Source organism: Heptranchias perlo, unplaced genomic scaffold (assembly GCF_035084215.1).
Source record: "Heptranchias perlo isolate sHepPer1 unplaced genomic scaffold, sHepPer1.hap1 HAP1_SCAFFOLD_454, whole genome shotgun sequence".
Classification (NCBI taxonomy): Eukaryota; Metazoa; Chordata; class Chondrichthyes; order Hexanchiformes; family Hexanchidae; genus Heptranchias; species Heptranchias perlo.
Window position 1 is genome coordinate 57,501 of NW_027139468.1, and position 129,679 is coordinate 187,179.

Below are 129,679 nucleotides of genomic sequence, written 5' to 3' on the forward strand. Positions count from 1 at the left end.
ACAAACTCACACACACACTCATTCACTCACACTCACACACATACATTCACTCACACTCACTCACACACACACTCACTCACACTCACTCACACACATACACACACTCACACTCACTCACTCACACTCACACACATACACACACACATTCATTCATTCACTCATACACACACACACAAACTCACACACACACATTCACTCACACACACACACTCACACAAACTCACACACACTCACTCACACACACATACACACACTCACACACACACTCACTCACTCATTCACTCACACACACACAAACTCACACACACTCATTCACTCACACACACAAACTCACACACACACACATACACATACACACACTCACACACACATACACACACTCACACACACACATACACTCACTCACAAACTCACACACTCATACACACACTCACTCACTCATTCACTCACACACACACACAAACTCACACACACACATACACATTCACACACACACTCACTCATTCACTCACACACTCATTCACTCACACACACAAACTCACACACACAAACTCACACACACAGACATACACTTACACACACACTCACACTCACACACAAACTCACACACTCTCACACACATACACACACTCATTCACTCACACACTCACACTCACTCATTCATTCACACACACACAAACTCACACACTCATACACACACTCACTCACTCATTCACTCACACACACACTCACACACACAAACTCACACACAAACTCACACACACACATACACACACTCACACACTCACACACACACATTCACTCACACACACACACTCACACTCACTCATTCACTCACACACACACATTCACTCACACACACTCACACTCACTCATTCACTCACACACACACTCACACACACAAACTCACACACACATACACACACACTCATTCACACACACACTCACAAACTCACACACACACACATACACATACACACACTCACACTCATTCACTCACACACACAAACTCACACACACACACTCACATTCATACACACACACTCGCACACACACACACTGACACACACACTCACTCTCACACACATACACTCACACACACATGCACATGCACACTCACTCACACACACATGTGCACACACACACTCACTCAAACACTTTCACACAAACATGCACACAGAAACACACTCGCCCACTCACATTCACACACATACACACTCATATGCACACACTCACTCACATGCACACACTCTCACCCACACACACACTCACTCACATGCACACACTCACACCCATACACACTCACACCCACACACACTCACTCACACTCACACACTCTCATACACCCACACACACACACTCACACCCACACACACACTCACACACCCAGACACACTCACTCACACACTCTCACACCCACACACACTCACTCACACTCACACACTCTCATACACCCACACACACACACTCACACACCCACACACACACCCCCCACACACACACACTCACACACCCAGACACACTCACTCACACACTCTCACACCCACACACACTCACTCACACTCACACAGGGTGACTGACAGCGATCACTGATTTCCCCCCCCTGCCTTCGAAATCGGTAACTACACGTCCCGAGATATCACCGCAGACTCCAGAGCAGAGGGGCGGTGAGAGCCTTCGTCTGCCTTCCCCCCAAGCTGTGAGGCTTCTCCAGTTTAATGACGAGACATAGTCTCACTGACAGTATGCTCTGGGTGTGGTGGGACTCTGAGATACCACCGCTGCCCACAGCTCGCATCTACGAACATCGCTGCAGGCGTTTCACATGCCTTCAATATTACTGTAAAATCACAGGGCCTCTGACGATATTTGCACTGATAAGAGAGCAGCGTTTCCTGCCCGGAAAGCAAATGGACATATCGGGCGGGCTGGCCTGGCCAAATCGCGTTCACACAGGCCCCTTTAACGCAGTAAAACGTCCCCAAGGCCCGTCCCAGGAGCGATTATCAAACACAATCTGACCCCGAGACACATGAGGAGATATTAGGGACAGGTGACCAAAAGCTCGGTCAAAGAGGGAGGTTTTAAGGAGCGTCTTAAAGGAGGAGAGAGAGGGGGAGAGGTTTAGGGAGGGAATTCCAGAGCTCAGGGCCCAGGCAGCTGAAGGCACGGCCGCCAATGGTGGAGCGATGGGAATCGGGGATACGCAAGAGGCCAGAATTGGAGGAGCGCAGAGATCTCGGAGGGTCGTAGGGGCTGGAGGAGGTTACAGAGATAGGGAGGGGGGCGAGGGCCATGGAGGGATTTGAACAGGAGGATGAGAATTGCAGGGACTGGAGGAGGTTACAGAGATAGGGAGGGGGGCGAGGGCCATGGAGGGATTTGAACAGGAGGATGAGAATTGTAGGGGCTGGAGGAGGTTACAGAGATAGGGAGGGGGGCGAGGGTCATGGAGGGATTTGAACAGGAGGATGAGAATTGTAGGGGCTGGAGGAGGTTACAGAGATAGGGAGGGGGGCGAAGGCCATGGAGGGATTTGAACAGGAGGATGAGAATTTTAAAATCGAGGCGTTCCCGGACCGGGAACCAGTGTCGGTCCAGCGAGCACAGGGGGTGATGGGTGAACGGGACTCGGTGCGAGTTCGGATACGGGGGAGCAGGAGTTTTGGACGAGCTGGAGTTTACGGAGGGTGGACGATGGGAGGCCGGCCAGGAGAGCATTGGAATAGTCGAGTCTGGAGGTGACAAAGGGCACGGGTGAGGGTCTCAGCAGCGGATGAGCCGAGGCAGGGGGCGGAGACGGGCGATGATACGGAGGGGGGAAGGAGGCGGTCTCGGTGACGGAGCGGATACGGGGGGGTCAGGAGCTCAGCTCGGGGTCAAATCGGACGCCAAGGTCGCGAACGGCCTTGTTCACCCTCAGACCGAGGCCGGGGAGAGGGACGGAGACGGTGGCTCGGGGAACGGAGTTTGTGGTGGGGACCGCAGGGAATGGAGTGGGAATTCCCAATATCTGGTTGGAGGGAATTTTTAGGTTCATGACCTCAGGATGTCCCAAAGCGCTTTACAGCCAATGACGTATTTTTGAAGTGCGGTCACCGTTTGTAATGTGGGAAACGCAGCAGACAATTTGCGCACAGCAAGATCCCACAAACAGCACTGTGATAAATGACCAGAACATCTGTTTTTTTTAGTGATGTTGGTTGAGGGATAAATATCGGCCCCAGGAACACCGGGGAGAACTCCCCCCTGCTCTTCTTCCAATAGTGGACCGTGGGATCTTTTACACCCACCCGAGAGGGGCAGACGGGGCCCTCGGTTTAACGTCTCATCCGAAAGACGGCACCTCCGACAGTGCAGCACTCCCTCAGTACTGGGACCGGGGAGTGTGGGCCTGGATTATGGGGCTCGAGTCCTAGAGTATAACCATCTCCCTCCGACAGTGCAGCACTCCCTCAGTACTGGGACCGGGGAGTGTGGGCCTGGATTATGGGGCTCGAGTCCTAGAGTATATCCATCTACCTCCGACAGTGCAGCACTCCCTCAGTACTGGCACCGGGGGAGTGTGGGCCTGGATTATGGGGCTCGAGTCCTAGAGTATATCCATCTACCTCCGACAGTGCAGCACTCCCTCAGTACTGGGACCGGGGAGTGTGGGCCTGGATTATGGGGCTCGAGTCCTAGAGTATATCCATCTACCTCCGACAGTGCAGCACTCCCTCAGTACTGGGACCGGGGAGTGTGGGCCTGGATTATGGGGCTCGAGTCCTAGAGTATATCCATCTACCTCCGACAGTGCGGCACTCCCTCAGTACTGGCACCGGGGAGTGTGGGCCTGGATTATGGGGCTCGAGTCCTAGAGTATATCCATCTCCCTCCGACAGTGCAGCACTCCCTCAGTACTGGGACCGGGGAGTGTGGGCCTGGGTTATGGGCTCGAGTCAGATTGCTGCCTGAGCCACCAGCTCTGTGTTTGGCTTCTGGGTGGGGTGAGAAGATTGTGTTCTGCCTTTTGACCTGCTCCCCCCCCAGAGAGCTTGCGGTGAAAGAATGAACCTGCTCAGATCTCAAGCAAAGCAAACAAACCAACCCATCGCCAAACAGACCAGAGTTCGTTTTGGTCGGAAGCATAAGGAGGCCTCGTACTGATTGGATGATAAGAGTCTAAATGGGGGAGAGGAGCAGAGGGATCTGGGGGTACAGATACACAAATCACTAAAAGTAACGACGCAGGTTAATAAGGCCGTAAAAAAGGCAAATCAGGCACTGGGGTTCATTTCAAGAGAGATAGAATTGAAAAGCAGGGAAGTTCTGTTAAACTTGTACAGAACCTTGGTTAGACCACACTTGGAGCACTGTGCACAGTTCAGGTCTCCATATACCTTGGTTAGACCACACTTGGAGCACTGTGTACAGTTCCGGTCTCCATATACCTGGGTTAGACCACACTTGCAGCACTGTGCACAGTTCCGGTCTCCATATACCTTGGTTAGACCACACTTGCAGCACTGTGCACAGTTCCGGTCTCCATATACCTTGGTTAGACCACACTTGGAGCACTGTGCACAGTTCTGGTCTCCATATACCTTGGTTAGACCACACTTGGAGCACTGTGCACAGTTCCGGTCTCCATATACCTTGGTTAGACCACACTTGGAGCACTGTGCACAGTTCTGGTCTCCATATACCTTGGTTAGACCACACTTGGAGCACTGTGCACAGTTCCGGTCTCCATATACCTTGGTTCGACCACACTTGGAGCACTGTGCACAGTTCTGGTCTCCATATACCTTGGTTGGACCACACTTGGAGCACTGTGCACAGTTCTGGTCTCCATATACCTTGGTTAGACCACACTTGGAGCACTGTGTACAGTTCTGGTCTCCATATACCTTGGTTAGACCACACTTGGAGCACTGTGTACAGTTCTGGTCTCCATATACCTTGGTTAGACCACACTTGGAGCACTGTGTACAGTTCTGGTCTCCATATACCTTGGTTAGACCACACTTGGAGCATTGTGCACAGTTCTGGTCTCCATATACCTTGGTTAGACCACACTTGGAGCACTGTGCACAGTTCTGGTCTCCATATACCTTGGTTAGACCACACTTGGAGCACTGTGCACAGTTCTGGTCTCCATATACCTCAGTTAGACTGCACTTGGAGCACTGTGCACAGTTCTGGTCTCCATATACCTTGGTTAGACCACACTTGGAGCACTGTGCACAGTTCTGGTCTCCATATACCTTGGTTAGACCACACTTGGAGCACTGTGTACAGTTCTGGTCTCCATATACCTTGGTTAGACCACACTTGGAGCACTGTGCACAGTTCTGGTCTCCATATACCTTGGTTAGACCACACTTGGAGCACTGTGTACAGTTCTGGTCTCCATATACCTTGGTTGGACCACACTTGGAGCACTGTGCACAGTTCCGGTCTCCGTATACCTTGGTTAGACCACACTTGGAGCACTGTGTACAGTTCTGGTCTCCATATACCTTGGTTAGACCACACTTGGAGCACTGTGTACAGTTCTGGTCTCCATATACCTTGGTTAGACCACACTTGGAGCACTGTGCACAGTTCTGGTCTCCATATACCTTGGTTAGACCACACTTGGAGCACTGTGCACAGTTCTGGTCTCCATATACCTTGGTTAGACCACACTTGGAGCACTGTGTACAGTTCTGGTCTTCATATACCTTGGTTAGACCACACTTGGAGCACTGTGCACAGTTCTGGTCTCCATATACCTTGGTTAGACCACACTTGGAGCACTGTGCACAGTTCTGGTCTCCATATACCTTGGTTAGACCACACTTGGAGCACTGTGCACAGTTCTGGTCTCCATATACCATGGTTAGACCACACTTGGAGCACTGTGTACAGTTCTGGTCTCCATATACCTTGGTTAGACCACACTTGGAGCACTGTGCACAGTTCTGGTCTCCATATACCTTGGTTAGACCACACTTGGAGCACTGTGCACAGTTCTGGTCTCCATATACCTTGGTTAGACCACACTTGGAGCACTGTGCACAGTTCTGGTCTCCATATACCTTGGTTAGACCACACTTGGAGCACTGTGCACAGTTCTGGTCTCCATATACCTGGGTTAGACCACACTTGGAGCACTGTGCACAGTTCCGGTCTCCATATACCTTGGTTAGACCACACTTGGAGCACTGTGCACAGTTCTGGTCTCCATATACCTTGGTTAGACCACACTTGGAGCACTGTGCACAGTTCTGGTCTCCATATACCTTGGTTAGACCACACTTGGAGCACTGTGCACAGTTCTGGTCTCCATATACCTTGGTTAGACCACACTTGGAGCACTGTGCACAGTTCTGGTCTCCATATACCTTGGTTAGACCACACTTGGAGCACTGTGCACAGTTCTGATCTCCATATACCTTGGTTAGACCACACTGGGAGCACTGTGCACAGTTCTGGTCTCCATATACCTGGGTTAGACCACACTTGGAGCACTGTGCACAGTTCTGGTCTCCATATTATAAAAAGGATATTGAGGCACTGGAGAAGGTGCAAAAAAGATTCACAAAGATGACACCAGAACTGAGAGGTTCGACCTATCAGGAAAGGCTGAACAGACTGGGGCTCTTTTCTCCAGAAAAGAGCAGACTGAGGGGTGACCTGATCGAGGTCTTTAAGATTATGAAAGGGTTCGATGGGGTAGACGTAGAGAAGATGTTTCCACTTGTGGGGGAGACCAGAACTAGGGGCCATAAATATAAGATAGTCAGTAATAAATCCAATCGGGAATTCAGGAGAAACTTCTTTCCCCAGAGAGTGGTGAGAATGTGGAACTCGCTCCCACAAGGAGTAGTTGAGGTGAATAGTGTGGATGGGTTTAAGGGGAAGCTGGATAAACACATGAGGGAGAAAGGAATAGAAGGATAGGGGGATAGGGTGAGATGGAGGAGGGAGGGAGGAGGCTCGTGTGGAGCACAAACACCGGGATAGACCTGTTGGGCCGAATGGCCTGTTTCTCAGCTTTGAATTCCACGTGAATCTATGTAATTCTATATAACACGAGTAAATCTCCTCCGCACCCTCTCCGAGGCCTGGACATCCTTCCCAAAATGAGTGGCCCAGAATTGGGACCCAATACTCCAGCCGAGGCCCGACCAGTGTTTTATAAAGGGGTTAGTATAACTCCCTTGCTTTTTGTACTCGATGCCTCGATTAATAAAGCCCAGGGTCCCTCATGCTTTTTTAAACAGCCTTCTCGACCTGTCCTGCCACCTTCGAAGATTTGTGTACAAACACCCCCAGGTCTCTCTGTTCCTGCACCCCCCTTTAAAATTGTCCCATTTAGTTTATATTGCCTCTCCTCGTTCTTCGAACCAAAATGTGACACTTCACACTTCTCTGCGTTAAATTCCATCTGCCATGTGTCTGCCCATTATGATATCGATGAATGACTGGGACTTGGGCCTAGAGGGTATAATTTCAAAGTTTGCAGAGCGAAGGAAACTCGGGAGTGTAGTGAACAATGAGGAGGATAGTAACAGACTTCAGGAGAGTGCACAAAGCAAGGGAGTTATACTAACCCCTTTATAAAACACTGGTCGGGCCTCGGCTGGAGAATTGGGTCCAATTCTGGGCCCTGCACTTTAGGAAGGATGTCCAGGCCTCGGAGAGGGTGCAGAGGAGATTTACCAGAATGGTCCCGGGGATGAGGGACCCCAGTTATGCGGAGAGACTGGAGAATCTGGGGTCGTTCCCCTCAGAGCAGAGAAGGTCAAGGAGGAGATTTGATCGAGGGGTTCAAAATCAGGAAGGGGTTTTGAGAGAGTCAATAAGGAGAGACTGTTTCCAGTGGGCAGGAGGGTCGGTGACCAGAGGACACGGATTTAAGGCGATCGGGGAAAGAGCCAGAGGGGGAGATGAGGAGACATTTATTTAACGCAGCGATGATCTGGAATTCACGGCCTGAAAGGGAGCAGATTCAATAATAACTTTCAAAAGGGGAATTGGGGAAATACTCGAAGGGGAAAAATTCACAGGGGCTGTGGGGGAAAGAGGAGTGGGGGGAGTGGGACTAATTGGAGAGCTCTCTCACACAGCCAGCACAGGTGGGATGGGCCGAGCGGCCTCCTCCTGAGCTGCATCGTTCTGTTCTACGGTTCTATGATACCATGACCGCCCCCCTTCCGCGATTCGGCACGTGTCGGAAACCGCTGTATCCTGACCGCGCTGCCCGCCGCAAGGACCCGCAGTCTCGGTGAGCCAGTCGCCTCCGTTGAGCCGGGGAGATTTGGAACGGGCCGTCTCGGCTCTCCGAGGGATTTCACGGGCTGAGTCTTGCGATGAGTGAATTCGAGGGGTTCTTAAAACCGTTTCGAGACCACTGATCATTGGGGATTCTGCTGAGAAGGCGGGGTCGGGGGGGTGGGGGTTAACGGGGAGGAGAGGCGCGTCGCGTGATGTGGTGCCGCCATCTTGGTGTTGGGCGGGGAACCTGCCAATGCTCTGGGGAGTCGTTGTACTGAGGCTAGGGAGCCGCCATCTTGGTATAGGGCAAGGAACCGGCCAATGCTGTGGGGAGTCATTATACTGAGGCCAGGCGGCCGCCATCTTGGTATAGGGCAAGGAACCGGCCAATGCTGTGGGGAGTCATTATACTGAGGACAGGCGGCCGCCATCTTGGTATAGGGCAAGGAACCTGCCAATGCTACGGGGAGTCATTGCACTGAGGCCAGGCAGCCGCCATCTTACGACAGGGCAAGGAACCGGCCAATGCTCTCGGGAGTTATTGTGCTGAGGGCAGATGGATGCCATCTTGGTAAAGGGCAGGGAACCTGCCAATTCTATGGAGAATCATTGCTCTGAGGCCAGGGAGCCGCCATCTTGCTATAGGGCAGGGGACCTGCCAATGCTCTGGGGAGACATTGCTCTGAGGCCAGGGAGCCGCCATCTTTTTACAGGGCAGAGCTCCTGAAAATGCCATCGAGAGTAATTGCTTTGAAGCCAGGAAGCTGCCATCTTGCTGTAGGGCAAGAAACCTGACACTGCTCTGGGGAGTCATTGCTTTGAAACTAGGGAGCCACCATCTTACTACAGGGCAAGTAATCTGCCAATGCTATGGGGAGTCACTGCGTTGAGGCTAGGGAGCCGCCATCTTGGTATAGGGAAAGTAACCGGCCAATGCTAGGGGGAGTCATTGTACTGAGGCCAGGGAGCCGCCATCTTGCTATAGGGAAAGTAACCGGCCACTGCTATGGGGAGTTATTGCACTGAGGCCAGGGAGCTGCCATCTTGGAATAGGGCAGGGAACCTGCCAATGCTATGGGGAGTTATTGTACTGAGGCCAGGGAGCTGCCATCTTGGAATAGGGCAGGGAACCTGCCAATGCAATGGGGAGTTATTGTACTGAGGCCAGGGAGCCGCCATCTTGGTATAGGGCAGGGAACCTGCCAATGCTATGGGGAGTCATTGCACTGGGGCCAGGGAGCCGCCATCTTGGTATCGGGCAAGGAACCTGCCAATGCGACGGGGAGTCATTGCACTGGGGCCAGGGAGCCGCCATCTTGGTAAAGGGCAGGGAACCTGCCAATGCTATGGGGAGTCATTGCACTGGGGCCAGGGAGCCGCCATCTTGGTAAAGGGCAGGGAACCTGCCAATGCTATGCGGAGTCATTGCACTGGGGCCAGGGAGCCGCCATCTTGGTAAAGGGCAGGGAACCTGCCAATGCGACGGGGAGTCACTGCTCTGAGGAGGTGACAGAGCTGGGAGACAGAGGTAGCAATGCTTCGACGGGAAAGTAAATGGTCTATATCTATTTTATTATGCAAAGAACCGACATTAAAGGGATGATTCGATTGAGGTCTTGAAGGATGTTGAAAGGAATCGACAGGGCGGATAGAGAGAAACTCTTTCCGCTGGTCGGGGGAGACGAAGACAAGGGGACACATCCTTAAAATCAGAGCCAGGGCCACTCAGGAGAGAAAGTGGGAAAACTTCCTCACGCGAAAGGGTGGGAAAACTGTGGGACTTCCCCCCCCCCGCGAAAAAGAGGAGACGCTCGTCAATTAATAGTTTTAATTCTGAGCTCGGAAGATTGCTGTGAGCCAAAGGGATACAGGGATACGGAGCACAGGAGGGGAGATGGTGTTAGGACGCCAGATCACCCGTGAGCTCATCGAACGGTGGGACAGACTCGAGGGGCTGAATGGCCTCCTCCTGTTCCAATGTTACAATTACAGGATCCATCGGCACTTGGAATTGACCTAAAACAAGACAGCGGATTGATACAGGGCGATGGGGAGAGAGTGGGGCAGTGTGATTAGAGTGGGTTTGATACAGGGCTATGGGGAGAGAGTGGGGCAGTGGGATTAGTGTGGAATTGATACAGGGCTATGGGGAGAGAGTGGGGCAGTGGGATTAGTGTGGGGATTGATACAGGGCTATGGGGAGAGAGTGGGGCAGTGGGATGAGTGTGGGGATTGAAACAGGACTATGGGGAGAGAGCGGGGCAGTGGGATTAGTGTGGGGATCGATACAGGGCTATGGGGAGAGAGCGGGGCAGTGGGATTAGTGTGGGATTGATACAGGGCTATGGGGAGAGAGTGGGGCAGTGGGATTAGTCTGGGATTGATACAGGGCTATGGGGAGAGAGTGGGGCAGTGGGATTAGTGTGGGATTGATACAGGGCTATGGGGAGAGAGTGGGGCAGTGGGATTCGTGTGGGGATTGATACAGGGCTATGGGGAGAGAGTGGGGCAGTGGGATTAGTGTGGGATTGATACAGGGCTATGGGGAGAGAGTGGGGCAGTGGGATTAGTGTGGGATTGATACAGGGCTATGGGGAGAGAGTGGGGCAGTGGGATTAGTGTGGGATTGATACAGGGCTATGGGGGGAGAGTGGGGCCGTGGGATTAGTGTGGGATTGATACAGGGCAATGGGGAGAGAGCGGGGCAGTGGGATTAGTGTGGGGATTGATACAGGGCTATGGGGAGAGAGCGGGGCAGTGGGATTAGTGTGGGATTGATACAGGGCTATGGGGGGAGAGTGGGGCAGTGGGATTAGTGTGGGATTGATACAGGGCTATGGGGAGAGAGCGGGGCAGTGGGATTAGTGTGGGGATTGATACAGGGCTATGGGGAGAGAGTGGGGCAGTGGGATTAGTGTGGGATTGATACAGGGCTATGGGGAGAGAGTGGGGCAGTGGGATTAGTGTGGGGATTGATACAGGGCTATGGGGAGAGAGTGGGGCAGTGGGATTAGTGTGGGATTGATACAGGGCTATGGGGAGAGAGTGGGGCAGTGGGATTAGTGTGGGGATTGATCCAGGGCTATGGGGAGAGAGTGGGGCAGTGGGATTAGTGTGGGGATTGATACAGGGCTATGGGGAGAGAGTGGGGCAGTGGGATTAGTGTGGGATTGATACAGGGCTATGGGGAGAGAGTGGGGCAGTGGGATTAGTGTGGGATTGATACAGGGCTATGGGGAGAGAGTGGGGCAGTGGGATTAGTGTGGGGATTGATACAGGGCTATGGGGAGAGAGCGGGGCAGTGGGATTAGTGTGGGATTGATACAGGGCTATGGGGGGAGAGTGGGGCAGTGGGATTAGTGTGGGGATTGATACAGGGCTATGGGGAGAGAGCGGGGCAGTGGGATTAGTGTGGGATTGATACAGGACTATGGGGAGAGAGCGGGGCAGTGGGATTAGTGTGGGGATTGATACAGGGCTATGGGGAGAGAGTGGGGCAGTGGGATTAGTGTGGGATTGATACAGGGCTATGGGGGGAGAGTGGGGCAGTGGGATTAGTGTGGGATTGATTCAGGGCTAAGGGGAGAGAGTGGGGCAGTGGGATTAGTGTGGGATTGATACAGGGCTATGGGGGGAGAGTGGGGCAGTGGGATTAGTGTGGGATTGATACAGGGCTATGGGGAGAGAGTGGGGCAGTGGGATTAGTGTGGGGATTGATACAGGGCTTTGGGGAGAGAGTGGGGCAGTGGGATTAGTGTGGGGATTGATACAGGGCTATGGGGAGAGAGCGGGGCAGTGGGATTAGTGTGGGATTGATACAGGGCTATGGGGAGAGAGCAGGGCAGTGGGATTAGTGTGGGATTGATACAGGGCTATGGGGGGAGAGCGGGGCAGTGGGATTAGTGTGGGGATTGATACAGGGCTATGGGGAGAGAGCAGGGCAGTGGGATTAGTGTGGGGATTGATACAGGGCTATGGGGAGAGAGCAGGGCAGCGGGATTAGTGTGGGGATTGATACAGGGCTATGGGGGGAGAGCGGGGCAGTGGGATTAGTGTGGGGATTGATACAGGGCTATGGGGAGAGAGTGGGGCAGTGGGATTAGTGTGGGATTGATACAGGGCTATGGGGAGAGAGTGGGGCAGTGGGATTAGTGTGGGATTGATACAGGGCTATGGGGGGAGAGCGGGGCAGTGGGATTAGTGTGGGGATTGATACAGGGCTATGGGGAGAGAGTGGGGCAGTGGGATTAGTGTGGGGATTGATACAGGGCTATGGGGAGAGAGTGGGGCAGTGGGATTAGTGTGGGGATTGATACAGGACTATAGGGGGAGAGAGTGGGGCAGTGGGATTAGTGTGGGATTGATACAGGGCTATGGGGAGAGAGTGGGGCAGTGGGATTAGCGTGGGATTGATACAGGGCTATGGGGGGAGAGTGGGGCAGTGGGATTAGTGTGGGATTGATACAGGGCTATGGGGAGAGAGTGGGGCAGTGGGATTAGCGTGGGATTGATACAGGGCTATGGGGAGAGAGTGGGGCAGTGGGATTAGTGTGGGGATTGATACAGGGCTATGTGGAGAGAGTGGGGCAGTGGGATTAGTGTGGGATTGATACAGGACTATAGGGGGAGAGAGTGGGGCAGTGGGATTAGTGTGGGATTGATACAGGGCTATGGGGAGAGAGTGGGGCAGTGGGATTAGTGTGGGGATTGATACAGGGCTATGGGGAGAGAGTGGGGCAGTGGGATTAGTGTGGAATTGATACAGGGCTATGGGGGGGAGAGTGGGGCAGTGGGATTAGTGTGGGATTGATACAGGGCTATGGGGAGAGAGTGGGGCAGTGGGATTAGTTTGGGGATTGATACAGGGCTATGGGGAGAGAGTGGGGCAGTGGGATTAGTGTGGGGATTGATACAGGGCTATGGGGAGAGAGCGGGGCAGTGGGATTAGTGTGGGGATTGATACAGGGCTATGGGGAGAGAGTGGGGCAGTGGGATTAGTGTGGGGATTGATACAGGGCTATGGGGAGAGAGCGGGGCAGTGGGATTAGTGTGGGGATTGATACAGGGCTATGGGGGGAGAGTGGGGCAGTGGGATTAGTTTGGGGATTGATACAGGGCTATGGGGAGAGAGTGGGGCAGTGGGATTAGTTTGGGGATTGATACGGGGCTATGGGGAGAGAGCGGGGCAGTGGGATTAGTGTGGGATTGATACAGGGCTATGGGGAGAGAGCGGGGCAGTGGGATTAGTGTGGGATTGATACAGGGCTATGGGGAGAGAGTGGGGCAGTGGGATTAGTGTGGGATTGATACAGGACTATGGGGAGAGAGTGGGGCAGTGGGATTAGTGTGGGATTGATACAGGGCTATGGGGAGAGAGTGGGGCAGTGGGATTAGTGTGGGATTGATACAGGGCTATGGGGAGAGAGTGGGGCAGTGGGATTAGTGTGGGGATTGATACAGGGCTATGGGGGGAGAGTGGGGCAGTGGGATTAGTGCGGGATTGATACAGGGCTATGGGGAGAGAGCGGGGCAGTGGGATTAGTGTGGGATTGATACAGGGCTATGGGGGGAGAGTGGGGCAGTGGGATTAGTGTGGGGATTGATACAGGGCTATGGGGAGAGAGTGGGGCAGTGGGATTAGTGTGGGATTGATACAGGGCTATGGGGGGAGAGTGGGGCAGTGGGATTAGTGTGGGATTGATACGGGGCTATGGGGAGAGAGTGGGGCAATGGGATTAGTGCGGGATTGATACAGGGCTATGGGGGGAGAGCGGGGCAGTGGGATTAGTGTGGGATTGATACAGGGCTATGGGGAGAGAGCGGGGCAGTGGGATTAGTGTGGGGATTGATACAGGGCTATGGGGAGAGAGCGGGGCAGTGGGATTAGTGTGGGATTGATACAGGGCTATGGGGAGAGAGCGGGGCAGTGGGATTAGTGCGGGATTGATACAGGGTGGACGATGGGAGGCCGGCCAGGAGAGCATTGGAATAGTCGAGTCTGGAGGTGACAAAGGGCATGGGTGAGGGTCTCAGCAGCGGATGAGCCGAGGCAGGGGGCGGAGACGGGCGATGATACGGAGGGGGAAGGAGGCGGTCTCGGTGACGGAGCTGATACGGGGGGTCAGGAGCTCAGCTCGGGGTCAAATCGGACGCCAAGGTCGCGAACGGCCTGGTTCAGCCTCTCTCTCTCAGTGACCTCTCTCTCTCTCTCTCTCTCTCGTGGACAGCCCCAGCAGAGACCACCCGCAGACTGTCCCTGGCCCTCCCCACAAGAAGTCTCCTCACCTCCCCCCACCTTCCCATCACTGTCACAGTCACATCCTGTCCCCAGACTGTCTCTGCGGGAGATCGATCTCCATCTCCTCTGCTGGGATCAGCTCCTGCTGGGAGTCGGCTCTCGGCCCACAATGCCCTGCTGGGATCAGCTCCTATTCCCCTCACTGGCCCATGCTGGGATCAGCTCCTATTCCCACTGATACCCCTGCTGGGATTAGCTCCTATTCCCACTGATACCCCTGCTGGGATTAACTCCAATTCCCACTGATAACCCTGCTGGGATTAGCTCCTATTCCCACTGATACCCCTGCTGGGATTAACTCCTATTCCCACTGATACCCCTGCTGGGATCAGCTCCAATTCCCACTGATACCCCTGCTGGGATTAGCTCCTATTCCCACTGATACCCCTGCTGGGATTAACTCCTATTCCCACTAATACCCCTGCTGGTATCAGCTCCTAGTTTCACTAAAACCCCTGCTCAGGTCAGCTCCTATTCCCACCACTACCCCTGCTGGGATTACCTCCCATTCCCACCACTACCCCTGCTGGGAACAGCTCCCATTCCCACTACAAACCCGGCTGGAATCATTCCCATTCCCGCCAATACCCCTGCTGGGATCTGCTCCAATTCCCACCGTACACCTCCTGGGATCAGCTCCAATTCCCATCAATACCCCTGCTGGGATCAGCTCCAATTCCCACCCATACCCCTGCTGGGATCAGCTCCCATTCCCACCAATAGCCCTGCTGGGATCAGCTCCCATTCTCACCACTACCCCTGCTGGGATCAGCTCCAATTCCCACCAATACCCCTGCTGGGATCATCTCCTACTCCCACCACTACCCCTGCTGCAAAAAACTCCTATTCCTACCACCACTCCTGCTGGGATCAGTTCCAATTCCCACCACTACCCCTGCTGGGATCATCTCCTATTCCACCACTGCCCCTGCTGGGATCAGCTCCAATTCCCACCACTACCCCCGCTGGAATCAGCTCCAATATCCACCACAGCCCCTGCGGCGATCAGCTCCTATTCCCACCAATAACCCTGCTGGGATCAGCTCCTAGTCCCACCAATTCCCCTGCTGGGATCAGCTCCAAATCCCACCACTGCCCCTGCTGGGATCAGCTCCTATTCCCACCACAACTACTGCAGGGATCAGTTCCAATTCCCAATAGTACCCCTGCTGGGATCAGCTCCTATTCCCACCACTGCCCCTGCTGGGATCAGCTCCTATTCCCACCAATACCTCTGCTGGGATCATCTCCTATTCCCACCACTGTCGCTACTGGGATCTGCTCCTATTCCCACTACAGGCCCCTGTTGGCATCAGCTCCTATTCCCATCAATACCACTGCTGGGATCAGCCCCCAGTCCCACCAATTCTCCTGCTGGGATCAGCTCCAATTCCCACCATTGCCCCTGATGGGATCAGCTCCTATTCCCACCACTACTTCTGCAGAGATCAGCTCCTATTCCCACCACTACCCCTACTGGGATCAGCTCCTAGTCCCACCAATTCCCCTGCTGGGATCAGCTCCCATTCCCATCTCTGCCCCTGCAGGGATTAGCTCCTATTCCCACTACTACTCCTGCAGGGTTCAGCTCCAATTTCCATTAATACCACTGCTGAGACCAGCTCCTATTCAACGAATACCCCTGCTGGGATCAGCACCAATTCCCACCACTGTCCCTGCTGGGATCAGCTCCTATTCGCACCACTACTCCTGCAGGGATAAGATCCTATTCCCACCATCGCCCCTGCTGCGATCAGCTCCTATTCCCACCAATAACCCTGCTGGGATCAGCTCCCAGTCCCACCAATTCCCCTGCTGGGATCAGCTCCAATTCCCACCACTGCCCCTGCAGGAATCAGCTCCTATTCCCACCACTACCACTGCAGGGATCAGGTCCTATTCCCACTAGTAACCCTGCTGGGATCAGCTCCCATTCCCACTAATAACCCTGCTGGGATCAGCTCCCATTCCCACCAATACCCCTCCTGGGATCAGTTCCCATTCCCACCAATTCCCCTGCTGGCATCAGCTCCAATTCCCACCAGTACCCCTGCTGGGATCATCTCCAATTCCCACCAGTACCCCTGCTGGGATCAGCTCCCATTCCCACCAGTACCCCTGCTGGGATCAGCTCCCATTCTCACCAGTACCCCTGCTGGGATCAGCTCCCATTCCCACCAGTACCCCTGCTGGGATCAGCTCCCATTCCCACTAATACCCCTACTGGGATCAGCTCCCATTCCCACCACTACTCCAGCTGGGATCAGCTCCCATTCCCACCAATTCCCCTGCTGGGTTCAGCTCCCATTCCCACCACGGCCCCAGATGGGGTCAGCTCCAATTCCCACCACTACTCCAGCTGGGATCAGCTCACATTCCCACCAGTACCCCTGCTCGGATCAGCTCACATTCCCACCAATTCCACTGCTGGGATCAGCTCCCATTCCAACCAGTACGTCTGCTGGGATCAGTTCCCATTCCCACCAAATCCCCTGCTGGCATCAGCACCAATTCCCACCAGTACCCCTGCTGGGATCATCACCAATTCCCAGCATTACTCCAGCTGGGATCAGCTCATATTCCCACCAATTACCCTGCTGGGATCAGCTCCTGGTCCCACCAATTCCCCTGCTGGGATCAGCTCCAAATCCCACCACTGCCCCTGCTGGGATCAGCTCCTATTCCCACCACAACTACTGCAGGGATCAGTTCCAATTCCCAATAGTACCCCTGCTGGGATCAGCTCCCATTCCCACCACTGCCCCTGCTGGGATCAGCTCCTATTCCCACCAATACCTCTGCTGGGATCATCTCCTATTCCCACCACTGTCGCTACTGGGATCTGCTCCTATTCCCACTACAGGCCCCTGTTGGCATCAGCTCCTATTCCCATCAATACCACTGCTGGGATCAGCCCCCAGTCCCACCAATTCTCCTGCTGGGATCAGCTCCAATTCCCACCATTGCCCCTGATGGGATCAGCTCCTATTCCCACCACTACTTCTGCAGAGATCAGCTCCTATTCCCACCACTACCCCTACTGGGATCAGCTCCTAGTCCCACCAATTCCCCTGCTGGGATCAGCTCCCATTCCCATCTCTGCCCCTGCAGGGATTAGCTCCTATTCCCACTACTACTCCTGCAGGGTTCAGCTCCAATTTCCATTAATACCACTGCTGAGACCAGCTCCTATTCAACGAATACCCCTGCTGGGATCAGCACCAATTCCCACCACTGTCCCTGCTGGGATCAGCTCCTATTCGCACCACTACTCCTGCAGGGATCAGATCCTATTCCCACCATCGCCCCTGCTGCGATCAGCTCCTATTCCCACCAACAACCCTGCTGGGATCAGCTCCCAGTCCCACCAATTCCCCTGCTGGGATCAGCTCCAATTCCCACCACTGCCCCTGCAGGAATCAGCTCCTATTCCCACCACTACCACTGCAGGGATCAGGTCCTATTCCCACTAGTAACCCTGCTGGGATCAGCTCCCATTCCCACTAATACCCCTGCTGGGATCATCTCCCATTCCCACCAATACCCCTCCTGGGATCAGTTCCCATTCCCACCAATTCCCCTGCTGGCATCAGCTCCAATTCCCACCAGTACCCCTGCTGGGATCATCTCCAATTCCCACCAGTACCCCTGCTGGGATCAGCTCCCATTCCCACCAGTACCCCTGCTGGGATCAGCTCCCATTCTCACCAGTACCCCTGCTGGGATCAGCTCCCATTCCCACTAATACCCCTGCTGGGATCAGCTCCCATTCCCACCAATACCCCTACTGGGATCAGCTCCCATTCCCACCACTACTCCAGCTGGGATCAGCTCCCATTCCCACCAATTCCCCTGCTGGGTTCAGCTCCCATTCCCACCACGGCCCCAGATGGGGTCAGCTCCAATTCCCACCACTACTCCAGCTGGGATCAGCTCACATTCCCACCAGTACCCCTGCTCGGATCAGCTCACATTCCCACCAATTCCAATGCTGGGATCAGCTCCCATTCCAACCAGTACGTCTGCTGGGATCAGTTCCCATTCCCACCAAATCCCCTGCTGGCATCAGCACCAATTCCCAGCAGTACCCCTGCTGGGATCATCACCAATTCCCACCAATTACCCTGCTGGGATCAGATCCCATTCCCACCAGTAGCCCTGCTGGGATCAGCTCCCATTCCCACCAATTCCCTTGCTGTGTTCAGCTCCCATTCCCACCAGTACCCCTGCTGGGATCAGCTCCCATTCCCACCAGTACCCCTGCTGGGATCAGCTCCCATTCCCACTAATACTCCTGCTGGGATCAGCTTCCATTCCCACCAATACCCCTACTGGGATCAGCTCCCATTCCCACCACTACTCCAGCTGGGATCAGCTCCCATTCCCACCAATATCCCCTGCAGGGATCAGCTGCCAATCTCAACACGGCCCCTGATGGGGTCAGCTCCAATTCCCACCACTACTCCAGCTGGGATCAGCTCACATTCCCACCAGTACCCCTGCTGGGATCAGCTCCCAATCACACCAGTACCCCTGCTGGGATCAGCTCCCATTCCCACCAATTCCCCTGCTGGGATCATCTCCTATTCCCACCAGTACCCTTACTGGGATCAGCTCCTATTCCGACCACTACACCTGCTGGGATCAGCTCCTATTCCCAACAATATCACTGCTGGGATCAGTTTCCATTCCCACCAGTACCACTGCTGGGATCAGCTCCAATTTCCAACAATTCCCTTGCTGTGTTCAGCTCCCATTCCCAACAGTACCCCTGCTGGGATCAGCTGCCATTCCCAACACTACCCCTGCTCGGATCAGCTCCCATCCCCACCACTACCCCTGCTGGGTTCCGCTCCGATTCCCACCAGTACCCCTGCTGGGATCAGCTCCCATTCCCACCAGTACCCCTGCTGGGATCAGCTCCCATTCCCACCAGTACCCCTGCTGGGATCAGCTCCCATTCCCACCAATACCCCTGCTGGGATCAGCTCCTATTCCCACCAATAACCCTACTGGGATCAGCTCCCATTCCCACCTGTACTCATGCTGGGATCAGCACTCCATTCTCGCCAATTCCCCTGCTGGGATCAGCTCCCATTCCCACCAATTACCCTGCTGGGATCAGCTCCCATTCCCACCAGTACCCCTGCTGGGATCAGCTCCCATTCCCACCAATTCCCTTGCTGTGTTCAGCTCCCATTCCCACCAGTACCCCATGCTGGGATCAGCTGCCATTCCCAACACTACCCCTGCTGGGATCAGCTCCTATTCCCACCAGTACCCCGACTGGGATTAGCACCTATTCCAACCACTACCCCTGCTGGGATTAGCTCCCATCCCCACCAGTACCCCTGCTGTGATCAGCTCCTATTCCCACCACTACTCCAGCTGGGATCAGCTCCCATTCCCACCAATTCCCCTGCTGGGATCAGCTCCCAGTCCCACCACGGCCCCAGATGGGGTCAGCTCCAATTCCCACCACTACTCCAGCTGGGATCAGCTCACATTCCCACCAGTACCCCTGCTCGGAACAGCTCCCATTCCCACCAATTCCACTGCTGGGATCAGCTCCCATTCCAACCAGTACGTCTGCTGGGATCAGTTCCCATTCCTACCAAATCCCCTGCTGGCATCAGCACCAATTCCCACCAGTACCCCTGCTGGGATCAGCTCCAATTCCCAGCATTACTCCAGCTGGGATCAGCTCCGATTCCCACCAGTACCCCGACTGGGATTAGCTCCAATTCCAACCACTACCCCTGCTGGGATCAGCTCCCATTCCCACCAGTACCTCTGCTGGGATCTGCTCCCATCCCCACCAGTACCCCTGCTGGGATCAGCTCCTATTCCCACCACTACTCCAGCTGGGATCAGCTCCCACTCCCACCAATTCCCCTGCTGGCATCAGCTCCCATTCCCACCAGTACCCCTGCTGGGATCAGCTCCAATTCCCACCAGTACCCTTGCTGGGTTCCGCTCCAATTCCCACCAGTACCCCTGCTGGGATCAGCTCCCATTCCCACCAGTACCCCTGCTGGAATCAGCTCCCATTCCCACTAATACCCCTGCTGGGATCAGCTCCCATTCCCACCACTACCCCTGCTGGGATCAGCTTCGATTCCCACCAATTCCCCTGCTGGGATCAGCTCCCAGTCCCACCAATTCCCCTGCTGGGATCAGCTCCAATTCCCACCACTGCCCCTGCAGGAATCAGCTCCTATTCCCACCACTACCACTGCAGGGATCAGGTCCTATTCCCACTAGTAACCCTGCTGGGATCAGCTCCCATTCCCACTAATACCCCTGCTGGGATCAGCTCCCATTCCCACCAATACCCCTCCTGGGATCAGTTCCCATTCCCACCAATTCCCCTGCTGGCATCAGCTCCAATTCCCACCAGTACCCCTGCTGGGATCATCTCCAATTCCCACCAGTACCCCTGCTGGGATCAGCTCCCATTCCCACCAGTACCCCTGCTGGGATCAGCTCCCATTCTCACCAGTACCCCTGCTGGGATCAGCTCCCATTCCCACCAGTACCCCTGCTGGGATCAGCTCCCATTCCCACTAATACCCCTGCTGGGATCAGCTCCCATTCCCACCAATACCCCTACTGGGATCAGCTCCCATTCCCACCACTACTCCAGCTGGGATCAGCTCCCATTCCCACCAATTCCCCTGCTGGGTTCAGCTCCCATTCCCACCACGGCCCCAGATGGGGTCAGCTCCAATTCCCACCACTACTCCAGCTGGGATCAGCTCACATTCCCACCAGTACCCCTGCTCGGATCAGCTCACATTCCCACCAATTCCACTGCTGGGATCAGCTCCCATTCCAACCAGTACGTCTGCTGGGATCAGTTCCCATTCCCACCAAATCCGCTGCTGGCATCAGCACCAATTCCCACCAGTACCCCTGCTGGGATCATCACCAATTCCCAGCATTACTCCAGCTGGGATCAGCTCATATTCCCACCAATTACCCTGCTGGGATCAGCTCCTAGTCCCACCAATTCCCCTGCTGGGATCAGCTCCAAATCCCACCACTGCCCCTGCTGGGATCAGCTCCTATTCCCACCACAACTACTGCAGGGATCAGTTCCAATTCCCAATAGTACCCCTGCTGGGATCAGCTCCTATTCCCACCACTGCCCCTGCTGGGATCAGCTCCTATTCCCACCAATACCTCTGCTGGGATCATCTCCTATTCCCACCACTGTCGCTACTGGGATCTGCTCCTATTCCCACTACAGGCCCCTGTTGGCATCAGCTCCTATTCCCATCAATACCACTGCTGGGATCAGCCCCCAGTCCCACCAATTCTCCTGCTGGGATCAGCTCCAATTCCCACCATTGCCCCTGATGGGATCAGCTCCTATTCCCACCACTACTTCTGCAGAGATCAGCTCCTATTCCCACCACTACCCCTACTGGGATCAGCTCCTAGTCCCACCAATTCCCCTGCTGGGATCAGCTCCCATTCCCATCTCTGCCCCTGCAGGGATTAGCTCCTATTCCCACTACTACTCCTGCAGGGTTCAGCTCCAATTTCCATTAATACCACTGCTGAGACCAGCTCCTATTCAACGAATACCCCTGCTGGGATCAGCACCAATTCCCACCACTGTCCCTGCTGGGATCAGCTCCTATTCGCACCACTACTCCTGCAGGGATAAGATCCTATTCCCACCATCGCCCCTGCTGCGATCAGCTCCTATTCCCACCAATAACCCTGCTGGGATCAGCTCCCAGTCCCACCAATTCCCCTGCTGGGATCAGCTCCAATTCCCACCACTGCCCCTGCAGGAATCAGCTCCTATTCCCACCACTACCACTGCAGGGATCAGGTCCTATTCCCACTAGTAACCCTGCTGGGATCAGCTCCCATTCCCACTAATACCCCTGCTGGGATCAGCTCCCATTCCCACCAATACCCCTCCTGGGATCAGTTCCCATTCCCACCAATTCCCCTGCTGGCATCAGCTCCAATTCCCACCAGTACCCCTGCTGGGATCATCTCCAATTCCCACCAGTACCCCTGCTGGGATCAGCTCCCATTCCCACCAGTACCCCTGCTGGGATCAGCTCCCATTCTCACCAGTACCCCTGCTGGGATCAGCTCCCATTCCCACCAGTACCCCTGCTGGGATCAGCTCCCATTCCCACTAATACCCCTGCTGGGATCAGCTCCCATTCCCACCAATACCCCTACTGGGATCAGCTCCCATTCCCACCACTACTCCAGCTGGGATCAGCTCCCATTCCCACCAATTCCCCTGCTGGGTTCAGCTCCCATTCCCACCACGGCCCCAGATGGGGTCAGCTCCAATTCCCACCACTACTCCAGCTGGGATCAGCTCACATTCCCACCAGTACCCCTGCTCGGATCAGCTCACATTCCCACCAATTCCACTGCTGGGATCAGCTCCCATTCCAACCAGTACGTCTGCTGGGATCAGTTCCCATTCCCACCAAATCCCCTGCTGGCATCAGCACCAATTCCCACCAGTACCCCTGCTGGGATCATCACCAATTCCCAGCATTACTCCAGCTGGGATCAGCTCATATTCCCACCAATTACCCTGCTGGGATCAGCTCCTGGTCCCACCAATTCCCCTGCTGGGATCAGCACCAATTCCCACCACTGTCCCTGCTGGGATCAGCTCCTATTCGCACCACTACTCCTGCAGGGATCAGATCCTATTCCCACCATCGCCCCTGCTGCGATCAGCTCCTATTCCCACCAATAACCCTGCTGGGATCAGCTCCCAGTCCCACCAATTCCCCTGCTGGGATCAGCTCCAATTCCCACCACTGCCCCTGCAGGAATCAGCTCCTATTCCCACCACTACCACTGCAGGGATCAGGTCCTATTCCCACTAGTAACCCTGCTGGGATCAGCTCCCATTCCCACTAATACCCCTGCTGGGATCAGCTCCCATTCCCACCAATACCCCTCCTGGGATCAGTTCCCATTCCCACCAATTCCCCTGCTGGCATCAGCTCCAATTCCCACCAGTACCCCTGCTGGGATCATCTCCAATTCCCACCAGTACCCCTGCTGGGATCAGCTCCCATTCCCACCAGTACCCCTGCTGGGATCAGCTCCCATTCTCACCAGTACCCCTGCTGGGATCAGCTCCCATTCCCACCAGTACCCCTGCTGGGATCAGCTCCCATTCCCACTAATACCCCTGCTGGGATCAGCTCCCATTCCCACCAATACCCCTACTGGGATCAGCTCCCATTCCCACCACTACTCCAGCTGGGATCAGCTCCCATTCCCACCAATTCCCCTGCTGGGTTCAGCTCCCATTCCCACCACTACTCCAGCTGGGATCAGCTCCAATTCCCAACACTACTCCAGCTGGGATCAGCTCACATTCCCACCAGTACCCCTGCTCGGATCAGCTCACATTCCCACCAATTCCACTGCTGGGATCAGCTCCCATTCCAACCAGTACGTCTGCTGGGATCAGTTCCCATTCCCACCAAATCCCCTGCTGGCATCAGCACCAATTCCCACCAGTACCCCTGCTGGGATCATCACCAATTCCCAGCATTACTCCAGCTGGGATCAGCTCATATTCCCACCAATTACCCTGCTGGGATCAGATCCCATTCCCACCAGTAGCCCTGCTGGGATCAGCTCCCATTCCCACCAATTCCCTTGCTGTGTTCAGCTCCCATTCCCACCAGTACCCCTGCTGGGATCAGCTCCCATTCCCACCAGTACCCCTGCTGGGATCAGCTCCCATTCCCACTAATACACCTGCTGGGATCAGCTTCCATTCCCACCAATACCCCTACTGGGATCAGCTCCCATTCCCACCACTACTCCAGCTGGGATCAGCTCCCATTCCCACCAATTCCCCTGCAGGGATCAGCTGCCAATCTCAACACGGCCCCTGATGGGGTCAGCTCCAATTCCCACCACTACTCCAGCTGGGATCAGCTCCCATTCCCACCAATTCCCCTGCTGGGATCATCTCCTATTCCCACCAGTACCCTTACTGGGATCAGCTCCTATTCCGACCACTACACCTGCTGGGATCAGCTCCTATTCCCAACAATATCACTGCTGGGATCAGTTTCCATTCCCACCAGTACCACTGCTGGGATCAGCTCCAATTTCCAACAATTCCCTTGCTGTGTTCAGCTCCCATTCCCAACAGTACCCCTGCTGGGATCAGCTGCCATTCCCAACACTACCCCTGCTCGGATCAGCTCCCATCCCCACCACTACCCCTGCTGGGTTCCGCTCCGATTCCCACCAGTACCCCTGCTGGGATCAGCTCCCATTCCCACCAGTACCCCTGCTGGGATCAGCTCCCATTCCCACCAGTACCCCTGCTGGGATCAGCTCCCATTCCCACCAATACCCCTGCTGGGATCAGCTCCTATTCCCACCAATAACCCTACTGGGATCAGCTCCCATTCCCACCTGTACTCATGCTGGGATCAGCACTCCATTCTCGCCAATTCCCCTGCTGGGATCAGCTCCCATTCCCACCAATTACCCTGCTGGGATCAGCTCCCATTCCCACCAGTACCCCTGCTGGGATCAGCTCCCATTCCCACCAATTCCCTTGCTGTGTTCAGCTCCCATTCCCACCAGTACCCCATGCTGGGATCAGCTGCCATTCCCAACACTACCCCTGCTGGGATCAGCTCCTATTCCCACCAGTACCCCGACTGGGATTAGCACCTATTCCAACCACTACCCCTGCTGGGATTAGCTCCCATCCCCACCAGTACCCCTGCTGTGATCAGCTCCTATTCCCACCACTACTCCAGCTGGGATCAGCTCCCATTCCCACCAATTCCCCTGCTGGGATCAGCTCCCAGTCCCACCACGGCCCCAGATGGGGTCAGCTCCAATTCCCACCACTACTCCAGCTGGGATCAGCTCACATTCCCACCAGTACCCCTGCTCGGAACAGCTCCCATTCCCACCAATTCCACTGCTGGGATCAGCTCCCATTCCAACCAGTACGTCTGCTGGGATCAGTTCCCATTCCTACCAAATCCCCTGCTGGCATCAGCACCAATTCCCACCAGTACCCCATGCTGGGATCATCTCCAATTCCCAGCATTACTCCAGCTGGGATCAGCTCCGATTCCCACCAGTACCCCGACTGGGATTAGCTCCAATTCCAACCACTACCCCTGCTGGGATCAGCTCCCATTCCCACCAGTACCTCTGCTGGGATCTGCTCCCATCCCCACCAGTACCCCTGCTGGGATCAGCTCCTATTCCCACCACTACTCCAGCTGGGATCAGCTCCCACTCCCACCAATTCCCCTGCTGGCATCAGCTCCCATTCCCACCAGTACCCCTGCTGGGATCAGCTCCAATTCCCACCAGTACCCTTGCTGGGTTCCGCTCCAATTCCCACCAGTACCCCTGCTGGGATCAGCTCCCATTCCCACCAGTACCCCTGCTGGAATCAGCTCCCATTCCCACTAATACCCCTGCTGGGATCAGCTCCCATTCCCACCACTACCCCTGCTGGGATCAGCTTCGATTCCCACCAATTCCCCTGCTGGGATCAGCCCTCCATTCCCTCCAATTCCCCTGCTGCGTTCAGCTCCCATTCCCACCAGTACCCCTGCTGGGATAAGCTCCCATTCCCACCACTACCCCTGCTGGGATCAGCTTCGATTCCCACCAATTCCCCTGCTGGGATCATCTCCCATTCCCTCCAATTCCACTGCTGGGATCAGCTCCCATTCGCACCAGTACCCCTGCTGGGATCAGTTCCCATTCTCACCAATTCCCCTGCTGGGATCAGTTCCCATTCTAACCAATTCCCCTGCTGGGATCGTCTCCAATACCCAACATTACTCCAGCTGGAATCAGCTCACATTCCCAACAGTACCCCTGCTGGGAGCAGCTCCCATTCCCACCAATTCCACTGCTGGGATCAGCTCCCATTCCCACCACTACCCCTGCTGGGATCAGCTCCCATTCCCACCACTGACCCTGCTGGGATAAACTCCCATTCCCACCAGTATGCCTGATGGGATCAGCTCCCATTCCCACCAATTCCCCTGCTGGGATCAGCTCCCATTGCCACAAATTCCCCTGCTGGGAACAGCTCCCATTCCCACCAGTACCCCTGCTGGGATCAGCTCTCATTCCCACCAGTACCCTGCTGGGTTCAGCTCCCATTCCCACCAGTACCCCTGCTGGGATCAGCTCCTATTCCCACCACTACCGCTGTTGGGATCAGCTCCCCATTCCCACCACTACTCCAGCTGGGATCAGCTCCCATTCCCACCAGTAACCCTGCTGGGATCAGCTCCCATTCCCACCACTACCCCTGCTGGGATCAGCTCCGATTCCCACTAATTCCCCTGCTGGGATCAGCTCCCATCCCCACCAATTCCACTGCTGGTATCAGTTCCCATTCTCACCAATTCCCCTGCTGGCATCAGCTGCAATTCCCAACAGTACCCCTGCTGGGATCATTTCCAATACCCAACATTACTCCAGCTGGGATCAGCTCCAAACCCCACCAATTCCCCTGCTGGGATTAGCTCCCATTCCCACCAGTACCCCTGCTGGGATCAGCTCACATTCCCAACAGTACCCCTGCTGGGATCAGCTCCCATTCCCACCAGTACCCCTGCTGGGATCAGCTCCCATTCCCATCACTACCCCTGCTGGGATCAGCTCCCAATCCCTCAAGTACCGCTGCTGGGATCAGCTCCCCATTCCCACCACTACCCCTGCTGGGATCAGCTCCCATTCCCACCTGTACCCCTGCTGGGTTCAGCTCCCATTCCCACCAGTACCACTGCAGGGTTCAGCTCCCATTCCCAACAGTACCCCTGCTGGGATCAGCTCCCATTCCCACCAGTACCCCTGCTGGGATCAGCTCCCATTCCCACCAGTACCACTGCTGGGTTCAGCTCCAATTCCCACCAATACCCCTGCTGGGATAAGGTTCCCATTCCCACCAGTACCCCTGCTGGGATCAGCTCCCATTCCCACCAATTCCCCTGCTGGGATCAGCGCCCATCTCCACCAATTCCCCTGCTGGGATCAGCTCCCATTCCCGCTAATTCTCCTACTGGGATCAGCTCCCATTCCCACCAATTCCCCTGCTGGGATCAGCTCCCATTCCCACCAGTACCCCTGCTGGGATCAGTTCCCATTCCCACCAATTACCCTGCAGGGATCAGCTCCAATTCCCACCAGTACCCCTGCTGGGATCAGCTCCTATTCCCACTACTACCGCTGTTGGTATCAGCTCCCAATTCCCACCACTACTCCAGCTGGGATCAGCTCCCATTCCCACCAGTAACCCTGCTGGGATCAGCTCCCATTCCCACCACTACCCCTGGTGGCATCAGCTCCATTCCCGCTAATACCCCTGCTGGGATCAGCTCCGATTCCCACTAATTCCACTGCTGGGATCAGCTCCCATCCCCACCAATTCCACTGCTGGGATCAGTTCCCATTCTCACCAATTCCCCTGCTAGCATCAGCTGCAATTCCCAACAGTACCCCTGCTGGGATCATCTCCAATACCCAACATTACTCCAGCTGGGATCAGCTCCAATCCCCACCAATTCCCCTGCTCGGATTAGCTCCCATTCCCACCAGTACCCCTGCTGGGATCAGCTCACATTCCCAACAGTACCCCTGCTGGGATCAGCTCCCATTCCCACCAGTACCCCTGCTGGGATCAGCACCCATTCCCACCACTACCCCTGCTGGGATCAGCTCCCATTCCCACCAGTACCCCTGCTGGGATCAGCTCCCCATTCCCACTACTACCCCTGCTGGGATCAGCTCCCCATTCCCACCACTACCCCTGCTGGGATCAGCTCCCATTCCCACCTGTAGCCCTGCTGGGTTCAGCTCCCATTCCCACCAGTACCCCTGCTGGGATCAGCTCCCATTCCCACCAGTACCACTGCTGGGTTCAGCTCCCATTCCCACCAGTACCCCTGCTGGGATCAGCACCCATTCCCACCAATACCCCTGCTGGGATCAGGTTCCCATTCCCACCAGTACCCCTGCTGGGATCAGCTCCCATTCCCACCACTACCCCTGCTGGGATCAGCTACCATCTCCACCAATTCCCCTGCTGGGATCAGCTCCCATTCCCGCTAATTCTCCTACTGGGATCAGCTCCCATTCCCACCAATTCACCTGCTGGGATCAGCTCCCATTCCCACCAGTACCCCTGCTGGGATCAGCTCCCATTCCCACCAATTACCCTGCAGGGATCAGCTCCCATTCCCACCAGTACCCCTGCTGGGTTCAGCTCCAATTCCCACCAATACCACTGCTGGGATCAGCTCCCATTAGCACCAGTACCCCTGCAGGGATCAGCTCCCATTCCCACCACTACTCCTGCTGGGATCAGCTCCCATTCCCACCAGTACCCCTGCTGGGATCAGCTCCCATTCCCACGAATAGCCCTGCTGGGATCAGCTCCCATTCCCACCAATACCCCTACTGGGATCAGCTCCCATTCCCACCACTACTCCAGCTGGGATCAGCTCCCATTCCCACCAATTCCCCTGCAGGGATCAGCTCCCAGTTTCACCACGGCCCCTGATGGGGTCAGCTCCAATTCCCACCACTACTCCAGCTGGGATCAGCTCACATTCCCACCAGTACCCCTGCTCGGATCAGCTCCCATTCCCACCAATTCCACTGCTGGGATCAGCTCCCATTCCTACCAGTACCCCTGCTGGGATCAGTTCCCATTCCTACCAATTCCCCTGCTAGCATCAGCTCCAATTCCCACCAATATCCCTGCTGGGATCAGCTCCAATTCCCACCAATACCCCTGCTGGGATCAGCTCCCATTCCCACCAGTACCCCTGCTGGGATCAGCTCCCATTCCCGCCAGTACCCCTGCTGGGATCAGCTCTCATTCTCACCAGTACCCCTGCTGGGATCAGCTCCCATTCCCACCAGTACCCCTGCTGGGATAAGCTCCCATTCCCACCATTTCCCCTGCTGGGATCAGCTCCCATTCCCACCAGTACCTCTGCTGGGATCAGCTCCCATTCCCACCAGTTCCCCTGCTGGGATCAGATCCTATTCCCACCAGTTCCCCTGCTGGGATCACCTCCCATTCCCACCAGTACCCCTGCTGGGATCAGCTCCCATTCCCACCAGTTCCCCTGCTGGGATCAGCTCCAATTCCCACCAGTACACCTGATGGGGTCAGCTCCCATCTCCACCAGTACCTCTGCTGGGATCAGCTCCTATTCCCACCAGTTCCCCTGCTGGGATCAGCTCCCATTCCCTCCAGTACCCCTGCTGGGATCAGATCCCATTCCCACCAGTTCCCCTGCTGGGATCAGCTCCCATTCCCACCAGTACCCCTGCTGGTATCAGCTCCCATTCCCACCAGTACCCCGACTGGGATCAGCACCCATCTCCACCAGTACCTCTGCTGGGATCAGCTCCCATTAGCACCAGTACCCCTGCTGGGATCAGCTCCCATTCCCACCAGTACCACTGCTGGGTTCAGCTCCCATTCCCACCAGTACCCCTGCTGGGATCAGCACCCATTCCCACCAATACCCCTGCTGGGATCAGGTTCCCATTCCCACCAGTACCCCTGCTGGGATCAGCTCCCATTCCCACCACTACCCCTGCTGGGATCAGCTACCATCTCCACCAAATCCCCTGCTGGGATCAGCTCCCATTCCCGCTAATTCTCCTACTGGGATCAGCTCCCATTCCCACCAATTCACCTGCTGGGATCAGCTCCCATTCCCACCAGTACCCCTGCTGGGATCAGCTCCCATTCCCACCAATTACCCTGCAGGGATCAGCTCCCATTCCCACCAGTACCCCTGCTGGGTTCAGCTCCAATTCCCACCAATACCACTGCTGGGATCAGCTACCATTAGCACCAGTACCCCTGCTGGGATCAGCTCCCATTCCCACCACTACTCCTGCTGGGATCAGCTCCCATTCCCACCAGTACCCCTGCTGGGATCAGCTCCCATTCCCACGAATAGCCCTGCTGGGATCAGCTCCCATTCCCACCAATACCCCTACTGGGATCAGCTCCCATTCCCACCACTACTCCAGCTGGGATCAGCTCCCATTCCCACCAATTCCCCTGCAGGGATCAGCTCCCAGTTTCACCACGGCCCCTGATGGGGTCAGCTCCAATTCCCACCACTACTCCAGCTGGGATCAGCTCACATTCCCACCAGTACCCCTGCTCGGATCAGCTCCCATTCCCACCAATTCCACTGCTGGGATCAGCTCCCATTCCTACCAGTACCCCTGCTGGGATCAGTTCCCATTCCTACCAATTCCCCTGCTAGCATCAGCTCCAATTCCCACCAATATCCCTGCTGGGATCAGCTCCAATTCCCACCAATACCCCTGCTGGGATCAGCACCCATTCCCACCAGTACCCCTGCTGGGATCAGCTCCCATTCCCGCCAGTACCCCTGCTGGGATCAGCTCTCATTCTCACCAGTACCCCTGCTGGGATCAGCTCCCATTCCCACCAGTACCCCTGCTGGGATAAGCTCCCATTCCCACCAGTTCCCCTGCTGGGATCAGATCCTATTCCCACCAGTTCCCCTGCTGGGATCACCTCCCATTCCCACCAGTACCCCTGCTGGGATCAGCTCCCATTCCCACCAGTTCCCCTGCTGGGATCAGCTCCAATTCCCACCAGTACACCTGATGGGGTCAGCTCCCATCTCCACCAGTACCTCTGCTGGGATCAGCTCCTATTCCCACCAGTTCCCCTGCTGGGATCAGCTCCCATTCCCTCCAGTACCCCTGCTGGGATCAGATCCCATTCCCACCAGTTCCCCTGCTGGGATCAGCTCCCATTCCCACCAGTACCCCTGCTGGTATCAGCTCCCATTCCCACCAGTACCCCGACTGGGATCAGCACCCATCTCCACCAGTACCTCTGCTGGGATCAGCTCCTATTCCCACCAGTTCCCCTGCTGGGATCAGCTCCCATTCCCTCCAGTACCCCTGCTGGGATCAGATCCCATTCCCACCAGTTCCCCTGCTGGGATCAGCTCCCATTCCCACCAGTACCCCTGCTGGTATCAGCTCCCATTCCCACCAGTACCCCGACTGGGATCAGCACCCATCTCCACCAGTACCTCTGCTGGGATCAGCTCCCATTAGCACCAGTACCCCTGCTGGTATCAGCTCCCATTCCCACCAATTACCCGGCTGGGATCAGCTCCCATCTCCACCAGTACCTCTGCTGGGATCAGCTCCCATTAGCACCAGTACCCCTGCTGGGATCAGCTCCCATTCCCACCACTACCCCTGCTGGCATCAGCTCCTATTCCCACCAGTACCCCTGCTGGGATCAGCTCCCATTCCCACTAATACCCCTGCTGGGATCAGCTCCCATTCCCACCAATACCCCTACTGGGATCAGCTCCCATTCCCACCACTACTCCAGCTGGGATCAGCTCCCATTCCCACCAATTCCCCTGCAGGGATCAGCTGCCAATCTCAACACGGCCCCTGATGGGGTCAGCTCCAATTCCCACCACTACTCCAGCTGGGATCAGCTCACATTCCCACCAGTACCCCTGCTGGGATCAGCTCCCAATCACACCAGTACCCCTGCTGGGATCAGCTCCCATTCCCACCAATTCCCCTGTTGGGATCATCTCCTATTCCCACCAGTACCCCTACTGGTATCAGCTCCTATTCCGACCACTACACCTGCTGGGATCAGCTCCTATTCCCAACAATATCACTGCTGGGATCAGTTTCCATTCCCACCAGTACCACTGCTGGGATCAGCTCCAATTTCCAACAATTCCCTTGCTGTGTTCAGCTCCCATTCCCACCAGTACCCCTGCTGGGATCAGCTGCCATTCACAACACTACCCCTGCTGGGATCAGCTCCCATTCCCACCACTACCCCTGCTGGGTTCCGCTCCCATTCTCACCAGTACCCCTGCTGGGATCAGCTCCCATTCCCACCAATACCCCTGCTGGGATCAGCTCCTATTCCCACCAATAACCCTACTGGGATCAGCTCCCATTCCCACCTGTACTCATGATGGGATCAGCACTCCATTCTTGCCAATTCCCCTGCTGGGATCAGCTCCCATTCCCACCAATTACCCGGCTGGGATCAGCTCCCATTCCCACCAATTCCCTTGCTTTGTTCAGCTCCCATTCACACCAGTACCCCTGCTGGGATCAGCTGCCATTCCCAACATTACCCCTGCTGGGATCAGCTCTTATTCCCACCAGTACACCGACTGGGATTAGCACCTATTCCAACCACTACCCCTGCTGGGATCAGCTCCCATCCCCACCAGTACCCCTGCTGGGATCAGCTCCTATTCCCACCACTACTCCAGCTGGGATCAGCTCCCATTCCCACCAATTCCCCTGCTGGGATCAGCTCCCAGCCCCACCACGGCCCCAAATGGGGTCAGCTCCAATTCCCACCACTACTCCAGCTATGATCAGCTCACATTCCCACCAGTACCCTTGCTGGGTTCCGCTCCAATTCCCACCAGTACTCCTGCTGGGATCAACTCCCATTCCCAGCAGTACTCCTGCTGGGATCAGCCCTCCATTCCCGCCAATTCCCCTGCTGCGTTCAGCTCCCATTCCCACCAGTACCCCTGCTGGGATCAGCTCCCATTCCCACCACTACCCCTGCTGGGATCAGCTTCGATTCCCACCAATTCCCCTGCTGGGATCATCTCCCATTCCCTCCAATTCCACTGCTGGGACCAGCTCCCATTCGCACCAGTACCCCTGCTGGGATCAGTTCCCATTCTCACCAATTCCCCTGCTGGGATCAGATCCAATTCTAACCAATGCCCCTGCTGGGATCGTCTCCAATACCCAACATTACTCCAGCTGGAATCAGCTCACATTCCCAACAGTACCCCTGCTGGGAGCAGCTCCCATTCCCACCAATTCCTCTGCTGGGATCAGCTCCCATTCCCACCACTACCCCTGCTAGGATCAGCTCCCATTCCCACCACTGACTCTGCTGGGATAAACTCCCATTCCCACCAGTATGCCTGCTGGGATCAGCTCCCCATTCACACCAATTCCCCTGCTGGGATCAGCTCCCATTCCCACAAATTCCCCTGCTGGGAACAGCTCCCATTCCCAACAGTACCCCTGCTGGGATCAGCTCCAATCCCCACCAATTCTCCTGCTGGGATTAGCTCCCATTCCCACCAGTACCCCTGCTGGGATCAGCTCCTATTCCCACTACTACCGCTGTTGGGATCAGCTCCCAATTACCACCACTACTCCAGCTGGGATCAGCTCCCATTCCCACCAGTAACCCTGCTGGGATCAGCTCCCATTCCCACCACTACCCCTGGTGGGATCAGCTCCATTCCCGCTAATACCCCTGCTAGGATCAGCTCCGATTCCCACTAATTCCCCTGCTGGGATCAGCTCCCATCCCCACCAATTCCCCTGCTGGGATCAGCTCCAATCCCCACCAATTCCCCTGCTGGGATTAGCTCCCATTCCCACCAGTACCCCTGCTGGGATCAGCTCACATTCCCAACAGTACCCCTGCTGGGATCAGCTCCCATTCCCACCAGTACCCCTGCTGGGATCAGCTCCCATTCCCACCACTACCCCTGCTGGGAGCAGCTCCCATTCCCACCTGTACCCCTGCTGGGTTCAGCTCCCATTCCCACCAGTACCCCTGCTGGGTTCAGCTCCCATTCCCAACAGTACCCCTGCTGGGATCAGCTCCCATTCCCACCAGTACCCCTGCTGGGATCAGCTCCCATTCACACCAGTACCACTGCTGGGTTCAGCTCCAATTCCCACCAATACCCCTGCTGGGATCAGGTTCCCATTCCCACCAGTACCCCTGCTGGGATCAGCTCCCATTCCCACCACTACCCCTGCTGGGATCAGCTCCCATCTCCACCAATTCCCCTGCTGGGATCAGCTCCCATTCCCGCTAATTCTCCTACTGGGATCAGCTCCCATTCCCACCAATTCCCCTGCTGGGATCAGCTCCCATTCCCACCAGTACCCCTGCTGGGATCAGCTCCCATTCCCACCAATTACCCTGCAGGGATCAGCTCCCATTCCCACCAGTACCCCTGCTGGGGTCAGCTCCTATTCCCACCAATACCACTGCTGGGATCAGCTCCCATTAGCACCAGTACCCCTGCTGGGATCAGCTCCCATTCCCACCACTACTCCTGCTGGGATCAGCTCCCTTTCCCACCAGTACCCCTGCTGGGATCAGCTCCCATTCCCACTAATAGCCCTGCTGGCATCAGCTCCCATTCCCACCAATACCCCTACTGGGATCAGCTCCCATTCCCACCACTACTCCAGCTGGGGTCAGCTCCCATTCCCACCAATTCCCCTGCAGGGATCAGCTCCCAGTTTCACCACGGGACCTGATGGGGTCAGCTCCAATTCCCACCACTACTCCAGCTGGGATCAGCTCACATTCCCACCAGTACCCCTGCTTGGATCAGCTCCCATTCCCACCAATTCCACTGCTGGGATCAGCTCCCATTCCTACCAGTACCCCTGCTGGGATCAGTTCCCATTCCTACCAATTCCCCTGCTGGCATCAGCTCCAATTCCCACTAATATCCCTGCTGGGATCAGCTCCCATTCCCACTAGTACCCATGCTGGGATCAGCTCCCATTCCCGCCAGTACCCCTGCTGGGATCAGCTCCCATTCCCACCAGTACCCCTGCTGGGATCAGCTCCCATTCTCACCAGTACCCCTGCTGGGATCAGCTTCCATTCCCACCAGTACCCCTGCTGGGATCAGCTTCCATTCCCACCAGTACCCCAGCTGGGATCAGCTCCCATTCCCACCAGTACCCCTGCTGGGATAAGCTCCCATTCCCACCATTTCCCCTGCTGGGATCAGCTCCCATTCCCACCAGTACCTCTGCTGGGATCAGCTCCCATTCCCACCAGTACCTCTGTTGGGATCAGCTCCCATCTCCACCAGTACCCCTGCTGGGATCAGCTCCCATTACCACGAGTTCCCCTGCTGGGATCAGATCCTATTCCCACCAGTTCCCCTGCTGGGATCAGCTCCCATTCCCACCAGTACCCCTGCTAGGGTCAGCACCCACCTCCACCAGTACCTCTGCTGGGGTCAGCTCCCATCTCCACCAGTACCTCTGCTGGTATCAGCTCCTATTCCCACCAGTTCCCCTGCTGGGATCAGCTCCCATTCCCACCAGTACCCCTGCTGGGATCAGCAACCATCTCCACCAGTACCTCTGCTGGGATCAGCTCCCATTCCCACCAGTACCCCTGCTGGGATCAGCTCCCATTCCCACCAGTACCTCTGCTGGGATCAGCTCCCATCTCCACCAGTACCCCTGCTGGGATCAGCTCCCGTTCCCACGAGTTCCCCTGCTGGGATCAGCTCCCATCTCCATCAGTACCCCTGCTGGGATCAGCTCATATTCTCACCAGTTCCCCTGCTGGGATCAGCTCCCATTCCCACCAGTACCCCTGCTGGGATCAGTAACCATCTCCACCAGTACCTCTGCTGGGATCAGCTCCCATTCCCACCAGTACCCCTGCTGGGATCAGCTCCCATTCCCACCAGTTCCCCTGCTGGGATCAGATCCCATTCCCACCAGTTCCCCTGCTGGGATCAGATCCCATTCCCACCAGTACCTCTGTTGGGATCAGCTCCCATTCCCACCAGTTCCCCTGCTGGGATCAGATCCCATTCCCACCAGTACCCCTGCTGGGATCAGCTCCCATTCCCACCAATTCCCCTACTGGGATCAGCTGCTATTCCCACCACTACCCCTGCTGGCATCAGCTCCTATTCCCACCAGTTCCCCTGCTGGGATCAGCTCCCATTCCCACCAATTCCCCTACTGGGATCAGCTGCTATTCCCACCACTACCCCTGCTGGCATCAGCTCCTATTCCCACCAGTTCCCATGCTGGGATCAGCTCCCATTCCCACCAGTAGCCCTGCTGGGATCAGCTCCCATCTCCACCAGTACCTCTGCTGGGATCAGCTCCCATTCCCACCAGTTCCCCTGCTGGGATCAGATCCCATTCCCACCAGTACCCCTGCTGGGATCAGCTCCAATTCCCAACAGTACCCCTGCTGGGATCAGCTCCCATCTCCACCAGTACCTCTGCTGGGATCAGATCCTATTCCCACCAGTTCCCCTGCTGGGATCAGCTCCCATTCCCACCAGTTCCCCTGCTGGCATCAGCTCCCATTCCCACCAGTACCCCCTGCTGGGATCAGCTCCCATTCCCACCAGTACCCCCTGCTGGCATCAGCTCCCATTCCCACCAGTACCCCCTGCTGGGATCAGCTCCCCTTCCCACCAGTACCCCCTGCTGGCATCAGCTCCCATTGCCACCAGTACCCCTGCTGGCATCAGCTCCCATTGCCACCAGTACCCCTGCTGGGATCAGCTCCCATCTCCACCAGTACCCCTGCTGGGATCAGCTCCCATCTCCACCAGTACCCCTGCTGGGATCAGCTCCCAATCCCACCAGTACCCCTGCTGGGATCAGCTCCCATTCCCACCAGTTCCCCTGCTGGGATCAGTTCCCATTCCCACCAGTTCCCCTGCTGGGATCAGATCCCTTTCCCACCAGTACCCCTGCTGGGATCAGCTCCCATTCCCACCAGTACCTCTGTTGGTATCAGCTCCCATTCCCACCAGTTCCCCTGCTGGGATCAGATCCCATTCCCACCAGTACCCCTGCTGGGATCAGCTCCCATTCCCACCAATTCCCCTACTGGGATCAGCTGCTATTCCCACCACTACCCCTGCTGGCATCAGCTCCTATTCACACCAGTTCCTCTGCTGGGATCAGCTCCCATTCCCACCAATTCCCCTACTGGGATCAGCTGCTATTCCCACCACTACCCCTGCTGGCATGAGCTCCTATTCCCACCAGTTCCCATGCTGGGATCAGATCCCATTCCCACCAGTACCCCTGCTGGGATCAGCTCCAATTCCCACCAGTACCCCTGCTGGGATCAGCTCCCATCTCCACCAGTACATCTGCTGGGATCAGATCCTATTCTCACCAGTTCCCCTGCTGGGATCAGCTCCCATTGCCACCAGTTCCCCTGCTGGGATCAGATCCCTTTCCCACCAGTACCCCTGCTGGGATCAGCTCCCATTCCCACCAGTACCTCTGTTGGTATCAGCTCCCATTCCCACCAGTTCCCCTGCTGGGATCAGCTCCCATCTCCACCAGTAACCCTGCTGGGATCAGCTCCCATTCCCACCAGTTCCCCTGCTGGGATCAGTTCCCATTCCCACCAGTTCCCCTGCTGGGATCAGATCCCTTTCCCACCAGTACCCCTGCTGGGATCAGCTCCCATTCCCACCAGTACCTCTGTTGGTATCAGCTCCCATTCCCACCATTTCCCCTGCTGGGATCAGATCCCATTCCCACCAGTACCCCTGCTGGGATCAGCTCCCATTCCCACCAATTCCCCTACTGGGATCAGCTGCTATTCCCACCACTACCCCTGCTGGCATCAGCTCCTATTCCCACCAGTTCCTCTGCTGGGATCAGCTCCCATTCCCACCAATTCCCCTACTGGGATCAGCTGCTATTCCCACCACTACCCGCGCTGGCATGAGCTCCTATTCCCACCAGTTCCCATGCTGGGATCAGATCCCATTCCCACCAGTACCCCTGCTGGGATCAGCTCCAATTCCCACCAGTACCCCTGCTGGGATCAGCTCCCATCTCCACCAGTACCTCTGCTGGGATCAGATCCTATTCCCACCAGTTCCCCTGCTGGGATCAGCTCCCATTCCCACCAATACCCCTGCTGGCATCAGCTCCCATTGCCACCAGTTCCCCTGCTGGCATCAGCTCCCATTCCCACCAGTACCCCCTGCTGGGATCAGCTCCCATTCCCACCAGTACCTCTGCTGGGATCAGCTCCCATTCCCACCAGTTCCCCTGCTGGGATCAGTTCCCATTCCCACCAGTACCCCTGCTGGGATCAGCTCCAATTCCCACCAGTACCCCTGCTGGGATCAGCTCCCATCTCCATCAGTACCTCTGCTGGGATCAGATCCTATTCCCACCAGTTCCCCTGCTGGGATCAGCTCCCATTCCCACCAATACCCCTGCTGGCATCAGCTCCCATTGCCACCAGTTCCCCTGCTGGCATCAGCTCCCATTCCCACCAGTACCCCCTGCTGGGATCAGCTCCCATTCCCACCAGTACCCCCTGCTGGCATCAGCTCCCATTCCCACCAGTACCCCCTGCTGGGATCAGCTCCCCTTCCCACCAGTACCCCCTCCTGGCATCAGCTCCGATTGCCACCAGTACCCCTGCTGGCATCAGCTCCCATTCCCACCAGTACCCCCTGTTGGCATCAGCTCCCATTCCCACCAGTACCCCCTGTTGGCATCAGCTCCCATTCCCACGAGTACCCCCTGCTGGCATCAGATCCCATTCCCACCAGTACCCCTGCTGGGATCAGCTCCCATTCCCACCTGTACCCCTGCTGGGTTCAGCTCCCATTCCCAGCAGTACCCCTGCTTGGTTCAGCTCCCATTCCCAACAGTACCCCTGCTGGGATCAGCTCCCATTCCCACCAGTACCCCTGCTGGGATCAGCTCCCATTCCCACCAGTACCACTGCTGGGTTCAGCTCCAATTCCCACCAATACCCCTGCTGGGATCAGGTTCCCATTCCCACCAGTACCCCTGCTGGGATCAGCTCCCATTCCCACCACTACCCCTGCTGGGATCAGCTCCCATCTCCACCAATTCCCCTGCTGGGATCAGCTCCCATTCCCGCTAATTCTCCTCCTGGGATCAGCTCCCATTCCCACCAATTCCCCTGCTGGGATCAGCTCCCATTCCCAACAGTACCCCTGCTGGGGTCAGCTCCAATTTCCACCAATACCACTGCTGGGATCAGCTCCCATTAGCACCAGTACCCCTGCTGGGATCAGCTCCCATTCCCACCACTACTCCTGCTGGGATCAGCTCCCTTTCCCACAGTACCCCTGCTGGGATCAGCTCCCATTCCCACTAATAGCCCTGCTGGGATCAGCTCCCATTCCCACCAATACCCCTACTGGGATCAGCTCCCATTCCCACCACTACTCCAGCTGGGATCAGCTCCCATTCCCACCAATTCCCCTGCAGGGATCAGCTCCCAGTTTCACCACGGCCCCTGATGGGGTCAGCTCCAATTCCCACCACTACTCCAGCTGGGATCAGCTCACATTCCCACCAGTACCCCTGCTCGGATCAGCTCCCATTCCCACCAATTCCACTGCTGGGATCAGCTCCCATTCCTACCAGTACCCCTGCTGGGATCAGTTCCCATTCCTACCAATTCCCCTGCTGGCATCAGCTCCAATTCCCACCAGTACCCCTGCTGGGATCAGCTCCCATCTCCACCAGTACATCTGCTGGGATCAGATCCTATTCTCACCAGTTCCCCTGCTGGGATCAGCTCCCATTGCCACCAGTTCCCCTGCTGGGATCAGATCCCTTTCCCACCAGTACCCCTGCTGGGATCAGCTCCCATTCCCACCAGTACCTCTGTTGGTATCAGCTCCCATTCCCACCAGTTCCCCTGCTGGGATCAGCTCCCATCTCCACCAGTAACCCTGCTGGGATCAGCTCCCATTCCCACCAGTTCCCCTGCTGGGATCAGTTCCCATTCCCACCAGTTCCCCTGCTGGGATCAGATCCCTTTCCCACCAGTACCCCTGCTGGGATCAGCTCCCATTCCCACCAGTACCTCTGTTGGTATCAGCTCCCATTCCCACCATTTCCCCTGCTGGGATCAGATCCCATTCCCACCAGTACCCCTGCTGGGATCAGCTCCCATTCCCACCAATTCCCCTACTGGGATCAGCTGCTATTCCCACCACTACCCCTGCTGGCATCAGCTCCTATTCCCACCAGTTCCTCTGCTGGGATCAGCTCCCATTCCCACCAATTCCCCTACTGGGATCAGCTGCTATTCCCACCACTACCCGCGCTGGCATGAGCTCCTATTCCCACCAGTTCCCATGCTGGGATCAGATCCCATTCCCACCAGTACCCCTGCTGGGATCAGCTCCAATTCCCACCAGTACCCCTGCTGGGATCAGCTCCCATCTCCACCAGTACCTCTGCTGGGATCAGATCCTATTCCCACCAGTTCCCCTGCTGGGATCAGCTCCCATTCCCACCAATACCCCTGCTGGCATCAGCTCCCATTGCCACCAGTTCCCCTGCTGGCATCAGCTCCCATTCCCACCAGTACCCCCTGCTGGGATCAGCTCCCATTCCCACCAGTACCTCTGCTGGGATCAGCTCCCATTCCCACCAGTTCCCCTGCTGGGATCAGTTCCCATTCCCACCAGTACCCCTGCTGGGATCAGCTCCAATTCCCACCAGTACCCCTGCTGGGATCAGCTCCCATCTCCATCAGTACCTCTGCTGGGATCAGATCCTATTCCCACCAGTTCCCCTGCTGGGATCAGCTCCCATTCCCACCAATACCCCTGCTGGCATCAGCTCCCATTGCCACCAGTTCCCCTGCTGGCATCAGCTCCCATTCCCACCAGTACCCCCTGCTGGGATCAGCTCCCATTCCCACCAGTACCCCCTGCTGGCATCAGCTCCCATTCCCACCAGTACCCCCTGCTGGGATCAGCTCCCCTTCCCACCAGTACCCCCTCCTGGCATCAGCTCCGATTGCCACCAGTACCCCTGCTGGCATCAGCTCCCATTCCCACCAGTACCCCCTGTTGGCATCAGCTCCCATTCCCACCAGTACCCCCTGTTGGCATCAGCTCCCATTCCCACGAGTACCCCCTGCTGGCATCAGATCCCATTCCCACCAGTACCCCTGCTGGGATCAGCTCCCATTCCCACCTGTACCCCTGCTGGGTTCAGCTCCCATTCCCAGCAGTACCCCTGCTTGGTTCAGCTCCCATTCCCAACAGTACCCCTGCTGGGATCAGCTCCCATTCCCACCAGTACCCCTGCTGGGATCAGCTCCCATTCCCACCAGTACCACTGCTGGGTTCAGCTCCAATTCCCACCAATACCCCTGCTGGGATCAGGTTCCCATTCCCACCAGTACCCCTGCTGGGATCAGCTCCCATTCCCACCACTACCCCTGCTGGGATCAGCTCCCATCTCCACCAATTCCCCTGCTGGGATCAGCTCCCATTCCCGCTAATTCTCCTCCTGGGATCAGCTCCCATTCCCACCAATTCCCCTGCTGGGATCAGCTCCCATTCCCAACAGTACCCCTGCTGGGGTCAGCTCCAATTTCCACCAATACCACTGCTGGGATCAGCTCCCATTAGCACCAGTACCCCTGCTGGGATCAGCTCCCATTCCCACCACTACTCCTGCTGGGATCAGCTCCCTTTCCCACAGTACCCCTGCTGGGATCAGCTCCCATTCCCACTAATAGCCCTGCTGGGATCAGCTCCCATTCCCACCAATACCCCTACTGGGATCAGCTCCCATTCCCACCACTACTCCAGCTGGGATCAGCTCCCATTCCCACCAATTCCCCTGCAGGGATCAGCTCCCAGTTTCACCACGGCCCCTGATGGGGTCAGCTCCAATTCCCACCACTACTCCAGCTGGGATCAGCTCACATTCCCACCAGTACCCCTGCTCGGATCAGCTCCCATTCCCACCAATTCCACTGCTGGGATCAGCTCCCATTCCTACCAGTACCCCTGCTGGGATCAGTTCCCATTCCTACCAATTCCCCTGCTGGCATCAGCTCCAATTCCCACCAATATCCCTGCTGGGATCAGCTCCAATTCCCACCAATACCCCTGCTGGGATCAGCTCCCGTTCCCACTAGTACCCCTGCTGGGATCAGCTCCCATTCCCGCCAGTACCCCTGCTGGGATCAGCTCCCATTCCCACCAGTACCCCTGCTGGGATCAGCTCCCATTCTCACCAGTACCCCTGCTGGGATGAGCTCCCATTCCCACCAGTACCCCTGCTGGGATAAGCTCCCATTCCCACCATTTCCCCTGCTGGGATCAGCTCCCATTCCCACCAGTACCTCTGCTGGGATCAGCTCCCATTCCCACCAGTACCTCAGTTGGGATCAGCTCCCATCTCCACCAGTACCCCTGCTGGGATCAGCTCCCATTCCCACGAGTTCCCCTGCTGGGATCAGATCCTATTCCCACAAGTTCCCCTGCTGGGATCAGCTCCCATTCCCACCAGTACCCCTGCTGGGGTCAGCTCCCATCTCCACCAGTACCTCAGCTGGGGTCAGCTCCCATCTCCACCAGTACCTCTGCTGGTATCAGCTCCTATTCCCACCAGTTCCCCTGCTGGGATCAGCTCCCATTCCCACCAGTACCCCTGCTGGGATCAGCAACCATCTCCACCAGTACCTCTGCTGGGATCAGCTCCCATTCCCACCAGTACCCCTGTTGGGATCAGCTCCCATTCCCACCAGTACCTCTGCTGGGATCAGCTCCCATCTCCACCAGTACCCCTGCTGGGATCAGCTCCCATTCCCACGAGTTCCCCTGCTGGGATCAGCTCCCATCTCCATCAGTACCCCTGCTGGGATCAGCTCCTATTCCCACTAGTTCCCCTGCTGGGATCAGCTCCCATTCCCACCAGTACCCCTGCTGGGATCAGCAACCATCTCCACCAGTACCTCTGCTGGGATCAGCTCCCATTCCCACCAGTACCCCTGCTGGGATCAGCTCCCATTCCCACCAGTTCCCCTGCTGGGATCAGATCCCATTCCCACCAGTTCCCCTGCTGGGATCAGATCCCATTCCCACCAGTACCCCTGCTGGGATCAGCTCCCATTCCCACCAGTTCCCCTGCTGGGATCAGATCCCATTCCCACCAGTTCCCCTGCTGGGATCAGATCCCATTCCCACCAGTACCCCTGCTGGGATCAGCTCCCATTCCCACCAGTACCTCTGTTGGGATCAGCTCCCATTCCCACCAGTTCCCCTGCTGGGATCAGATCCCATTCCCACCAGTACCCCTGCTGGGATCAGCTCCCATTCCCACCAATTCCCCTACTGGGATCAGCTGCTATTCCCACCACTACCCCTGCTGGCATCAGCTCCTATTCCCACCAGTTCCCCTGCTGGGATCAGCACCCATTCCCACCAATTCCCCTACTGGGATCAGCTGCTATTCCCACCACTACCCCTGCTGGCATCAGCTCCTATTCCCACCAGTTCCCATGCTGGGATCAGCTCCCATTCCCACCAGTACCCCTGCTGGCATCAGCTCCCATCTCCACCAGTACCTCTGCTGGGATCAGCTCCCATTCCCACCAGTTCCCCTGCTGGGATCATATCCCATTCCCACCAGTACCCCTGCTGGGATCAGCTCCAATTCCCACCAGTACCCCTGCTGGGATCAGCTCCCATCTCCACCAGTACCCCTGCTGGGATCAGCTCCCATTCCCACCAATACCCCTGCTGGCATCAGCTCCCATTGCCACCAGTTCCCCTGCTGGCATCAGCTCCCATTCCCACCAGTACCCCCTGCTGGGATCAGCTCCCCTTCCCACCAGTACCCCCTGCTGGGATCAGCTCCCATTGCCATCAGTACCCCTGCTGGCATCAGATCCTATTCCCACCAGTTCCCCTGCTGGCATCAGCTCCCATTCCCACCAGTACCCCCTGCTGGCATCAGCTCCCATTCCCACCAGTTCCCCTGCTGGGATGAGCTCCCATTCCCACCAGTACCCCTGCTGGCATCAGCTCCCATTGCCACCAGTACCCCTGCTGGCATCAGCTCCCATTCCCACCAGTACCCCCTGCTGGGATCAGCTCCCATTCCCACCAGTACCCCCTGCTGGCATCAGCTCCCATTCCCACCAGTTCCCCTGCTGGCATCAGCTCCCATTCCCACCAGTACCCCTGCTGGCATCAGCTCCCATTCCCACCAGTTCCCCTGCTGGGATCAGCTCCCATTCCCACCAATACCCCTGCTGGCATCAGCTCCCATTCCCACCAGTACCCCTGCTGGCATCAGCTCCCATTCCCACCAGTTCCCCTGCTGGCATCAGCTCCCATTCCCACCAGTACCCCTGCTGGCATCAGCTCCCATTGCCACCAGTACCCCTGCTGGCATCAGCTCCCATTCCCACCAGTACCCCTGCTGGCATCAGCTCCCATTCCCACCAATTACCCTGCTGGGATCAGCTCCCATTCCCACCAGTTCCCCTGCTGGGATCAGCTCCCATTCCCACCAGTACCCCTGCTGGCATCAGATCCAATTCCCACCAGTTCCCCTGCTGGCATCAGCTGCTATTCCCACCAGTACCTCTGCTGGAATCAGATCCCATTCCCACCAGTACCCCCTGCTGGGATCAGCTCCCCTTCCCACCAGTACCCCCTGCTGGGATCAGCTCCCATTGCCACCAGTACCCCTGCTGGCATCAGATCCTATTCCCACCAGTTCCCCTGCTGGCATCAGCTCCCATTCCCACCAGTACCCCCTGCTGGCATCAGCTCCCATTCCCACCAGTACCCCCTGCTGGCATCAGCTCCCATTCCCACCGGTACCCCCTGCTGGCATCAGCTCCCATTCCCACCAGTTCCCCTGCTGGGATGAGCTCGCATTCCCACCAGTACCCCTGCTGGCATCAGCTCCCATTGCCACCAGTACCCCTGCTGGCATCAGCTCCCATTCCCACCAGTACCCCCTGCTGGGATCAGCTCCCATTCCCACCAGTACCCCCTGCTGGCATCAGCTCCCATTCCCACCAGTTCCCCTGCTGGCATCAGCTCCCATTCCCACCACGACCCCTGCTGGCATCAGCTCCCATTCCCACCAGTACCCCTGCTGGGATCAGCTGCTATTCCCACCAGTACCCCTGCTGGCATCAGCTCCCATTCCCAATAGTTCCCCTGCTGGGATCAGCTGCTATTCCCACCAGTACCCCTGCTGGGATCAGCTCCCATTCCCAATAGTTCCCCTGCTGGGATCAGCTGCTATTCCCACCAGTACCCCTGCTGGCATCAGCTCCCATTCCCACCAGTACCCCCTGCTGGGATCAGCTCCCCTTCCCACCAGTACCCCCTGCTGGGATCAGCTCCCATTCCCACCAGTACCCCTGCTGGGATCAGATCCTATTCCTACCAGTACCCCTGCTGGGATCAGCTCCCATTCCCACCAGTACTCTTGCTGGGATCAGCTGCTATTCCCACCAGTACCCCCTGCTGGGATCAGCTCCCCTTCCCACCAGTACCCCCTGCTGGGCATCAGCTCCCATTCCCACCCCTGCCCTTGGCTGGGCAGCCGCCTCTCTCAAAATGGCCGCCGCGGGGGCACGTCCTCCTCTCCCAGGGCCTCCGCTTGCCGCATCTAAAATGGCGCCGGGCCGCATGACCTCACACAGTCGCGCCCATTGTCCAACGCGGTGACGACAACCCGACGCGTGACGTCGCGCCCCGCCCACCTCCCACCGGCGCGCGCTCCCAGGGGACTGAGATCCCCGGGCGGGGTTTGTGCGCGCGCACCCTCCCCCTCCCCCTCCCTGCAGGATCCCCCACCGCCAGAAACACCGGATCCAAACCCGGTCCCCGGTGCAATGCGGCGGGCGGCGGATCTGCAGATCACCTCGATGCACAATGTCCCCCTTTTTGCATTCGTTCCTTTTCGGGCCTTTGATTTCCCCCGGAAAAAAAGTTAATGCAGTTTCCCCCACTCCCAGTGCACTGGATCCCACTGCCGTCTCACTGGATCCCACTGCCATCCCACTGCCGTCTCACTGGATCCCACTGCCGTCTCACTGGATCCCACTGCCATCTCACTGGGTCCCACTGCCGTCTCACTGGATCCCACTGCCATCTCACTGGATCCCACTGCCGTCTCACTGGATCCCACTGCCATCCCACTGCCGTCTCACTGGATCCCACTGCCGTCTCACTGGATCCCACTGCCGTCTCACTGGATCCCACTGCCATCTCACTGGATCCCACTGCCATCTCACTGGGTCCCATTGCCGTCTCACAGGATCCCATTTCCATTGCACTTGATTCCATTTCCATCTCACAAGATCCCATTTCCATTGCACTGGACCACATTTCCATGTCACTGGATCCCATTTCCATGTCACTGGATCCCATTTCTATCTCACAAGATCCCATTTCCATCTCACTGGACCCCATTTCCACCTCACTGGATCCTATTTCCATTGCACTTGATCCCATTTCCACCTCACAGGATCTCATTTCCACTGCACTTGATCCCATTTCCACCTCACTGGATCCTATTTCCATTGCACTTGATCCCATTTCCATCTCACAAGATCCCATTTCCATTGCACTGGACCACATTTCCACCTCACTGGATCCCATTTCCATGTCACTGGATCCCATTACTATCTCACAAGATCCCATTTCCATCTCACTGGACCCCATTTCCACCTCACTGGATCCTATTTCCATTGCACTTGATCCCATTTCTATCTCACAAGATCCCATTTCTTTCTCACTGGATCCCATTTCCACTGCACTTGATCCCATTTCCACCTCACAGGATCCCATTTCCATTGCACTGGATCCCATTTCTATCTCACAAGATCCCATTTCCATTGTGCCAGATCCTATTTCCATCTCTCTGGATCCCATTTCCATCTCACTGGATCCCATTTCCATTGTGCTAGATCCCATTCCATCTCACTAGATCCCATTCCATCTCACTAGATCCCATTTCCATCTCACTTGATCCCATTTCCATTGTGCTAGATCCCATTCCATCTCACTAGATCCCATTTCCGTCTCACTAGATCCCATTTCTGTCTCACTAGATCCCATTCCCATCTCACTGGACCCCATTTCCATCTCACTAGATCCCATTTCCATCTCACTGGATCCCATTTCCATCGCACTGGATCCCATTTCCATCTCACTGGATCCCATTTCCATTGCACTAGATCCCATTTCCATCGCACAAGATCCCATTCCCATCTCACTAGATCCCATTCCCATCTCACTAGATCCCATTCCCATGCATATAATTGCCCCCCTTTATCTTAATGCAATCTCGACAGTGAGGTGTTTTCCTGGGTTGTTTTTTTGGGGAAGAGTTGGTTTGCAGTGAGGGACCTCATTGTATGTCCTTTCTGGGAGTTCAGGCCAATGACACAGATTCATTTGAGGGGAAGTTAGATTAGTACATGGGGGAGAGAATGCAGGAACAGAGAGACCTGGGGGTGTTTGTACACAAATCTTCGAAGGTGGCAGGACAGGTCGAGAAGGTTGTTTAAAAAAGCATGAGGGACCCTGGGCTTTATTAATCGAGGCATCGAGTACAAAAAGCAAGGGAGTTATACTAACCCCTTTATAAAACACTGGTCGGGCCTCAGCTGGAGTATTGGGTCCAATTCTGGGCCCTGCACTTTAGGAAGGATGTCCAGGCCTCGGAGAGGGTGCAGAGGAGATTTACCAGAATGGTCCCGGGGATGAGGGACCTCAGTTATGTGGGAGAGACTGGAGAATCTGGGGTCGTTCCCCTCAGAGCAGAGAAGGTTAAGGAGGAGATTCGATCGAGGGGTTCAAAATCAGGAAGGGGTTTTGAGAGAGTCAATAAGGAGAGACTGTTTCCAGTGGCAGGAGGGTCGGTGACCAGAGGACACGGATTTAAGGCGATCGGGGAAAGAGCCAGAGGGGGAGATGAGGAGACATTTATTTAACGCAGCGAGTTGTGATGATCTGGAATTCGCTGCCTGAAAGGGAGCAGATTCAATAATAACTTTCAAAAGGGGAATTGGAGAAATACTCGAAGGGGAAAAATTCACAGGGGCTGTGGGGGAAAGAGGAGGGGGGGGGAGTGGGACTAATTGGAGAGCTCTCTCATAGAGCCGGCACAGGCCCGATGGGCAGAATGGCCACCTCCAATGGAAATAGGCTCTACTGGACGCAGAACGATTAACCAATGGGCGGGATTTAGCTGCGGTGTTGCAAACAGTGAGATTTTAATACTGGCACCCTAAGGACCATTCCCCAGGATTGTTTTAAATGGCCCTCGCCCCCCTCCCTATCTCTGTAACCTCCTCCAGCCCCTACAATTCTCATCCTCCTGTTCAAATCCCTCCATGGCCCTCGCCCCCCCTCCCTATCTCTGTAACCTCCTCCAGCCCCTACAATTCTCATCCTCCTGTTCAAATCCCCCCATGACCCTCGCCCCCCTCCCTATCTCTGTAACCTCCTCCAGCCCCTACAATTCTCATCCTCCTGTTCAAATCCCTCCATGGCCCTCGCCCCCCCCTCCCTATCTCTGTAACCTCCTCCAGCCCCTACAATTCTCATCCTCCTGTTCAAATCCCTCCATGGCCCTCGCCCCCCTCCCTATCTCCGTAACCTCCTCCAGCCCCTACAATTCTCATCCTCCTGTTCAAATCCCTCCATGGCCCTCGCCCCCCCTCCCTATCTCTGTAACCTCCTCCAGCCCCGACAATTCTCATCCTCCTGTTCAAATCCCTCCATGGCCCTCGCCCCCCCTCCCTATCTCTGTAACCTCCTCCAGCCCCTACAATTCTCATCCTCCTGTTCAAATCCCTCCATGGCCCTCGCCCCCCCTCCCTATCTCTGTAACCTCCTCCAGCCCCTACAATTCTCATCCTCCTGTTCAAATCCCTCCATGGCCCTCGCCCCCCCTCCCTATCTCTGTAACCTCCTACGACCCTCCGAGATCTCTGCGCTCCTCCAATTCCGGCCTCTTGCGTATCCCCGATTCCCATCGCTCCACCATTGGCGGCCGTGCCTTCAGCTGCCTGGGCCCTGAGCTCTGGAATTCCCTCCCTAAACCTCTCCCCCTCTCCCCCCTCCTTTAAGACGCTCCTTAAAACCTCCCTCTTTGACCGAGCTTGTGGTCACCTGTCCCTAATATCTCCTGATGTGTCTCGGGGTCAGATTGTGTTTGACGATCGCTCCTGGGACGGGCCTTGGGGGACGTTTCACTGCGAGGGAATTCCTCAAGGAATTTTACTTGAAAACTAATTCAATGACAAAGGTAGCTTCCTCCAGACATGAGTCACTCGTTGTCCTGCCCCATCAGCATCGCAGAAGAAACCTCCAAACAGTCCAGTTAACTGAACGAAACGGACAATCCTTTGCTTGACCGAGTCCCAGTCGGAATACGTCACCATCTCTATCACCATGAATCCAATCGAGGTGTTTAAGATGATTTAAGGGGTTTGATAGGGACGATAGGGAGAAACTATGTCCTCTGGTGGGAGGGAGACTAGAACAAGGCCTCCTCCTGTTCCTATAGTAACAGGCTCGAGGGGCTGAATGGCCTCCTCCTGTTCCTATAGTAACAGGCTCGAGGGGCTGAATGGCCTCCTCCTGTTCCTATAGTAACAGGCTCGAGGGGCTGAATGGGCCTCCTGTTCCTATAGTAACAGGCTCGAGGGGCTGAATGGGCCTCCTCCTGTTCCTATAGTAACAGGCTCGAGGGGCTGAATGGCCTCCTCCTGTTGCTATAGTAACAGGCTCGAGGGGCTGAATGGGCCTCCTGTTCCTATAGTAACAGGCTCGAGGGGCTGAATGGGCCTCCTCCTGTTCCTATAGTAACAGGCTCGAGGGGCTGAATGGGACTCCTCCTGTTCCTATAGTAACAGGCTCGAGGGGCCGAATGGGCCTCCTCCTGTTCCTATAGTAACAGGCTCGAGGGGGCTGAATGGGCCTCCTCCTGTTCCTATAGTAACAGGCTCGAGGGGCTGAATGGGCCTCCTCCTGTTCCTATAGTAACAGGCTCGAGGGGCTGAATGGGCCTCCTCCTGTTCCGATAGTAACAGGCTCGAGGGGCTGAATGGCCTCCTCCTGTTCCGATAGTAACAGGCTCGAGGGGCTGAATGGGCCTCCTCCTGTTCCTATCGTAACAGGCTCGAGGGGCTGAATGGCCTCCTGTTCCTACAGTAACAGGCCCGAGGGGCTGAATGGGCCTCCTCCTGTTCCTATAGTAACAGGCTCGAGGGGCTGAATGGCCTCCTCCTGTTCCTATAGTAACAGGCTCGAGGGGCTGAATGGGCCTCCTCCTGTTCCAAAAGTAACAGACTCGAGGGGCTGAATGGGCCTCCTCCTGTTGCTATAGTAACAGGCTCGAGGGGCTGAATGGGCCTCCTGTTCCTATAGCAACAGGCTCGAGGGGGCTGAACGGGCCTCCTCCTGTTCCTATAGTAACAGACTCGAGGGGCTGAATGGCCTCCTGTTCCTATAGCAACAGGCTCGAGGGGGCTGAACGGGCCTCCTCCTGTTCCTATAGTAACAGGCTCGAGGGGCTGAATGGGCCTCCTCCTGTTCCTATAGTAACAGGCTCGAGGGGCTGAATGGGCCTCCTCCTGTTCCTATAGTAACAGGCTCGAGGGGCTGAATGGCCTCCTCCTGTTCCGATAGTAACAGGCTCGAGGGGCTGAATGGGCCTCCTCCTGTTCCTATAGTAACAGGCTCGAGGGGCTGAATGGCCTCCTGTTCCTACAGTAACAGGCTCGAGGGGGCTGAATGGGCCTCCTCCTGTTCCTATAGTAACAGACTCGAGGGGCTGAATGGGCCTCCTCCTGTTCCTATAGTAACAGACTCGAGGGGCTGAATGGGCCTCCTCCTGTTGCTATAGTAACAGGCTCGAGGGGGCTGAATGGGCCTCCTCCTCTTCCTATAGTAACAGGCTCGAGGGGCTGAATGGGCCTCCTCCTGTTCCTATAGTAACAGGCTCGAGGGGCTGAATGGGCCTCCTCCTGTTCCTATAGTAACAGGCTCGAGGGGCCGAATGGGCCTCCTCCTGTTCCGATAGTAACAGGCTCGAGGGGGCTGAACGGGCCTCCTCCTGTTCCTATAGTAACAGGCTCGAGGGGCTGAATGGGCCTCCTGTTCATATAGTAACAGGCTCGAGGGGCTGAATGGGCCTCCTCCTGTTGCTATAGTAACAGGCTCGAGGGGCTGAATGGCCTCCTCCTGTTGCTATAGTAACAGGCTCGAGGGGCTGAATGGGCCTCCTGTTCCTTTGGTAACAGGCTCGAGGGGCTGAATGGGCCTCCTCCTGTTCCTATAGTAACAGGCTCGAGGGGCTGAATGGGCCTCCTCCTGTTCCTATAGTAACAGGCTCGAGGGGCTGAATGGGCCTCCTCCTGTTCCTATAGTAACAGGCTCGAGGGGCTGAATGGCCTCCTCCTGTTCCGATAGTAACAGGCTCGAGATGGCTGAATGGGCCTCCTCCTGTTCCTATAGTAACAGGCTCGAGGGGCTGAATGGCCTCCTGTTCCTACAGTAACAGGCCCGAGGGGCTGAATGGGCCTCCTCCTGTTCCTATTGTAACAGGCTCAAGGGGCTGAATGGGCCTCCTCCTGTTCCTATAGTAACAGGCTCGAGGGGCTGAATGGCCTCCTGTTCCTATAGTAACAGGCTCGAGGGGGATGAATGGGCCTCCTGTTCCTGTAGTAACAGGCTCGAGGGGCTGAATGGGCCTCCTCCTGTTCCTATAGTAACAGGCTCGAGGGGCTGAATGGGCCTCCTCCTGTTCCGATAGTAACAGGCTCGAGATGGCTGAATGGGCCTCCTCCTGTTCCTATAGTAACAGGCTCGAGGGGCTGAATGGGCCTCCTCCTGTTCCTATTGTCACAGGCTCGAGGGGCTGAATGGGCCTCCTCCTGTTCCTATAGTAACAGGTTCGAGGGGCTGAATGGCCTCCTGTTCCTATAGTAACAGGCTCGAGGGGGCTGAATGGGCCTCCTCCTGTTCCGATAGTAACAGGCTCGAGGGGCTGAATGGGCCTCCTCCTGTTCCTATAGTAACAGGCTCGAGGGGCTGAATGGCCTCCTCCTGTTCCTATAGTAACAGGCTCGAGGGGCTGAATGGCCTCCTCCTGTTCCTATAGTAACAGGCTCGAGGGTCTGAATGGCCTCCTCCTGTTCCTATAGTAACAGGCTCGAGGGGCTGAATGGCCTCCTCCTGTTCCTATAGTAACAGGCTCGAGGGGCTGAATGGCCTCCTCCTGTTCCTATAGTAACAGGCTCGAGGGGCTGAATGGGCCTCCTGTTCCTATAGTAACAGGCTCGAGGGGCTGAATGGGCCTCCTGTTCCTATAGTAACAGGCTCGAGGGGCTGAATGGGCCTCCTCCTGTTGCTATAGTAACAGGCTCGAGGGGCTGAATGGCCTCCTCCTGTTGCTATAGTAACAGGCTCGAGGGGGCTGAATGGGCCTCCTGTTCCTATAGTAACAGGCTCGAGGGGCTGAATGGGCCTCCTCCTGTTCCTGTAGTAACAGGCTCGAGGGGCTGAATGGGCCTCCTGTTCCTATAGTAACAGGCTCGAGGGGGCTGAATGGGCCTCCTCCTGTTCCTATCGTAACAGGCTCGAGGGGCTGAATGGGCCTCCTCCTGTTCCTATAGTAACAGGCTCGAGGGGCTGAATGGCCTCCTCCTGTTCCGATAGTAACAGGCTCGAGGGGCTGAATGGGCCTCCTCCTGTTCCTATCGTAACAGGCTCGAGGGGCTGAATGGCCTCCTGTTCCTACAATAACAGGCCCGAGGGGCTGAATGGGCCTCCTCCTGTTCCTATAGTAACAGGCTCGAGGGGGCTGAATGGGCCTCCTCCTGTTCCTATAGTAACAGGCTCGAGGGGCTGAATGGGCCTCCTCCTGTTCCTATCGTAACAGACTCGAGGGGCTGAATGGGCCTCCTCCTGTTGCTATAGTAACAGACTCGAGGGGCTGAATGGCCTCCTGTTCCTATAGCAACAGGCTCGAGGGGGCTGAACGGGCCTCCTCCTGTTCCTATAGTAACAGACTCGAGGGGCTGAATGGCCTCCTGTTCCTATAGCAACAGGCTCGAGGGGGCTGAACGGGCCTCCTCCTGTTCCGAAAGTAACAGGCTCGAGGGGCTGAATGGGCCTCCTCTTGTTCCTATAGTAACAGGCTCGAGGGGCTGAATGGGCCTCCTCCTGTTCCTATAGTAACAGGCTCGAGGGGCTGAATGGCCTCCTCCTGTTCCGATAGTAACAGGCTCGAGGGGCTGAATGGGCCTCCTCCTGTTCCTATAGTAACAGGCTCGAGGGGCTGAATGGCCTCCTGTTCCTACAGTAACAGGCTCGAGGGTGCTGAATGGGCCTCCTCCTGTTCCTATAGTAACAGACTCGAGGGGCTGAATGGGCCTCCTCCTGTTCCTATAGTAACAGGCTCGAGGGGCTGAATGGGCCTCCTCCTGTTCCTATAGTAACAGGCTCGAGGGGCTGAATGGGCCTCCTCCTGTTCCTATAGTAACAGGCTCGAGGGGCTGAATGGGCCTCCTCCTGTTCCTATAGTAACAGGCTCGAGGGGCTGAATGGCCTCCTCCTGTTCCGATAGTAACAGGCTCGAGATGGCTGAATGGGCCTCCTCCTGTTCCTATAGTAACAGGCTCGAGGGGCTGAATGGCCTCCTGTTCCTACAGTAACAGGCCCGAGGGGCTGAATGGGCCTCCTCCTGTTCCTATTGTAACAGGCTCGAGGGGCTGAATGGGCCTCCTCCTGTTCCTATAGTAACAGGCTCGAGGGGCTGAATGGCCTCCTGTTCCTATAGTAACAGGCTCGAGGGGGATGAATGGGCCTCCTGTTCCTGTAGTAACAGGCTCGAGGGGCTGAATGGGCCTCCTCCTGTTCCTATAGTAACAGGCTCGAGGGGCTGAATGGGCCTCCACCTGTTCCGATAGTAACAGGCTCGAGATGGCTGAATGGGCCTCCTCCTGTTCCTATAGTAACAGGCTCGAGGGGCTGAATGGGCCTCCTCCTGTTCCTATTGTCACAGGCTCGAGGGGCTGAATGGGCCTCCTCCTGTTCCTATAGTAACAGGTTCGAGGGGCTGAATGGCCTCCTGTTCCTATAGTAACAGGCTCGAGGGGGCTGAATGGGCCTCCTCCTGTTCCGATAGTAACAGGCTCGAGGGGCTGAATGGGCCTCCTCCTGTTCCTATAGTAACAGGCTCGAGGGGCTGAATGGCCTCCTCCTGTTCCTATAGTAACAGGCTCGAGGGGCTGAATGGCCTCCTCCTGTTCCTATAGTAACAGGCTCGAGGGTCTGAATGGCCTCCTCCTGTTCCTATAGTAACAGGCTCGAGGGGCTGAATGGCCTCCTCCTGTTCCTATAGTAACAGGCTCGAGGGGCTGAATGGCCTCCTCCTGTTCCTATAGTAACAGGCTCGAGGGGCTGAATGGGCCTCCTGTTCCTATAGTAACAGGCTCGAGGGGCTGAATGGGCCTCCTCCTGTTCCTCTTGTAACAGGCTCGAGGGGCTGAATGGGCCTCCTCCTGTTCCGATAGTAACAGGCTCGAGGGGCTGAATGGGCCTCCTCCTGTTCCTCTTGTAACAGGCTCGAGGGGCTGAATGGGCCTCCTCCTGTTGCTATAGTAACAGGCTCGAGGGGCTGAATGGCCTCCTCCTGTTGCTATAGTAACAGGCTCGAGGGGGCTGAATGGGCCTCCTGTTCCTATAGTAACAGGCTCGAGGGGCTGAATGGGCCTCCTGTTCCTATAGTAACAGGCTCGAGGGGCTGAATGGGCCTCCTGTTCCTATAGTAACAGGCTCGAGGGGGCTGAATGGGCCTCCTCCTGTTCCTATCGTAACAGGCTCGAGGGGCTGAATGGGCCTCCTCCTGTTCCTATAGTAACAGGCTCGAGGGGCTGAATGGCCTCCTCCTGTTCCGATAGTAACAGGCTCGAGGGGCTGAATGGGCCTCCTCCTGTTCCTATCGTAACAGGCTCGAGGGGCTGAATGGCCTCCTTTTCCTACAGTAACAGGCCCGAGGGGCTGAATGGGCCTCCTGTTCCTATAGTAACAGGCTCGAGGGGCTGAATGGCCTCCTCCTGTTCCGATAGTAACAGGCTCGAGGGGCTGAATGGGCCTCCTCCTGTTCCTATAGTAACAGGCTCGAGGGGGCTGAATGGGCCTCCTCCTGTTCCTATAGTAACAGGCTCGAGGGGCTGAATGGGCCTCCTCCTGTTCCTATAGTAACAGACTCGAGGGGCTGAATGGGCCTCCTCCTGTTGCTATAGTAACAGACTCGAGGGGCTGAATGGCCTCCTGTTCCTATAGCAACAGGCTCGAGGGGGCTGAACGGGCCTCCTCCTGTTCCTATAGTAACAGACTCGAGGGGCTGAATGGCCTCCTGTTCCTATAGCAACAGGCTCGAGGGGGCTGAACGGGCCTCCTCCTGTTCCGAAAGTAACAGGCTCGAGGGGCTGAATGGGCCTCCTCCTGTTCCTATAGTAACAGGCTCGAGGGGCTGAATGGGCCTCCTCCTGTTCCTATTGTCACAGGCTCGAGGGGCTGAATGGGCCTCCTCCTGTTCCTATAGTAACAGGTTCGAGGGGCTGAATGGCCTCCTGTTCCTATAGTAACAGGCTCGAGGGGGCTGAATGGGCCTCCTCCTGTTCCGATAGTAACAGGCTCGAGGGGCTGAATGGGCCTCCTCCTGTTCCTATAGTAACAGGCTCGAGGGGCTGAATGGCCTCCTCCTGTTCCTATAGTAACAGGCTCGAGGGGCTGAATGGCCTCCTCCTGTTCCTATAGTAACAGGCTCGAGGGTCTGAATGGCCTCCTCCTGTTCCTATAGTAACAGGCTCGAGGGGCTGAATGGCCTCCTCCTGTTCCTATAGTAACAGGCTCGAGGGGCTGAATGGCCTCCTCCTGTTCCTATAGTAACAGGCTCGAGGGGCTGAATGGGCCTCCTGTTCCTATAGTAACAGGCTCGAGGGGCTGAATGGGCCTCCTGTTCCTATAGTAACAGGCTCGAGGGGCTGAATGGGCCTCCTCCTGTTGCTATAGTAACAGGCTCGAGGGGCTGAATGGCCTCCTCCTGTTGCTATAGTAACAGGCTCGAGGGGCTGAATGGGCCTCCTCCTGTTCCTGTAGTAACAGGCTCGAGGGGCTGAATGGGCCTCCTGTTCCTATAGTAACAGGCTCGAGGGGGCTGAATGGGCCTCCTGTTCCTATAGTAACAGGCTCGAGGGGCTGAATGGGCCTCCTCCTGTTCCTGTAGTAACAGGCTCGAGGGGCTGAATGGGCCTCCTCCTGTTCCTATAGTAACAGGCTCGAGGGGCTGAATGGCCTCCTCCTGTTCCGATAGTAACAGGCTCGAGGGGCTGAATGGGCCTCCTCCTGTTCCTATCGTAACAGGCTCGAGGGGCTGAATGGCCTCCTGTTCCTACAATAACAGGCCCGAGGGGCTGAATGGGCCTCCTCCTGTTCCTATAGTAACAGGCTCGAGGGGGCTGAATGGGCCTCCTCCTGTTCCTATAGTAACAGGCTCGAGGGGCTGAATGGGCCTCCTCCTGTTCCTATAGTAACAGGCTCGAGGGGATGAATGGGCCTCCTGTTCCTATAGTAACAGACTCGAGGGGCTGAATGGGCCTCCTCCTGTTGCTATAGTAACAGACTCGAGGGGCTGAATGGCCTCCTGTTCCTATAGCAACAGGCTCGAGGGGGCTGAACGGGCCTCCTCCTGTTCCTATAGTAACAGACTCGAGGGGCTGAATGGCCTCCTGTTCCTATAGCAACAGGCTCGAGGGGGCTGAACGGGCCTCCTCCTGTTCCGAAAGTAACAGGCTCGAGGGGCTGAATGGGCCTCCTCCTGTTCCTATAGTAACAGGCTCGAGGGGCTGAATGGGCCTCCTCCTGTTCCTATAGTAACAGGCTCGAGGGGCTGAATGGCCTCCTCCTGTTCCGATAGTAACAGGCTCGAGGGGCTGAATGGGCCTCCTCCTGTTCCTATAGTAACAGGCTCGAGGGGCTGAATGGCCTCCTGTTCCTACAGTAACAGGCTCGAGGGGGCTGAATGGGCCTCCTGTTCCTATAGTAACAGGCTCGAGGGGCTGAATGGGCCTCCTCCTGTTCCTGTAGTAACAGGCTCGAGGGGCTGAATGGGCCTCCTCCTGTTCCTATAGTAACAGGCTCGAGGGGCTGAATGGCCTCCTCCTGTTCCGATAGTAACAGGCTCGAGGGGCTGAATGGGCCTCCTCCTGTTCCTATCGTAACAGGCTCGAGGGGCTGAATGGCCTCCTGTTCCTACAATAACAGGCCCGAGGGGCTGAATGGGCCTCCTCCTGTTCCTATAGTAACAGGCTCGAGGGGGCTGAATGGGCCTCCTCCTGTTCCTATAGTAACAGGCTCGAGGGGCTGAATGGGCCTCCTCCTGTTCCTATAGTAACAGGCTCGAGGGGATGAATGGGCCTCCTGTTCCTATAGTAACAGACTCGAGGGGCTGAATGGGCCTCCTCCTGTTGCTATAGTAACAGACTCGAGGGGCTGAATGGCCTCCTGTTCCTATAGCAACAGGCTCGAGGGGGCTGAACGGGCCTCCTCCTGTTCCTATAGTAACAGACTCGAGGGGCTGAATGGCCTCCTGTTCCTATAGCAACAGGCTCGAGGGGGCTGAACGGGCCTCCTCCTGTTCCGAAAGTAACAGGCTCGAGGGGCTGAATGGGCCTCCTCCTGTTCCTATAGTAACAGGCTCGAGGGGCTGAATGGGCCTCCTCCTGTTCCTATAGTAACAGGCTCGAGGGGCTGAATGGCCTCCTCCTGTTCCGATAGTAACAGGCTCGAGGGGCTGAATGGGCCTCCTCCTGTTCCTATAGTAACAGGCTCGAGGGGCTGAATGGCCTCCTGTTCCTACAGTAACAGGCTCGAGGGTGCTGAATGGGCCTCCTCCTGTTCCTATAGTAACAGACTCGAGGGGCTGAATGGGCCTCCTCCTGTTCCTATAGTAACAGGCTCGAGGGGCTGAATGGGCCTCCTCCTGTTCCTATAGTAACAGGCTCGAGGGGCTGAATGGGCCTCCTCCTGTTCCTATAGTAACAGGCTCGAGGGGCTGAATGGGCCTCCTCCTGTTCCTATAGTAACAGGCTCGAGGGGCTGAATGGCCTCCTCCTGTTCCGATAGTAACAGGCTCGAGATGGCTGAATGGGCCTCCTCCTGTTCCTATAGTAACAGGCTCGAGGGGCTGAATGGCCTCCTGTTCCTACAGTAACAGGCCCGAGGGGCTGAATGGGCCTCCTCCTGTTCCTATTGTAACAGGCTCGAGGGGCTGAATGGGCCTCCTCCTGTTCCTATAGTAACAGGCTCGAGGGGCTGAATGGCCTCCTGTTCCTATAGTAACAGGCTCGAGGGGGATGAATGGGCCTCCTGTTCCTGTAGTAACAGGCTCGAGGGGCTGAACGGGCCTCCTCCTGTTCCTATAGTAACAGACTCGAGGGGCTGAATGGGCCTCCTCCTGTTCCTATAGTAACAGGCTCGAGATGGCTGAATGGGCCTCCTCCTGTTCCTATAGTAACAGGCTCGAGGGGCTGAATGGGCCTCCTCCTGTTCCTATAGTAACAGGCTCGAGGGTCTGAATGGCCTCCTCCTGTTCCTATAGTAACAGGCTCGAGGGGCTGAATGGCCTCCTCCTGTTCCTATAGTAACAGGCTCGAGGGGCTGAATGGCCTCCTCCTGTTCCTATAGTAACAGGCTCGAGGGGCTGAATGGGCCTCCTGTTCCTATAGTAACAGGCTCGAGGGGCTGAATGGGCCTCCTCCTGTTCCTCTTGTAACAGGCTCGAGGGGCTGAATGGGCCTCCTCCTGTTCCGATAGTAACAGGCTCGAGGGGCTGAATGGGCCTCCTCCTGTTCCTCTTGTAACAGGCTCGAGGGGCTGAATGGGCCTCCTCCTGTTGCTATAGTAACAGGCTCGAGGGGCTGAATGGCCTCCTCCTGTTGCTATAGTAACAGGCTCGAGGGGGCTGAATGGGCCTCCTGTTCCTATAGTAACAGGCTCGAGGGGCTGAATGGGCCTCCTGTTCCTATAGTAACAGGCTCGAGGGGCTGAATGGGCCTCCTGTTCCTATAGTAACAGGCTCGAGGGGCTGAATGGGCCTCCTGTTCCTATAGTAACAGGCTCGAGGGGGCTGAATGGGCCTCCTCCTGTTCCTATCGTAACAGGCTCGAGGGGCTGAATGGGCCTCCTCCTGTTCCTATAGTAACAGGCTCGAGGGGCTGAATGGCCTCCTCCTGTTCCGATAGTAACAGGCTCGAGGGGCTGAATGGGCCTCCTCCTGTTCCTATCGTAACAGGCTCGAGGGGCTGAATGGCCTCCTGTTCCTACAGTAACAGGCCCGAGGGGCTGAATGGGCCTCCTGTTCCTATAGTAACAGGCTCGAGGGGCTGAATGGCCTCCTCCTGTTCCGATAGTAACAGGCTCGAGGGGCTGAATGGGCCTCCTCCTGTTCCTATAGTAACAGGCTCGAGGGGGCTGAATGGGCCTCCTCCTGTTCCTATAGTAACAGGCTCGAGGGGCTGAATGGGCCTCCTCCTGTTCCTATAGTAACAGACTCGAGGGGCTGAATGGGCCTCCTCCTGTTGCTATAGTAACAGACTCGAGGGGCTGAATGGCCTCCTGTTCCTATAGCAACAGGCTCGAGGGGGCTGAACGGGCCTCCTCCTGTTCCTATAGTAACAGACTCGAGGGGCTGAATGGCCTCCTGTTCCTTTCGCAACAGGCTCGAGGGGGCTGAACGGGCCTCCTCCTGTTCCGAAAGTAACAGGCTCGAGGGGCTGAATGGGCCTCCTCCTGTTCCTATAGTAACAGGCTCGAGGGGCTGAATGGGCCTCCTCCTGTTCCTATAGTAACAGGCTCGAGGGGCTGAATGGCCTCCTCCTGTTCCGATAGTAACAGGCTCGAGGGGCTGAATGGGCCTCCTCCTGTTCCTATAGTAACAGGCTCGAGGGGCTGAATGGCCTCCTGTTCCTACAGTAACAGGCTCGAGGGTGCTGAATGGGCCTCCTCCTGTTCCTATAGTAACAGACTCGAGGGGCTGAATGGGCCTCCTCCTGTTCCTATAGTAACAGGCTCGAGGGGCTGAATGGGCCTCCTCCTGTTCCTATAGTAACAGGCTCGAGGGGCTGAATGGCCTCCTCCTGTTCCGATAGTAACAGGCTCGAGGGGCTGAATGGGCCTCCTCCTGTTCCTATAGTAACAGGCTCGAGGGGCTGAATGGCCTCCTGTTCCTACAGTAACAGGCTCGAGGGGGCTGAATGGGCCTCCTCCTGTTCCTATAGTAACAGGCTCGAGGGGCTGAATGGCCTCCTGTTCCTACAGTAACAGGCTCGAGGGGGCTGAATGGGCCTCCTCCTGTTCCTATAGTAACAGGCTCGAGGGGGCTGAATGGGCCTCCTCCTGTTCCTATAGTAACAGGCTCGAGGGGCTGAATGGCCTCCTGTTCCTACAGTAACAGGCTCGAGGGGCTGAATGGCCTCCTCCTGTTCCGATGGTAACAGGCCCGAGGGGCTGAATGGCCTCCTCCTGTTCCTATAGTAACAGGCTCGAGGGGCTGAATGGGCCTCCTCCTGTTGCTATAGTAACAGGCTCGAGGGGCTGAATGGGCCTCCTCCTGTTCCTATAGTAACAGGCTCGAGGGGCCTAAATGGGCCTCCTCCTGTTCCTATAGTAACAGGCTCGAGGGGGCTGAATGGGCCTCCTCCTGTTCCTATAGTAACAGGCTCGAGGGGCCGAATGGGCCTCCTCCTGTTCCTATAGTAACAGGCTCGAGGGGCTGAATGGGCCTCCTCCTGTTCCTATAGTAACAGGCTCGAGGGGCCGAATGGGCCTCCTCCTGTTCCTATAGTAACAGGCTCGAGGGGCTGAATGGGCCTCCTTCTGTTCCTATAGTAACAGGCTCGAGGGGGCTGAATGGGCCTCCTCCTGTTCCTATAGTAACAGGCCCGAGGGGCTGAATGGGCCTCCTCCTGTTCCTATAGTAACAGGCTCGAGGGGCTGAATGGGCCTCCTCCTGTTGCTATAGTAACAGGCTCGAGGGGGCTGAATGGGCCTCCTCCTGTTGCTATAGTAACAGGCTCGAGGGGGCTGAATGGGCCTCCTCCTGTTCCTATAGTAACAGACTCGAGGGGCTGAATGGGCCTCCTCCTGTTCCTATAGTAACAGGCTCGAGGGGCTGAATGGGCCTCCTCCTGTTGCTATAGTAACAGGCTCGAGGGGGCTGAATGGGCCTCCTCCTGTTCCTATAGTAACAGACTCGAGGGGCTGAATGGGCCTCCTCCTGTTCCTATAGTAACAGGCTCGAGGGGGCTGAATGGGCCTCCTCCTGTTCCTATAGTAACAGACTCGAGGGGCTGAATGGGCCTCCTCCTGTTCCTATAGTAACAGGCTCGAGGGGCTGAATGGGCCTCCTCCTGTTGCTATAGTAACAGGCTCGAGGGGGCTGAATGGGCCTCCTCCTGTTCCTATAGTAACAGGCTCGAGGGGGCTGAATGGGCCTCCTCCTGTTGCTATAGTAACAGGCTCGAGGGGCTGAATGGGCCTCCTCCTGTTCCTATAGTAACAGACTCGAGGGGCTGAATGGGCCTCCTCCTGTTCCTATAGTAACAGGCTCGAGGGGCTGAATGGGCCTCCTCCTGTTCCTATAGTAACAGGCTCGAGGGGCTGAATGGGCCTCCTCCTGTTCCTATAGTAACAGGCTCGAGGGGCTGAATGGCCTCCTCCTGTTCCTATAGTAACAGGCTCGAGGGGGCTGAATGGGCCTCCTCCTGTTCCTATAGTAACAGACTCGAGGGGCTGAATGGGCCTCCTCCTGTTGCTATAGTAACAGGCTCGAGGGGGCTGAACGGGCCTCCTCCTGTTCCTATAGTAACAGGCTCGAGGGGCTGAACGGGCCTCCTCTTGTTGCTATAGTAACAGGCTCGAGGGGCTGAATGGACCTCCTGCTATTCCTATAGTAACAGGCTCGAGGGGCTGAATGGCCTCCTGTTCCTATAGCAACAGGCTCGAGGGGCTGAATGGCCTCCTGTTCCTATAGTAACAGGCTCGAGGGGCTGAATGGCCTCCTGTTCCTATAGCAACAGGCTCGAGGGGGCTGAACGGGCCTCCTCCTGTTCCGAAAGTAACAGGCTCGATGGGGCCGAACGGGCCTCCTCCTGTTCCTATAGTAACAGGCTCGAGGGGGCTGAACGGGCCTCCTCCTGTTCCGATAGTAACAGGCTCGAGGGGCTGAATGGGCCTCCTCCTGTTCCTATAGTAACAGTCTCGAGGGGGCTGAATGGGCCTCCTCCTGTTCCTATAGTAACAGGCTTGAGGGGCTGAATGGCCTCCTGTTCCTACAGTAACAGGCTCGAGGGGGCTGAATGGGCCTCCTCCTGTTCCTATAGTAACAGGCTCGGGGGGCTGAATGGCCTCCTCCAATTCCTATAGTAACAGGCTCGAGGGGCTGAATGGCCTCCTGTTCCTACAGTAACAGGCTCGAGGGGGCTGAATGGGCCTCCTCCTGTTCCTATAGTAACAGGCTCGAGGGGCTGAATGGCCTCCTGTTCCTACAGTAACAGGCTCGAGGGGGCTGAATGGGCCTCCTCCTGTTCCTATGGTAACAGGCTCGAGGGGCTGAATGGCCTCCTGTTCCTACAGTAACAGGCTCGAGGGGGCTGAATGGGCCTCCTCCTGTTCCTATAGTAACAGGCTCGAGGGGGCTGAATGGGCCTCCTCCTGTTCCTATAGTAACAGGCTCGAGGGGCTGAATGGGCCTCCTCCTGTTCCTATAGTAACAGACTCGAGGGGCTGAATGGGCCTCCTCCTGTTCCTATAGTAACAGGCTCGAGATGGCTGAATGGGCCTCCTCCTGTTCCTATAGTAACAGGCTCGAGGGGCTGAATGGGCCTCCTCCTGTTCCTATAGTAACAGGCTCGAGGGTCTGAATGGCCTCCTCCTGTTCCTATAGTAACAGGCTCGAGGGGCTGAATGGCCTCCTCCTGTTCCTATAGTAACAGGCTCGAGGGGCTGAATGGCCTCCTCCTGTTCCTATAGTAACAGGCTCGAGGGGCTGAATGGGCCTCCTGTTCCTATAGTAACAGGCTCGAGGGGCTGAATGGGCCTCCTCCTGTTCCTCTTGTAACAGGCTCGAGGGGCTGAATGGGCCTCCTCCTGTTCCGATAGTAACAGGCTCGAGGGGCTGAATGGGCCTCCTCCTGTTCCTCTTGTAACAGGCTCGAGGGGCTGAATGGGCCTCCTCCTGTTGCTATAGTAACAGGCTCGAGGGGCTGAATGGCCTCCTCCTGTTGCTATAGTAACAGGCTCGAGGGGGCTGAATGGGCCTCCTGTTCCTATAGTAACAGGCTCGAGGGGCTGAATGGGCCTCCTGTTCCTATAGTAACAGGCTCGAGGGGCTGAATGGGCCTCCTGTTCCTATAGTAACAGGCTCGAGGGGCTGAATGGGCCTCCTGTTCCTATAGTAACAGGCTCGAGGGGGCTGAATGGGCCTCCTCCTGTTCCTATCGTAACAGGCTCGAGGGGCTGAATGGGCCTCCTCCTGTTCCTATAGTAACAGGCTCGAGGGGCTGAATGGCCTCCTCCTGTTCCGATAGTAACAGGCTCGAGGGGCTGAATGGGACTCCTCCTGTTCCTATCGTAACAGGCTCGAGGGGCTGAATGGCCTCCTGTTCCTACAGTAACAGGCCCGAGGGGCTGAATGGGCCTCCTGTTCCTATAGTAACAGGCTCGAGGGGCTGAATGGCCTCCTCCTGTTCCGATAGTAACAGGCTCGAGGGGCTGAATGGGCCTCCTCCTGTTCCTATAGTAACAGGCTCGAGGGGGCTGAATGGGCCTCCTCCTGTTCCTATAGTAACAGGCTCGAGGGGCTGAATGGGCCTCCTCCTGTTCCTATAGTAACAGACTCGAGGGGCTGAATGGGCCTCCTCCTGTTGCTATAGTAACAGACTCGAGGGGCTGAATGGCCTCCTGTTCCTATAGCAACAGGCTCGAGGGGGCTGAACGGGCCTCCTCCTGTTCCTATAGTAACAGACTCGAGGGGCTGAATGGCCTCCTGTTCCTTTCGCAACAGGCTCGAGGGGGCTGAACGGGCCTCCTCCTGTTCCGAAAGTAACAGGCTCGAGGGGCTGAATGGGCCTCCTCCTGTTCCTATAGTAACAGGCTCGAGGGGCTGAATGGGCCTCCTCCTGTTCCTATAGTAACAGGCTCGAGGGGCTGAATGGCCTCCTCCTGTTCCGATAGTAACAGGCTCGAGGGGCTGAATGGGCCTCCTCCTGTTCCTATAGTAACAGGCTCGAGGGGCTGAATGGCCTCCTGTTCCTACAGTAACAGGCTCGAGGGTGCTGAATGGGCCTCCTCCTGTTCCTATAGTAACAGACTCGAGGGGCTGAATGGGCCTCCTCCTGTTCCTATAGTAACAGGCTCGAGGGGCTGAATGGGCCTCCTCCTGTTCCTATAGTAACAGGCTCGAGGGGCTGAATGGCCTCCTCCTGTTCCGATAGTAACAGGCTCGAGGGGCTGAATGGGCCTCCTCCTGTTCCTATAGTAACAGGCTCGAGGGGCTGAATGGCCTCCTGTTCCTACAGTAACAGGCTCGAGGGGGCTGAATGGGCCTCCTCCTGTTCCTATAGTAACAGGCTCGAGGGGCTGAATGGCCTCCTGTTCCTACAGTAACAGGCTCGAGGGGGCTGAATGGGCCTCCTCCTGTTCCTATAGTAACAGGCTCGAGGGGGCTGAATGGGCCTCCTCCTGTTCCTATAGTAACAGGCTCGAGGGGCTGAATGGCCTCCTGTTCCTACAGTAACAGGCTCGAGGGGCTGAATGGCCTCCTCCTGTTCCGATGGTAACAGGCCCGAGGGGCTGAATGGCCTCCTCCTGTTCCTATAGTAACAGGCTCGAGGGGCTGAATGGGCCTCCTCCTGTTGCTATAGTAACAGGCTCGAGGGGCTGAATGGGCCTCCTCCTGTTCCTATAGTAACAGGCTCGAGGGGCCTAAATGGGCCTCCTCCTGTTCCTATAGTAACAGGCTCGAGGGGGCTGAATGGGCCTCCTCCTGTTCCTATAGTAACAGGCTCGAGGGGCCGAATGGGCCTCCTCCTGTTCCTATAGTAACAGGCTCGAGGGGCTGAATGGGCCTCCTCCTGTTCCTATAGTAACAGGCTCGAGGGGCCGAATGGGCCTCCTCCTGTTCCTATAGTAACAGGCTCGAGGGGCTGAATGGGCCTCCTTCTGTTCCTATAGTAACAGGCTCGAGGGGGCTGAATGGGCCTCCTCCTGTTCCTATAGTAACAGGCCCGAGGGGCTGAATGGGCCTCCTCCTGTTCCTATAGTAACAGGCTCGAGGGGCTGAATGGGCCTCCTCCTGTTGCTATAGTAACAGGCTCGAGGGGGCTGAATGGGCCTCCTCCTGTTGCTATAGTAACAGGCTCGAGGGGGCTGAATGGGCCTCCTCCTGTTCCTATAGTAACATGCTCGAGGGGGCTGAATGGGCCTCCTCCTGTTCCTATAGTAACAGACTCGAGGGGCTGAATGGGCCTCCTCCTGTTCCTATAGTAACAGGCTCGAGGGGCTGAATGGGCCTCCTCCTGTTGCTATAGTAACAGGCTCGAGGGGGCTGAATGGGCCTCCTCCTGTTCCGATAGTAACAGACTCGAGGGGCTGAATGGGCCTCCTCCTGTTCCTATAGTAACAGGCTCGAGGGGGCTGAATGGGCCTCCTCCTGTTCCTATAGTAACAGACTCGAGGGGCTGAATGGGCCTCCTCCTGTTCCTATAGTAACAGGCTCGAGGGGCTGAATGGGCCTCCTCCTGTTGCTATAGTAACAGGCTCGAGGGGGCTGAATGGGCCTCCTCCTGTTCCTATAGTAACAGGCTCGAGGGGGCTGAATGGGCCTCCTCCTGTTGCTATAGTAACAGGCTCGAGGGGCTGAATGGGCCTCCTCCTGTTCCTATAGTAACAGACTCGAGGGGCTGAATGGGCCTCCTCCTGTTCCTATAGTAACAGGCTCGAGGGGCTGAATGGGCCTCCTCCTGTTCCTATAGTAACAGGCTCGAGGGGCTGAATGGGCCTCCTCCTGTTCCTATAGTAACAGGCTCGAGGGGCTGAATGGCCTCCTCCTGTTCCTATAGTAACAGGCTCGAGGGGGCTGAATGGGCCTCCTCCTGTTCCTATAGTAACAGACTCGAGGGGCTGAATGGGCCTCCTCCTGTTGCTATAGTAACAGGCTCGAGGGGGCTGAACGGGCCTCCTCCTGTTCCTATAGTAACAGGCTCGAGGGGCTGAACGGGCCTCCTCTTGTTGCTATAGTAACAGGCTCGAGGGGCTGAATGGACCTCCTGCTATTCCTATAGTAACAGGCTCGAGGGGCTGAATGGCCTCCTGTTCCTATAGCAACAGGCTCGAGGGGCTGAATGGCCTCCTGTTCCTATAGTAACAGGCTCGAGGGGCTGAATGGCCTCCTGTTCCTATAGCAACAGGCTCGAGGGGGCTGAACGGGCCTCCTCCTGTTCCGAAAGTAACAGGCTCGATGGGGCCGAACGGGCCTCCTCCTGTTCCTATAGTAACAGGCTCGAGGGGGCTGAACGGGCCTCCTCCTGTTCCGATAGTAACAGGCTCGAGGGGCTGAATGGGCCTCCTCCTGTTCCTATAGTAACAGTCTCGAGGGGGCTGAATGGGCCTCCTCCTGTTCCTATAGTAACAGGCTTGAGGGGCTGAATGGCCTCCTGTTCCTACAGTAACAGGCTCGAGGGGGCTGAATGGGCCTCCTCCTGTTCCTATAGTAACAGGCTCGGGGGGCTGAATGGCCTCCTCCAATTCCTATAGTAACAGGCTCGAGGGGCTGAATGGCCTCCTGTTCCTACAGTAACAGGCTCGAGGGGGCTGAATGGGCCTCCTCCTGTTCCTATAGTAACAGGCTCGAGGGGCTGAATGGCCTCCTGTTCCTACAGTAACAGGCTCGAGGGGGCTGAATGGGCCTCCTCCTGTTCCTATGGTAACAGGCTCGAGGGGCTGAATGGCCTCCTGTTCCTACAGTAACAGGCTCGAGGGGGCTGAATGGGCCTCCTCCTGTTCCTATAGTAACAGGCTCGAGGGGGCTGAATGGGCCTCCTCCTGTTCCTATAGTAACAGGCTCGAGGGGCTGAATGGGCCTCCTCCTGTTCCTATAGTAACAGGCTCGAGGGGCTGAATGGGCCTCCTCCTGTTCCTATGGTAACAGGCTCGAGGGGGCTGAATGGGCCTCCTCCTGTTCCGATGGTAACAGGCTCGAGGGGCTGAATGGGCCTCCTCCTGTTCCTATAGTAACAGGCTCGAGGGGCTGAATGGGCCTCCTCCTGTTCCTATAGTAACAGGCTCGAGGGGCTGAATGGGCCTCCTCCTGTTCCTATAGTAACAGGCTCGAGGGGCTGAATGGGCCTCCTCCTGTTCCTACAGTAACAGGCTCGAGGGGCTGAATGGGCCTCCTCCTGTTCCTATAGTAACAGGCTCGAGGGGCTGAATGGGCCTCCTGTTCCGATAGTAACAGGCTCGAGGGGCTGAATGGGCCTCCTCCTGTTGCTATAGTAACAGGCTCGAGGGGCTGAATGGGCCTCCTGTTGCTATAGTAACAGGCTCGAGGGGGCTGAATGGGCCTCCTCCTGTTCCTATAGTAACAGGCTCGAGGGGCTGAATGGGCCTCCTCCTGTTCCTATAGTAACAGGCTCGAGGGGGCTGAATGGGCCTCCTCCTGTTCCTATAGTAACAGGCTCGAGGGGGCTGAATGGGCCTCCTCCTGTTCCTATAGTAACAGGCTCGAGGGGCTGAATGGCCTCCTCCTGTTCCTATAGTAACAGGCTCGAGGGGCTGAATGGGCCTCCTCCTGTTCCTATAGTAACAGGCTCGAGGGGCTGAATGGGCCTCCTCTTGTTCCTATAGTAACAGGCTCGAGGGGCTGAATGGCCTCCTGTTCCTATAGCAACAGGCTCGAGGGGGCCGAACGGGCCTCCTCCTGTTCCTATAGTAACAGGCTCGAGGGGCTGAACGGGCCTCCTCCTGTTCCTATAGTAACAGGCTCGAGGGGGCTGAATGGCCTCCTGTTCCTATAGTAACAGGCTCGAGGGGGCTGAACGGGCCTCCTCCTGTTCCTATAGTAACAGCCTCGAGGGGCTGAATGGGCCTCCTCCTGTTCCTATAGTAACAGGCTCGAGGGGCTGAATGGGCCTCCTCCTGTTCCTATAGTAACAGCCTCGAGGGGCTGAATGGGCCTCCTCCTGTTCCTATAGTAACAGACTCGAGGGGGCCGAAGGGCCTCCTCCCGCGACGGACGTCGAGCAGCAACAAGTCCCCTCCCCGAGGGAAGATCTCGGGTTACGGCCTGCCTGATTCTGACGGGCCTTTAGACCCAGTGGGAAGCAGGAAGGAGGCGGCCGGACGCTGATCACTCGAATTCAAAGAACTTCCAGGGTGAGAGCCTGAGGAAGGAGAGGCCGCTTGATTCCGAGGCCGGCCGACTCGGGCAGGATCGACTCCCCGAGAGGTGGAGAGAGAGAGAGAGAGAGAGAGAACGAGAGAAAGAGAGAGAGAGTTCGCAGACCGGAACGACATTTGGAAGCTGCGGGAAGGAGCAGGACGGAGAGAAGAGAAGATCGAGGAGCAAAGGACAAAGAAGGAGAGAGGAGGAGGAGGAGGAGGAGGAGGAGGAGGAGGGGGGGCGGTGACAAGAACGAGGCTCCCCGTTTAAAGGGGGCGCCAGGCGGTCGAGCGGACAGACGGATCAGGAGACGAGGACGGAGACCGTCGGCCGGCCGGCCGTACGCCGAGGGGCCGCCCGGCCTGGAGGACCCTCGAATACCCTCGCCCCAGACCCTCCTCGAAACCCCCCCGAGCTTTCGGTGGACCTCTTCCCCCCCGCCCACCGCCCACCGCCCACCGCCCACCGCCATCTCCTGATGTGGCCGCGGCGGGGGGCGGCCGGACGCCATCGCATCGTCACTCCCTCCGAGGGTCCCGGGGAACGCGCGAGCAATTCTCCGTCGCTCCTCGAGACGGGAGGGCGGCTTCCGCCCCCGCCCCGCCACCGCCGCGACGCAGCGTGAGAAGGGTTCGCCGCGCCGGGCGGCGGCGGAGGAGGAGGAGGGGGACGCGGCGGCGCCCGGCCGGACGGGGACGGCGGAGGGGGCCCCCCCCGAGGACGGGGCCGGGCCCCCGCCGCGCCCCTACCGCTGCCCCGACTGCGGCAAGGAGTTCGGCTTCCGGTCCGTGCTGCGGAGGCACAGACGCACGCACACGGGCGAGCGTCCCTTCAAGTGCGCGGACTGCGGCCGAGCGTTCACCGACCGGTCCAGCCTCCAGAGGCACCAGCGGATCCACACGGGCGAGCGTCCCTTCAAGTGCGCGGACTGCGGGAAGGGCTTCTCGCAGTCGTACAACCTGATGGTCCACCAGCACACGCACACGGGCGAGCGTCCCTTCAAGTGCGCGGAGTGCGGCAAAGGCTTCACCCAAGTCTCCTGCCTGGTTTCGCACCAGTGCCTCCGCGAGGCCGACAAGACGTTCAACTGCCCGGCCTGCGGCAAGCAGTTCATCCTCAACGCCAGCTTGCTGAGGCACCGGTGCCCGCAGGCGCCCGCCGGGGAGCGGCCCTACCGTTGCCCGGACTGCGGGAAGGAGTTCGCCGCCAAGTCGGGCCTGGTGAAACACCGCAGGGTGCACACCGGGGAGAGGCCCTACCGCTGCGGCCAGTGCGGGAAGGACTTTGCCCGGGCGGACAGCCTGACCGTCCACCGCCGCACGCACGCCAACCACAGGCCCTTCCGCTGCCCCGACTGCGGCCGCTCGTTCATCCAGTCGTCCTGCCTCCTGATCCACCAGCGGACCCACACGGGCGAGAGGCCCTACAAGTGCCCCGACTGCCAGAAGGAATTCACCAAGAGGTCCAGCCTGCTCAGCCACCAGCGCACCCACACGGGCGAGAGGCCCTACAAGTGCCCCGACTGCGGCAAAGGCTTCAACGAGGCCTGGTGTCTCAGGAGGCACCAGCGCATTCATGCCCGGGCGGTTGACCATTGAAAGGTCAGGGGTTGGAGGTCCCTCTCCCCGGCCTCTGCCTCAGGGCCGTCCGATTTGACCCCGAGCCGAGCTCCTGACCCCCCCGTATCCGCTCCGTCACCGAGACCGCCTCCTTCCCCCCTCCGTATCGTCGCCCCGTCTCCGCCCCCCGCCTCGGCTCGTCCGCTGCTGAGACCCTCGCCCGTGCCCTTTGTCACCTCCAGACTCGACTGTTCCAGTGCTCTCCTGGCCGGCCTCCCATCGCCCGCCCTCCGTAAACTCCAGCTCGTCCAAAACTCCTGCTGCCCCCCCGTATCCTAACTCACACCGAGTCCCGTTCACCCATCACCCCATGTGCTCGCTGGACCGACACTGGTTCCCGGTGCGGGAACGCCTCGATTTTAAAATCCTCATCCTCCTGTTCAAATCCCTCCATGGCCCTCGCCCCCCCTCCCTATCTCTGTAACCTCCTCCAGCCCCTACAATTCTCATCCTCCTGTTCAAATCCCTCCATGGCCCTCGCCCCCCCTCCCTATCTCTGTAACCTCCTCCAGCCCCTACAATTCTCATCCTCCTGTTCAAATCCCTCCATGGCCCTCGCCCCCCCTCCCTATCTCTGTAACCTCCTCCAGCCCCTACAATCCTCATCCTCCTGTTCAAATCCCTCCATGGCCCTCGCCCCCCCCTCCCTATCTCTGTAACCTCCTCCAGCCCCTACAATTCTCATCCTCCTGTTCAAATCCCTCCATGGCCCTCGCCCCCCCCTCCCTATCTCTGTAACCTCCTCCAGCCCCTACAATTCTCATCCTCCTGTTCAAATCCCTCCATGGCCCTCGCCCCCCTCCCTATCTCTGTAACCTCCTCCAGCCCCTACAATTCTCATCCTCCTGTTCAAATCCCTCCATGGCCCTCGTCCCCCCCTCCCTATCTCTGTGACCTCCTCCAGCCCCTACAATTCTCATCCTCCTGTTCAAATCCCTCCATGGCCCTCGCCCCCCCTCCCTATCTCTGTAACCTCCTCCAGCCCCTACAATTCTCATCCTCCTGTTCAAATCCCTCCATGGCCCTCGCCCCCCCTCCCTATCTCTGTAACCTCCTCCAGCCCCTACAATTCTCATCCTCCTGTTCAAATCCCTCCATGACCCTCGCCCCCCCCTCCCTATCTCTGTAACCTCCCACGACCCTCCGAGATCTCTGCGCTCCTCCAATTCCGGCCTCTTGCGTATCCCCGATTCCCATCGCTCCACCATTGGCGGCCGTGCCTTCAGCTGCCTGGGGCCCTGAGCTCTGGAATTCCCTCCCTAAACCTCTCCCCCTCTCTCTCCCCTCCTTTAAGACGCTCCTCAAAACCTCCCTCTTTGCCCGAGCTTTTGGTCACCTGCCCCTAATATCTCCTCATGTGCCTCGGGGTCAGATTGTGTTTGATAATCGCTCCTGGGACGGGCCTTGGGGGACGTTTCACTCCGTTAAGGGAGCTGTGTGAATGGGGCTGGTGTTCGAGGACAAGTCCCAACTCTGGGGACATCCCTCGACCGTGGGAAATCATTCGAAGGGAGGGAATCTGTCCAGTGTCACTTGAGATTCCAGAGGTCCAAACAGGCTCAGAGATCCATGTACATCGAACAGTAAAATGTAGTAGCCAGATACAAAAATTAATAAACACAAGGACGAAGGGAACGCTGGCCTTTATATCTAGAGGACTAGAGTACAAGGGGGCAGAAGTTATGCTGCAGCTATACAAAACCCTGGTTAGACCACACCTGGAGTACTGTGAGCAGTTCTGGGCACCGCACCTTCGGAAGGACATACTGGCCTTGGAGGGAGTGCAGCGTAGGTTTACTGGAATGATATACAGAAGGTGGTGATTTGATTGAGGCTTTTCAGGAATCAATCGGGCGAGAATGTATCATAATATCACATCACACAGTTGGAACGGCACAGGAGGAAGGTCATTCTGCCCATCCCTCCTGTGCTGGCTCTGTGAGAGAGCTCTCCAATTGGTCCCACTTCCCCCCCTCCTCCTCTTTCCCCCTCACAACCCCTGTAAATTCTTCCCCTTCGATTATTTCTCCGATTCCCCTTTTGAAAGTTATGATTGACCCTGCTCCCTTTCAGGCCGTGAATTCCAGATCATCGCTGCGTTCAATAAACGTCTCCTCATCCTCTCCCCCTCTGGCTCTTTCCCCGATCGCCTTAAATCCGTGTCCTCTGGTCACCGACCCTCCTGCCCACTGGAAACAGTTTCTCCTTATTGACTCTCTCAAAACCCCTTCCTGATTTTGAACCCCTCGATCAAATCTCCTCCTTGACCTTCTCTGCTCTGAGGGGAACGACCCCAGATTCTCCAGTCTCTCCCACATAACTGAGGTCCCTCATCCCCGGGACCATTCTGGTAAATCTCCTCTGCACCCTCTCCGAGGCCTGGACATCCTTCCTAAAGTGCAGGGCCCAGAATTGGGACCCAATACTCCAGCCGAGGCCCGACCAGTGTTTTATAAAGGGGTTAGTATAACTCCCTTGCTTCTTGTACTCGATGCCTCGATTAATAAAGCCCAGGGTCCCTCATGCTTTTTTAAACAACCTTCTCAACCTGTCCTGCCACCTTCGAAGATTTGTGTACAAACACCCCCAGGTCTCTCTGTTCCCGCACCCCCCTTTAAAAATTGTCCCATTTAGTTTATATTGCCTCTCCTCGTTCTTCGAACCAAAATGCGGAGAGAGAGAGATTATATCCGCTGGTGGGAGGTGTCTCGGACAAGAAATCGGAGATGGGGCATTGGAAAACACTTCTTCCCCCGAAAGGGGGGTAGAAGTGAGGGACGTCCCGTCCCCCCCGCAGTCGAGGCGAGCTCAGTTAATCATTTTTAAATCTGAGATTTGCTTGCGAGCCGAGGTTATTCAGGGATCATGGAGCGAAGGCAGGTTTTGGACGGAGATTGGATACAGATCAGCCAGGATCTCGACGTAATGGCGGGATAGGCTCGGCGGCGGGGTGGGGAGGTTCACCGTTTGGCGCGCGAGGCACGTGCTCGGGAGATGAACCAACCGGCAGAGGCTGGTTCTGCGGCCGAACGCCATTGTCCGTTCGATGAACCCTCTTCACTGTATCATCCGTCCATTTCTTTTCTCGGGAGAATTCAAGATAGTTTCAAATTGCGGGAGTAAAATGGTGGCGGCCTCCTTGCGGAGGGTAAAATGGCTGCTCAGGGACCCCAAGGGGGGCCAATTTTCGGCTGAGAGCGAGATTAAAATGGTGGCGGCCACCTTGCGGAGGGTAAAATGGCTGCTCAGGGACCCCAAGGGGGGCCAATTTTCGGCTGAGAGCGAGATTAAAATGGTGGCGGCCACCGTGCGGAGGGTAAAATGGCTGCTCAGGGACCCAAGGGGGGCCAATTTTCGGCTGAGAGCGAGATTAAAATGGAGGCGGCCACCTTGCGGAGGGTAAAATGGCTGCTCAGGGACCCAAGGGGGGGGGCCAATTTTCAGCTGGGAGTTTGGTTAAAATTGCACCAACTATTGTCTGATTCTCAGTGACTGAACTAAATGTGTGAATTAAATGGCATTTTGTTTGTGCTCTCATCAGTAAATCGTTGAGTTTTTATTTACATTTCTCGTGGTGGGAGGGGAGAAATTAACTTGCAATCTCCATTGGTTCACCTCGAGTACCATCGAGTCTACAGCACAGAAACAGGCCATTCGGCCCAACAGGTCTATCCCGGTGTTTACCCTCCACACGAGCCTCCTCCCTCCCTCCTCCATCTCACCCTATCACCCTATCCTTCTATTCCTTTCCCCCTCATGTGTTTATCCAGCTTCCCCTTAAATCCATCCACACTATTCACCTCAACTACTCCTTGTGGGAGCGAGTTCCACATTCTCACCACTCTCTGGGGAAAGAAGTTTCTCCTGAATTCCCGATTGGATTTATATTTATGGCCCCCTAGTTCTGGTCTCCCCCACAAGTGGAAACATCTTCTCTACGTCTACCCTATCGAACCCTTTCATAATCTTAAAGACCTCGATCAGGTCACCCCTCAGTCTTCTCTTTTCCAGAGAACAGAGTCTCAGCCTGTTCAGTCTTTCCTGATAGGTCGAATCTCTCAATTCTGGTATCATCCTTGTAAAACTTTTTTGCACCTTCTCCAGTGCCTCTATATCCTTTTCATAATATGGAGACCAGAACTGTGCACAGTGCTCCAAGTGTGGTCTAACCCAGGTATATGGAGACCTGAACTGTGCACAGTGCTCCAAGTGTGGTCTAACCCGGGTATATGGAGACCAGAACTGTGCACAGTGCTCCAAGTGTGGTCTAACCAAGATATATGGAGACCAGAACTGTGCACAGTGCTCCAAGTGTGGTCTAACCAAGGTATATGGAGACCAGAACTGTGCACAGTGCTCCAAGTGTGGTCTAAACAAGGTATATGGAGATCAGAACTGTGCACAGTGCTCCAAGTGTGGTCTAACCAAGGTATATGGAGACCAGAACTGTGCACAGTGCTCCAAGTGTGGTCTAACCAAGGTATATGGAGACCAGAACTGTGCACAGTGCTCCAAGTGTGGTCTAACCCAGGTATATGGAGACCAGAACTGTGCACAGTGCTCCAAGTGTGGTCTAACCAAGGTATATGGAGACCAGAACTGTGCACAGTGCTCCAAGTGTGGTCCAACCCAGGTATATGGAGACCAGAACTGTGCACAGTGCTCCAAGTGTGGTCTAACCAAGGTATATGGAGACCAGAACTGTGCACAGTGCTCCAAGTGTGGTCTAACCAAGATATATGGAGACCAGAACTGTGCACAGTGCTCCAAGTGTGGTCTAACCAAGGTATATGGAGACCAGAACTGTGCACAGTGCTCCAAGTGTGGTCTAACCAAGGTATATGGAGACCAGAACTGTGCACAGTGCTCCAAGTGTGGTCTAACCAAGGTTCGACACAAGTTTAACAGAACTTCCCTGCTTTTCAATTCTATCTCTCTTGAAATGAACCCCAGTGCCTGATTTGCCTTTTTTACGGCCTTATTAACCTGCGTTGTTACTTTTAGTGATTTGTGTATCTGTACCCCCAGATCCCTCTGCTCCTCTCCCCCATTTCGACTCTTATCATCCAATCAGTACGAGGCCTCCTTATTCTTCTGACCAAAATGTACCCCCTCACACTGATCTATACTGAAATTCATTTCCTAATTACAGGCCCGTTCTGTAAGGTTATTAACGTCCTCCTGTATTTTCTCCCTGTCCTCCTCGGCATTAACCCCAACCCCCGATTTGGTGTCGTCCGCAGAGTTTGAAACTTGTACTTCCGATTGGGCTGATTTTCGCCAATGTCACATCGCTCCCCGTTACGAGCAGGTCTGAGTCTATAAATCATTGACTGTCTGGGATTTATAAATAGAGGCACAGAGTACAAAAGTATGGAAGTCATGATGAACCTTTATAAAACACTGGTTCGGCCACAACTGGAGTATTGTGTCCAGTTCTGGGCACCGCACTTTAGGAAAGATGTGAAGGCCTTAGAGAGGGTGCAGGAAGAGATTTACTAGACTGATTCCAGGGATGAGGGACTCCAGTTACGTGGACAGACTGGAGAAGCTGGGGTTGTTCTCCTTGGAACAGAGACGGTCGAGAGGAGATTTGATCGAGGGGTTCAAAATCATGAATGGTCCAGACAGAGTAGATAGAGAGAGACTGTTCCCATTGGAGGAAGGGTCAAGAACCAGAGGACACGGATTTAAGGTGATTGGTGAAAGAACCAAAGGCGACATGAGGAAAAACTTTTTTACCCAGCGAGTGGTCGTGATCTGGAATGCACTGCCCGAGGGGGTGGTGGAGGCAGATTCAATCATGGCCTTCAAAAGGGAACTGGATAAATACTTGAAGGGAAAAAATGTGCAGGGCTACGAGGAAAGGGCGGGGGAGTGGGACTAGCTGGATTGCTCTTGCATAGGGCCGGCATGGACTCGATGGGCCCAATGGCCTCCCTCTGCGCTGAAGCCATTCGAGATGCGATTCCTCCCACCTCCGTCTCTCCAACGTCCCCTCCAGCGACCGACCTCCAGGTCCGCAGGTGGACACATCGAGGCGAGGTGTCCTTCAGTGAATTTTGAGTTGGTCTGCTGGGGTGGCTTTGCTCGCTCGGCCATCTTTCCGGGCCTTCCTCCGGGATTCGGGGAAGTCAAGCCCACCATGTAATCTCCCGACGAGTCGTGCTGTGTCTTGTTTGGCCTCTGTCTGAGGTCGGACCAGGCCGTTGGCGACCTTGGCGTCCGATTTGACCCCGAGCTGAGCTCCTGACCCCCCGTAGGACCGCCTCCTTCCCCCTCCGTATCATCGCCCCGTCTCCGCCCCCCACCTCGGCTCATCCGCTGCTGAGACCCTCACCCGTGCCCTTTGTCACCTCCAGACTCGACTGTCCCAATGCTCTCCTGGCCGGCCTCCCATCGTCCACCCTCCGTAAACTCCAGCTCGTCCAAAACTCCTGCTGCCCCCCCGTATCCGAACTCACACCAAGTCCCGTTCACCCATCACCCCCTGTGCTCGCTGGACCGACACTGGTTCCCGGTCTGGGAACGCCTCGATTTTAAAATTCTCATCCTCCTGTTCAAATCCCTCCATGGCCCTCGCCCCCCCCTCCCTATCTCTGTAACCTCCTCCAGCCCCTACAATTCTCATCCTCCTCTTCAAATCCCTCCATGGCCCTCGCCCCCCTCCCTATCTCTGTAACCTCCTCCAGCCCCTCCAATTCTCATCCTCCTGTTCAAATCCCTCCATGGCCCTCGCCCCCCCTCCCTATCTCTGTAACCTCCTCCAGCCCCGACAATTCTCATCCTCCTGTTCAAATCCCTCCATGGCCCTCGCCCCCCCTCCCTATCTCTGTAACCTCCTCCAGCCCCGACAATTCTCATCCTCCTGTTCAAATCCCTCGAGTGTAAGAGGCCGATGACAGAGAGGTCAGAGTGGGAGTGGGGGGAAGGGTGAATTGCAATAAGAAGTGACCAGGAGGTCAGGATCGTGCTTGTGGACTGAGCTTTGGTGATCAGCAAAGCAATCACCAAATCTGCCTTTGATCTCCACAATCTCGAGGAGACTGTATCATGAGCAGCGAATACAGTGTTACATAGAATTAAATAACATTTACAGCCCAGAAACAGGCCATTCGGCCCAACAGGTCTATCCCGGCGTTTATGCTCCACACAAGCCTCCTCCCTCCCTATTCCATCTCACCCTATCCCCCTATCCTTCTATTCCTTTCCCCCTCATGTGTTTATCCAGCTTCCCCTTAAATCCATCTCCACTATTCACCTCAACTACTCCTTGTGGGAGCGAGTTCCACATTCTCACCACTCTCTGGGGAAAGAAGTTTCTCCTGAATTCCCGATTGGATTTATTAGTGACTATCTTATATTTATGGCCCCCAGTTCTGGTCTCGCCCACAAGTGGAAACATTTACTCTACGTCTACCCTATCGAACCCTTTCATAATCTTAAAGACCTCGATCAGGTCACCCCTCAGTCTTCTCTTTTCTGGAGAAAAGAGCCCCAGTCTGTTCAGCCTTTCCTGATAGGTCGAATCTCTCAGTTCTGGTATCATCCTTGTAAATCTTTTTTGCACCTTCTCCAGTGCCTCAATATCCTTTTTATAATATGGAGACCAGAACTGTGCACAGTGCTCCAAGTGTGGTCTAACCAAGGTATATGGAGACCAGAACTGTGCACAGTGCTCCAAGTGTGGTCTAACCAAGGTATATGGAGACCAGAACTGTGCACAGTGCTCCAAGTGTGGTCTAACCCAGGTATATGGAGACCGGAACTGTGCACAGTGCTCCAAGTGTGGTCTAACCAAGGTATATGGAGACCAGAACTGTGCACAGTGCTCCAAGTGTGGTCTAACCAAGGTATATGGAGACCAGAACTGTGCACAGTGCTCCAAGTGTGGTCTAACCCAGGTATATGGAGACCGGAACTGTGCACAGTGCTCCAAGTGTGGTCTAACCAAGGTATATGGAGACCAGAACTGTGCACAGTGCTCCAAGTGTGGTCTAACCAAGGTATATGGAGACCAGAACTGTGCACAGTGCTCCAAGTGTGGTCTAACCAAGGTATATGGAGACCAGAACTGTGCACAGTGCTCCAAGTGTGGTCTAACCGAGGTATATGGAGACCAGAACTGTGCACAGTGCTCCAAGTGTGGTCTAACCAAGGTATATGGAGACCAGAACTGTGCGCAGTGCTCCAAGTGTGGTCTAACCAAGGTATATGGAGACCAGAACTGTGCACAGTGCTCCAAGTGTGGTCTAACCCAGGTATATGGAGACCTGAACTGTGCGCAGTGCTCCAAGTGTGGTCTAACCAAGGTATATGGAGACCAGAACTGTGCGCAGTGCTCCAAGTGTGGTCTAACCAAGGTATATGGAGACCAGAACTGTGCGCAGTGCTCCAAGTGTGGTCTAACCCAGGTATATGGAGACCTGAACTGTGCGCAGTGCTCCAAGTGTGGTCTAACCAAGGTATATGGAGACCAGAACTGTGCGCAGTGCTCCAAGTGTGGTCTAACCAAGGTATATGGAGACCAGAACTGTGCGCAGTGCTCCAAGTGTGGTCTAACCAAGGTATATGGAGACCAGAACTGTGCGCAGTGCTCCAAGTGTGGTCTAACCAAGGTATATGGAGACCAGAACTGTGCGCAGTGCTCCAAGTGTGGTCTAACCAAGGTATATGGAGACCAGAACTGTGCACAGTGCTCCGAGTGTGGTCTAACCAAGGTATATGGAGACCAGAACTGTGCGCAGTGCTCCAAGTGTGGTCTAACCAAGGTATATGGAGACCAGAACTGTGCGCAGTGCTCCAAGTGTGGTCTAACCAAGGTATATGGAGACCAGAACTGTGCACAGTGCTCCAAGTGTGGTCTAACCAAGGTATATGGAGACCGGAACTGTGCACAGTGCTCCAAGTGTGGTCTAACCAAGGTATATGGAGACCAGAACTGTGCGCAGTGCTCCAAGTGTGGTCCAACCGAGGTATATGGAGACCAGAACTGTGCACAGTGCTCCAAGTGTGGTCTAACCAAGGTATATGGAGACCAGAACTGTGCACAGTGCTCCAAGTGTGGTCTAAACAAGGTATATGGAGACCGGAACTGTGCACAGTGCTCCAAGTGTGGTCTAACCAAGGTATATGGAGACCAGAACTGTGCACAGTGCTCCAAGTGTGGTCTAACCAAGGTATATGGAGACCAGAACTGTGCGCAGTGCTCCAAGTGTGGTCTAACCAAGGTATATGGAGACCAGAACTGTGCACAGTGCTCCAAGTGTGGTCCAACCGAGGTATATGGAGACCAGAACTGTGCACAGTGCTCCAAGTGTGGTCTAACCAAGGTATATGGAGACCAGAACTGTGCACAGTGCTCCAAGTGTGGTCTAACCAAGGTATATGGAGACCAGAACTGTGCACAGTGCTCCAAGTGTGGTCTGATTTGCTGGCAATCTTCCACACGGACATCTTGTCACAAGGAGACTCCTCTCCCCCAACCTCCCACCGCCCCCCCTCAATGGTCTGTCCCCCGGGCATGAATGCGCTGGTGCTTCCTGAGACACCAGGCCTCGTTGAAGCCTTTGCCGCAGTCGGGGCACTTGTAGGGCCTCTCGCCCGTGTGGGTGCGCTGGTGGCTGAGCAGGCTGGACCTCTTGGTGAATTCCTTCTGGCAGTCGGGGCACTTGTCGGGCCTCTCGCCCGTGTGGGTCCGCTGGTGGATCAGGAGGCAGGACGACTGGATGAACGAGCGGCCGCAGTCGGGGCAGCGGAAGGGCCTGTGGTTGGCGTGCGTGCGGCGGTGGACGGTCAGGCTGTCCGCCCGGGCAAAGTCCTTCCCGCACTGGCCGCAGCGGTAGGGCCTCTCCCCGGTGTGCACCCTGCGGTGTTTCACCAGGCCCGACTTGGCGGCGAACTCCTTCCCGCAGTCCGGGCAACGGTAGGGCCGCTCCCCGGCGGGCGCCTGCGGGCACCGGTGCCTCAGCAAGCTGGCGTTGAGGATGAACTGCTTGCCGCAGGCCGGGCAGTTGAACGTCTTGTCGGCCTCGCGGAGGCACTGGTGCGAAACCAGGCAGGAGACTTGGGTGAAGCCTTTGCCGCACTCCGCGCACTTGAAGGGACGCTCGCCCGTGTGCGTGTGCTGGTGGACCATCAGGTTGTACGACTGCGAGAACCCCTTCCCGCAGTCCGCGCACTTGAAGGGACGCTCGCCCGTGTGGATCCGCTGGTGCCTCGGGAGGCTGGACCGGTCGGTGAACGCTCGGCCGCAGTCCGCGCACTTGAAGGGACGCTCGCCCGTGTGCGTGCGTCTGTGCCTCCGCAGCACGGACCGGAAGCCGAACTCCTTGTCGCAGTCGGGGCAGCGGTCGGGGCGCGGCGGGGGGCCCGGCCCCGTCCTCGGCGGGGGGTCCCCCTCCGCCGTCCCCGTCCGGCCGGGCGCCGCCGCGTCCCCCTCCTCTCCTCCTCCTCCTCCTCCGCCGCCGCCCGGCGCGGCGAACCCTTCTCACGCTGCGTCCAACGCGATGCCCACCCCCCCTCTCTCTCTCTCTCTCCCACGCCCTCCCTCAATGGGCAGCCAACCTTCGACCCATCGGGTCAATCCTCATCCATCTCCCCAGAAGCCTCCGCCGTCCTCAATCGGTTGAATGCAGGCGGCAACCAGATCAGCAGCCCCGGGAGGCGCTCCCTCCTGGAAAGTCGGCGATAAAGACCCGGGATCCAGAGGGTAATTGGAGCTGGTGACCTCCTCGAGATCCGCAGTAGGGTTTGGCGATTCGGAACTGCGGGCGCTTATCTCCCTTTCCTGCCGCCTCGTCCTCTTGTTCCGAGCTTTTGCACGAGGTACCTGCTCTCTCTCTCTCTCTCTCTCTCTCTCTGAGTCCTTCCTTTTAACTTGCACCCTCCCCCTTTCAGCTCCCGTGAAACCCCCAGCCCGCCCCCCCTCCCGGCCTCTCGAGAAATCTCCTCTCTCTCTCTCCGCCAAAAAAACAAAAAACGCCCCTCTTGAGTTGCTCCGACAAAACTCTGACCTTTGGCCCCTGCCTGTTTCGCGACCCCTGAGGCTTCAGTCGACCTCTGACCTCTTTCGCATTTTACGCCCTGCCGTCTCCTCTCCTTCCCCCCCCCCCACCCCCCCCCCCCCGCTCTGTCCCCACCCCCCCCGGAAGTGTTTAACCCCCGACTTCCCGCAGTGGCTTCTCTGGATTCCACTGGGTCCAAGTGCTGGTGAGATTCGAGTTTCTCTCCGCATTGGCGTCACATTCCCATTGGCGGAAGGGTCGAGGACCAGAGGACGCAGATTTACGGCGATTGGTGAAAGAACCAAAGGCGACACGAGGAGAATCTTTTTTCTTCCCCGGCGAGCGGTCGTGATCTGGAACGCACTGCCCGAGGCGGGGGGGCGGGGGGGCGGGGTGGAGGCAGATTCAGTCATGGCCTTCGAAAGGGAACTGGATTAGTGTTCGAAAGGAAAAAATTTGCAGGGCTACGGCAGGGGAGTGGGACTATCTGGATTGGTCTTGTCCAGAGCCAGCACGGTCTCAATGGGCCGAGTGGCCTCATTCCGTGCTGTCACCGTTCTCTGATTCCGAGATCTGAGACCTGACCAGTGTTTTATAAAGGGGTTTAGTGTTCCCCCCTTGCTTTTTGGACTCGATGCCTCCATTAATAAAGCCCAGGGTCCCTCATGCTTTTTTAAACAACCTTCTCAACCTGTCCTACCACCTTCGAAGATTTGTGTACAAACACCCCCAGGTCTCTCCGTCCCCCGCACCCCCCTTTAAAATTGTCCCATTTATTGCCTCTCCTCATTCTTCCAACCAAAATGCGTCACTTCACACTTCTCCGTGTTAAATTCCATCTGCCACTTGTCCGCACACTTGGGTTGCCGAGGCCAGGACGGAGAGGTCACGATATCCAAAGGGAGAGATGACCAATACTGTTTCCGTCTCTGTGAAACTATTGCCCAGAATCTGTGCCCGCGATCAATTCAATAAAGAATGAATCTGAGCAGATCCGCAAGTTTGAGGTCGGCGGGCAGATGGGATTAAGACGGCCGCTCGGCACCCGAGACAAATTGGATTTCGTAGAGCGCCTGAAACTCAGTGAGACATCCCAAGAGCCCTCAATCAGGGCTTTCGGAAAGGTACCCCGTTGCAGACTCGTGACTGAGGGTCAGAGCATTGTGGAGTCAGGGGGGCAGAATGGGCAGCAAGCTGGCTGCAAGAACAGAAAACAGGGAGTAGGGAGTTACGGGTAGCGACTCCGACTGGGAAAAGTTTCGGGGGTTGGGGTTAATGCCGAGGAGGACAGGGAGAAAATACAGGAGGACGTTAATAACCTTACAGAACGGGCCTGTAATTAGGAAATGAATTTCAGTATAGATCAGTGTGAGGGGGGACATTTTGGTCAGAAGAATAAGGAGGCCTCATACTGATTGGATGATAAGAGTCTAAATGGGGGAGAGGAGCAGAGGGATCTGGGGGTACAGATACACAAATCACTAAAAGTAACAACGCAGGTTAATAAGGCCGTAAAAAAGGCAAATCAAGCACTGGGGTTCATTTCTAGAGAGATAGAATTGAAAAGCAGACAGGTTATGTTAAACTTGTACAGAACCTTGGTTAGACCACACTTGGAGTATTGTGCACAGTTCTGGTCTCCGTATACCTTGGTTAGACCACACTTGGAGCACTGTGCACAGTTCTGGTCTCCATATACCTTGGTTAGACCACACTTGGAGCACTGTGCACAGTTCTGGTCTCCATATACCTTGGTTAGACCACACTTGGAGCACTGTGCACAGTTCTGGTCTCCATATACCTTGGTTAGACCACACTCGGAGCACTGTGCACAGTTCTGGTCTCCATATACCTTGGTTAGACCACACTTGGAGTATTGTGCACAGTTCTGGTCTCCGTATACCTTGGTTAGACCACACTTGGAGTATTGTGCACAGTTCTGGTCTACGTATACCTTGGTTAGACCACACTTGGAGCACTGTGCACAGTTCTGGTCTCCATATACCTTGGTTAGACCACACTTGGAGCACTGTGCACAGTTCTGGTCTCCATATACCTTGGTTAGACCACACTTGGAGCACTGTGCACAGTTCTGGTCTCCATATACCTTGGTTAGACCACACTCGGAGCACTGTGCACAGTTCTGGTCTCCATATACCTTGGTTAGACCACACTTGGAGTATTGTGCACAGTTCTGGTCTCCGTATACCTTGGTTAGACCACACTTGGAGCACTGTGCACAGTTCTGGTCTCCATATACCTTGGTTAGACCACACTTGGAGCACTGTGCACAGTTCCGGTCTCCATATACCTTGGTTAGACCACACTTGGAGCACTGTGCACAGTTCTGGTCTCCATATACCTTGGTTAGACCACACTTGGAGCACTGTGCACAGTTCAGGTCTCCATATACCTTGGTTAGACCACACTTGGAGCACTGTGCACAGTTCTGGTCTCCATATACCTTGGTTAGACCACACTTGGAGCACTGTGCACAGTTCAGGTCTCCATATACCTTGGTTAGACCACACTTGGAGCACTGTGCACAGTTCTGGTCTCCATATACCTTGGTTAGACCACACTTGGAGCACTGTGCACAGTTCTGGTCTCCATATACCTTGGTTAGACCACACTTGGAGCACTGTGCACAGTTCTGGTCTCCATATACCTTGGTTGGACCACACTTGGAGCACTGTGCACAGTTCTGGTCTCCATATACCTTGGTTAGACCACACTTGGAGCACTGTGCACAGTTCAGGTCTCCATATACCTTGGTTAGACCACACTTGGAGCACTGTGCACAGTTCTGGTCTCCATATACCTTGGTTAGACCACACTTGGAGCACTGTGCACAGTTCTGGTCTCCATATACCTGGGTTAGACCACACTTGGAGCACTGTGTACAGTTCTGGTCTCCATATACCTTGGTTAGACCACATTTGGAGCACTGTGCACAGTTCTGGTCTCCATATACCTTGGTTAGACCACATTTGGAGCACTGTGCACAGTTCTGGTCTCCATATTATAAAAAGGATATTGAGGCACTGGAGAAGGTGCAACAAAGATTCACAAAGATGACACCAGAACTGAGAGGTTCGACCTATCAGGAAAGGCTGAACAGACTGGGGCTCTTTTCTCTAGAAAAGAGCAGACTGAGGGGTGACCTGATCGAGGTCTTTAAGATTATGAAAGGGTTCGATAGGGTAGACGTAGAGAAGATGTTTCCACTTGTGGGGGAGATCAGAACTGGGGGCCATAAATATAAGATAGTCAGTAATAAATCCAATCGGGAATTCAGGAGAAACTTCTTTCCCCAGAGAGTGGTGAGAATGTGGAACTCGCTCCCACAAGGAGTAGTTGAGGCGAATATTGGAGATGGATTTAAGGGGAAGCCGGATAAACACATGAGGGAGAAAGGAATAGAAGGATAGGGTGATAGGGTGAGATGGAGGAGGGAGGGAGGAGGCTCGTGTGGAGAGTAAACACCGGGATAGTACCAGTTGGGCCGAATGGCCTGTCTCTGTGCTGCAGTTTCGCCGTAACACCCGAGCGAATAAGGGCTAGTCCAGAACGATTGGGCCGAGTGGCTTCCTTCCCCCGAGCGACATCGATGCAAACTGCCTCCATTTTTTCCCCCGGGGTTTCAGCTCCCCCAATGCTGCGGGCTGTTGGACCCTGTGAGATCTCAGACGGTGGGGCGCTGCCCGGCTTCAAACTGGGACCAAACGAAGGCAATCGAGGGGGGGGGCGAGCTCCGGAGCAGCCTCCGAGCGAGAGGCCCGGGCAGGCTGGACCCCCGGCCCCGCTGGACGCCAGCCAGCTCCGAGGGAGGGAGGGAAGCCGGGCCAGGAGGCGAGCCTCAAGATCGAGGAGAGCGTCAAAGGGGAGAACCAGAAGGTAGACTGACAAAGGACCCGAGTCAGATCGAGGGACAAGGGAGAGATCGCAATGAAGAGCCAGGACATTGCAGAGGGAAAGGTGTTTTTCTGAAGCAGAGGGCAGTTAACACTGACGCGGGGGGCTCAAATCTAAACTTAAATTGGGGGCGCGTTGGGAGCTGGAGGGGGGAAACCAGGCCTGAAGGGTCCGATCAGAGAAACGAGAAATTAAATAAAACCATTGTATAAAATGAAAACACAAAATGAACCATCCTTTCCACCCTGCTCCGAAGTCTGGTGTCTCCCTCTCCGATCTCCCCCTCTCTCTCCCCCCCGATCGTCCCCTCTCCCCCTGATCTTCTCCTCTCCCCCCCTGATCTTCCCCTCTCTCTCCCCCCCGATCGTCCCCTCTCCCCCCTGATCTTCCCCTCTCTCTCCCCCCCGATCGTCCCCTCTCTCCCCCCGATCTTCCCCTCTCCCCCCCCGATCTTCCCCTCTCCCTCCCGATCGTCCCCTCTCCCCCGATCTTCCCCTCTCCCACCCCGATCGTCCCCTCTCCCCCTGATCTTCCCCTCTCTCCCCTGATCTTCCCCTCTCTCCCCCCCGATCGTCCCCTCTCCCCCCGATCTTCCCCTCTCTCCCCCCCGAATCGTCTCCCTCTCCCCCCTGATCTTCCCTCTCCCCCCTGATCTTCCCTCTCTCCCCCGATCTTCCCCTCTCCCCCCTGATCTTCCCCTCTCCCCCAACCTTCCCTTCTCTTCCCCCGATCTTCCCCTCTCCTCCAGATCTTCCCCTCATCCCCCCCCGATCTTCCCCTCTCCCCCCCGATCTTCCCTCTCTCCCCCCCGATCGTCCCCTCTCCCCCCTGATCTTCCCCTCTCTCTCCCCCCTGATCTTCCCCTCTCCCCCTGATCTTCCCCTCTCTCCCCCCCGATCTTCCTCCTCTCCCCCAGATCTTCCCTCTCCCCCCCCCGATCTTCCCCTCTCTCCCCCCCGATCTTCCTCTCTCCCCCCCGATCTTCCCCCTCTCTCCCCCCCGATCTCCCCCTCACCCCCCGATCTTCCCCTCTCCCCCCCGATCTTCCCCTCTCTCCCCCCGATCTTCCCCTCTCCCCCCGATCTTCCCCTCTCTCCCCCCCGATCCTCCGCCTCTCCCCCAGATCTTCCCCTCTCCCCCCCGATCTTCCCCTCTCCCCCAGATCTTCCCCTCTCCCCGCCCCGATCTTCCTCTCTCCCCCCCGATCTTCCCCTCTCTCCACCAGATCTTCCCCTCTCTCCCCCCGATCTTCCCCTCTCTCCCCCCCGATCCTCCCCTCTCCCCCAGATCTTCCCCTCTCCCCCAGATCTTCCCCTCTCCCCCCCCGATCTTCCCCTCTCTCCCCCCCGATCCTCCCCTCTCCCCCAGATCTTCCCCTCTCCCCCCCGATCTTCCCCTCTCCCCCCCGATCTTCCCCTCTCCCCCGATCTCCCCCTCTCCTCCGCGATCCTCCCCTCTCTCCCCCCGATCTTCCCTCTCCTCCTGATTTTTCCCCTCTCCCCCCCGATCTTCCCCTCTCTCCCCCCGATCCTCCCTCTCCCCCCCGATCTTCCCCTCTCTCCTCCCCGATCCTCCCCTCTCCCCCCCGATCTTCCCCTCTCCACCCCGACTTCTCCCCTCCCCCCCCCGATCTTCCCTCTCTCCCCCCGATCTTCCCCTCTCCTCCTGATTTTCCCCTCTCCCCCCGATCTTCCCCTCTCTCCCCCCGATCCTCCCCTCTCCTCCCCGATCCTCCCCTCTCTCCCCCCGATCTTCCCCTTCCCCCCCGATCCTCCCCCTCTCCCCCCCGATCTTCCCCTCTCTCCTCCCCGATCCTCCCCTCTCCCCCCCGATCTTCCCTCTCTCCCCCCGATCTTCCCCTTCCCCCCCGATCCTCCCCTCTCCCCCCCGATCCTCCCCTCTCTCCCCCCCGATCTTCCCCTCTCTCCTCCCCGATCCTCCCCTCTCCCCCCCGATCTTCCCCTCTCCTCCCCGATCCTCCCCTCTCTCCCCCCGATCTTCCCCTTCCCCCCCGATCCTCCCTCCTCTCCCCCAGATCTTCCCCTCTCCCCCAGATCTTCCCCTCTCCCCCCCGATCTTCCCCTCTCTCCTCCCCGATCCTCCCCTCTCCCCCCCGATCTTCCCCTCTCCCCCCCGATCTTCCCCTCTCCCCCCGATCTCCCCCCTCTCCTCCGCGATCCTCCCCTCTCTCCCCCCGATCTTCCCCTCTCCTCCTGATTTTCCCCTCTCCCCCCGATCTTCCCCTCTCTCCTCCCCGATCCTCCCCTCTCTCCCCCCGATCTTCCCCTTCCCCCCCGATCCTCCCCCTCTCCCCCCCGATCTTCCCCTCTCTCCTCCCCGATCCTCCCCTCTCCCCCCCGATCTTCCCCTCTCTCCCCCCGATCTTCCCCTTCCTCCCCGATCCTCCCCCTCTCCCCCCCCGATCTTCCCCTCTCTCCTCCCCGATCTTCCCCTCTCCCCCCCGATCTTCCCCTCTCCTCCCCGATCCTCCCCTCTCTCCCCCCGATCTTCCCCCTCTCTCCCCCCCCGATCTTCCCCTCTCTCCTCCCCGATCCTCCCCTCTCTCTCCCCCGATCTTCCCCTTCCTCCCCGATCTTCCCCTTCCTCCCCGATCCTCCCCTCTCCCCCCGATCTTCCCCTCTCTCCTCCCCGATCCTCCCCTCTCTCCCCCCGATCTTCCCCTCTCCTCCCGATTTGAACAGGAGGATGAGAATTTTAAAATCGAGGCGTTCCCAGACTGGGAACCAGTGTCGGTCCAGCGAGCACAGGGGGTGAGGGGTGAACGGGACTCGGTGTGAGTTCGGATACGGGGGGACAGCAGGAGTTTTGGACGAGCTGGAGTTTACGGAGGGTGGACGATGGGAGGCCGGCCAGGAGAATCTGGGGTCGTTCCCCTCAGAGCAGAGAAGGTTAAGGAGGAGATTCGATCGAGGGGTTCAAAATCAGGAAGGGGTTTTGAGAGAGTAAATAAGGAGAGACTGTTTCCAGTGGGCAGGAGGGTCGGTGACCAGAGGACACGGATTCATAATCAAGAAGGCCAATGGAACGCTGGCCTTTATATCTCGAGGACCAGAATACAAGGGGGCAGAAGTTATGCTCCAGCTCTACAAAGCCCTGGTTAGACCGCACCTGGAGTACTGAGAGCAGTTCTGGGCACCGCACCTTCGGAAGGACAAGAGCTTAAGAAATAGGAGCAGGAGTCGGCCGTTCGGCCCCTCGAGCCTGCTCCGCCGTTCAATCGGATCATGGCTGATCTTCGATCCCAACTCCACTTTCCCGCCCGATCCCCATATCCCTCGATTCCCCCTCGAGTCCAAAAATCCATCGATCTCAGCCTTGAATATCCTCAACGACTGAGCGTCCACAGCCCTCTGGGGGAGAGAATTCCAAAGATTCACCAACCTCTGAGTGAAGAAATTCCTCCTCATCTCAGTCTTGAATGGCCGACCCCTTATCCTGAGACTATGCCCCCTAGTTCTAGACTCTCCAGCCAGGGGGGGAGCAGCCTCTGGATATATCGGCCTTGGAGGGAGTGCAGCGTAGATTTACTAGAATGATACCTGGACTCCAAGAGTTAAATTACGAGGAGACTTCACACAAACTAGGGTTGTGTTCTCCGTAATTTAGAAGATTAGGGGGTGACTTGATCGAAGTTTGCAAGATATTAAGGGGGAACTGAGAGGGTGGATAGAGAGAAACTATTTCCGCTGGTTGGGGAGTCCAGAACGAGGGGACATAGCCTAAAAATTAGAGCCAGGACTTTCAGGAGTCAAGTGACCTCTACACCCAAAGGGTGGGAGAAGTTTGGAATTCTCCTCTGCAAATGGCGGTCGATGCTCGCTCGATTGTTCATTTTAAATCTGAGATTGATAGATTTTTGTTAACCGAAGGTATTAAGGTATTACGGGGCTAAGGCTGGTAGGTGGAGATAGGTCACAGATCGGCCATGATCTCATTGACTGGAGGATCAGACTCGAGGGGCTGAATGGCCTCCTCCTGTTCCTCAGTCTTCTCTTTTCGAGAGAAAAGAGCCCCAGCCTGTTCAGCCTTTCCTGATCGTTAGAACCTCACAGTTCTGGTGTCGTCCTTGTGAATCTTTTTTGCGCCTTCTCCAGTGCCTCTATATCCTTTTTATAATATGGAGACCAGAACTGTGCACAGTGCTCCAAGTGTGGTCTAACCCAGGTATATGGAGACCAGAACTGTGCACAGTGCTCCAAGTGTGGTCTAACCAAGGTATATGGAGACCAGAACTGTGCACAGTGCTCCAAGTGTGGTCTAACCAAGGTATATGGAGACCAGAACTGTGCACAGTGCTCCAAGTGTGGTCTAACCAAGGTATATGGAGACCAGAACTGTGCACAGTGCTCCAAGTGTGGTCTAACCAAGGTATATGGAGACCAGGACTGTGCACAGTGCTCCAAGTGTGGTCTAACCCAGGTATATGGAGACCAGAACTGTGCACAGTGCTCCAAGTGTGGTCTAACCAAGGTATATGGAGACCAGAACTGTGCACAGTGCTCCAAGTGTGGTCTAACCAAGGTATATGGAGACCAGAACTGTGCACAGTGCTCCAAGTGTGGTCTAACCAAGGTATATGGAGACCAGAACTGTGCACAGTGCTCCAAGTGTGGTCTAACCAAGGTTCTATACAAGTTTAACATAACTTCTCTGCTTTTCAATTGTACCCCTCTAGAAATGAACCCCAGTGCTTGATTTGCCTTTTTTACGGCCTTATTAACCCGCGGCGTCACTTCTTGTGATTTGTGTATCTGTACCCCCAGGTCCCTCTGCTCCTCTCCCCCAGTTGGACGAGGAAACATTTCTACACACAAAGGGTGGTGGAAGTTTGGAACTCTCTTCCGCAAACGGCAATTGATGCTAGCTCAATTCCTCGATTTAAATCGGAGATAGATAGCTTTTTTTGGCAACTTAAGGTATTAAGGGATATGGGCCAGAGGCGGGTATATGGAGTCAGATCGCAGGTCGTCCATGATCTCATCAAATGGCGGAGCAGGACTCGAGGGGCTGAATGGCCCACTCCTGTTCCTATCTTGCTGTCCAAATCAGCGCGAGGCCTCCCCCTTCCCTCCGACCGAAAAGTGCCACCTCGCGCCGATCTGCGCCGAGACTCGTTTGCCGGTCAAACTTGCTCTCGGAGGCGCGATCCTCGCAAGGACGGGGGACAGCAGGCGGAGGTCGGCTCTAAGACCCAGTGGGAGCCCTGAAGCCGAGATACTTCCTGGGGCAAACAGAAAGTCTCCAATCGGCTGACAGGCGACGTCAGTGTGTGCTGACCAAAAAAAAAAAAAAATCGCAGCCCCAGGAGGTCAAAGTGTCGGAGAACAAGGATTTTCCCCGGGCGGCGGAGGGGGGGCGGGCGGTGCAGCTTCTGTTTGGAGAGACCGGATAATCCGCAAATCTCAGGACAGACGGCCTGAGAGCAAACAGGGCGGAGCATTTCAGAGCCACGGCTGCTGCGTCTTCTGGTAAACGGTTCTGCTCTCTCCTGCAACCCCGCCTGGCCCTCCCTCTCCCCGTACTTGCTTTGAACAGAAAGCGTTAACTCGTTAAACCTCCTGCAGTTCTGACGGACGTCCATCGGCCTGAAACCTAAACTCTCTCTCTCTCTCTCCCTCTCTCTCCCCACACAGATGCTGTTTGCCTCCCGCATCCTCTCCAGTTCGTCTTCCGTCCAAGGACCGGAAACCCTTTGAAAGAAGCCGAGCGAAGAAGAAGAAGAAAAAAAAAGGAGAAGCCAACAGTGGGGGTCCGAGAGACCGAGGAGAAAGCGGGAACCCCCTCACCGCCGGGCTCGCGAAGAAAGACCAACCCACCGCCCTCTTTGCCGATTCTCGTCGGGCTGGAGAAGATCTCAGCGACGGTGACTCCCCCTCGCCCTGGATCCGGACTTGCTCCCCCCCGGCCCCGTTTCGAGTCCTGCCGGGGTGGGGGAAAACCAGAAATCAGAAGGCGCTGCTGCCCGCCCGGGAATGACGGGCCGGCAGAGCGAGGAACGCAGTCAGGCCGGCCTCGAGGCCGGGCGTGGGCCGGGCCCCGCCCGTCCCGGCCCCCGCGGACGGCCGCCCCTTTAAGTGCGGGGGACTGCGCCAAGGCCTTCAAGCTCTCCACCAACCTGCTGCTCCACCGCCTGACGCACACTGGGGAGAGGCAGTTCAAGTGCGGAGAGTGCGGCCAGGAGTTCGGCCACTCCTCGAACCTCCAGCGGCACCGCCTGACGCACGTGGGCGACCGGCCCCACCGCTGCGCCGACTGCGGCAAAGCCTTCAAGCTGCCGGCCGCCCTCTCGGCCCACCGCCGCAGCCACACGGGCGAGAAGCTCTTCCAGTGCCCGCTCTGCCTCAAGCAGTTCAACCACTGCTCGAACCTCCGGCGGCACCGGCTGGCGCACGCCGGCCTGCGGCCCTTCCGGTGCTCGGCCTGCGGCAAGGCCTTCGCCAACACCAGCCAGCTGCTGAGCCACTGCCGCGTCCACACCGGCGAGCGGCCCTTCCGGTGCCCGGAGTGCGGCAGGAGCTTCACCCAAGCCGGCAGCCTCTCCCGGCACCGGCACGCCCACACCGGCGAGCGGCCCTTCAAGTGCGCCGACTGCGGCAAGGGATTCGCCGACGCCAGCCAGCTCCTCAGCCACCGGCGCACCCACACCGGCGAGAGGCCCTACCAGTGCCCCGCCTGCGGCAAACGGTTCACCCAGCTCTCCCACCTCTGGAAACACCGGGCACACCCACACCCGAGCGAGCGGCGCCCTTCCGGTGCTCGGCCTGCGGCAAGGCCTTTGCCGACAGCAGCCAGCTCCTCACCCACCAGCGCACCCACACCGGCGAGCGGCCCTTCGGCTGCCCCGACTGCGCCAAACGCTTTGCCGACAGGAGCCACCAGCTCGCCCACCGCCGCACCCACACCGGCGAGCGCCCCTTCGGCTGCCCCGACTGCCACAAGAGCTTCTCGGACTGGGGGGCAACCTGCGTCGGCACAGGCGCACCCACACCGGCGAGCGCCCCTTCAGCTGCCCCGAGTGCGGGAGAGGCTTCACGCAAGCGGGCAACCTCCTGAGGCACCGGCGCAACCACGGCAGCGAGAAGCCCTACAAGTGCGCCCGCTGCGCCAAGGCCTTCGCCCACAAGAGGTACCTCGACATTCACCAGCGCACGCACGGGGCGGGCAGTCCGCCGGCTGTATCCTGAGGCCCGTTCGACCGTCCCCGCCCTGTGCTCGCTGGGCGGGCATTGGTTCCCGGCCCGGGAACGCCACCGTTTTCAAATCCTCATCCTCCTGTTCAAATCCCTCAATGGCCCTCGTCCCCCCCTCCCTATCTCTGTAACCTCCTCCAGCCCCTACAATTCTCATCCTCCTGTTCAAATCCCTCCATGGCCCTCGCCCCCCTCCCTATCTCTGTAACCTCCTCCAGCCCCTACAATTCTCATCCTCCTGTTCAAATCCCTCCATGGCCCTCGCCCCCCTCCCTATCTCTGTAACCTCCTCCAGCCCCTACAATTCTCATCCTCCTGTTCAAATCCCTCCATGACCCTCGCCCCCCTCCCTATCTCTGTAACCTCCGAGATCTCTGCGCTCCTCCAATTCTGGCCTCTTGCGTATCCCCGATTCCCATCGCTCCACCATTGGCGGCCGTGCCTTCAGCTGCCGATCGAACCCTTTCATAATCTTAAAGACCCCTATCAGGTCACCCCTCAGTCTTCTCTTTTCTAGAGAAAAGAGCCCCAGTCTGTTCAGCCTCTTCCAATACCTCGAACCCCTCAGTTCTGGTATCATCCCAGTAAATCTTTTTTGCATCTTCTCCAGTGCCTCTATATCCTTTTTATAATATGGAGACCGGAACTATACTCAGTGCTCCAAGTGTGGTCTAACCAAGGTATATAGAGACCAGAACTGCACACAGTGCTCCAAGTGTGGTCTAACCAAGGTATATGGAGACCGGAACTGTGCACAGTGCTCCCAGTGTGGTCTAACCAAGGTATATGGAGACCAGAACTGTGCACAGTGCTCCAAGTGTGGTCTAACCAAGGTATATGGAGACCAGAACTGTACACAGTGCTCCAAGTGTGGTCTAACCAAGGTATATGGAGACCAGAACTGTGCACAGTGCTCCAAGTGTGGTCTAACCAAGGTATATGGAGACCAGAACTGTGCACAGTGCTCCAAGTGTGGTCTAACCAAGGTATATGGAGACCAGAACTGTGCACAGTGCTCCAAGTGTGGTCTAACCAAGGTATATGGAGACCAGAACTGTACACAGTGCTCCAAGTGTGGTCTAACCAAGGTATACGGAGACCGGAACTGTGCACAGTGCTCCAAGTGTGGTCTAACCAAGGTATATGGAGACCAGAACTGTGCACAGTGCTCCAAGTGGGGTCTAACCAAGGTATACGGAGACCGGAACTGTGCACAGTGCTCCAAGTGTGGTCTAACCAAGGTATATGGAGACCAGAACTGTACACAGTGCTCCAAGTGTGGTCTAACCAAGGTATATGGAGACCAGAACTGTGCACAGTGCTCCAAGTGTGGTCTAACCAAGGTATACGGAAACCAGAACTGTACACAGTGCTCCAAGTGTGGTCTAACCAAGGTATATGGAGACCAGAACTGTGCACAGTGCTCCCAGTGTGGTCTAACCAAGGTATATGGAGAAACTGTGCACAGTGCTCCCAGTGTGGTCTAACCAAGGTATATGGAGACCGGAACTGTGCACAGTGCTCCCAGTGTGGTCTAACCAAGGTTCTATACAAGTTTAACGTAACCTCTCTGCTTTTCGATTCTACCCCTCTAGAAATGAACCCCAGTGCTTGATTTGCCTTTTCCAAATGTCATTATTAACCCGCGTCACTACTTTCTGGACAGGAAGAGATTTGGAAATTGATTGTCGACATATATACAAACCGAACGAAATTACTGGGGAGACCATTACATCCATCAGATGTTCCTGCCCTCCCTCCACACAGATCGTTAATTCTAAAGAAGGAAAAGTCGCGCAGGGCGAAGTCCTGGGGTGTATTTATCATCGTATCTGCTTTCACAAAGTGTTCTCTCGTTATCTGATCGCCTCTGTTACTATGTACCTTGTTTTGCTGTCTTAAATAAAGCCGCGAAAAGGTCATTGTCTCTCCACGCCTCACAAAAACGTCTCAGTCTCTCTTCGGGGAAAGTCACCCACATACTTATCGTTCGGCTCCGGCTGAGCTGGAATTCGATATTTGAGCAAGAAAGGGCTCGCTCCTGAACATCAGACCAACTGCCCTGTGCCTCATCCAACATCTACGACAGGCCCAGAGATCTTGCGATCGAAGTTCCCCAGAGGTTTTTAAGAGGTGAGGACGCGGGCACTGGTCGGCACCCAAGGGCTTCCCAGTGTCTGGAAGTGAGAGTGAACTCCAATGCTCTCCTGGCCGGCCTCCCATCGTCCACCCTCCGTAAACTCCAGCTCGTCCAAAACTCCTGCTGCCCCCCCCGTCCCGTATCCGAACTCACACCAAGTCCCGTTCACCCATCACCCCCTGTGCTCGCTGGACCGACACTGGTTCCCGGTCCGGGAACGCCTCGATTTTAAAATCCTCATCCTCCTGTTCAAATCCCTCCATGGCCCTCGCCCCCCCTCCCTATCTCTGTAACCCCCTCCAGCCCCGACAATTCTCATCCTCCTGTTCAAATCCCTCCATGGCCCTCGCCCCCCTCCCTATCTCTGTAACCTCCTCCAGCCCCTACAATTCTCATCCTCCTGTTCAAATCCCTCCATGACCCTCGCCCCCCTCCCTATCTCTGTAACCCCCTCCAGCCCCGACAATTCTCATCCTCCTGTTCAAATCCCTCCATGGCCCTCGCCCCCCTCCCTATCTCTGTAACCTCCTCCAGCCCCTACAATTCTCATCCTCCTGTTCAAATCCCTCCATGACCCTCGCCCCCCTCCCGATCTCTGTAACTTCCTCCAGCCCCTACTATTCTCATCCTCCTGTTCAAATCCCTCCATGGCCCTCGTCCCCCCCTCCCTATCTCTGTAACCTCCTTCAGCCCCTACAATTCTCATCCTCCTGTTCAAATCCCTCCATGGCCCTCGCCCCCTCCCTATCTCTGTAACCTCCTCCAGCCCCTACAATTCTCATCCTCCTGTTCAAATCCCTCCATGGCCCTCGCCCCCCCTCCCTATCTCTGTAACCTCCTACGACCCTCCGAGATCTCTGCGCTCCTCCAATTCTGGCCTCTTGCGTATCCCCCATTCCCATCGCTCCACCATTGGCGGCCGTGCCTTCAGCTGCCTGGGCCCTGAGCTCTGGAATTCCCTCCCTAAACCTCTCCCCACCTCTCTCTCCTCCTTTAAGACGCTCCTTAAAACCTCCCTCTTTGACCGAGCTTTTGGTCACCGGTCCCTAATATCTCCTCATGTGTCTCGGGGTCAGATTGTGTTTGATAATCGCTCCTGGGAAGCGCCTTGGGGACGTTTTACTACGTTAAAGGCCCCGTGTGAATGGGAGATGGTGTTGTAGTTTGTGTGACCCTCAGTCACATCCTGGTGTATCTGCCCTGCTCTCCTTCCCAGGCCAATATAGCCTTTCTAAGGCCCAGAATTGTTCCACAGCGTAGTTGCAAAACAGCGATTGAGTTGAAAGCCGGACGAGTGCCAGGCAATGACCATCTCCAACAAGAGAGAGTCTAACCATCTCCCCTTGACATTCAACAGCATTACCATCGCCGAATCCCCCACCATCAACATCCTGGGGGTCACCATTGACCAGAAACTTAACTGGACCAGCCACGTAAATCCTGTGGCGACAAGAGCAGGTCAGAGGCTGGGTATTCTGCGGCGAGTGACTCACCTCCTGACTCCCCAAAGCCTTTCCACCATCTACAAGGCACAAGTCAGGAGTGTGATGGAATACTCTCCACTTGCCTGGATGAGTGCAGCTCCAACAACACTCGAGAAGCTCGACACCATCCAGGAGAAAGCAGCCCGCTCGATTGGCACCCCACCCACCACCCTAAACATTCACTCCCTTCACCACCGGCGCACAGTGGCTGCAGTGTGGACCATCCACAGGATGCACTGCAGCAACCCGCCAAGGCTTCTTCGACAGCACCTCCCAAACCCGCGACCTCTACCACCTAGAAGGACAAGAGCAGCAGGTACATGGGAACACCACCACCTGCACGTTCCCCTCCAAGTCACACACCATCCCGACTTGGAAATATATCGGCCGTTCCTTCATCGTCGCTGGGTCAAAATCCTGGAACTCCCTTCCTAACAGCACTGTGGGAGAACCTTCACCACACGGACTGCAGCGGCTCAAGAAGGCGGCTCACCACCACCTTCTCAAGGGCAATTAGGGGCGGGCAATAAATGCCGGCCTCGCCCAGCGACGCCCGCATCCCATGAACGAGTGAGATGAAACAAGGACTGAGTGGGTCGTGTGTCGAACGGGGAGTAGGCCGGGAGACGGTCGGGAGGGGGATGGGGATGGGAGACCGAAAGGGGACAGGGAAAAAGCTCGGGAAGCGGGATTTAGGACGGAATGACCAGGAGATCCAACACCAAAGCACGTCAGCCCCCGTTAAAATTATAATCAGCCTGGTTGTTGGACAGAGAGGAGTTGAAACACACAGGATCAAACTGGAACCAGAACGAGGGGGGTCACAGTCTCGGGACACGGGGGGTAGGACATTTAGGAGTGAGATGAGGAGAAATTTCTCCACTCAGAGGGTGGGATTCTCTACCACAGAAGACAGTGGAGGCCAAGTCACTGAATATATTTAAGAAGGAGCCGGATAGATTTCTAGACACAAAAGGCATCAAGGGGTACGGGGAGAGAGCGGGAATATGGTGCTGAGGTAGAGGATCAGCCGTGATCACATTGAATGGGGGAGCAGCCTCGAAGGGCCGAATGGCCTACTCCTGCTCCTGTTTCCGATGTTTCCAGTCTCTCCACGTGGACTGAGGTCCGTCGGCCGAGGAGAGAGCTCACAAGCGTTCAGAACGCGGGCAGGGCTTCAACCAGGCGCGCTGCCCGCTGGCCCATCGGGACGGGCACCCCGGGGGGGGGGTGGGGGAGCGAGGCCCTTTCGAATGCCGCGCGCGGCCAGGGAATCGCTCGCAAGACGAAGGGGAGTTCAATGCCGAGGTGCCCCCGAGGATGGACCTCTCCGAGCAATCTGTACCCCACCCCCCCGACGCCCGGCCCCCTCTCCGATGTCACATCAACCCACCTCCCCACCTCTTCCCCTTCCAGCCTGACCATCGAAAGGTTTGGAAGCGTTTCCATGGCGTCTTTCGTTACCTCAGGACGTCCCAAGCCACCTTACAGCCACTTTCTTTTTGGAGGGTGGTCACTGTTTGTGACTTCAGACAATTTGCGCACAGCAAGATCCCACAAACAGCGATGTGATAAATGACCCAGATCATCTGTTTCTTTTACTGATGTTGGTTGAGGGATAAATATCGGCCCCAGGAACACCGGGGAGAACTCCCCCCTGCTCTTCTTCCAATAGTGGGCCGTGGGATCTTTTACGTCCCGCCCGAGAGGGGCAGACGGGGCCCTCGGTTTAACGTCTCGTCCTGAAAGACGGCACCTCCGACAGTGCGGCACTCCCTCAGTACTGGGACCGGGGAGTGTGGGCCTGGATTATGGGCTCGAGTCCTAGAGTATATCCATCTACCTCCGACAGTGCAGCACTCCCTCAGTACTGGGACCGGGGAGCGTGGGCCTGGATTATGGGGCTCGAGTCCAAGAGTATATCCATCTCCCTCCGACAGTGCAGCACTCCCTCAGTACTGGGACCGGGGAGCGTGGGCCTGGATTATGGGGCTCGAGTCCTAGAGTATATCCATCTACCTCCGACAGTGCGGCACTCCCTCAGTACTGGCACCGGGGAGTGTGGGCCTGGATTATGGGGCTCGAGTCCTAGAGTATATCCATCTCCCTCCGACAGTGCGGCACTCCCTCAGTACTGGGACCGGGGGAGTGTGGGCCTGGATTATGGGGCTCGAGTCCTAGAGTATATCCATCTCCCTCCGACAGTGCAGCACTCCCTCAGTACTGGGACCGGGGAGTGTGGGCCTGGATTATGGGGCTCGAGTCTCTGGAGTGGGGGCTCGAACCCTCGACCTTCAGACACAGAGGCGAGAGAGAGAGAGAGAGAGAGTGTTTCCCACTGAGCCATGGCAGGAATCCAATGGGGAATCTCATCGAGCTCGTCCCAGAGCGGAGAGACTCTCCACCAACACTGGGATTGGAGATCGCTCCGACAGTGTTGACGACTCATTCCCCTCCATGGCGGGTTGCGGGAGGGGACAGGGTGTCGGGTGAGAGACCCTCTCGACCCTCCGAAAGCGAGAAGGGGCTCTCTTGGCCCTTGCACCTCACCAGGCACCAGCGCACCCGCACAGACGTCGGGGAGACGGGGGGGGCGGGCGGGGGGTCTAACCTCGCCTCCCACCTGCGCACTCGCACGGGAGAGAGGCCCCCGCAAACGCTCCGACTGTTGGAAAGGGTTTTTGCACGGCCGCGGCCCCTGCTAAGGCACAGCCATGCGAATCAATAATCACTGCCAAAACACATACCGGAGCCCATCTGCCTCTGATTAGGAAAGCTATAGCTCAAACCATTGCCCTGCGCTTCGTCTCTTCAGCTGTTTGCTACGTGCTCCCCGAGGTTCGCAGAATCGCCGAAAGACGCAGTGCAGAACGAGGCCACTCGGCCCCTCGGGCCCGTGCCGGCTCCGTGAGAGAGCTCTCCAATTAGTCCCACTCCCCCCCCTCCTCTTTCCCCCGCACACCCCTGTAAATTTTTCCCCTTCGAGTATTTCTCCAATTCCCCCTTTTGAAAGTTATTATTGAATCTGCTCCCTTTCAGGCCGTGAATTCCAGATCATCGCTGCGTTAAATAAATGTCTCCTCGTCTCCCCCTCTGGCTCTTTCCCCGATCGCCTTAAATCCGCGTCCTCTGGTCACCGACCCTCCTGCCCACTGGAAACAGTCTCTCCTTATTGACTCTCTCAAAACCCCTTCCTGATTTTGAACCCCTCGATCAAATCTCCTCCGTAACCCTCTCTGCTCTGAGGGGAACGATTCCAGCTTTCGTATTAATTGACATCTTTGTTATTATCTTTCTCGCTGTTAAAAGAATGAATTTCTTTTCGATATTCCTGCCAGGCTCAATCCCTTTCGAGGTCTGGGAAATGTTTCCGTCCTAACGTTCTGTTCATTTATTATTTCACAGTTATCTTCGCCAAGAGAATTTCCAGCGAAAATTGTACTTTTTGTTCAAAAAAACAGTCATCATGTTACCGTGAGGCTTTCAAAACAGGTACCTGGATTTCTGATAATTCAGGACAGGTAGCTGGAGTTAGATTGTAAAATTAACCTATACCTTCCCTCTGGTACGGGAAAGAACAGAGTGTCCACTGACATCATTCTGTTGGCCAATGAGTTGGGGGCGGGGCGGGATTTATGGCAGGACTCGCAGCAAACTGTCTACTTACAGCGACCAGAGTCTACTTACCCAGCGAACAGAGTGTTTAAACAGCAAACAGTCTGCAGAGTCTATTCAAAAAGAGTCTCTAATAAACTACAGCAAACAGTCTACAGAGTCTATTTGAAGAGAGTCTCTGCAAACTACAGCAAACAGACTACAGAATCTATTTAAAAAGAGCCTCTGCAAACTACAGCAAACAGTCTACAGAGTCTATTTTAAAAGAGTCTCTGCAAACTACAGCAAACAGTAGACAGAGTCTATTTAAAAAGAGTCTCTAACAAACTACAGCAAACAGTCTACAGAGTCTAGTTAAAAAGAGCCTCTAACAAACGACAGCAAACAGTTTACAGAGTTTATTTAAAAAGAGCCTCTGCAATCTACAGCAAACAGTCTACAGAGTCTATTTAAAAAGAGCCTCTAACAAACTACAGCAAACAGTCTACAGAGTCTATTTAAAATGAGCCTCGAACAAACTACAGCAAACAGTCTACAGAGTCTATTTTAAAAGAGTCTCGAACAAACTACAGCAAACAGTCCACAGGACCTATTTAAAAAGAGCCTCCAGGAACTACAGCAAACAGAACTCATGGCCGAAACTGCAGCAACTTCCCCTTATATCCATCCACACTATTCACCTCAACTACTCCTTGTGGGAGCGAGTTCCACATTCTCACCACTCTCTGGGGAAAGAAGTTTCTCCTGAATTCCCGATTGGATTTATTACTGACTATCTTATATTTATGGCCCCCTAGTTCTGGTCTCCCCCACAAGTGGAAACATCTTTTCTACGTCTACCCTATCGAACCCTTTCATAATCTTAAAGACCTCGATCAGGTCACCCCTCAGCCTTCTCTTTTCGAGAGAAAAGAGCTCCAGCCTGTTCAGCCTTTCCTGATAGGTCGAACCTCTCAGTTCTGGTATCATCCTAGTAAATCTTTTTTGCACCTTCTCCAGTGCCTCAATATCCTTTTTATAATATGGAGACCAGAACTGTACACAGTGCTCCAAGTGTGGTCTAACCAAGGTATATGGAGACCAGAACTGTGCACAGTGCTCCAAGTGTGGTCTAACCATGGTATATGGAGACCGGAACAGTGTACAATACTCCAAGTGTGGTCTAACCAAGGTATATGGAGACCAGAACTGTGCACAGTGCTCCAAGTGTGGTCTAACCAAGATATATGGAGACCAGAACTGTGCACAGTGCTCCAAGTGTGGTCTAACCAAGGTATATGGAGACCAGAACTGCACACAGTGCTCCAAGTGTGGTCTAACCATGGTATATGGAGACCAGAACTGTGCACAGTGCTCCAAGTGTGGTCTAACCAAGGTATATGGAGATCAGAACTGTACACAGTGCTCCAAGTGTGGTCTAACCAAGGTATATGGAGACCGGAACTGTGCACAGTGCTCCAAGTGTGGTCTAACCAAGGTATATGGAGACTGGAACTGTGCACAGTGCTCCAAGTGTGGTCTAACCAAGGTATATGGAGACCGGAACTGTGCACAGTGCTCCAAGTGTGGTCTAACCAAGGTATATGGAGACCAGAACTGTGCACACTGCTCCAAGTGTGGTCTAACCAAGGTATATGGAGACCAGAACTGTGCACACTGCTCCAAGTGTGGTCTAACCAAGGTATATGGAGACCAGAACTGTACACAGTGCTCCAAGTGTAGATGCTGAGAGGCTGTTTCCCCCCTGGCTGGAGAGTCTAGAACTAGAGGGCACAGTCTCAGGATAAGGGGTCGGACATTCAAGACTGAGATGAGGAGGAATTTCTTCACTCAGAGGGTGGCGAATCTTTGGAATTCTCTACCCCAGAGGGCTGTGGACGCTCAGTCGTTGAGAATATTCAAGGCTGAGATCGATGGGTTTTTGGACTCGAGGGGAATCAAAGGATAGAAACACAGAAAATAGGAGCAGGAGTAGGCCATTCAGCCCCTCTAGCCTGCTCCGCCATTCAATATGATCACGGCTGCTCCTCTCTCTCAATACCATATTCCCGCTCTCTCCCCATGCCCCTTGATGCCTTTTGTGTCTAGAAATCGATCCAGCTCCTCCTTGAATATATTTAGTGACTTGGCCTCCACTGCCTTCTGAGGTAGAGAATGCCACCCTCCGAGTGAAGAAACGTCTCCTCATCTCAGTCCTAAATGTCCGACCCCCCGTGTCCAGAGACTGTGACCCCCCCCCTCCTTCAGGGGGAGAAAGTGGAGTCGAGGTCGACGACCAGCCATGATCTGATCGAATGGCGGAGCAGGCCCGAGGGCCTCACGCTCCTGATCGTTTGGCCGCCCGCCGGGGGGCGACGGGGGGGGCGGTGGTGGTGGGATCTGCTCCTGGGGACGACCCAATGGCTCCTAATGGGTTAAATTAAAAGGGGACCAGGCCCCTGACCATTGAGTTCAGTTTATGGTCATTTTTTACAAATTTGCTAACTCTTATTTTACAGTTTACATTTACTAACGTGTATTTGTCGTGGGTTTTTTCACCCAGAGGGTGGTGGGGGTCTGGAACTCACACAAGAGTCTTAACTTTCTCCCCAGGGGTCTAAACTCTTTCCTCAGGGGTCTTAACTCTCTCCTCAGGGTCTTAACTCTCTCCCCGGGGTCTTAACTCTCTCCTCAGGGTCTTAACTCTCTCCCCGGGGGTCTAAACTCTCTCCCCGAGGTCTTAACTTTCTCCCCGGGGTCTTAACTCTCTCCTCGGGGTCTTAACTCTCTCCTCGGGGTCTTAACTCTCTCCCCGGGGTCTTAACTCTCTCCCCGAGGTCTTAACTCTCTCCCCGGGGTCTTAACTTTCTCCCCGGGGTCTTAACTCTCTCCTCGGGGTCTTAACTCTCTCCTCGGGGTCTTAACTCTCTCCCCGGGGTCTTAACTCTCTCCCCGAGGTCTTAACTCTCTCCCCGGGGTCTTAACTTTCTCCCCGGGGTCTTAACTCTCTCCTCAGGGGTCTTAACTCTCTCCTCGGGGTCTTAACTCTCTCCTCAGCGTCTTAACTCTCTCCTCGGGGTCTTAACTCTCTCCCCGGGGTCTTAACTCTCTCCCCGGGGTCTTAACTCTCTCCCCGGGGTCTTAACTCTCTCCCCAAGGTCTTAACTCTCTCCTCGGGGTCTTAACTCTCTCCCCGGGGTCTTAACTCTCTCCTTCGCGTCTTAACTCTCTCCCCGGGGTCTTAACTCTCTCCCCGGGGGTCTTAACTCTCTCCTCAGCGTCTTAACTCTCTCCCCGGGGTCTTAACTCTCTCCCCGGGGGTCTTAACTCTCTCCCCGTGGGTCTTAACTCTCTCCCCGGGGTCTTCACTCTCTCCCCGGGGTCTTCACTCTCTCCCCGGGGGTCTTAACTCTCTCCCCGGGGTCTTAACTCTCTCCTCAGCGTCTTAACTCTCTCCTCGGGGTCTTAACTCTCTCCCCGGGGTCTTAACTCTCTCCCCGGGGTCTTAACTCTCTCCCCGGGGTCTTAACTCTCTCCTCGAGGTCTTAACTCTCTCCCCGAGGTCTTAACTCTCTCCTCGGGGTCTTAACTCTCTCCCCGGGGTCTTAACTCTCTCCTCCGCGTCTTAACTCTCTCCCCGGGGTCTTAACTCTCTCCCCGGGGGTCTTAACTCTCTCCTCAGCGTCTTAACTCTCTCCCCGGGGTCTTAACTCTCTCCCCGGGGGTCTTAACTCTCTCCCCGGGGGTCTTAACTCTCTCCCCGGGGGTCTTAACTCTCTCCTCAGCGTCTTAACTCTCTCCCCGGGGTCTTAACTCTCTCCCCGGGGGTCTTAACTCTCTCCCCGGGGTCTTAACTCTCTCCCCGGGGGTCTTAACTCTCTCCTCAGGGGTCTTAACTCTCTCCCCGGGGTCTTAACTCTCTCCTCAGCGTCTTAACTCTCTCCTCGGGGTCTTAACTCTCTCCCCGGGGTCTTAACTCTCTCCTCCGCGTCTTAACTCTCTCCCCGGGGTCTTAACTCTCTCCCCGGGGGTCTTAACTCTCTCCTCAGCGTCTTAACTCTCTCCCCGGGGTCTTAACTCTCTCCCCGGGGGTCTTAACTCTCTCCCCGGGGGTCTTAACTCTCTCCCCGGGGGTCTTAACTCACTCCCCGGGGTCTTCACTCTCTCCCCGGGGTCTTCACTCTCTCCCCGGGGGTCTTAACTCTCTCCCCGGGGTCTTAACTCTCTCCTCAGCGTCTTAACTCTCTCCTCGGGGTCTTAACTCTCTCCCCGGGGTCTTAACTCTCTCCCCGGGGTCTTAACTCTCTCCCCGAGGTCTTAACTCTCTCCCCGAGGTCTTAACTCTCTCCTCGGGGTCTTAACTCTCTCCTCGGGGTCTTAACTCTCTCCCCGGGGTCTTAACTCTCTCCCCGGGGGTCTTAACTCTCTCCTCAGCGTCTTAACTCTCTCCCCGGGGTCTTAACTCTCTCCCCGGGGGTCTTAACTCTCTCCCCGGGGGTCTTAACTCTCTCCCCGGGGTCTTAACTCTCTCCTCGGGGGTCTTAACTCTCTCCTCAGGGGTCTTAACTCTCTCCTCGGGGTCTTAACTCTCTCCCCGGGGATCTTAACTCTCTCTTCAGGGGTCTTAACTCTCTCCTCAGGGTCTCAACTCTCTCCCCGGGGGTCTTAACTCTCTCCCCGGGGGTCTTAACTCTCTCTTCAGGGGTCTTAACTCTCTCCTCAGGGTCTCAACTCTCTCCCCGGGGGTCTTACCTCTCTCCCCGGGGGTCTTAACTCTCTCCCCGGAGGTCTTAACTCTCTCTCCGGGGGTCTTAACTCTCTCCCCGGGGGTCTTAACTCTCTGCAGAGGGTGGTCGTTGATTGAGTTGAGGGAACACATGATAAGCATGGGATGAAAAGGGTCCTAATTGTGATTTGAATGACTTGCAATTAAAGCAGTTGAAAGCCCACAGATCCCTGGAAATTCATTTTAATGATGCTGAAAGAGGCCTGCCCATCGACAGGACCGATCCAGATCAGAGGACGAGGGTATAAAGTGATCATTGGTGCTCCTTGGTTTCAGGTCTCTCCTCTCTCCACCTCCTGGAGGTCCCAGGATAATCACTGGTTTGGATTTTCCACCAATTGAGATCCATCCTTGCGGGAGTTGCAACTTTGAAGGATTCGAGATGGGTAACAAAAGCCAGGTTTATCTCCACAACGTCGAGTACGTGCAAAGTCCAGGTCCTGCCCGCCCTCCGGGAGCGAGATCTCAAGAGGCGTCCGTCTCTTTCCAAGAGTTGGCCTGCTCCTCCGGCCCGGGACCCTCTCCCCCAGCCCCGCCCCGGCACAACGGCGGGGCCAGAGAGGTCTCGGTTTGTCTCGGCCACTTGGACCCCCTTGACCGTTTCCTCCAGGGGATCTGGGTCCCCTTCCAGTCGTTGGAGAGCGGCGATCAGCGAGAGCCTTTCGTGACCTACCAGAAGCAGCACAGGGCAGCGGTGGATGGACTGCCTGGGACCTCGGGCTAGAGAGGTCGTTTGCCATCTCCTCCGGCCGGTTCGTGCTTTTGGGAGGGAGGGAGGGAGGGGGGTGGGGAGCTGTGGGATTAATTTCCCGAAAAACGAGTCCAACGTGGAGAGACTTTGTGGGGGGGAGGGAGCCAGGCGGAGGAGGTGGGGAGAGACAGACCCGACCAGATCGACACATGGGAGAAGATTGAAGACCACGTCCATTCCAGGCATTGGTCTGACTGAACCATCCCAACTCCAGAATGACTTTACCCCAAGACTGCTTTAGAATGGATTCGTCAATTGATATTGGCAATTAATACAGCCGATTCCGTCTCCCAATGGCGGGAGAGGGTCTCGTGGTGGGGCTGGAATGGTGGACATGTTCGGAGAGATGGGGGCTTTCTTTTATCTTGTACCTGTTGACCTGACCGCCCAATGATCCATATGGACCGTGGAGAACCACCACCCACCATCTTCTTCTTAAGAGGTGGTCACGTCACTGCCTGATTGTCTCTCGTTGGGTGGAGTGAATTTGGGGGTGAGGTCGATACCCTACAGCAGGGTGAGGTGTCGGGTTCTTGCCCTTCTGGGAATTGTGATTGGATGCCACGACGTCTGGAGGGAGGGAGGGAGGGAGGGACGGTCAGACGCCCGTTTCCCATCTAAACGGGCCTCTTATCTCGATGCTACCTCAATCTTCCAGGGGTTCCGGTTTGGGATCGATCGGCCCGGCCCGGCCCACCAAACCTCCAGGCCCGGGGGGGGCGGGAAAGAGGGCGCCAGGATCTGAATTTGGACCCTCTCCCCCTCCGTCCGAAAGGAACAAGAGGCTCCCAGATGAATGATGCCTTGTACTTTTCAGCATGTTAAATGGACCAAGACTATCCCCCACCCCTCAAACTCTGTCTGTCTCTCTCTGTCTGTCTCTCTCTGTCTGTCTCTCTCTGTCTGTCTCTCTCTGTCTGTCTCTCTCTGTCTGTCTCTCTCTGTCTGTCTCTCTCTGTCTGTCTCTCTCTGTCTGTCTCTCTCTGTCTGTCTCTCTCTGTCTGTCTCTCTCTGTCTGTCTCTCTCTGTCTGTCTCTCTCTGTCTGTCTCTCTCTGTCTGTCTCTCTCTGTCTGTCTCTCTCTGTCTGTCTCTCTCTGTCTGTCTCTCTCTGTCTGTCTCTCTCTGTCTGTCTCTCGCCGTCTCTCTCGCTGTCTGTCTCTGTGTCTGGCTCGCTCGCTTGGTCTGTGTCTCTGTCTCTCTTGCTCTCTGTCTGTGTGTCTGTCTGCCTCTCGCTCTGTCTGTGTCGTCTGCCTCTCTCTCTCTCTCGCTCTCTCTCGTTCTCTGTCTGTGTGTCTGTCTGTCTGCCGCTCTCTCGCTCTCTCTCTGTGTCTGTATGTCTCTTGCTGTCTGTCTCTGTGGCTGGCTTGGTCTGTGTCTGTCTGCCTCTCTCTCGCTCGCTATCTGTCTGTCTGCCTCTCTGCCTCTCTCTCGCTCGCTGTCTCTGTCTGCCTCGCTCTGTCTGTGTGTCATCTGCCTCTCTCCCTCCCTCTCGCTTTGTGTGTCATTTGCCTCTCTCTCTCTCTCTGTCTCTGTCTGTGTGTCTGTCTGTCTGCCGCTCTCTCGCTCTCTGTCTGTGTCTGTCTGCCTCTCGCTTGCTTGCTCGCTTGCTGTCTGTCTGTCTGTCTGTGTGTCTGTCTGCCTCTCTCTCTCTCTCTCTCTCTCGCTCTGTGTGTCTGTCTGTCGTGGGGCGTGGGGGGGTCAGCAAATCGCCAGAAGTCGAGGGGTTGAGTGTGTACTGGTGGAACTGTCACCGAGCCTCGTAGATTCCCAGCTGGGACCACCCTCCCCGTTGCCTGCTCCTGAAGGGAGAGTCCCAGTGTGCTCCTGCCCCTAACTACCCCCACACCCTCCGGGTCTCCATCAATGACCCAGGCCGACTAAACCCATCAACGACACCGTGGACGCACTGTGGTCCTGGTATCTGTGGTCCTGGCCCCGAGACTTGTTCTTAATGTTCCATCTCCCAGTTTCAATTCTCCAGCACCCCCCCACCACAAAAAAAAGAGACTTTGCTTCCCCCCCCCAATCCCCTTAAAGACGGATATTTAAAAACCAATGGCTCGCTCCTTTTAAGAATAATTCAGTCTTTCGACTATAATTTATCTCGCTTAATATTAAAATAAAAAAATGAGGTACGTACTGGTTTTTTTAAGAGAGAATTTGCACGGGTGACGAGGGGAGAATGGATTGGGCTTTTCCCCGATGTGTGGGAATCTTCGAGGCCAGTGGGTGAGGATTTAGAATTTGGAGAAATGTTGTTCGAATCATAGAAGTGACCAATTTTTAAAAAAAAAAAATTGTTAGATTAATAAAGATTTAGTAAACGGTGAAAATGTGCCCTGAGTGATGGATTCCAGCCAGCGAGACCTGATTTTAAAGACGGAACAGCTTTGTACATGTTCCGCGAGAGGTGAAAAGAATGTATCGCCCTGTCGCAATGTCCCAAATCGCCTCACGGCCCAATTAAGAACTTCTTCTGAAGTTCGGTCACTGTTTGAAACGCGGCAGGCGATTTGCGCACAGAAAGATCCCACAAACAGCACTGTGATAAGTGACCCAGATCGTCTGTATTTTTTTTTTTAGTGATGTTGGTTGAGGGATAAATATCGGCCCCAGGAACACCGGGGAGAACTCCCCCCTGCTCGTCTTCCATCGTGGGATCTTTTACACCCGCCTAAGAAGGCAGACGGGGCCCTCGGTTTAACGTCTCGTCCGAAAGACGGCACCTCAGACAGTGCAGCACTCCCTCAGTACTGGCACCCGGGGAGTGTGGGCCTGGATTATGGGGCTCGAGTCCTAGAGTATATCCATCTACCTCCGACAGTGCGGCACTCCCTCAGTACTGGCACCCGGGGAGTGTGGGCCTGGATTATGGGGCTCGAGTCCTAGAGTATATCCATCTCCCTCCGACAGTGCAGCACTCCCTCAGTACTGGGACCGGGGAGTGTGGGCCTGGATTATGGGGCTCGAGTCCTAGAGTATATCCATCTCCCTCCGACAGTGCAGCACTCCCTCAGTACTGGCACCCGGGGAGTGTGGGCCTGGATTATGGGGCTCGAGTCCTAGAGTATATCCATCTACCTCCGACAGTGCAGCACTCCCTCAGTACTGGGACCGGGGGAGTGTGGGCCTGGATTATGGGGCTCGAGTCCTAGAGTATATCCATCTACCTCCGACAGTGCAGCACTCCCTCAGTACTGGCACCGGGGGAGTGTGGGCCTGGATTATGGGGCTCGAGTCCTAGAGTATATCCATCTACCTCCGACAGTGCAGCACTCCCTCAGTACTGGGACCGGGGAGTGTGGGCCTGGATTATGGGGCTCGAGTCCTAGAGTATATCCATCTACCTCCGACAGTGCAGCACTCCCTCAGTACTGGCACCGGGGAGTGTGGGCCTGGATTATGGGGCTCGAGTCCTAGAGTATATCCATCTACCTCCGACAGTGCAGCACTCCCTCAGTACTGGCACCGGGGGAGTGTGGGCCAGGATTATGGGGCTCGAGTCCTAGAGTATATCCATCTACCTCCGACAGTGCAGCACTCCCTCAGTACTGGCACCGGGGAGTGTGGGCCTGGATTATGGGGCTCGAGTCCTAGAGTATATCCATCTACCTCCGACAGTGCAGCACTCCCTCAGTACTGGGACCGGGGAGTGTGGGGCTGGATTATGGGGCTCGAGTCCTAGAGTATATCCATCTCCCTCCGACAGTGCAGCACTCCCTCAGTACTGGCACCGGGGAGTGTGGGCCTGGATTATGGGGCTCGAGTCCTAGAGTATATCCATCTACCTCCGACAGTGCAGCACTCCCTCAGTACTGGCACCGGGGGAGTGTGGGCCTGGATTATGGGGCTCGAGTCCTAGAGTATATCCATCTACCTCCGACAGTGCAGCACTCCCTCAGTACTGGCACCGGGGAGTGTGGGCCTGGATTATGGGGCTCGAGTCCTAGAGTATATCCATCTACCTCCGACAGTGCAGCACTCCCTCAGTACTGGCACCGGGGAGTGTGGGCCTGGATTATGGGGCTCGAGTCCTAGAGTATATCCATCTACCTCCGACAGTGCAGCACTCCCTCAGTACTGGGACCGGGGAGTGTGGGCCTGGATTATGGGGCTCGAGTCTCTGGGGTGGGGGCTCGAACCCTCGACCTTCAGACTCCGAGGTGAGTGCTGCCGACTGAGCCAGGGCTGACACTATATACTGTATTGGCCCACTCACGGTGCAGTCTCCTCTACTTTGGTGGTCTCCCCACCCTCAAACAATGTAGAGACAATATTGAGATGTATAAAATTATGAGGGGACGAGATAGAGTGGATAGGGACGACCTATTTCCCTTAGCAGAGGGGTCAATAACCAGGGGGCATAGATTTAAGTAATTGGTAGAAGGAGTTGAGGAGAATTTTTTTCACCCAGAGGGTGGTGGGGGTCTGGAACTCACTGCCTGAGAGGGTGGGAGAGGCAGAAACCCTCACCTCGTTTAAAAAGTACCTGGATGTGCACCTGAAGAGCCGTGACCTGCAGGGCTACGGACCGAGTGCGGGAAAGTGGGATTAGCCTGGGTGGCTCGTTTCTCGGCCGGGGCGGACACTCGGATGATACCAGAACTGAGAGATTCGACCTATCGCGAAAGGCTGAACAGGCTGGGGCTCTTTTCTCTCGACAAGAGCAGACTGAGGGGTGACCTGATCGAGGTCTTTAAGATTATGAAAGGGTTCGATGGGGTAGACGTAGAGAAGATGTTTCCCCTTGTGGGGGAGACCAGAACTCGGGGCCATAAATATAAGATAGTCAGTAATAAATCCAATCGGGAATTCAGGAGAAACTTCTTTCCCCAGAGAGCGGTGAGAATGTGGAACTCGCTCCCACAAGGAGTAGTTGAGGTGAATAGTGGAGATGGATTTAAGGGGAAGCCGGATAAACACATGAGGGAGAAAGGAATAGAAGGATAGGGTGATAGGATGAGATGGAGTAGGGAGGGAGGAGGCTCGTGTGGAGCATAAACACCGGGATAGACCCGTTGGGCCGAATGGCCTGTCTCTCTGCTGTACGTTCCATGTATCGACTCTCCGAAGACATCATTTGCAGAAGTTCTCCATCTCTTTCGGAGCGAAAAATGACACCTCCCCGAAAGGCAGCAGCTATTAAATTTCATGTAACACGTTCTATGTTGTGAAGGCCTTAGAGAGGGTGCAGAGGAGATTTACTAGAATGATTCCAGGGATGAGGGACTTTAGTTACGTGGACAGACTGGAGAAGCTGGGGTTGTTCTCCTTGGAACAGAGACGGTCGAGAGGAGATTTGATCGAGGGGTTCAAAATCATGAAGGGTCCAGACAGAGTAGATAGAGAGAAACTGTTCCCATTGGAGGAAGGGTCGAGAACCAGAGGACACAGATTTAAGGTGATTGGTGAAAGAACCAAAGGCGACATGAGGAGAAACTTTTTTACCCAGCGAGCGGTCGTGATCTGGAATGCACTGCCCGAGGGGGTGGTGGAGGCAGATTCAATCATGGCCTTCAAAAGGGAACTGGATAAATACTTGAAGGGAAAGAATGTGCAGGGCTACGGGGAAAGGGCGGGGGAGTGGGACTAGCTGGATTGCTCTTGCATAGAGCCGGCACGGACTCGATGGGACGAATGGCCTCCTTCCGTGCTGTAACCTTTCTACAATTCTATGTAAAAGATGGGCTGAATGGCCTCCTTCTGTGGCTGCCTCCTCTCTACGATTCTAGTAACGATGGGGCTGAATGGCCTCCTTCTGTGGCTGCCTCCTCTCTACGATTCTAGTAACGATGGGGCTGAATGGCCTCCTTCCGTGCTGTCTCCTCTCTACAATTCTATGTAAAAGATGGGCTGAACGGCCTCCTTCTGTGGCTGCCTCCTCTCTACGATTCTAGTAACGATGGGGGCTGAACGGCCTCCTTCCATGCTGTAACCACTCTCTACGATTCTAGTAACGATGGGGCTGAACGGCCTCCTTCTGTGGCTGTTATCTCTACAATTCTATGTAAAAGATGGGCTGAACGGCCTCCTTCTGGGGCCGCCTCCTCTCTACGATTCTAGTAACGATGGGGCTGAACAGCCTCCTTCTGCGGCTGCCTCCTCTCTACAATTCTATGTAAAAGATGGGCTGAACGGCCTCCTTCTGTGGCTGTCTCCTCTCTACAATTCTATGTAAAAGATGGGCTGAACGGCCTCCTTCTGTGGCCGCCTCCTCTCTACAATTCTAGTAACGATGAGGCTGAACGGCCTCCTTCCATGCTGTAACCACTCTCTACGATTCTAGTAACGATGGGGCTGAACGGCCTCCTTCTGCGGCTGCCTCCTCTCTACAATTCTATGTAAAAGATGGGCTGAACGGCCTCCTTCTGTGGCCGCCTCCTCTCTACGATTCTAGTAACGATGGGGCTGAACGGCCTCCTTCCATGCTGTAACCACTCTCTACGATTCTAGTAACGATGGGGCTGAACGGCCTCCTTCCATGCTGTAACCACTCTCTACGATTCTAGTAACGATGGGGCTGAACGGCCTCCTTCCATGCTGTAACCACTCTCTACGATTCTAGTAACGATGGGGCTGAACGGCCTCCTTCCATGCTGTAACCACTCTCTACGAATCTAGTAACGATGGGGCTGAACGGCCGCCTCCTCTCTACGATTCTAGTAACGATAGGGCTGAACGGCCTCCTTCCATGCTGTAACCACTCTCTACGAATCTAGTAACGATGGGGCTGAACGGCCTCCTTCCATGCTGTAACCACTCTCTACGATTCTAGTAACGATGGGGCTGAACGGCCTCCTTCCATGCTGTAACCACTCTCTACGATTCTAGTAATGATGGGGCTGAACGGCCTCCTTCCATGCTGTAACCACTCTATATGATTCTAGTAACGATGGGGCTGAACGGCCGCCTCCTCTCTCCAATTCTAGTAACGATGGGGCTGAACGGCCTCCTTCTGCGGCTGCCTCCTCTCTACAATTCTATGTAAAAGATGGGCTGAACGGCCTCCTTCTGTGGCCGCCTCCTCTCTACGATTCTAGTAACGATGAGGCTGAACGGCCTCCTTCCATGCTGTAACCACTCTCTACGATTCTAGTAACGATGGGCTGAACGGCCTCCTTCTGTGGCCGCCTCCTCTCTACAATTCTAGTAACGATGGGCTGAACTGCCTCCTCTATGATTCTAGTAACGATGGGCTGAACTGCCTCCTCTATGATTCTAGTAACGATGGGGGCTGAACGGCCTCCTTCCATGCTGTAACCACTCTGTATGATTCTAGTAACGATGGGGCTGAACGGCCGCCTCCTCTCTCTATACGATTCTAGTAACGATGGGGCTGAACGGCCTCCTTCCATGCTGTAACCACTCTCTACGATTCTAGTAACGATGGGGCTGAACGGCCGCCTCCTCTCTCTGTACGATTCTAGTAACGATGGGGCTGAACGGCCGCCTCCTCTCTCTATACGATTCTAGTAACGATGGGGCTGAACGGCCGCCTCCTCTCTATACGATTCTAGTAACGATGGGGCTGAACGGCCTCCTTCTGTGGCTGCCTCCTCTCTACAATTCTATGTAAAAGATGGGCTAAACGGCCTCCTTCTGCGGCCGCCTCCTCTCTACGATTCTAGTAACGATGGGCTGAACTGCCTCCTCTATGATTCTAGTAACGATGGGGGCTGAACGGCCTCCTTCCATGCTGTAACCACTCTGTATGATTCTAGTAACGATGGGGCTGAACGGCCGCCTCCTCTCTCTATACGATTCTAGTAACGATGGGGCTGAACGGCCTCCTTCCATGCTGTAACCACTCTACGATTCTAGTAACGATGGGGCTGAACGGCCTCCTTCTGTGGCCGCCTCCTCTCCAATTCTAGTAACGATGGGGCTGAACTGCCTCCTCTATGATTCTAGTAACGATGGGGGCTGAACGGCCTCCTTCCATGCTGTAACCACTCTGTATGATTCTAGTAACGATGGGGCTGAACGGCCGCCTCCTCTCTACGATTCTAGTAACGATGGGGCTGAACGGCCTCCTTCCATGCTGTAACCACTCTACGATTCTAGTAACGATGGGGCTGAACGGCCTCCTTCCATGCTGTAACCACTCTACGATTCTAGTAACGATGGGGCTGAACGGCCTCCTTCTGTGGCCGCCTCCTCTCCAATTCTAGTAACGATGGGGCTGAACGGCCTCCTTCCATGCTGTAACCACTATCTACGATTCTAGTAACGATAGGGCTGAACGGCCTCCTTCCATGCTGTAACCACTCTCTACGATTCTAGTAACGATGGGGCTGAACGGCCGCCTCCTCTCTCTATACGATTCTAGTAACGATGGGGCTGAACGGCCTCCTTCCATGCTGTAACCACTCCCTACGATTCTAGTAACGATGGGGCTGAACGGCCTCCTTCTATGCTGTAACCACTCTCTACGATTCTAGTAACGATGGGGCTGAACGGCCTCCTTCCATGCTGTAACCACTCTCTACGATTCTAGTAACGATGGGGCTGAACGGCCTCCTTCCATGCTGTAACCACTCTCTACGATTCTAGTAACGATGGGGCTGAACGGCCTCCTTCCATGCTGTAACCACTCTCTACGATTCTAGTAACGATGGGGCTGAACGGCCGCCTCCTCTCTATACGATTCTAGTAACGATGGGGCTGAACGGCCTCCTTCCATGCTGTAACCACTCTACGATTCTAGTAACGATGGGACTGAACGGCCTCCTTCTGTGGCCGCCTCCTCTCCAATTCTAGTAACGATGGGGCTGAACGGCCTCCTTCCATGCTGTAACCACTATCTACGATTCTAGTAACGATAGGGCTGAACGGCCTCCTTCCATGCTGTAACCACTCTCTACGATTCTAGTAACGATGGGGCTGAACGGCCGCCTCCTCTCTCTATACGATTCTAGTAACGATGGGGCTGAACGGCCGCCTCCTCTCTCTATACGATTCTAGTAACGATGGGGCTGAACGGCCGCCTCCTCTCTCTATACGATTCTAGTAACGATGGGGCTGAACGGCCGCCTCCTCTCTCTATACGATTCTAGTAACGATGGGGCTGAACGGCCGCCTCCTCTCTCTATACGATTCTAGTAACGATGGGGCTGAACGGCCGCCTCCTCTCTCTATACGATTCTAGTAACGATGGGGCTGAACGGCCGCCTCCTCTCTCTATACGATTCTAGTAACGATGGGGCTGAACGGCCGCCTCCTCTCTCTATACGATTCTAGTAACGATGGGGCTGAACGGCCTCCTTTCCCCCCCCCCTAGCTCCCCACCTTGTTGAACGGACACAGCGGGAGAGGGGAGGCGGGGGAGCGATGGCGGGGGCCCGGCCCCCACAATGCCCCGCGCTCGGGAATAAGCCCTATCGGGGGCGGTGGGGGGGGCGCCGGCTGGAATTGTGGGAAGCAGGAGGAGTGGTCTTGGAGGAGTCGTTCGCGGAAAGCAGCAGGCTCGAGTGGACTGGGCTTCCCGGGGAGAGGCGGCTGTTGCTAGGCAGAACAGGAGGACCCGGAGGTGCAGATTTTACAAAACGACCTGTCGGAGGATCGATTCCTGCAAGACCCCAAGGTGAGAGGCATTTAAAAAAATCTTAATTTTAAATAGACATAGAGACCAAAAAAAACATTTTGTTTTTTTTTAAAAAAAATATGCATTTTGCAAAAAAACCTTTATGGCCTGGAACAAAGAGGAAGGAGACTCAGAGCAGGGCCCAGCTTTTTATTATTTATTTATTTTAAAATTTAATTTTTGCAGCTTATTTTTTTTGCCAAAAATAAAATAATAATTCAAAAGGCAAGCTTCAAATCTCAGCCAAACCTTTGCAAAGATTGGATCTGTCTCTCTCTCTCTATTTCTCTCTTTCTCTTTCTCTCTCTTCTTCCCCCTCCAAGTTGTGTTTGCAAAAAAAAAAGAGAAAATGGAGCTGGTAGATTATTGCAAAGAAGAAAGGTTTTTAAAAACAGAGGAAGAAAGTGGAGAGGAGGGGTTTTTTTTTTGAAATTCTTGCAAGGAAGAGTGTGATTTTTTTTTATTAAAAATTTTTGGCACAAAGTGGAGGTTTGGAGATCATTGCAATTTAAAAGTGATTTTAAATGGTTGCAAAATGTTGGTTTTCAAAGGTTTGGGATTTTATTGCAGAAATCAGTTCGTAGCAAAGGAAAAGTCTTAAGTTTATTGCTTTCTGTCTTTTATTGTGAATTATCTGATTTGTTTTGCTTCCGTCCCTCGCTCCCCCCCCAAAAATTTAAATGCTCCTCTGGAAAAGGAGGAGGCCGTTCAGCCCCTCGAGCCTGTTACTATAGGGACAGGAGGAGGCCCGTTCAGCCCCCTCGAGCCTGTTACTATAGGAACATGAGGCCCATTCAGCCCCTCGAGCCTGTTACTATAGGGACAGGAGGAGGCCCGTTCAGCCCCTCGAGCCTGTTACTATAGGAACATGAGGCCCATTCAGCCCCTCGAGCCTGTTACTATAGGAACAGGAGGAGGCCCATTCAGCCCCCTTGAGCCTGTTACTATAGGAACAGGAGGAGGCCCATTCAGCCCCTCGAGACTGTCCCACCATTCAGTCAGATCGCGGCCGATCTGTATCCTAACTCCATTTACCCGCCTATGCTCCATAATCCTTCGATACCCAACAAAAATCTGTCGATCTCCAGTCTTGAAAGCTCCAACTGATCCCCCAACATCCACGGCCTTTTTGGGGGGAGAGAGTTCCAGATTCCCACTCCCGTTTGAGTGATGAAACGCTTCCTGACGTCACCCCTGAACGGCCTGGCTCGAACTTTAAGATTCTGCCTCCTTGTTCTGGACTCTTCCCCCCCCCCGCCACCAGAGGACATAGTTTCTCTCTATCGACCCTCTCAAACCCTTCAATCATTTCAGAGACCTCTGTTAGATCACCTGTCGACCAGAGAGATTCCAGTCAGGATTGGAGTCTTAGAGATGGGGAGACGTTAAGGAGATTGGAGATGAGTTGGATTTGGTTGGCAGGCTGGGGAGCCGTAGAGAGGGACGTCCAAACACTCCAAATTCGATCGTCCGAGGTTCCCTCGATTCTGGAACGGTCCCAGTGGATTGGAAGGCAGCAAATGTCACCCCGCTCTTCAAGATCGGAGGGAGAGAGATTCAACGGGGGGCGACAGGCCAGTTAGCCTGACGTCGGTCGTCTGGAAAATCCATTACTAAGGAAGTGGTAACAGGGCACTTAGAAAATACGATTGGGCAGAGTCGACGTGGTTTTATGAAAGGGAAATCGTGTTTGACAAATTTATTAGAGTTTTTTGAGGATGTAACGAGCAGGGGAGTATATTGGGATTTTCAAAAGGGCATTCGATAAGGTGCCACATAAAAGGTTGTTACACAAGGTAAGGGCTCATGGGGTTGGGGGTAATATATTAGCATGGGTAGAGGATTAGTTAACGGACAGAAAACAGAGAGTGGGGATAAACGGGTCATTCTCAGGTCGGCAGGCTGTAACTAGTGGGGTACCGCAGGGATCAGTGCTCGGGCCTCAGCTATTTACCATCTATATTAATGACTTAGATGAAGGGACCGAGTGTAATGGATCCAGGTTTGCTGACGATACAAAGCCAGGTGGGAGAGTAAGCTGTGAGGTGGACACAAAGAGTCTGCAAAGGGATATCGACAGGTTAAGTGAGTGGGCAAGAAGGCGGCAGATGGAGTATAATGTGGGGAGATGTGAGGTTATTCACTTTGGTAGGAAGAATAGAAAAACAGAATATTTTTATAAATAGTGAGAAACTATTAAATATTGGTCTTCAGAGGGATTTGCGTGTCCTTGTACAAGAAACACAAAAGGTTAGTATGCAGGTACAGCAAGTAATTAGGAAGGCAAATGGTGTGTTGGCCTTTATTGCAAAGGGGGTTGGAGTATAAGAGTAAGGAAGTCTTAGTACAGTTTTACAGGGCACTGGTGAGATCTCACTTGGGGTACAGTGTACAGTTTTGGTCTCCTTATCTAAGGAAGGATATACTCGCCTTAGAGGCAGTGCAACGAAGGTTCACTAGATTGATTCCTGGGATGAGAGGGTTGTCCTATGAGGAGAGATTGAGTAGAATGGGCCGATACTCTCTGGAGTTTCGAAGAATGAGAGGTGATCTCATTGAAACATATACGATTCTGAGGGGGCTTGACAGGGTAGATGCTGAGAGGCTGTTTCCCCCCTGGCTCGAGAGTCTAGAACTAGGGGGCACAGTCTCAGGATAAGGGGTCGGACATTCAAGACTGAGATGAGGAGGAATTTCTTCACTCAGAGGGTGGTGAATCTTTGGAAGTCTCTACCCCAGAGGGCTGTGGACGCTCAGTCGTTGAGGATATTCAAGGCTGAGATCGATGGATTTTTGGACTCTGGGGGAATCGAGGGATATGGGGATCGGGCGGGAAAGTGGAGTTGAGGTCGAAGATCAGCCATGATCTGATTGAATGGCAGAGCAGGCTCGAGGGGCCGAATGGCCTCCTTGTACGCTGCGTCACCTCAACGCGTCCGGGAGCGCTTGGCGGCCAACGAGATAACCGCGAGGCGCCCTCCGCCGCGACCGCTTCTCGGCGAGCGGCCAAGATCGTCGTCGTCCTAACCAGTCTGGTTTCTTCCCCCCACCCGGAAGGTTTCCACGCGCCGCGGCGGCCAAGAGAGGGGGCGAGATCGGCGATGGAGGAGCCAAATCGAGACGACCGGGACCAGGAGAGCTCGGGAGACGCGGCGGAGAAGGGGGCGCGGAGACGGAGACGGAGGAGGAGGACGAGCGCCGCTCGATTGCACCCCTGCCTGGACTGCGAGAAGGGCTTTGACGCCCCGTCGCGGCTGCAGCGTCACCGGCGGACGCACGAGGGCGGCGGCGGGGAGCGCAGGCGGCAGCCGCACGTCTGCGAGGAGTGCGGCAAGCGGTTCGGCCGCTCGGGCAGCCTGGCCGTGCACCGGCGCATCCACACCGGCGAGAAGCCCTTCGAGTGCGCCGACTGCGGCCAGGCGTTCTACACCTCCTCCCACCTGGCCGACCACCAGCGCAGCCGGCACACCGGGGAGCGGCCATTCCGCTGCGCCGACTGCGGCAAGGGCTTCGCCCGGGCCGGCCACCTGACGGCTCACCGCCGCACCCACACGGGCGACAAGCCCTACCGTTGCCCGCTGTGCCAGAAGGACTTTGCCGACTCCTCGCGGCTGGCCGTCCACCGCCGCGCCCACGCCGGCGAGCGGCCCTACCGCTGCTCGGTCTGCCGCCGCGGCTTCGGCAGCGCCGCCGAGCTCCTGCACCACGAGCGGGGCCACACCGGCGAGAAGCCCTACCGCTGCGCTGCCTGCGGCCGCGGCTTCGCCCGGGTCAACGCGCTCCGCGCCCACCAGCGGCTTCACCGGGCTTGAGGCGGGGCGGGGCGGGGGGCGGGGGCAGGGGGGGGAACGAGAGACCCCGCCCCTGCCTCCCCGCTCCCGCCCCCCCCCCCCCCCCTGACGACCTCTCCTCAGCGCGCAGTAGCCCGTTGCGAGCGCGAATCCCGCCCCATATCGGGCGCGGGAAGCGATGCGACATCGGGAAAGATTAAAACCGGAAAAGCAGTGAGACCCTGACGGCTGGGAGGGGCTCTCCCCTCCCCCGGCCCCCCCTCTCTCTCCCGCCGCCCCCTCGCTCCCCCTCTCCCCCCGCTCCCCCCGCCCCCGCTCCCCCCTCTCTCCCTCCCCCCCCTCTCTCTCCCCCCCTCTCTCTCTCCCCCCCTCTCTCTCTCCCCCCCTCTCTCTCTCCCCCCCTCTCTCTCTCCCCCCCTCTCTCTCTCCCCCCCTCTCTCTCTCCCCCCCCTCTCTCTCCCCCCCCCCTCTCTCCCCCCTCTCTCTCTCCCCCCCCTCTCTCTCCCCCCCTCTCTCTCCCCCCCCCTCTCTCCCCCCCCTCTCTCTCCCCCCCTCTCTCTCCCCCCCCCCTCTCTCCCCCCTCTCTCTCTCCCCCCCCCCTCTCTCCCCCCTCTCTCTCTCCCCCCCCTCTCTCTCTCCCCCTCTCTCTCCCCCCCCTCTCTCTCCCCCCCCTCTCTCTCCCCCCCCTCTCTCTCCCCCCCCTCTCTCTCCCCCCCCTCTCTCTCCCCCCCCTCCCTCTCCCCCCCCTCCCTCTCCCCCCCCTCCCTCTCCCCCCCCCCTCTCTCTCCCCCCCCTCTCTCTCCCCCCCCTCTCTCTCCCCCCCCTCTCTCTCTCCCCCCCTCTCTCTCCCCCCTCCCCTATGGGATCTCTAACACCCCCCCCCCACCTCGGACACCCCAAAAACAGATTCTGGGTTTAAAGTCCCCCCTGAAACCTCCGACCCGGGCCCCCCCCCGGGGGAACTGGGCCTCCAGCTCACATTGGGAGGCTCGAGTTCAAAAGGAAAAAGTGGGGGGAGGATTGGTGGGGGACCGAGGAGCGTTGGGAGATTTCCTCAAACTCTCGACCCCCCCCCGACAACCCCTTGACTCAGAAGCGAGCGACCCCCACACACCCAGGCCCGAATCGAGCAGTGTTGAAATTCCCCATTGGTGTCTCGCTCGGATCCATGATTTCGGCGGGGGGGGTGGTGGGGGGTCAGTTATTATCGGTGGGGGCTGTTTTGCCCCCCCCTGCTCCCCTCTCCGTGAATGCAATCTTCTCTGGGACCCCCTTTCCCTCTTTCTGTGTGTCGCGCCGCCCCCCCCCAGTCCAATAGCTGCTGAACCAAGCCGGCTTTCGAGTAGGATATCCTCCCCCTCCCGTCGGTCACCAGGACCCACCCCTCACCCATCCCCCCCCTCCCCCCCCCTCCCCCCCCCTCCCCCTTTCAATCCGATCTCGTGTCTTCCTTTGGGCGGGGGGACTTCTCTCTCCGAGCTTTGTGTAATTGTACCGTCTTTGCTCAAACTTTTCTTTTTGTGTTTCTGATTATTATTCGATTGTGAGCATAGATCACAAGACTCGGCCCCCACTGTCCCACCCACTGGCATTTGGTAACCTGGGTTAGACCACACTTGGAGCACTGTGCACAGTTCTGGTCTCCATATACCTTGGTTAGACCACACTTGGAGCACTGTGCACAGTTCTGGTCTCCATATACCTTGGTTAGACCACACTTGGAGCACTGTGCACAGTTCTGGTCTCCATATACCTTGGTTAGACCACACTTGGAGCACTGTGCACAGTTCTGGTCTCCATATACCCTGGTTAGACCACACTTGGAGCACTGTGCACAGTTCTGGTCTCCATATACCTTGGTTAGACCACACTTGGAGCACTGTGCACAGTTCTGGTCTCCATATACCTTGGTTAGACCACACTTGGAGCACTGTGCACAGTTCTGGTCTCCATATACCTTGGTTAGACCACACTTGGAGCACTGTGCACAGTTCTGGTCTCCATATACCTTGGTTAGACCACACTTGGAGCACTGTGCACGGTTCTGGTCTCCATATACCTTGGTTAGACCACACTTGGAGCACTGTGCACGGTTCTGGTCTCCATATACCTTGGTTAGACCACACTTGGAGCACTGTGTACAGTTCCGGTCTCCATATACCTTGGTTGGACCACACTTGGAGCACTGTGTACAGTTCCGGTCTCCATATACCTTGGTTAGACCACACTTGGAGCACTGTGTACAGTTCCGGTCTCCATATACCTTGGTTAGACCACACTTGGAGCACTGTGCACAGTTCTGGTCTCCAATATACCTTGGTTAGACCACACTGGGAGCACTGTGCACAGTTCTGGTCTCCATATACCTTGGTTAGACCACACTTGGAGCACTGTGCACAGTTCTGGTCTCCATATACCTTGGTTAGACCACACTTGGAGCACTGTGTACAGTTCTGGTCTCCATATACCTTGGTTAGACCACACTTGGAGCACTGTGCACAGTTCCGGTCTCCATATACCTTGGTTAGGACCACACTTGGAGCACTGTGCACAGTTCAGGTCTCCATATACCTTGGTTAGACCACACTTGGAGCACTGTGCACAGTTCTGGTCTCCATATACCTTGGTTAGACCACACTTGGAGCACTGTGCACAGTTCAGGTCTCCATATACCTGGGTTAGACCACACTTGGAGCACTGTGCACAGTTCTGGTCTCCATATACCTTGGTTAGACCACACTTGGAGCACTGTGTACAGTTCTGGTCTCCATATTATAAACAGGATATAGAGACACTGGAGAACGTGCAAAAAGGATTTACTGGGATGATACCAGAACTGAGAGGTTCGACCTATCAGGAAAGGCTGAACAGACTGGGGTTCTTTTCTCTAGAAAAGAGCAGACTGAGGGGTGACCTGATCGAGGTCTTTAAGATTATGAAAGGGTTCGATGGGGTAGACGTAGAGAAGATGTCTCCACTTGTGGGGGAGACCAGAACTCAGGGCCATAAATATAAGATAGTCAGTAATAAATCCAATCGGGAATTCAGGAGAAACTTCTTTCCCCAGAGAGTGGTGAGAATGTGGAACTCGCTCCCACAAGGAGTAGTTGAGGTGAATAGTGTGGATGGATTTAAGGGGAAGCTGGATAAACACATGAGGGAGAAAGGAATAGAAGGATAGGGTGAGAGGGTGAGATGGAGTAGGGAGGGAGGAGGCTCGTGTGGAGCATAAACACCGGGATAGACCTGTTGGGACCGAATGGCCTGTCTCTGTGCTGTAGACTCGATGTAACCTGACCCCCTTTCAAGATTCTCGTCAGCCTCTTGAGCTCCCGACATGATCTCCCATCTTGGCAGAACCTTTAGCTGCCTGCGGTCCCCACCACAAACTCCGTTCCCCGAGTCACCGACTCCGTCCCTCTCCCGGCCTCGGTCTGAGGGTGAACCAGGCCGTTCGCGACCTTGGCGTCCGATTTCACCCCGAGATGAGCTCCTGACCCCCCCGTATCCGCTCCGTCACCGAGACCGCCTCCTTCCCCCTCCGTATCATCGCCCGTCTCCGCCCCCTGCCTCGGCTCATCCGCTGCTGAGACCCTCACCCGTGCCCTTTGTCACCTCCAGACTCGACTATTCCAGTGCTCTCCTGGCCGGCCCTCCCATCGTCCGCCCTCCGTAAACTCCAGCTCGTCCAAAACTCCTGCTCCCCCCCCCGTATCCTAACGTCACACCAAGTCCCGTTCACCCATCACCCCCTGTGCTCGCTGGACCGACACTGGTTCCCGGTCCGGGAACGCCTCGATTTTAGAACTTCTCATCCTCCTGTTCAAATCCCTCCATGACCCTCGCCCCCCTCCCTATCGTCTGTAACCTCCTCCACCGCCTACAATTCTCATCCTCCTGTTCAAATCCCTCCATGGCCCTCGCACCCCGTCCCTATCTCTGTAACCTCCTCCAGTCCCTACAATTCTCATCCTCCTGTTCAAATCCCTCCATGGCCCTCGCCCCCCACCCTATCTCTGTAACCTCCTCCAGCCCCTACAATTCTCATCCTCCTGTTCAAATCCCTCCATGGCCCTCGCCCCCCCTCCCTATCTCTGTAACCTCCTCCAGCCCCTACAATTCTCATCCTCCTGTTCAAATCCCTCCATGGCCCTCGCCCCCCTCCCTATCTCTGTAACCTCCTCCAGCCCCCTACAATTCTCATCCTCCTGTTCAAATCCCCCCATGGCCCTCGCCCCCCCTCCCTATCTCTGTAACCTCCTCCAGCCCCTACAATTCTCATCCTCCTGTTCAAATCCCTCCATGGCCTTCGCCCCCCCTCCCTATCTCTGTAACCTCCTCCAGCCCCGACAATTCTCATCCTCCTGTTCAAATCCCTCCATGGCCCTCGTCCCCCCCTCCCTATCTCTGTAACCTCCTCCAGCCCCTACAATTCTCATCCTCCTGTTCAAATCCCTCCATGACCCTCGCACCCCCTCCCTATCTCTGTAACCTCCTCCAGCCCCTACAATTCTCATCCTCCTGTTCAAAATCCCTCCATGGCCCTCGCTCCCCCCCTCCCTATCTCCGTAACCTCCTCCAGCCCCTACAATTCTCATCCTCCTGTTCAAATCCCTCCATGGCCCTCGCCCCCCCTCCCTATCTCTGTAACCTCCTCCAGCCCCGACAATTCTCATCCTCCTGTTCAAATCCCTCCATGGCCCTCGCCCCCCTCCCTATCTCTGTAACCTCCTCCAGCCCCGACAATTCTCATCCTCCTGTTCAAATCCCTCCATGACCCTCGCCCCCCCTCCCTATCTCTGTAACCTCCTCCAGCCCCTACAATTCTCATCCTCCTGTTCAAATCCCTCCATGGCCCTCGCCCCCCCCTCCCTATCTCTGTAACCTCCTACAGCCCCTACAACCCTCCGACGATCTCTGCGCTCCTCCAATTCTGGCCTCCTGCGTATCCCCGATTCCCATCGCTCCACCATTGGCGGCCGTGCCTTCAGCTGCCTGGGCCCTGAGCTCTGGAATTCCCTCCCTAAACCTCTCCCTCTCTCTCTCTCCCTCCTTTAAGACGCTCCCTTAAAACCTCCCTCTTTGACCGAGCTTTTGGTCACCTGTCCCTAATATCTCCTCATGTGTCTCGGGGTCAGATTGTGTTTGATAATCGCTCCTGGGACGGGCCTTGGGGACTCTCCTTCCGTAATTACAGGCGCCTGTGTCCCGACTGTGTAATTCCTTCTGTATCCCTCATTTCCCTCCTCGCCTTTTATTCCCTCGCGCCCTCCTCTCACTTTGCGTTCGCCGCAGCGTAAATGAAATCGGAAGTTGCAGTCCGAGCTAAACAGCAGACGCCGGGAACCGCACGCAGCGGAGGCCGTCGCCACACGAGCGTCAACGGGACAGGCAGGATTAAGGTGGCGGGAGCGTGTCGCGCCCAGAACGGCGGCCCTTTACGCGCTGCTGCTGCTGCTGCTGCTGCTGCTCTGAATCTGCCTCCACCGCCCCCTCGGGCAGTGCGTTCCAGATCACGGCCGCCTCGCTGGGTTTAAAAAAAAGTTTCTCCTCATCTCGCCTTTGGTTCTTTCGCCAAATCACCTTAAATCCGTGCCCTCTGGTCCTCGACCCTTTCCGGTTCCCGCTGGCTGCGAACGAGGTTCTCGATTCGCTGGGAGACGGGCCAGCGGAGCCGGTAAACGTTTGAGGACGGGCTTCTCGAGTGATTTTTAAACCTGGTTATTCGCTGGCGAGACCCTTTCATTTTGTTCTGGCGACCCCGACCCCCGCTCCCTGTTTCCCGTCTTATTAACGAAACTGCACCAGGTTCCCGCTCTTAAAAGACGTCAAGGAAGGCTCGTTACGGTAATGAGACAAAAAACAGTCCCTTCTCTCGCACTGCCCGGTTGCGCTGGTAAGATGGGGGAGCAGGAGGACGTCCATTCAGCCCCTCGAGCCTGTTACTATAGGAACAGGAGGAGGCCCATTCAGCCCCTCGAGCCTGTTACTATAGGACAGGAGGAGGCCCATTCAGCCCCTCGAGCCTGTTACTATAGGAAACAGGAGGAGGCCCATTCAGCCCCTCGAGCCTGTTACTATAGGAACAGGAGGAGGCCCATTCAGCCCCTCGAGCCTGTTACTATAGGAACAGGAGGAGGCCCATTCAGCCCCCTCGAGCCTGTTACTATAGGAACAGGAGGAGGCCCATTCAGCCCCTCGAGCCTGTTACTATAGGAACAGGAGGACGTCCATTCAGCCCCTCGGGGCCTGTTACTATAGGAACAGGAGGAGGCCCATTCAGCCCCTCGGGCCTGTTACTATAGGAACAGGAGGAGGCCCATTCAGCCCCTCGAGCCTGTTACTATACGAACAGGAGGAGGCCATTCAGCCCCTCGAAGACCCACCACCGATGTGTAACTCGCCAGGACAGAGAACCAGAACTGTGTTGAAACCGCGAAAGAGTCTCATCCATACAAACCACCACAGGAATCATTTTTAAGAGCGGGTGATTGACCTGTTACAGATCGCTTGTTGTTTGCATGTTTCTATATAATGTACTTTTCGATGTTAGTAAATAAATCTATTAATTTAGTCTGTAAACCTCTGGTCGATTTTCACATAGAATTTACAGCACCAGAAACCTGTGATATGTGGTAGGGGAGGGAGATGGATATACTCTCGGACTCGAGCCCCATAATCCAGGCCCACGCTCCCCGGTGCCCGTACTGAGGGAGTGCCGCACTGTCGGAGGCTGGAAAAGCCTCGAAGGGTCGGAAAGAGACTGTGAGGCCTCCTGTGGTCAAATATCCCACTGGCACTATCCCAGCCTCAGCCAGTGACCAGCGGCTGTGAATATGCCCTTCTGGGCAGGCGGGCGCGCAGGGCACGGTGGCTAACGGCAGCCCAGGCTCGGAGGAGAAGCCATTTTGGGCGGACGGTAAAGTGCGGCCTTTATTGATTTAAAGGGAAGTGCCTGAGACCGGAAGGGCCTGCCCCTTTAATTCCGATTGTTTGTTTCTTCTTGCCCCACTCCTTTAATCCCTCCTCCTTTTAGGTGAGGATATTCAACCGCGGTGGGGGAGTGGGGGGAGCAGTTCAGGATACTGTCAGTGGATATTTGACCACGGAAGGCATCACAACTGAGACTGGGATGTTTGTCCCTGGTGGGCATCACAACTGAGCCCGGGACAGTGAGTGTTAGTGGGATATTTGACCGTGGAAGGAATCGCAGCTGAGCCTGAGATAGTGAGATATTTGGGCATCACATCTCAGTCTGGGATAGTGTCAGTGGATATTTGACCAAGGAGGGCATCACGTCTCAGTCTGGGATCGTGTCAGTGGATATTTTACCACGTAGGGCATTATAAGTGAGTCTGGATAGTGTCAGTGGGATATTGGACCAGGGTGGGCATCACAGCCGAACCCTGGATAGTGGGATATTTGATCACAGAAGGCATCACAGCTGAGCCTGAGCTCGTGAGCTATTTGACTCGGGAGGGCATCACAGCTCAGTCCTGGGCTGGTGAGTGTCAGTGGGATATTCGATCTTGGAGGTCATCGCATCTGAGCCTGGGGTAGTTGGGATATTTGACCAAGGAGGGCATCACAGCTGAATGTGGGACATTTGATTGTGGGAGGCATCGCCACCTGACATCAGCGGACCTTTTTCCAGCTTTTGCGGGGGGGGGGGGTGGGGTCAATGGCTGGTGATCAGGAGGTGCGATAACTTGCCAGTTTGGGGTGGTGGTGGTGGGGTTTTCATCGTCCCTCCCCCCCCCGCCCCGATATATTTTTGGATCTGAGGGCTGTGCTGCCTCCGACACTCCGCGGTCGATGCCGCCTCTGACGAGCTGCCACGTGTTCCGAACCTGCAGGCCTCGTTACTGTTTACAGTAAAAGCGGGCAGCAAGATCCCACTGTGAGATTGGCGACTGGTTAGTCTCCCCGCACTGCTCCTCTTCCCCTAGCGTCTGTGGGATTTTTAACGTCTACCCGAGGAGGGAGGGAGGGTGGGGCCGCGGTTTAACGTCTCATCCGAAAGACGGGGCAACCTCCGGCAGAGCCTGTTTTTTTTTCGCGCCGCCTCCCACAGTCGATTATCCACCCCGTTTTGGCTGCAGATTCACCGACTGCCGGTTGGATTCACCAACTCCTGGGCGATTCAGTAACACCTGGAGAGATTCAGCAACACCTGGAGCGATTCAGTAACACCTGGCTGATTCACTAACACCTGGAGAGATTCAGCAACACCTGGAGAGATTCAGCAACACCTGGAGCGATTCACTAACACCTGGAGAGATTCAGTAACACCTGGGCTGATTCACTAACTCCTGGGCTGATTCACTAACTCCTGGAGCGATTCACTAACTCCTGGAGCGATTCACTAACACCTGGAGCGATTCACTAACTCCTGGAGCGATTCACTAACACCTGGAGCGATTCACTAACTCCTGGAGCGATTCACTAACTCCTGGAGCGATTCACTAACTCCTGGAGCGATTCACTAACACCTGGGCTGATTCACTAACTCCTGGAGAGATTCAGTAACACCTGGGCTGATTCACTAACACCTGGGCTGATTCACTAACACCTGGAGCGATTCACTAACACCTGGAGCGATTCACTAACACCTGGAGCGATTCACTAACACCTGGGCTGATTCACTAACTCCTGGAGAGATTCACTAACACCTGGAGAGATTCACTAACACCTGGAGCGATTCACTAACACCTGGCTGATTCACTAACTCCTGGAGAGATTCAGTAACACCTGGACTGATTCACTAACACCTGGAGAGATTCACTAACACCTGGAGCGATTCACTAACACCTGGGCTGATTCACTAACTCCTGGAGCGATTCACTAACACCTGGGCTGATTCACTAACTCCTGGGCTGATTCACTAACTCCTGGAGAGATTCACTAACACCTGGGCTGATTCACTAACACCTGGAGCGATTCACTAACTCCTGGAGCGATTCACTAACACCTGGAGCGATTCACTAACTCCTGAGCGATTCACTAACTCCTGGAGCGATTCACTAACACCTGGGCTGATTCACTAACTCCTGGAGAGATTCAGTAACACCTGGGCTGATTCACTAACACCTGGGCTGATTCACTAACACCTGGGCTGATTCACTAACTCCTGGAGAGATTCAGTAACACCTGGGCTGATTCACTAACACCTGGAGAGATTCACTAACACCTGGAGCGATTCACTAACACCTGGGCTGATTCACTAACTCCTGGAGAGATTCACTAACACCTGGAGAGATTCACTAACACCTGGGCTGATTCACTAACTCCTGGAGAGATTCAGTAACACCTGGACTGATTCACTAACACCTGGAGAGATTCACTAACACCTGGAGCGATTCACTAACACCTGGGCTGATTCACTAACTCCTGGAGCGATTCACTAACACCTGGAGCGATTCACTAACACCTGGAGCGATTCACTAACTCCTGGAGCGATTCACTAACACCTGGAGCGATTCACTAACACCTGGGCTGATTCACTAACTCCTGGAGCGATTCACTAACACCTGGGCTGATTCACTAACTCCTGGAGAGATTCAGTAACACCTGGGCTGATTCACTAACACCTGGAGCGATTCACTAACTCCTGGAGAGATTCAGTAACACCTGGAATTATTGATTCACTAACACCTGGAGCGATTCACTAACACCTGGGCTGATTCACTAACACCTGGAGAGATTCAGTAACACCTGGGCTGATTCACTAACACCTGGAGAGATTCACTAACTCCTGGAGCGATTCAGCAACACCTGGAATGATTGATTCAGCAACACCTGGGTAACGTGACCAACAATTGTGACCAGAGGAAGTCAGGAGTGTGAGCGGGTCGTCCTCTGCAAGCCTTTCAGCAATCGATGTCTCCGTGCGTCTACGTGAAAGACGACAAGGTTTGCCGCTGCCCGCAGAGCAGAGTCGTGTTTCGAGAGAGAGAGCCGGGTTGGAGGCCTGATCAATCCCCTCTGCGTTGCACCCTGGCCCTCCAGAGACTTGCTGCCTCGCTCAGGGCCGAACCAGCATCGCGACCTCCAGCGAGCGGACTCTTTAGGAGGCAGAGTTATTCCCGCCGGAGTGTGCGAGACAAGGCAAGACAAGACAGAGCGCTGTTCGAATAAAACAGTTTCGTGAAACAATTGATCCTGTCACGTGTGTTGTAGTTTCTGTTCCCGGTCCTCCCGTTTCCACTAACTGCAGACCGTACCCTGAAGCAGAGGTCGGAGAGATTTGGGGGCCCGGTCTCGGGGAGTTCGAGAGGCCCCCTTTTCATAAACCGCACCCCCCCACACATCAGCGGCTCTGCTCCTGTACCAGTTAACCGGATAATCTGCAGGCTGGCGCCCTGCGGAAACTCACCGCGCTGGAAGTTTTCAAACTGCGTTGAATTCTCAAGTCCTTCAGAGAAGCCGACACAGTGACTCCAGTCCCTGTTACCTGGTCGACTCGCTGCGCCCACTGGCAAACCATTCGGTTAACTGGACGATAGATGTAGCCCTGGCAGTGTCACCCAGAGCAGTGGATCAGCGGTCAGTCAAACAGCTCTGCCATCAGAGACAGGAGGTCATTGATTCAAGCCCCCACTCCAGTACTGAGGAGTGCTGCACTGTCGGAGGTAGATGATATACTCTAGGACTCGAGCCCCATAATCCAGGCCCACACTCCCCGGTGCCAGTACTGAGGGAGTGCTGCACTGTCGGAGGGAGATGGATATACTCTAGGACTCGAGCCCCATAATCCAGGCCCACACTCCCCGGTCCCAGTACTGAGGGAGTGCTGCACTGTCGGAGGTGCCGTCTTTTGGATGAGACGTTAAACCCCGAGGCCCCGTCTGCCCCTCTCAGACGGACGTCAAGGATCCCACGGCCAATGTTGGGAGAGCAGGCTGAGTTCTCCCTTAGCCTATATTTATCCCTCAACTGACATCACTAAAGAAAAATTCAGATTATCTGGCCATTTATCACCGTTCCGTTTGTGGGATCTTGCTGTGCACACATTGGGAGCCGCCCTCTCCCAGCGACCGCCCACACGCAGAGACCCCGGACTGACGAGACGGACAGCAA

At 55.9% G+C, this 129,679-nt stretch overlaps 1 long non-coding RNA gene and 1 pseudogene across 1 annotated transcript; both read left to right on the forward strand.

Annotated features, from left to right (window-relative positions):
* Positions 1 to 68,966: 68,966 nt before the first annotated feature.
* On the forward strand, positions 68,967 to 118,668 carry LOC137313269 (zinc finger protein 845-like; annotated as a pseudogene).
* Positions 90,516 to 94,416, forward strand: LOC137313272 (uncharacterized). The gene is made up of 3 exons (XR_010961019.1): positions 90,516 to 90,748; positions 90,914 to 91,143; positions 94,066 to 94,416. It is a non-coding gene; the product is annotated as an uncharacterized lncRNA (long non-coding RNA).
* Positions 118,669 to 129,679: the final 11,011 nt, after the last annotated feature.